The sequence below is a fragment of the Lolium perenne genome, chromosome 4 (assembly GCF_019359855.2).
Source record: "Lolium perenne isolate Kyuss_39 chromosome 4, Kyuss_2.0, whole genome shotgun sequence".
Classification (NCBI taxonomy): Eukaryota; Viridiplantae; Streptophyta; class Magnoliopsida; order Poales; family Poaceae; genus Lolium; species Lolium perenne.
The window spans coordinates 99,974,886-100,119,064 of record NC_067247.2 but is presented as its reverse complement, the minus strand read 5'-3'; positions in this window follow the sequence as shown (position 1 = coordinate 100,119,064).

Below are 144,179 nucleotides of genomic sequence, written 5' to 3'. Positions count from 1 at the left end.
TAGACTCTGGTTGCAGGTAAACTTTCTGGGCAGTCTCTCAGATATGTGCTCTACTAACACTTCAGTGCTACTAGTCATGGTGATGGCCTTCTTGGCACAGTCAATCAGTCCATGATGTTTCGACATCCAGTCCATACCTAGTACTACTTCCAGACCTTTTGTTCCCAGAACAATCAAATTTGCATAAAAATCTATTTCATGAATTCTGATAGGCACATCTTTGCAAATTTTTCTAGCTTTGGTGGTTGAACCAGGTATTTGAACTATCATGACATGCTTCAAACTGATGGGTTGAATCTTACTAGTGCATGCAAAATCTTCAGTAACAAACGAATGCGATGCTCCAGAATCAAACAACACTCTTGCAGGTATTGAGTTAACAGAGAACATACCCAGCACGACATCTGGGGCTTTGCTGGCGTGTAGTTGACACACGTCTGTTGGGAACCCCAAGAGGAAGGTGTGACGCGTACAGCAGCAAGTTTTCCCTCAGTAAGAAACCAAGGTTATCGAACTAGTAGGAGTCAAGGAACACGTGAAGGTTGTTGGTGGCGGAGTGTAGTGCGGCGCAACACCAGGGATTCCGGCGCCAACGTGGAACCTGCACAACACAATCAAAGTACTTTGCCCCAACTTAACAGTGAGGTTGTCAATCTCACCAGCTTGCTGTAAACAAAGGATTGAATGTATAGTGTGGAAGATGATGTTTGTTTGCGAAGAACAGTAAAGAACAGAGTTTGCAGTAGATTGTATTTCAGATGTAAAGAATGGACCGGGGTCCACAGTTCACTAGTGGTGTCTCTCCGATAAGAAATAGCATGCTGGGTGAACGAATTACAGTTGGGCAATTGACAAATAGAGAGGGCATAACAATGCACATACATATCACGATGACTACTATGAGATTTAATCAGGGCATTACGACAAAGTACATAGACCGCTATCCAGCATGCATCTATGCCTAAAAACTCCACCTTCAGGTTATCATCCGAACCCCTTCCAGTATTAAGTTGCAAACAACAGACAATTGCATTAAGTATGGTTCGTAATGTAATCAACACAAATATCCTTAGACAAAGCATTGATGTTTTATCCCTAATGGCAACAGCACATCCACAACCTTAGAACTTTCTGTCACTGTCCCAGATTCAATGGAGGCATGAACCCACTATCGAGCATAAATACTCCCTCTTGTAGTTACAAGTATCAACTTGGCCAGAGCCTCTACTAGCAATAGAGAGCATGCAAGAACATAAACAACATATATGATAGATTGATAATCAACTTGACATAGTATTCCATATTCATCGGATCCCAACAAACACAACATGTAGCATTACAAATAGATGATCTTGATCATGATAGGCAGCTCACAAGATCTAATATGATAGCACAATGAGGAGAATACAACCATCTAGCTACTGCTATGGACCCATAGTCCAGGGGTGAACTACTCACACATCAATCCGGAGGCGATCATGGTGATGAAGAGTCCTCCGGGAGATGATTCCCCTCTCCGGCAGGGTGCCGGAGGCGATCTCCTGAATCCCCCGAGATGGGATTGGCGGCGGCGGCGTCTCTGGAAGGTTTTCCGTATCGTGGCTCTCGGTACTGGGGTTTTCGCGACGAAGGCTGTAAGTAGGCGGAAGGGCGGAGTCGGAGGGCTGACGAGGGGCCCACACCATAGGGCGGCGCGGGCCCCCCGCTGGCCGCACCCCCTATTGTGGCGGCGCCTCGTCGCCCCACTTCGTATCCCTTTCGGTCTTCTGGAAGCTTCGTGGAAAAATAAGACCCTGGGCGTTGATTTCGTCCAATTCCGAGAATATTTCCTTTGTAGGATTTCTGAAACCAAAAACAGCAGAAAACATCAACTGTCTCTTCAGCATCTCGTCAATAGGTTAGTGCCGGAAAATGCATAATAATGACATAAAGTGTGTATAAAACATGTGAGTACCATCATAAAAGTAGCATGGAACATAAGAAATTATAGATACGTTTGAGACGTATCAAGCATCCCCAAGCTTAGTTCCTACTCGCCCTCGAGTAGGTAAACGATAACAAGGATAATTTCTGAAGTGACATGCTATCATAATCTTGATCAATACTATTGTAAAGCATATGAGATGAATGCAGCAATTCGAAGCAATGGTAAAGATAATGAATAAACAACTGAATCATATAGCAAAGACTTTTCGTGAATAATACTTTCAAGACAAGCATCAATAAGACTTGCATAAGAGTTAACTCATAAAGCAATAAATTCTTAGTAGAAAGCTTTGAAGCAACACAAAGGAAGATATAAGTTTCAGCAGTTGCTTTCAACTTCAACATGTTTATCTCATGGATAATTGTCAACACAAAGTAATATAACAAGTGCAATAGGTAAACATGTAAGAATCAATGCACACAGTTCACACAAGTGTTTGCTTCTAAGATAGAAAGAAGTAGGTAAACTGACTCAACAATAAAGTAGAAGAAAGGCCCTTTGCAGAGGGAAGCATGGATTACTATTTTTGTGCTAGAGCTTTTCATTTTGAAAATATAGAAACAATTTTGTCAACGGTAGTAATAAATCATATGTGTTATGTATAAGACATCTTATAAGTTGCAAGCCTCATGCATAGATTACCAATAGTGCTCGCACCTTGTCCTAATTAGCTTGGATTTACATGGATTATCATTGCATAACATATGTTTCAACCAAGTGTCACAAAGGGGTGCCTCTATGCCGCCTGTACAAATGTCTAAGGAGAAAGATCGCATTTGATTTCTCATTTTTGATTATTCTCAACTTAGACATCCATACCGGGACAATATAGACAACAGATACTGGACTCCTCTTTAATGCATAAGCATTCAACAACAGATAATATTCTCATAGGATATTGAGGATTGATGTCCAAACTGAAACTTCCACCATGATTCATGATTTTAGTTAGCGGCCAAATGTTCTTCTCTAACAATATGCATACTCAAACCATTTGATCATGATAAATCACCCTTACTTCAGACAAGACGAACATGCATAGAAACTCACATGATATTCAACAAAGGTGTAATAGTTGGTGGCGTCCCCAGAAGCATGGTTACCGCTCAACAAGCAACTTATAAGAAATAAGATACATAGCTACATATTCTTCACCACAATAGTTTTTAAGGCTATTTTCCCATGAGCTATATATTGCAAAGACAAGGAATGAAGTTTTAAAGGTAGCACTCAAGTAATTTACTTTGGAATGGCAGAGAAATACCATGTAGTAGGTAGGTATGGTGGACACAAATGGCATAGTTTTTTTTGGCTCAAGGATTTGGATGCACGAGAAGTATTCCCTCTCAATACAAGGCTAGGATAGCAAGGTTGTTTGAAGCAAACTCAAGTATAAAACGGTATAGAAAAACTTACATATGAACATATTGCAAGCATTATAAGACTTTACATCGTCTTCCTTGTTGTTCAAACACCTTAACTAGAAAATATCTAGACTCTAGAGAGACCAATCATGCAAACCAAAATTTAAAAAGCTCTATGTAGTTTTTCATTAATAGGTACAAAGTACATGATGCAAGAGCTTAAACATGATCTATATGAGCACAACAATTGCCAAGTATCAAATTATTCAAGACATTATACCAATTACCACATGAAGCATTTTCTGTTTCCAACCATATAACAATGAACGAAGCAGTTTCAACCTTCGCCATGAACATTAAAAGTAAAGCTAAGAACACATGTGTTCATATGCAACAACGGAGCGTGTCTCTCTCCCACACAAGGAATGCTAGGATCCGATTTTATTCAAACAAAAACACAAACAAAAACAAACAGACGCTCCAAGTAAAGCACATAAGATGTGACGGAATAAAAATATAGTTTCACTAGAGGTGACCTGATAAGTTGTCGATGAAGAAGGGATGCCTTGGGCATCCCCAAGCTTAGATGCTTGAGACTTCTTAAAATATGCAGGGATGAGCCACGGGGGCATCCCCAAGCTTAGACTTTTCACTCTTCTTGATCATATTGTATCATCCTCCTCTCTTGATCCTTGAAAACTTCCTCCACACCAAACTCAAAACAAACTCATTAGAGGGTTAGTGCATAATAGAAAATTCACATATTCAGAGGTGACATAATCATTCTTAACACTTCTGGACATTGCTCAAAGCTACTGAAAGTTAATGGAACAAAAAATCCATCAAACATAGCAAAAAAGGCAATGCGAAATAAAAGGCAGAATCTATCAAAACAGAACAGTCCGTAAAGACGAATTTTTTTGGGGCACTTAACTTGCTCAGATCAAAATGCTCAAATTGAATGAAAGTTGCGCACATATCTGAGGATCACACACGTAAATTGGCAGATTTTTTTGAATTATCTAAAGAAGGGGCTGCTCAATTTCATGACAGTAAGAAATCTGTTTCTGCGCAGTAATCCAAATCTAGTATTGACTTTACTATCAAAGACTTTACTTGGCACAACAATGCAATAAAATAAAGATAAGGAGAGGTTGCTACAGTAGTAACAACTTCCAAGACTCAAATATAAAATAAAAGTGCAGAAGTAAAATAATGGGTTGTCTCCCATAAGCGCTTTTCTTTAACGTCTTTCAGCTAGGCGCAGAAAGTGTGAATCAAGTATTATCAAGAGATGAAGCATCAACATCATAATTTGTTCTAATAATAGAATCATAAGGTAACTTCATTCTCTTTCTAGGGAAGTGTTCCATACCTTTCTTGAGAGGAAATTGATACTTAATATTACCTTCCTTCATATCAATAATAACACCAACAGTCGAAGAAAAGGTCTTCCCAGTATAATGGGACAAGATGCATTGCATTCAATATCCAAGACAATAAAATCAACGGGGACATGGTTATTGTTAACCATAATGCGAACATTATCAAACCTCCCCAAAGGTTTCTTTATAGAATGATCAGCAAGATTAACATCCAAATAACAATTTTTTGAATGGTGGCAAGTCAAGCATATCATAGATTTTCTTAGGCATAACAGAAATACTTGCACCAAGATCACATAAAGCATTACAATCAAAATCATTGACCTTCATCTTAATGATGGGCTCCCAACCATCTTCTAACTTCCTAGGAATAGAAGTTTCAAGTTTTAGTTTCTCCTCTCTAGCTTTTATGAGAGCATTTGTAATATGTTTTGTAAAGACCAAATTTATAGCACTAGCATTGAGACTTTTAGCAAGTTTTTGTAAGAACTTTATAACTTCAGAGATATGACAATCATCAAAATCTAAAACATTATGATCTACAACAATGGGATCATTGTCCCCAATATTTTGAAAAATTTCAGCAGTTTTATCACAAACAGTTTCAGCAGTTTTAGCAGTTTTAGGCAATTTTGCACACTTTGCACTAGGAGTAGAAACATTGCCAACACCAATTATTTTATCATTGATAGTAGGAGGTTTAGCAACATGTGAAACATTAACATTACTAGTGGTGGTAATAGTCCAAACTTTAGCTACATTATTCTCTTTAGCAAGTTTTTCGTTTTCTTCTCTTTCCCACCTAGCATGCAATTCAGCCATCAATCTAATATTTTCATTAATTCGAACTTGGATGGAGTTTTCTGTAGCAAATGACTTAATATCTTTATCTTCATTAGGCATAACTTTCAGTTTTAAAATATCAACATCAGAGGCAAGACTATCAACCTTAGAAGCAAGAATATCAATTTTATCAAGCTTTTCTTCAACAGATTTGTTAAAAGCAGTTTGTGTACTAATAAATTCTTTAAGCATGGCTTCAAGACCAGGGGTTACACTCCTATTATTGTTTTAAGAATTCCCATAAGAATTACCATAACCATTACCATTAGCAGAAGGATATGGCCTATAGTTGTTACCAGAATTATTCCTATAAGCATTGCTGTTGAAATTATTATTTTTAATGAAGTTCAAATCAACATGTTCTTCTTGGGCAACCAATGAAGCTAAAGGAACATTATTAGGATCAACATTAGATCTACCATTCACAAGCATAGACATAATAGCATCAATCTTATCACTCAAGGAGGAGGTTTCTTCAACAGAATTTACCTTCTTACCTTGTGGAGCCCTTTCAGTGTGCCATTCAGAGTAATTTATCATCATATTATCAAGAAGCTTTGTTGCCGCCCCCAAAGTGATGGACATAAAAGTACCTCCAGCAGCTGAATCTAATAGGTTCCGCGAAGAAAAATTCAGTCCTGCATAGAAGGTTTGGATGATCATCCAAGTAGTCAGTCCATGGGTAGGGCAATTCTTCACCAAAGATTTCATTCTTTCCCATGCTTGAGCAACATGCTCATTATCCAATTGCTTAAAATTCATTATGCTACTTCTCAAAGATATAATTTTAGCGGGAGGATAATATCTACCAATGAAAGCATCCTTACATTTAGTCCATGAATCAATACGATTTTTAGGCAAAGATAGCAACCAATCTTTAGCTCTTCCTCTTAAGGAGAAAGGAAACAATTTTAATTTTATAATGTCACCATCTACATCCTTATACTTTTGAATTTCACAAAGTTCAACAAAATTATTAAGATGGGCAGCAGCATCATCAGAACTAACACCAGAAAATTGCTCTCTCATAACAAGATTTAGTAAAGCAGGTTTAATTTCAAAAAAATTCTGCTGTAGTAGCAGGTGGAGCAATAGGTGTGCATAAGAAATCATTATTATTTGTGCTAGTGAAGTCACACAACTTAGTATTTTCAGGAGTACCCATTTTAGCAGTAGTAAATAAAGCAAACTAAATAAAGTAAATGCAAGTAACTAATTTTTGTGTGTTTTTAATATAGAGAACGCAAACAAGACAGTAAATAAAGTAAAGCTAGTAACTATTTTTTTTGTATTTTTGATATAGAGAACAAACAAAGCAGTAAATAAAGTAAAGTAAAGCAAGACAAAAACAAAGTAAAGAGATTGGATGTGGGAGACTCCCCTTTGCAGCGTGTCTTCATCTCCCCGGCAACGGCGCCAGAAAAAGTCTTGCTAGCGTGTAGTTGACACACGTCTGTTGGGAACCCCAAGAGGAAGGTGTGATGCGTACATCAGCAAGTTTTCCCTCAGTAAGAAACCAAGGTTATCGAACCAGTAGGAGTCAAGGAACACGTGAAGGTTGTTGGTGGCGGAGTGTAGTGCGGCGCAACACCAGGGATTCCGGCGCCAACGTGGAACCTGCACAACACAATCAAAGTACTTTGCCCCAACTTAACAGTGAGGTTGTCAATCTCACCGGCTTGCTGTAAACAAAGGATTAAATGTATAGTGTGGAAGATGATGTTTGTTTGCGAAGAACAGTAAAGAACAGAGTTTGCAGTAGATTGTATTTCATATGTAAAGAATGGACCGGGGTCCACAGTTCACTAGTGGTGTCTCTCCGATAAGAAATAGCATGCTGGGTGAACGAATTACAGTTGGGCAATTGACAAATAGAGAGGGCATAACAATGCACATACATATCACGATGACTACTATGAGATTTAATCAGGGCATTACGACAAAGTACATAGACCACTATCCAGCATGTATCTATGCCTAAAAAGTCCACCTTCAGGTTATCATCCGAACCCCTTCCAGTATTAAGTTGCAAACAACAGACAATTGCATTAAGTATGGTGCGTAATGTAATCAACACAAATATCCTTAGACAAAGCATTGATGTTTTATCCCTAGTGGCAACAGCACATCCACAACCTGAGAACTTTCTGGCACTATCCCAGATTCAATGGAGGTATGAATCCACTATCGAGCATAAATACTCCCTCTTTGAGTTACAAGTATCAACTTGGCCAGAGCCTCTACTAGCAACGGAGAGCATGCAAGAACATAAACAACATATATGATAGATTGATAATCAACTTGACATAGTATTCCATATTCATCGGATCCCAACAAACACAACATGTAGCATTACAAATAGATGATCTTGATCATGATAGGCAGCTCACAAGATCTAACATGATAGCACAATTAGGAGAAGACAACCATCTAGCTACTGCTATAGACCCATAGTCCAGGGGTGAAATACTCACACATCAATCCGGAGGCGATCATGGTGATGAAGAGTCCTCCGGGAGATGATTCCCCTCTCCGGCAGGGTGCCGGAGGCGATCTCCTGAATCCCCCGAGATGGGATTGGCGGCGGCGGCGTCTCTTGAAGGTTTTCCATATCGTGGCTCTCGGTACTGGAGTTTTAGCAATGAAGGCTATAAGTAGGCGGAAGGGCGGAGTCGGAGGGCTGACGAGGGGCCCACACCATAGGGCGGCGCGGGCCCCCCTCTGGCCACGCGGCCCTATGGTGGCGGCGCCTCGTCGCCCCACTTCGTATCCCTTTCGGTCTTCTGGAAGCTTCGTGGAAAAATAAGACCCTGGGCGTTGATATCGTCCAATTCCGAGAATATTTCCTTTGTAGGATTTCTGAAACCAAAAACAGCAGAAAACATCAACTGGCTCTTCGGCATCTCGTCAATAGGTTAGTGCCGGTGACGTGGGCATGACCCTTCGGGTAACCGACATTGCTCTATCCCGTATTGACTAGCTAGAGGCCCATGAAGACACTTGGAAGCAAGATGGGCCACCCGGACGGCGCACCAGAGGAATCCTTGGCGGGCAAGGCAAGAAGCAACCGAACAAGGAAAGTTTAGAGATAGATCTGCTGTAAACCCAGTCGTACTCGATTAGACCTCTTGAGACCTGGCCTCCTATAAAAAGGCAAGGAGAGGGGCTGTCGAGGGACACAATCAATCTTAGCGATCTTAGCCAGAAAAAGCTTAAAGCTAGGTTACCTTAGCGTTTAGCCAACTCGACGAGATCTTAGCCGAACTATTCGGCACCCCATTGTAACCCATTATCATCATAATCAAGAACAGACAGGCAGGACGTAAGGGTTTTACCTCATCGAGGGTCCCGAACCTGGGTAAATCACTCTCCCTGTTTGTCTGTGAACCGATGTCTCGTGTCAGCTTACAAGATTCCATCAACCCTAAGCCCCTATCGGAGGGCATTGCCGAGGAGCACCCTCGACAATTGGCTCCGTCTGTGGGGAGCCTGTCGGCACAAGGCAGGTTATCGGCATTACCAGTCACGTCTGCGGCGTTCTTGCTCGAATCACCGACGCCAGCAGAGCCAAGAGACTCGATCCGCTGCGGGACCTTCGAGTTCGCGCCGCGCCACGAAACACCTCACCCGATTCCTACGAGATCATCCCGCAATACGGAAGCTACCTTCGGCGTTGTCCACTTCAGCGTCGATCCGAAGGTTTTCTTCGCCTCCCTACGGACAGTGCATATGATCCAAAGGTCACGACTTCGGAAGACATTCCTCAAACGGCAGCCCCGAAAGCTCTGCCCAGGAGCACACAAGGGGGCAGTCGAGGAAGTTTCGACATCATAACAGGACAGAGGAAAAAACGAAAGAGCACGCACCGCGAGGAGGAAGGCAGAACAGCAGCTCATCTTCTTCAGTTCGAGCGAGGGTGCCATGACACATCATCAATCAGGGGCCGCACCCGTTCTCCATACCTTTCGGCTACAGAGCAACTCGAGGCACCATGTTACCTCCATTCTTACATTGATCCAAAGGATGGTCGGGAGAAGTCAAGTCATTTTTTCAGGAACTGTCGACACTTCCTGGAGATTCGGCAGTTCTGCGATGATCTTAGAGCCGAAGCTATATCAAGAGTTCACACGATGGAGAAGAGGGCAAGGGCCCACGGCCATCTGTCGGAACCGTATGTACCAGAACCATACAAACCAATGGAGAAAGACGAGTATGTACCGGCTGAAGTATTCCCAGAGCCATGCGGGCAGGTTAACATGATCCATAAAACTAGCTTTTCGAAGAGGGAAATCAAGAAGTTCTCGCGAGAAGTGAAGTATGCAGAAGTGGCTATGGTCGACACACCCGAGTTCATCGACTGGTCGGAGCAGAGCATCTCCTTCGGCAGGACAGACCACCCGAAAGCCGTCCCTAGACCAGGTCATGCAGCACTTGTCCTGGAGGCGCAGATTGGGGGGTACAACATGAGCAAAGTGTTCATGGATGGAGGAAGTGGCTTGAACCTATTATTCGCCAACACCATGAGAGCAATGGGTCTAACAGTCGACATGCTAAAAGAGTCTGACACAGGGTTCCACGGCATCATACCGACTCGACCCGCTTATTCTCTTGGTAAAACATCATTGGATGTAGTCTTCGGTACGCCCAGCAATTTCAGAAGGGAGAAGATCGAGTTCTAAGTAGTCGACTGGGAGTCTCAATATCACGCCATCCTCGGCAGGCCCGCGTTTGCCAAGTTCATGGCCGTACCTCACTATGCGTACCTAAAGCTGAAGATGCCAGGCAACAACGGGACCCCGATAACTGTTCATGGGAGCTTTGCTCGATCAGACACCTGCGATAGGGAGTTCCAGAAGATCGCTTCGAAGTTCGGTGCAAAGGAAGAACTCAAGGCAATTGACGCTGCCACAGATCATACGCAGCCACCAGCCGACAATCGAAATGTGGGATCCGACGAATTCAATGCTACAAAGGAAGCCAAGAAGCTGCAGGTGCATCCCACCGACCCGAAGAAAACGGTCAATGTTTCGGCTGACCTTACGGCCGCATAGGAAGGCGCGCTCATCGAGTTCCTCCGTGAGCGCTGGGAGATATTTGCATGGGAACCATCCGACATGCCAGGTATCCCCAGGGAACTCGCTGAGCACGCGCTTAATGTTGACCCGACAGCCAAACCAGTGCAGCAGTCAATGCGCCGATTTTCCGAACCCAAGAGAAGAGCAATTGGCGAGGAAGTCAATCGGCTCCGTAAAGCAGGATCCATTCGAGAGCTCAAAGAATCTGAGTGGGTGGCCAACCCTGTCATGGTGCCTAAAAAGGACACCACCACTCTGCGTATGTGTATCGATTACACCAGCCTCAACAAACACTGTCCAAAGGATCACTTCCCGCTGCCCCGCATCGATCAGATAGTCGACTCCACAGCCGGATGTGACCGCCTCTCCTTCCTCGATGCGTACTCTGGGTACAACCAGATCAAGCTGAAGAAAGAAGACCAAGAGCTAACCGCGTTCATCACCCCGCACAGCGTTTTCTGTTACAACGTCATGACCTTCGGGCTGAAAAACGCAGGAGCAACTTATCAATGTTGCATGCAGGCTTGCCTTGGAGAGCATATCGGGAGAAACATCGAAGTCTACATCGACGATATCGTAGTGAAGACGAAGCACGCCGGTACTCTTGTCGATGATTTGCGGGAGACTTTCAACAATTTAGACAAGTATAAAATCAAGCTGAACCCCAAGAAATGCTTCTTCGGGGTGCCAGGAGGACAAGTACTCGGGTACTTCATCTCCGCCAGGGGAATCGAAGCCAACCCTTGAAGATCAAAGCCATACTCGATATGGAGCCCCCAAAGAATCTGCATCAAGTGCAGCAGTGGCAGGACGACTAGCAGCGCTCAGCAGGTTCATCGCCAAGCTAGGGGAAAAAGCCTTGCCCTTCTACAATTTGATGAAAAAATCAGAAAGGTTCGAGTGGACAAAGGAGGCGCATGAATCTTTCGACAAATTGAAGGAGATCTTGTCGACATCTCCAGTTCTTGTAACCCCCCGCGAGAGGGAAACACTGCTCATGTACATAGCCGCGACGGCCCAAGTCTTTAGCAGCGTCCTGGTTGTCGAAAGAGAGGAAACGGGGAGAGTTTACGGTGTGCAGAGACCCGTTTACTACCTTAGTGAAGTGCTCACACCCGCAAGACAGAGGCATCCCCATCATCAGAAACTGGCACACGCAGTATGGAGATCAGCCCGCAAGTTACGGCACTACTTCACAGTGCACCCGATCATCGTCGTGAGCGAAGCACCATTAAAAAGCATAATTACTAATCCAGAGGCCACAGGTCGAGTGTCCCAATGGGCCATCGAGTTGGCACCACACGACATAACCTACGTCAATCGAACAGCAATAAAATCCCAAATCCTCCCAGACTTCGTGGCAGATTGGATCCAATCGCAGACGCCAGGAGCACCCGACATGTCGGGGTCGTGGGTAATGTACTTCGATGGGTCAAAGCGGAGTACAGGTGCAGGGGCAGGAGTGGTGCTAATATCACCGCAGGGAGATAAGATGAAATACATACTACGTATGAACTTCTCTCTGCCGACAAACAATGAAGCAGAATACGAAGCGCTACTACACGGGATGAAGATGGCCAAGGCGTGCGGGGCAACTCGTCTGGAGATCTACGGAGATTCAAACTTAGTGGTGCAGCAGTCGATGAACCTGTGCGACGCAGTCAGCGACAACATGATCGCCTATCGGCAGCTGTCTCAGAATATGGAAGCTAAATTCGAAGGATGCGAGCTCAAACACATCGGCAGAGCTAGCAATGAGGAAGCCGACACTTTGGCAAACATAGGGTCCATGTGCTCCCCTATCCCAGACGGAGTGTTTTACGAAGTGATCACTCAGCGTTCGATAAAGGAAAAGACGTCGACACCACCAAAACCATCGGCTGAAGACCTGGGGGCGAGCTCACAGCAAGCTGCCGAAGAATCCCTAACCTCTCCTGCCGAACAAGTCCTCCTCCTCGAGCCACTATGGACCAAGCCGTTCCTAGCGTACCTAACAAAACAGGAGTTACCAGAAGATCCGGTAGAAGCCAGACGAATCATTAGGCGGTCGAAAGCTTTTGCCATAGTAAACGGTGAACTTTACAAGCGCAGCATTTCTGGTATTTTCCAAAGATGCATCGCCATCGACGATGGAAAAGCACTGTTGCGAGAGATACATGAAGGAACCTGCGGACATCACGCAGGAAGCAGGGCCCTCGTGGTGAAGGCCTTCAGGGCGGGATTTTACTGGCCAACAGCGGCATCGGATGCTCGAGACCTGGTCATGAGGTGCGACCCCTGCCAACGGTTTTCGCCAAAACCGCACGCCCCGATGACAGATTTAATGACGATACCACTAGCATGGCCCTTCGCTCAATGGGGACTCGACCAAGTTGGACCGTTGCCAAGGTCATCACCCGGAGGACATACGTACTTACTGGTCGCAGTCGACAAGTTCACCAAGTGGGTCGAGGCAGTGCCTGTACGGGATCAAACACAGCAGTGCAATTCTTCAAAGGAATAACCTGTCGATTTGGTATGCCTCACAGTATCGTCACAGACAACGGAACCAACTTTGACTCCAAAGAGTTTCGGAAATTTTGCGACGACGGAGGAATCAAACTAAAGTTTGCATCAGTGGCCCATCCACAGACCAATGGCCAGGTGGAAAGAATCAACGGTCTCATAGGGGATGGCCTCAAAAAATGCCTTACAGGTGCAGCTGGAGCCTGGGTCGAAGAGTTACCATCCGTGCTCTGGAGTTTGCGTACTACACCTAACAGGTCAACACAGTACACCCCGTTCTTCTTGGTGCATGGAGCCGAAGCGGTCCTGCCAGCCGACGTTCGGTTTGAAGCGCCTCGAGTGACAGCATACACGGAATCCTCTTCCAATATTGCACTACAGGATGCTGTAGATCTCCTCGGTGAAGCACGAGACATTGCCTTAGCAAGAACGATGATATACCAGCAGGCGTTGAGGAATTATCACAGCCGACGAATACGAAGCCGAAGCTTTAGAGTCGGGGATATGGTACTTCGGCTGAAGCAGGAGAGATCCTTGAAACTTGAATCTCCATGGGAAGGACCATACATCATCACTGAAGTGATACCAGGAGGAGCCTATCGACTCAAGAACCCAGCTTCAGGAAAAGATGTTGAAAATCCATGGAACATCGCACAACTGCGACGGTTTTACACATAGGATACGATTGTCCCTAGCTATTCGACAACCTTTAAGGTTATTTTTGCATTATGAATAAAAGTTCTAATCAAGTTCTCTACTTTCTTTTTCTTGCCCCAGGCCTTATCGTCCGAACATACGTATGGGGCCCTACCATTGGCTCTTACTCCCATCGGGAGCGTTGGCCTAAAAACACTTACACAAGTGTCATTAATTAAATACTCTCAACGAGTGCTAAGATTAATGATGCGTAAAAGAAAATCAACAAATCCAAGCCTCGGAAAAATACACGAGTGCTGCAGTCGATGGTTACAAAACAAGGCTCAAACCGGTGCACCGCGTGACGAAGCCAAGCGTCTAATTCCTTCGACTAAGTCGATGGGTCTCGCTCTTAAAAAATTACATACAGGCTTCGCAATAACATTGCACAATTCAACGAAGTCGTCGAGAGAGCAGGTTGAACTGATCACTCAGCCGCCCTTGACAATATCAATCAAACTAACGCAGTGTGCAACGCACACAATAAATTCATACAAGGCAATCTCATGCAGGTATAAGGCTATTACATTCATAATCGGGTTCCCCGGTCCCAGTGGGCCTTCAGTTCCTTCTCAAAGCATGACTCCATCCGAGAAACAATGGTGTAAGCAGGACCTCTAGCAACATCGTAGTACTGGCCTAAATTCCTCTCAGTATTTGCTACGACTTTCAAGTCTAAAGACGGATGGCATGCCAATATCGAAGCAAAGGCAAGCTCGGCACCAGCCAGAAGTTCTTTCCGCACCAACTGTCGAATCCTCTCGGGAGACTTGAATCGAGTGAACAGGCCAGATAAAGATTCGGGTGCCTGGTCCAGAGGAAACAAGGTGTTCCAAACCATCGTGAGATGGGCATGGTACTTATTGAAGTAGTAATGCGCCTTCTCCACCCGGTACTTAAATTTCGCCATGACAACGGCCTTCGGACGATGCAGCCATAAACCGTGCGTCGGGTGCGCAATGTCGGTCATCGCCTCGACTTCTTCATGGATCTTCCTGTTCTCCTCAGTTGCGTCTGAAGCTACGACTGGAAAAGGGGCGAAAGTCAATTAAAATAACGTGTAAGCTACGCCAGAAATCAGAAGGTGAGCTAAATGCTTACAGCTCAAACTTTCGGTAGCAATATGAAGACCATCGAGAGCGTACTGTTTGATAGCAGTCGCTATCTCCCCCTTCTTCTTCACTAAGGCTGCCATCGCGCGAAGGGAAGTAATGTCTTTATTTAGACAAGACACTTGGTCACGTAAACGGCGAACAAGGCCCGATTCATCGTCACTCGAAGGGTTTGGAAAAGGCTCGGCACGGGAAGAAGATGAAGGAATCTGCAGTACAGTTCCCAGTTCAGACCAGCATCAACATAAAAACTCCCATCGGGAGCGCTTAGCATACATTGTGCAGACAAAAGAACGTTCGAATTGGCAACAGAGCCGAATTTCAACTAAACTACGGCAAGTCACGGATGAGTTTATTTACAACACGTCAAATAACAGTTCAAGGGTTTGCTGATGATGAACCAGGGGCAGACTCAGGAACAGGTTTGGTTTGTGCTTCATCCACCAGCTTCAGAAGTTGGTTGGCACAAGTTATTGCCGATCTTTTGAAAGGCTCAAGGTTGACCAGGTGGTCGTCACCATCAACAGGCAATGCCTTAGAAAACTTCTCCAGTTCTGATCCCATCCCGTGGCCCATAAGCAACTGGAAAGTAAGAACTGCCCCAACCAAGCGGCTACGGCGTTTCAGTACCTCCACGGGTTCGAAAGGATCAACAAGGAAAGCATTCGCCATCTCATCGAGAGTCTTGTCCTGCTTCATCTTCGGGAAGATCATCGAGTATAGCCTCGACAACGCTCCTTTGGTCTTTTGCAGGAGCCCAAGGACTTGGACGTTAGACTCTGCGGCAAGCGATAAGGCATCGGCTGTAGAGTCCTCCCGAAGCTGATGACGTCGGGTAACGGTTATGTCGGTGTCCTCTGAAAGAAAGATTGATCAATAAACAAAAAACATCAAGAAAGAGGAGGTGTATCATGGGTTTTACCTAATAAATCTTTGATGGAGTCACGGAGGACGCCTTCCTTCTTGTCGACTGCCGCCGCCGCTGCACACCTGGCATCTTGATCATCCTTCATCTCAAGCACCTGGTCAGCCAAAGATTTGACAGCCTTCCGAAGTTGAGAGTTTTCGGCCTCAAGGCGGGTGAATTGCTCGACGAAATCCGTCACAGCGTCGACTGTAGCATAAATCGGCTGCAGCCAGAAAAATCAAAAGGAATCAATTAACGGAAACTCGACAAAAACAGGATAAGCGAAATACTTACATGATCACGGCCAGCCGACGGAGTGGAAGCATCGCCAGGAGGAATGACTTTCGATATTGGGATCTTCTCTACACCTGCTCGTAAGGGAGGTGTTGATTTGGCGGGTGAAGGATTCGACTCCTTAGCCGATGTTGCCCTCTCAGAGGCTAACTTGGCCCTCTTCGCGAGAGGAACTTCATCATCATCATCAGAGCTACTTAAGTGCAGTGCACAGTTAGCATGCGAAATGATAGGAGATAAATCAAGAAAAGAGAATAGATGCTCACAGGTCCAGATCATCTTCGCCTGCGAAAAAGCTTGTTGAACTCTTCTTAACAGGAGGAGGCGAGGCAGTTTCACCGGCATCATTATCTCCTCCACTAGGACTTGATTCAGCCGTTGTAATGAAATCATCGTGTACCTGCTTACGACTCCTGCTCCTGAGGAAGGAATCATCTTCGACAGCTTCCTCCTCTTGGACATCGCTGTCCTCGAGGGCATGCTAGGCATCTTCGGTCCCTTCAGAATCGTCATCATCATCCTCAAGCACTACACCGCTCTCGGGTGTGGGAGGATAGCATTGAGCAACGGCGGGAGCCTGCCGAAGAAAAGAAATTTATGAGACAAAACGGGAAAAGAAGTGATAGCAGCAAGTGGAAAACCATGGGGGATTACCTCGGTCGGAAGATGATCAAAGTCGCAAGGAGGACGAGCCGATGTCAAGATGATGTTGTCCTTCATGCTAAGGCACGTCAGCCGACGAACCTCGTCCCGAAGCTCATCTGCCGACAGGTCGGCAGAACTGATCCTCGAGTTGTCGGTCTTGCCGGTGTACAGCCATAGCTGATGAGGTCGAGACATCAGCGGTTGCACTCGACGTTGTAGGTGTCACACCCCAACTTTGGCAACCTTGTTTTATTGTCCTTAGTGCAAAAATTAGGGGGAACAAAAACTTTTTCTATAGACTAACTATAGATGTATTGCCTTGATCTGCTTGTTGATTTGAATTGCTTGTTTTGCTTATAGATGAATTTTCTTGTTGGTTGAGTTATATTGTCTTGAGTTACTCCACCGCATAAACCTCCTAGGTGAAAACCAACTAGCCACGCTTTAACTAAAACCTTTCCATCTATGGAACCATGAATGCACCTATCTTGGGATCATCTGTGTAAAACACTTTAGCTCACCCTATCTTCTATTCAGGTTTGAATATCATCCACTCCTAAATATATCCTTCTCCCTTATCCTAGTCACAAAACCCTAGGACCTCACAAATTTGGCTAAGTCCTAAAACTGATACCAGGTCCCATTTTGGAGCCCCTAGATTAAGCTACCCCTTGCCATCCAAGGCAATGCACCTAGTCCTAGACCTACTTTGTCTTGAGCACTTCCCAAACATGTCCTTGCTTGAACCAAATCTTTCTTATACCCACTTATCCTTGATGATTTTGAAGCCAAGTCAATAAGATGTTTTGGCAGGCTTAAAACGTTCCAACTTTGCCAGTCGTTTCTTTAGCACTCACAACTGTTATTGGTGACATCAATGAATGGATCTCATCTATGCGACACCCTCTACAACTTCCACGTCTTGCATGTCCCATTCTACCATTGAAATTCTTATATTCACTTCATCTTGTACCCTATCAAATGTTTAACCTTAAGATCACTTTCTTCGCTTTTACCTCTTGTTTATCTGTATTCCAAGTTTAATCTCCAGAAAATCAAGAGTGAGGATGGTAGCTACATTATGTAGCCAACCTCTACCCTTGAGATCACTTCTCCCAAAACATTTTATTTACCAAAAATCCTATTTAAGATTCTTCTCTATTTTGACCATATAACGATATCTAGTTTTAGCAAAGCTTTTCATTTTATTTTCTCAAACAAAATAGGAAATGTGTGTGGTATTTTATATCACCTTATCTCCTCCTAAAAACATTGGCTTTATAACCATTCTCCTTGTTTTGTTTTCTTTTTCTAACAAAATGCAGGTTTATGGTACATAGACCTTTTTTTTAAACATGAGAAAACCTACCTTGCTTTATAAAGTGAGTGGAAGATTTCGAACTCCTATACTCCACCTAGTTTCTCTCAACATTTTCAAATTAACTTTCATTTCAAAAATTGCCATAGCCATAGAAGAGATCCCAACCTTATTTCTTGAGCCAAAGTTATATGGTAACTTTTGTGCACCAACTATACCTCTTTATTGACACATAATAATGCTTATGCATTATTGCATGTGATCATGCTTGTTCCTTTTCTCTCTTTATATCTATATCTTTACCATGTCTTAGAAAGAGTCCTAATAACCTTTTTTTTCGAGTTCAATTCTTGATGTCAACCTTTGGTCAACAAGGTAACCTCTCTGAACTATCTATGAAGATTAGAACCTCCCCAAACCATGATTTGAGCAAATCCTAAGATGGTCATCTTGACCAAATTAGTTTCCAACCTCATCCCTATTTTTTCAAAACTATCTCAAAACCTGACCAAATCATCACCTTGGCCTCTCCACCATCAGCACCAAACCTTGGACAACCTGCATGGTCACTCTACCCCGCATGTGAGCTAGTTTTGCTTAGCAAGAAATGAGGCCGGCTATGCATGCATGTCTTGTTGATGCATATGCCACTAGTTTCCTCTCAATATCTCTCTCTCTCTCTCTCTCTCACATCTTGCCCACCCAATGGTTAGACTCGACCTGCACCCCTACCATGCTCCCCTAATCAGACCTACACAACCCCTCCACCATCATTTCTCTTCTCCCCCTTCCCAATGCCATGAATGGCATAGACCTTGACCAAAACCCCTAGACCTGCACCCCTGCACCTCTCTTCATGTCTAGTACCCCTCCCTGGATTCCTGGAGCCCATCAATGCCTCTCCCTCATGCCCCAACGCACCCAGCACCTCTGCCCGAGCTTGCCATGGACGTGGTCACCAAGTTCTGGGTAGAGAGCTGCAGGCCATGTTCTCTCCCGAGACTGCGCCATGATGATACCCTGGCATCCCCTTCCCCGATGCGCACGCTCCCGAGGCCAGTGCTACCCACAGCAGCCTCGCTCATGGTCGCCCCGACGTGATCACCACGCCATGCTGTGTGCACCATGAGCCCGGCCTCGGCTATAAAAGCCACCCAGCCAGCCAGCCACTCCCTTCGCCTCCTCTCCACTCCACACCACCTCTCCAACCTCCCATAATACGCCGAGGTGCCCAGCCCTGCTGCTGCTCGCCGGCAGGCGCTCCACGCTTGTGGTCACCGCGAGGTGGCGAAAGAAGAACGCGCCTGCCACGGCCTTTTTTTTCCCTTCCCTTCCACCGTTCTGCTCACCATCCCCTGCATGCCCTAACACGCGCCTCCGTCTCTCCCCAGGTCTGCCCGAGCTCGCCGCCGCCTAGTCTGCCCGGCGGGTGCTGCAAGGGAGCTGACGCCGGGAAGAGCTGCCGTGGCCGAGAGAATCGTCGCCGAGCGCGCCCTGGACGGCCCCGACGCGCCGCCACTCCGCCCAGCTCTCTCCGACGCCCGCCCGCCTCCGGTACGTCCCCAACCACCGCCGTTTCCTCCCAGAACGCCGCGTCGCTGCGTGCGTGGTCGAGGAAGGAGGCGACTCGCTCGTCCCGTGCGTGTGTGCATGGCAGAGGCCACGTCGGCCCATGCACTGGGCCCCGCCACGGGCCCCCTCTCCCCTCCTCTTTCTTTATTTTTTTTCCCTCACCTCCACCTGGACAACCACCTGGGCTGGCCCACTTCGGACCCCCACGTGGCCCAGGATTTTTCCCGCCCGTTCTTATTTTTAAATTGCTGTAAAAATTGTGTTAAAACCAGTAGCCCTGTTTTGAGGATAACTCTAGATCCACAAACTCAAATCGAATGAAACCAATTGCATTAGTTCAAAAATTTAAATACCTTTCCAATGCAACTGGCCTCGTATTTTTAGGATTTTTATATGATTTATTTTATGTGTATCTTGCTCTATGTGTTATTTAAATTCAAATCTGCTTTAAAAATAGTAGGATTAATATTTTTGGATGAATCCAATTATGTTAGTCTTGTTTTGTTACTTTCCATCTAGGAAAAATAATTTCAGTCTCATTTTTGTCTCGGGTTATGAGTGTATGTGTGTCTCATGCAATATTAGAATTAAAATCCATTTGTTTTATCCAAAACCTTGCCACCCATTTTGTTTTAAAATTAGCCCAACCATGATTTTTTTACTGTAACACAACTCCCCTGCATATTTCTTTTACATTTCATTTAAAAACTTGGATCTTGAGTTTGGTATTGATTGTGTGTATTGTTTATTTTTGCGACGCTAGACACGAACGAGGGAGAGGTTGAAGGGGAAGATTTTGGAGAAGGTTTTTAAGGAGGACCAGGGACAAGCCAACTAAGTCAAGCCATTTTTTGATCTCTTGCTGTTTATCCTTCTTGTTGTGTTCATTGTTCCATTATATACTTGGTTCCTTGTATCTTGTGTCTTGTATGTTGGTCCTCTAAACTATGCATACTTACTCCCAAGTATGTTGAACCCCTTGTTGATGCTATGCATACTTGCTCCCAAGTATGTTGAACCCCTTGTTGATGTTATGCATGCTTACCCTTAAGCATGTATGCTCCCTTGACCACCTATATTGTCATCTTCTTAGTGGTATGATGATTAACATCATGACCCTTGTGTATCATCCCACTTATGTTGATACTATGCATGCTTATCCTAAGTATGTATGACCCCCTTGACACCTCAATTCTCACCTCCTTAGTGGTATGATGGTTAGCATCATGCCCTCGTTGATATCTTAGTTCTCCACAATAAAACCTTAGGTTGGGAAACCCCGATGTTTTATGTTTTGGAAAGACTTTGAAAACTTTGGGAAGACGCGGTCTTGCCCAAGTATGTTTCAAGAAAAAGGGTCTTGAGAATTCGGAAAAATGGTACATGGTTGGTTGTTGACAAACAAGTGTGGGTAAAATGATTTTCAAAGGAGCACTGCGTATAAGTGTTCGCCATCACAACTTTTACAGCGCAACCATAGCTACTCCAACGTGGGCACGGGGCTTAACTTGACGTTCGTTCTTCTTAGCATGAGGCACCGCACAACTATACAAGGGTACGGTTACCCCCGAGTCCGGGTTGTCATGGTTGAGACAATAGTATAACGGGAGGCCTTCGGGGCTGACCCGTCCGGAAGACACTATGGGTCTCCTGGCTTGGCGGTGGAGCCACGCTCAAGAAGAGGTGAGCTGCCACGGTGCCGGGGAGGTACACACTCATAGGGTAGGACCTCGTGTTAAGTCGAATGGGCGAAAGGTTATGTCCGGGTATCCGTCGTGGCATATGTCGTTATGCGGGGATGATGCCCACACGATAGGTATCCGGATAGTTGTGGTGAAAGTGTGCAAACTCTGCAGAGTCAAAACTATTCGAATAGCCGCGTCCACGGTCATGGACGGTTGGAATGGCCATAATTAACCGGGGCTAGTTTTGTTTTAAAAAGGCTTTACAAAGAAAAAGAGAAAGTTGTTTTCGGAGTACCAGAAGGGTACGGGAAGTGGGTGACCATGTGAAGATGGTCGGAAAGGAAATAAAAAGGGCTACTCCCATCCTAGTGTTTTATGTAGTGGAATTCTGTTGAAGTATCTTCTTCAATAAAGATATAGAGATGTCGTAGAAATATCTTATCACCCTCTTAGTGTCCCCTTCAACTGCGATGTGGGATGCTATATCCACAAGAGAAACTATTTCTCTTTCACATGCTATATCCACAAGAGAAACTATTTCTCTTTCACATACTATATCCACAAGAGAAACTACTTCTCTTCTCCATGCTATTTTCCACAGGAGAAATTAGCTCTCCCCCCTTGTCATCTTAGATTAGCACTTGTTATCTTGCATCCTTGTAAAGTACCTTCGTGATGGTTTTGCGAGTACAATTCCAATGTACTCACGGCTTTGTCCCTGGCTATTTACTTGGCCAGACTTGAAGGAGTTCGACCGATGAAGAGGGAGTTGACGACGTCTATGCGAGCTAGGAACGTCTTCCCAGTCAGTTGCCTGTAGGGTTTATGGCAGATGACTTGGGCTCCGCGCTGTTGAAGTGATGACGCTACTCCGATGTTTAGTTAGGCCCTTCGAGGCTATTATGTAAGTAATGGTCATGAGACCTTATTGTAATTTTCTTATTCCGCAATGTAATGGATGGTGTAATTTGATATCAGTTCGGTTATGTGTTCACGGCGCACTGATCATGGGATCGTGAACTGTATACATAACAGGGTATTTCGGACAGCTAGTCCGGGGTCCCCACAGAGCTGGTATCAGAGCAATCCTGACTGTAGGAGACCTTAGTTAGCATGGACGTTAGTTAGGAAACAATTTCTTGGGCAAAATTATTTACCAAACAAATTCTTTTTTAGTCGGAAGCATAGATTCTACTCCTCTTATTTCTTCAAAACTTCTAAATTCTTATCCCTCCGCTTTACTAAAAATGGTTGAAAATTCTTACTCTATTGTCTCATCAACTTCAAACCTACATATTGGACGATGTCCCCAACTCAGACCGGAGACTCGAACTCAAAGACGGATCAATCCATCGGGAAGACTCATGTATCTCCAACATCAACTATTGAAAATTGGATACCGACTTAGCCATGCTCATGTAGGGATGATAACATCATATCTTTGGTTGTCACCAAACTATGTCAAAGATCTGACCTTGTTCCTCCGTGGACTTGCACTTTTTGCAGTCGTCAGGGATCAAGTCCTCAGTTTGTTGACTAGTAATTTTTAGGCCAGCCATGAGAAGATCTCGACTTCGGGAGTACCTCAACAGCCACCCCTTCGAAGACCTCACATCCCCGGGATGTTGAGCAAGAAGACTACACAATTTTAGCCTCTGCCTCAACATCGACGACTCAACACCAGGCCGCATCACCACCCTCTGCTTCAAGAATCCTTGTTGAAGACGATGTTGATGGCGTGTATTTCACACGTTCGTTGGGCAACCCCAAGAGGAAGGTATGATGCGCACAGCAGCAAGTTTTCCCTCAGAAAGAAACCAAGGTTTATCGAACCAGGAGGAGCCAAGAAGCACGTTGAAGGTTGATGGCGGCGGGATGTAGTGCGGCGCAACACCAGAGATTCCGGCGCCAACGTGGAACCTGCACAACACAACCAAAGTACTTTGCCCCAACGAAACAGTGAGGTTGTCAATCTCACCGGCTTGCTGTAACAAAGGATTAACCGTATTGTGTGGAAGATGATTGTTTGCAGAAAACAGTAGAACAGTATTGCAGTAGATTGTATTTCAGTAAAGAGAATTGGACCGGGGTCCACAGTTCACTAGAGGTGTCTCTCCCATAAGACGAACAGCATGTTGGGTGAACAAATTACAGTTGGGCAATTGACAAATAAAGAGAGCATGACCATGCACATACATATCATGATGAGTATAGTGAGATTTAATTGGGCATTACGACAAAGTACATAGACCGCCATCCAACTGCATCTATGCCTAAAAAGTCCACCTTCAGGTTATCATCCGAACCCCCTCCAGTATTAAGTTGCAAAGCAACAGACAATTGCATTAAGTATGGTGCGTAATGTAATCAACAACTACATCCTTAGACATAGCATCAATGTTTTATCCCTAGTGGCAACAGCACAACACAACCTTAGAACTTTCTCCTTTGTCCCGGTGTCAATGCAGGCATGAACCCACTATCGAGCATAAGTACTCCCTCTTGGAGTTACAAGCATCTACTTGGCCAGAGCATCTACTAGTAACGGAAAGCATGCAAGATCATAAACAACACATAGATATAACTTTGATAATCAACATAACAAGTATTCTCTATTCATCGGATCCCAACAAACGCAACATATAGAATTACAGATAGATGATCTTGATCATGTTAGGCAGCTCACAAGATCCGACAATGATAGCACAATGGGGAGAAGACAACCATCTAGCTACTGCTATGGACCCATAGTCCAGGGTAGACTACTCACACATCACACCGGAGGCGACCATGGCGGCGTAGAGTCCTCCGGGAGATGATTCCCCTCTCCGGCAGGGTGCCGGAGGCGATCTCCTGGATCCCCCGAGATGGGATCGGCGGCGGCGTCTCTGGAAGGTTTTCCGTATCGTGGTTCTCGGTACTGGGGTTTTCGTCACGGAGACTTTTTATAGGCGAAAGGGCAGGTCAAGAGGCGGCACGGGGGCCCCACACCACAGGGCCGCGCGGCCAAGGGGGGGGCCGCGCCGCCCTATAGTGTGGCCCCTCCGTGGCCCCTCTTCGTCTCTCCTTCGGACTTCTGGAAGCTTCGTGGAAAAATAGGCCCCTGGGCTTTGATTTCGTCCAATTCCGAGAATATTTCCTTACTAGGATTTCTGAAACCAAAAACAGCAAAACAAAGAATCGGCACTTCGGCATCTTGTTAATAGGTTAGTTCCAGAAAATGCACGAATATGACATAAAGTGTGCACAAAACATGTAGATAACATCAATAATGTGGCATGGAACATAAGAAATTATCGATACGTCGGAGACGTATCAGCATCCCCAAGCTTAGTTCTGCTCGTCCCGAGCAGGTAAAACGATAACACAGATAATTTCTGGAGTGACATGCCATCATAATCTTGATCATACTATTTGTAAAGCATATGTAGTGAATGCAGCGATCAAAACAATGTATATGACATGAGTAAACAAGTGAATCATATAACAAAGACTTTTCATGAATAGCACTTCAAGACAAGCATCAATAAGTCTTGCATAAGAGTTAACTCATAAAGCAATAATTCAAAGTAAAGGTATTGAAGCAACACAAAAGAAGATTAAGTTTCAGCGGTTGCTTTCAACTTGTAACATGTATATCTCATGGATATTGTCAACATAGAGTAATATAATAAGTGCAATAAGCAAGTATGTAGGAATCAATGCATAGTTCACACAAATGTTTGCTTCTTGAGGTGGAGAGAAATAGGTGAACTGACTCAACATTGAAAGTAAAAGAATGGTCCTCCATAGAGGAAAAGCATCGATTGCTATATTTGTGCTAGAGCTTTGATTTTGAAAACATAAAGAAAGCATAAAAATAAAGTTTTGAGAGGTGTATGTCGTTGTCAACGAATGGTAGCGGGTACTCTAACCCCTTGCCAGGACAAACCTTCAAAGAGCGGCTCCCATTTTATTTTATTTTGGGTGGCACTCCTTCCAACCTTTCTTTCACAAACCATGGCTAACCGAATCCTCGGGTGCCTGCCAACAATCTCATACCATGAAGGAGTGCCTTTTTATTTTAGTTTTATTATGATGACACTCCTCCCAACCTTTGCTTACACAAGCCATGGCTAACCGAATCCTTCGGGTGCCGTCCAACAATCACATACCATGGAGGAGTGTCTATTTTTGTTAATTAATTTGGGACTGGGAATCCCATTGCCAGCTCTTTTTGCAAAATTATTGGATAAGCGGATGAAGCCACTAGTCCATTGGTGAAAGTTGCCCAACAAGATTGAAAGATAAACACCACATACTTCCTCATGAGCTATAAAACATTGACACAAATCAGAGGTGATAAATTTTGAATTGTTTAAAGGTAGCACTCAAGCAATTTACTTTGGAATGGCGGAAAATACCATGTAGTATAGGTAGGTATGGTGGACACAAATGGCATAGTGGTTGGCTCAAGTATTTTGGATGCATGAGAAGTATTCCCTCTCGATACAAGGTTTAGGCTAGCAAGGCTTATTTGAAACAAACACAAGGATGAACCGGTGCAGCAAAACTCACATAAAAGACATATTGAAAACATTATAAGACTCTACACCGTCTTCCTTGTTGTTCAAACTCAATACTATAAATTATCTAGACCTTAGAGAAACCAAATATGCAAACCAAATTTTAGCATGCTCTATGTATTTCTTCATTAATGGGTGCAAAGCATATGATGCAAGAGCTTAATCATGAGCACAACAATTGCCAAGTATCACATTACCCAAGACATTTATAGCAATTACTACATGTATCATTTTCCAATTCCAACCATATAACAATTTAACGAAGGAGAAACTTCGCCATGAATACTATGAGTAGAAACCAAGGACATACTTGTCCATATGCTACAGCGGAGCGTGTCTCTCTCCCACAAAGTGAATGCTAGGATCCATTTTATTCAAACAAAACAAAAAACAAAAACAAACCGACGCTCCAAGAAAAAGCACATAAGATGTGATGGAATAAAAATATAGTTTCAGGGGAGGAACCTGATAATGTTGTCGATGAAGAAGGGGATGCCTTGGGCATCCCCAAGCTTAGACGCTTGAGTATTCTTGATATATGCAGGGGTGAACCACCGGGTGCATCCCCAAGCTTAGAGCTTTCACTCTCCTTGATCATGTTGCATCATACTCCTCTCTTGATCCTTGAAAACTTCCTCCACACCAAACTCGAAACAACTCATTAGAGGGTTAGTGCACATTATAAATTGACATATTCAGAGGTGACACAATCATTCTTAACACTTCTGGACATTGTATAATGCTACTGGACATTAATGGATCAAAGAAATTCATCCAACATAGCGAAAGAGGCAATGCGAAATAAAAGGCAGAATCTGTCAAAACAGAACAGTTCGTATTGACGAATTTTAAAATGGCACCAGACTTGCTCAAATGAAAATGCTCAAATTGAATGAAAGTTGCGTACATATCTGAGGATCATGCACGTAAATTGGCTTAATTTTCTGAGTTACCTACAGGGAGGTGGACCCAGATTCGTGACAGCAAAGAAATCTGGAACTGTGCAGTAATCCAAATCTAGTACTTACTTTTCTATCAACGGCTTAACTTGGCACAACAAAACACAAAACTAAGATAAGGAGAGGTTGCTACAGTAGTAAACAACTTCCAAGACACAAAATAAAAACAAAGTACTGTAGGTAAAAACATGGGTTGTCTCCCATAAGCGCTTTTCTTTAACGCCTTTCAGCTAGGCGCAGAAAGTGTGTATCAAGTATTATCGAAGGGTGGTACTTCTACAGCGGGGTGTGGGGTTTTCTCAACTAGGCATAGTATATTGGATACATAAGTTTCAGCATCTCCCTTTTCATTAGTCTTAGGCGTGCTATTCTCATCAAACAAATTTTCAGGAACTAGCCAAGCATAGTTATTTTCTAGTGCATCATTCATAGCCAGGAGCTTACATGGTATTGGTGCTTTGATCTCCCCTCTATCATCAATATTATTAGTGAATATTATTCTATCCATATCCATCTTTTCAAGGAGACTAACAAAATTAGTAGGAGAACCAAGCATATTGAATTTAGCAAACACCTTTCTAGCTTCTCTTGCTAAACCACCAAATTCTCTAAGAAGGGTTTCTAATACAAAATCTTTCTTTTCCCCTTCTTCCATATCGCCAAGTGTGAAGAACATGTGTTGGATTATAGGATTAAGATTAACAAATTTAGTTTCCAACAAGCGAACTAAATGTGCAGCAGCAATTTCATAAGTAGGCGCAAGGTCTACCAAGTGTCTATCTTCAAAATTTTCAATAGTACTAACATGATTGAAAAATTCTTCTATATTATTTCTCCCAACTATAGACCCACGTCCTACCGGTATGTCTTTTGTGGTAAAATTAAAAGGAAACATGATGAAATAAGTAAAGTAAATGCAAGTAAACTAATTTTTTTGTGTTTTTGATATAGCAAACAAGATAGCAAATAAAGTAAAACTAGCAATTAATTTTTTTGTATTTTGATTTAGTGCAGCAAACAAAGTAGTAAATAAAACTAAGCAAGACAAAAACAAAGTAAAGAGATTGAGAAGTGGAGACTCCCCTTGCAGCGTGTCTTGATCTCCCGACAACGGCGCCAGAAAATATGCTTGATGGCGTGTATTTCACACGTTCGTTGGGCAACCCCAAGAGGAAGGTATGATGCGCACAGCAGCAAGTTTTCCCTCAGAAAGAAACCAAGGTTTATCGAACCAGGAGGAGCCAAGAAGCACGTTGAAGGTTGATGGCGGCGGGATGTAGTGCGGCGCAACACCAGAGATTCCGGCGCCAACGTGGAACCTGCACAACACAACCAAAGTACTTTGCCCCAACGAAACAGTGAGGTTGTCAATCTCACCGGCTTGCTGTAACAAAGGATTAACCGTATTGTGTGGAAGATGATTGTTTGCAGAAAACAGTAGAACAGTATTGCAGTAGATTGTATTTCAGTAAAGAGAATTGGACCGGGGTCCACAGTTCACTAGAGGTGTCTCTCCCATAAGACGAACAGCATGTTGGGTGAACAAATTACAGTTGGGCAATTGACAAATAAAGAGAGCATGACCATGCACATACATATCATGATGAGTATAGTGAGATTTAATTGGGCATTACGACAAAGTACATAGACCGCCATCCAACTGCATCTATGCCTAAAAAGTCCACCTTCAGGTTATCATCCGAACCCCCTCCAGTATTAAGTTGCAAAGCAACAGACAATTGCATTAAGTATGGTGCGTAATGTAATCAACAACTACATCCTTAGACATAGCATCAATGTTTTATCCCTAGTGGCAACAGCACAACACAACCTTAGAACTTTCACACTGTCCCGGTGTCAATGCAGGCATGAACCCACTATCGAGCATAAGTACTCCCTCTTGGAGTTACAAGCATCTACTTGGCCTGAGCATCTACTAGTAACGGAAAGCATGCAAGATCATAAACAACACATAGATATAACTTTGATAATCAACATAACAAGTATTCTCTATTCATCGGATCCCAACAAACGCAACATATAGAATTACAGATAGATGATCTTGATCATGTTAGGCAGCTCACAAGATCCGACAATGATAGCACAATGGGGAGAAGACAACCATCTAGCTACTGCTATGGACCCATAGTCCAGGGGTAGACTACTCACACATCACACCGGAGGCGACCATGGCGGCGTAGAGTCCTCCGGGAGATGATTCCCCTCTCCGGCAGGGTGCCGGAGGCGATCTCCTGGATCCCCCGAGATGGGATCGGCGGCGGCGTCTCAGTAAGGTTTTCCGTATCGTGGTTCTCGATGCGGGGTTTTCGTCACGGAGACTTTTTATAGGCGAAAGGGCAGGTCAAGAGGCAGCACGGGGGCCCCACACCACAGGGCCGCGCGGCCAAGGGGGGGGCCGCGCCGCCCTATAGTGTGGCCCCTCCGTGGCCCCTCTTCGTCTCTCCTTCGGACTTCTGGAAGCTTCGTGGAAAAATAGGCCCCTGGGCTTTGATTTCGTCCAATTCCGAGAATATTTCCTTACTAGGATTTCTGAAACCAAAAACAGCAGAAAACAGCAACTGGCACTTCGGCATCTTGTTAATAGGTTAGTTCCAGAAAATGCACGAATATGACATAAAGTGTGCATAAAACATGTAGATAACATCAATAATGTGGCATGGAACATAAGAAATTATCGATACGTCGGAGACGTATCAGATGTCAACAAGATGAAGACACCAACATATGTGACCAGCCCCAAACCTATAGGATGGATAGGAAAAACTCAATCGCTTCGATTGAGCTACCCCCACGTGTTAGGTATCCCTAGATACTTAGAGTGCCTTGTTTTGTATGCTGATTTGCTTGTAGTTCCCTTGTGTGCTGCCTTGAGTGTCATTTGTTTGTTTGTTGTGTGTATGATTGTCTTGGACTTTCGGTCTGAAAAACATTCTTAGTGTTATAAACCAGCGTAAGAAGCCTCTTTAAGATGTTTTCACCCTCACCCACCTCGCCGATGTTTTGCAAACTGCTAGTTAGTTGGATAGGTGAACGAAAAACTCTAACTCTAAACCCGTTAACAGTTGTTTTTCAACCCAAACCCCTATCTACACTGACTACCTCCAAGATCAGCTGAAGCATCTCTACTACGCCAAGAAAGCAGAAGCCCCTACCTTCAAGAGTGACTGCACCTCTGCGAAAAGACATACTAATTTGGTCCAACCGTGGAGTATAATCGTGCTAACCTCGAGGATATCTTCTTGAAACCACCCTCTAACACACCGTCTAACAAGCTGAGAGAACAATAGCGTCAAAGCCAAGTTACATCACATGGTTCATCCGCTCCTCGTCAAGTGAAGCTCATGAAGATACCTCAAGACTCAAGATTAGGTGTAACTTACCCGCTCACTTCTTCACTGGTCAACACCGACCCTCAAGCTGAAGATTGCCTTCGACGACCTCTGTTGCTGCTACATTTGGATACCAACAATGAATTTCGTCGACTTACTAACTCACCGCGCATCCCAAACGGTTTAGTTAACACCTTGAGTGCCTCTTGAAGTTGTGGTCTGCACGTCGCCCCTGAAGATTCTTCAACTGAATACGGAAGATCGATGACTTCTTCAGAAGCCCTGGACGGAACCACGAGGCAGAAGCTCCGAGTTTTTCCGAAAACCCGATAAAAACTTTTAAGGGTGCAAGACTTCGTCTTCCACTAAATTTAAGCGAACCCTAAAAAGTTTTCAAACCTGCTCAACCACCGTTGGGTGCGCTAACCCTTCCACAATGTTGAACCCCGCTAGGATCGTTAAGAAGCTTCAGATCTAACACCTCCATGGAGTAGTCAACCTCTTCACGAAGCTTGCCCTCAGCGGAAAAATCTGCCGTGTCTCTGAAGCTAAAGCTATGACTGGCGACAACGACACATCTACAGAAGAATGGAGTCTAACTTTAGTCAACTATGAAACCTCCCTAGTTCTACGCTTAGTAATCTCGGGACGAGATTATTTTAAGGGTGGAAGATCTGTCACACCCCAACTTTGGCAACCTTGTTTTATTGTCCTTAGTGCAAAAATTAGGGGGAACAAAAACTTTTTCTATAGACTAACTATAGATGTATTGCCTTGATCTGCTTGTTGATTTGAATTGCTTGTTTTGCTTATAGATGAATTTTCTTGTTGGTTGAGTTATATTGTCTTGAGTTACTCCACCGCATAAACCTCCTAGGTGAAAACCAACTAGCCACGCTTTAACTAAAACCTTTCCATCTATGGAACCATGAATGCACCTATCTTGGGATCATCTGTGTAAAACACTTTAGCTCACCCTATCTTCTATTCAGGTTTGAATATCATCCACTCCTAAATATATCCTTCTCCCTTATCCTAGTCACAAAACCCTAGGACCTCACAAATTTGGCTAAGTCCTAAAATTGATACCAGGTCCCATTTTGGAGCCCCTAGATTAAGCTACCCCTTGCCATCCAAGGCAATGCACCTAGTCCTAGACCTACTTTGTCTTGAGCACTTCCCAAACATGTCCTTGCTTGAACTAAATCTTTCTTATACCCACTTATCCTTGATGATTTTGAAGCCAAGTCAATAAGATGTTTTGGCAGGCTTAAACCGTTCCAACTTTGCCAGTCGTTTCTTTAGCACTCACAACTGTTATTGGTGATATCAATGAATGGATCTCATCTATGCGACACCCTCTACAACTTCCACGTCTTGCATGTCCCATTCTACCATTGAAATTCTTATATTCACTTCATCTTGTACCCTATCAAATGTTTAACCTTAAGATCACTTTCTTCGCTTTTACCTCTTGTTTATCTGTATTCCAAGTTTAATCTCCACAAAATCAAGAGTGAGGATGGTAGCTACATTATGTAGCCAACCTCTACCCTTGAGATCACTTCTCCCAAAACATTTTATTTACCAAAAATCCTATTTAAGATTCTTCTCTATTTTGATCATATAACTATATCTAGTTTTAGCAAAGCTTTTCATTTTATTTTCTCAAACAAAATAGGAAATGTGTGTGGTATTTTATATCACCTTATCTCCTAAAAACATTGGCTTTATAACCATTCTCCTTGTTTTGTTTTCTTTTTCTAACAAAATGCAGGTTTATGGTACATAGACCTTTTTTTTAAACATGAGAAAACCTACCTTGCTTTATAAAGTGAGTGGAAGATTTCGAACTCCTATACTCCACCTAGTTTCTCTCAACATTTTCAAATTAACTTTCATTTCAAAAATTGCCATAGCCATAGAAGAGATCCCAACCTTCTTTCTTGAGCCAAAGTTATATGGTAACTTTTGTGCACCAACTATACCTCTTTATTGACACATAATAATGCTTATGCATTATTGCATGTGATTATGCTTGTCCCTTTTCTCTCTTTATATCTATATCTTTACCATGTCTTAGAAAGAGTCCTAATAACCTTTTTTTTTCGAGTTCAATTCTTGATGTCAACCTTTGGTCAACAAGGGAACCTCTCTGAACTATCTATGAAGATTAGCACCTCCCCAAACCATGATTTGAGCAAATCCTAAGATGGTCATCTTGACCAAATTAGTTTCCAACCTCATCTCTATTTTTTCAAAACTATCTCAAAACCTGACCAAATCATCACCTTGGCCTCTCCACCATCAGCACCAAACCTTGGACAACCTGCATGGTCACTCTACCCCGCATGTGAGCTAGTTTTGCTTAGCAAGAAATGAGGCCGGCTATGCATGCATGTCTTGTTGATGCATATGCCACTAGTTTCCTCTCAATATCTCTCTCTCTCTCACATCTTGCCCACCCAATGGTTAGACTCGACCTGCACCCCTACCATGCTCCCCTAATCAGACCTACACAACCCCTCCACCATCATTTCTCTTCTCCCCCTTCCCAATGCCATGAATGGCATAGACCTTGACCAAAACCCCTAGACCTGCACCCCTGCACCTCTCTTCATGTCTAGTACCCCTCCCTGGATTCCTGGAGCCCATCAATGCCTCTCCCTCGTGCCCCAACGCACCCAGCACCTCTGCCCGAGCTTGCCATGGACGTGGTCACCAAGTTCTGGGTAGAGAGCTGCAGGCCATGTTCTCTCCTGAGACTGCGCCATGATGATACCCTGGCATCCCCTTCCCCGATGCGCACGCTCCCGAGGCCAGTGCTGCCCACAGCAGCCTCGCTCATGCTCGCCCCGACGTGATCACCACGCCATGCTGTGTGCACCATGAGCCCGGCCTCGGCTATAAAAGCCACCCAGCCAGCCAGCCACTCCCTTCGCCTCCTCTCCACTCCACACCACCTCTCCAACCTCCCAGAATACGCCGAGGCGCCCAGCCCTGCTGCTGCTCGCCGGCAGGCGCTCCACGCTTGTGGTCACCGCGAGGTGGCGAAAGAAGAACGCGCCCGCCACGGCCTTTTTTTTTCCTTCCCTTCCACCGTTCTGCTCACCATCCCCTGCATGCCCTAACACGCGCCTCCGTCTCTCCCCAGGTCTGCCCGAGCTCGCCGTCGCCTAGTCTGCCCGGCGGGTGCTGCAACGGAGCTGACGCCGGGAAGAGCTGCCGTGGCCGAGAGAATCGTCGCCGAGCGCGCCCTGGACGGCCCCGACGCGCCGCCACTCCGCCCAGCTCTCTCCGACGCCCGCCCGCCTCCGGTACGTCCCCAACCACCGCCGTTTCCTCCCAGAACGCCGCGCCGCTGCGTGCGTGGTCGAGGAAGGAGGCGACTCGCTCGTCCCGTGCGTGTGTGCATGGCACAGGCCACGTCGGCCCATGCACTGGGCCCCGCCACGGGCCCCCTCTCCCCTCCTCTTTCTTTATTTTTTTCCCTCACCGCCACCTGGACAACCACCTGGGCCGGCCCACTTCGGACCCCCACGTGGCCCAGGATTTTTCCCGCCCGTTCTTATTTTTAAATTGCTGTAAAAATTGTGTTAAAACCAGTAGCCCTGTTTTGAGGATAACTCTAGATCCACAAACTCAAATCGAATGAAACCAATTGCATTAGTTCAGAAATTTAAATACCTTTCCAATGCAACTGGCCTCATATTTTTAGGATTTTTATACGATTTATTCTATGTGTATCTTGCTCTATGTGTTATTTAAATTCAAATCTGCTTTAAAAATAGTAGGATTAATATTTTTGGATGAATCCAATTATGTTAGTCTTGTTTTGTTACTTTCCATCTAGGAAAAATAATTTCAGTCTCGGTTCATGAATTTTTGTCTCGGGTTATGAGTGTATGTGTGTCTCATGCAATATTAGAATTAAAATCCATTTGTTTTATCCAAAACCTTGCCACCCATTTTGTTTTAAAATTAGCCCAACCATGATTTTTTTACTGTAACACAACTCCCCTGCATATTTCTTTTACATTTCATTTAAAAACTTGGATCTTGAGTTTGGTATTGATTGTGTGTATTATTTATTTTTGCGACGCTAGACACGAACAAGGGAGAGGTTGAAGGGGAAGATTTTGGAGAAGGTTTTTAAGGAGGACCAGGGACAAGCCAACTAAGGCAAGCCATTTTTTGATCTCTTGCTGTTTATCCTTCTTGTTGTGTTCATTGTTCCATTATATACTTGGTTCCTTGTATCTTGTGTCTTGTATGTTGGTCCTCTAAACTATGCATACTTACTCCCAAGTATGTTGAACCCCTTGTTGACGCTATGCGTACTTGCTCCCAAGTATGTTGAACCCCTTGTTGATGTTATGCATGCTTACCCTTAAGCATGTATGCTCCCTTGACCACCTATATTGTCATCTTCTTAGTGGTATGATGATTAACATCATGACCCTTGTGTATCATCCCACTTATGTTGATACTATGCATGCTTATCCTAAGTATGTATGACCCCCTTGACACCTCAATTCTCACCTCCTTAGTGGTATGATGGTTAGCATCATGCCCTCGTTGATATCTTAGTTCTCCACAATAAAACCTTAGGTTGGGAAACCCCGATGTTTTATGTTTTGGAAAGACTTTGAAAACTTTGGGAAGACGCGGTCTTGCCCAAGTATGTTTCAAGAAAAAGGGTCTTGAGAATTCGGAAAAATGGTACATGGTTGGTTGTTGACGAACAAGTGTGGGTAAAATGATTTTCAAAGGAGCACTGCGTATAAGTGTTCGCCATCACAACTTTTACAGCGCAACCATAGCTACTCCAACGTGGGCACGGGGCTTAACTTGACGTTCGTTCTTCTTAGCATGAGGCACCGCACAACTATACAAGGGTACGGTTACCCCCGAGTCTGGGTTGTCATGGTTGAGACAATAGTATAACAGGAGGCCTTCGGGGCTGACCCGTCCGGAAGACACTATGGGTCTCCTGGCTTGGCGGTGGAGCCACGCTCAAGAAGAGGTGAGCTGCCACGGTGCCGGGGAGGTACACACTCATAGGGTAGGACCTCGTGTTAAGTCGAATGGGCGAAAGGTTATGTCCGGGTATCCGTCGTGGCATATGTCGTTATGCGGGGATGATGCCCACACGATAGGTATCCGGATAGTTGTGGTGAAAGTGTGCAAACTCTGCAGAGTCAAAACTATTCGAATAGCCGCGTCCACGGTCATGGACGGTTGGAATGGCCATACTTAACCGGGGCTAGTTTTGTTTTAGAAAGGCTTTACAAAGAAAAAGAGAAAGTTGTTTTCGGAGTACCGGAAGGGTACGGGAAGTGGGTGACCATGTGAAGATGGTCGGAAAGGAAATAAAAAGGGCTACTCCCATCCTAGTGTTTTATGTAGTGGAATTCTGTTGAAGTATCTTCTTCAATAAAGATATAGAGATGTCGTAGAAATATCTTATCACCCTCTTAGTGTCCCCTTCAACTGCGATGTGGGATGCTATATCCACAAGAGAAACTATTTCTCTTTCACATGCTATATCCACAAGAGAAACTATTTCTCTTTCACATACTATATCCACAAGAGAAACTACTTCTCTTCTCCATGCTATTTTCCACAGGAGAAATTAGCTCTCCCCCCTTGTCATCTTAGATTAGCACTTGTTATCTTGCATCCTTGTAAAGTACCTTCGTGATGGTTTTGCGAGTACAATTCCAATGTACTCACGGCTTTGTCCCTGGCTATTTACTTGGCCAGACTTGAAGGAGTTCGACCGATGAAGAGGGAGTTGACGACGTCTATGCGAGCTAGGAACGTCTTCCCAGTCAGTTGCCTGTAGGGTTTATGGCAGATGACTTGGGCTCCGCGCTGTTGAAGTGATGATGCTACTCTGATGTTTAGTTAGGCCGTTCGAGGCTATTATGTAAGTAATGGTCATGAGACCTTATTGTAATTTTCATATTCCGCAATGTAATGGATGGTGTAATTTGATATCAGTTCGGTTATGTGTTCACGACGCACTGATCATGGGATCGTGAACTGTATACATAACAGGGTATTTCAGACAGCTAGTCCGGGGTCCCCACAGTAGGAACACTGAAACTACTTCAGTGCCGCACATCGTCAAGCCTCCCGCGTTCTTCAGAATGATAACTCGCTCAAATAGCCTGTCGGCTGTCGCCCTTTCTTCGGGAGAAAGTGCGTTTCGCCAGGACTTTTTCTTCTGAGCCAACATGACATCGTCAAAATGAGGAAGGTTTGAGCGCCGCCCGGGCACTATGGGGTCGCGCAGATAAAACCACTTGTTGCGCCAGCCCTGGACGGACTCCTTCATTGGATAGTCAAAATAATTGACCTCCTTCCTAACAACAAAGCCAACGCCACCGACGACGGGGGGGCCATTGCTGCCGTTGTGGCGCTTCACGTAGAAGATCTTCCTCCAAAGACCCCAGTGAGGGTCAATGCCGAGGAAGGCCTCGCAAAGAGTGATGAAGATAGAGAGGTGGAGGATGGAATTTGGGGTCAGCTGCCAGAGCTGGATCCCGTAAAAGAAAAGAAGGGAGCGAAGGAATTCATGCGCCGGGAGAGAAAGACCGCGGAAGAGAAAGGCAACGAACATAACTGTGAAATCCTTCGGGGGCTTTGGGCGAGAAACCGCACCTGGAAGACGAATATCATCTTCAGATGCGGAGATGATGCCGAGGGTGCGCAGCCTGTTGATGTCGCGGTTGGAAATGGCGGAGGCGCTCCAGTCATGGCTGACCTTGGCCGCGTCCGAGGTACTGGCGCTCTTCCTCTTGCCCATGGTGTGCGAGACTTGAGACGAAGAAGCAGAAGAGGCAAGAAGGTTTGGGCGAAGAAGATGAGCAGTAAAAGGCGTGGGAGATAAAAACATGGAGTTACTCTATTTATACTATGACGATTTGTGCGAGATCGTGGCCGTAACTCCGCAGGCGTCGTGGGAGGTGGAGCGGATCTGGTTGTACATGTGGCACTTGAGTGGAGAACGGAACCGGCGGCCCATTATTCCCACGTTGTGCGAAAATCGAGGGGACGCCTCGGTCGCCGCGTGTGCATTGGTCAAATCCTACAAACTGCCTGCGCAGGACTAGGGTGGGCCCGTCAGGTCAAGTCTTGTCAATCAAACCACAGCAGCCGCACGTCAACAGTGACGTCATTGTTGCGAACACTCGAAGGAAAAATGAAAAGTTATCGGATGAAAGATTTGAGTCTAAGCACAGACTGTGAAGCGTCCGCACTTAGACTCGGGGGCTACTCCCATCGGGAGCGCTGACGCGCACCCGATAAAACGAAGACTCGAAGAAAAATGGCCAATTGATCGACTCAAGTCTGCACCCGGTTACAAGCACCCGTGCCCAGACTCGGGGGCTACTCCCATCGGGAGCGCTGGACGCGCACCCGACAGAACTTTTTTGCACTCCAGGATCATGCCCGGGGACTTGATTCTGTGTAGGGTAACGTTGTTTTGTCATCAGCAGTTAACCAACAAAAGTTGGGCGCGTTACTTGTCTTCCCTTGCACGTGGAAAATATATTGAACGAATACGGAGACTCACAGGAAAACTTCGGCAGAGTAAAATGTTCGAGTGGTTCAACTTGAGTCTACACACGGATTGCAAGCATCCGTACCTAGACTCGGGGACTACTCCCATCGGGAGCGCTGACGCGCACCCGACAGAAGAAGACGATGCAGATTCAAGAAAAAGAACATTGGTGGAGGCATGCTTTAGTCTCTACCCGAATTACCTTCGGCTAGACACTCGGGGACTACTGACGTGGGCATGACCCTTCGGGTAACCGACAATGCTCTATCCCGTATTGACTAGCTGGAGGCCCATGAAGACACTTGGAAGCAAGATGGGCAACCCGGACGACGCACCAGAGGAATCCTTGGCAGGCAAGGCAAGAAGCAACCGAACAAGGAAAGTTTAGAGATAGATCTGCTGTAAACCCAGTCGTACTCGATTAGACCTCTTGAGACCTGGCCTCCTATAAAAAGGACAGGAGAGGGGCTGTCGAGGGACACAATCAATCTTAGCGATCTTAGCCAGAAAAAGCTTAAAGCTAGGTTACCTTAGCGTTTAGCCAACTCGACGAGATCTCAGCCGAACTATTCGGCACCCCATTGTAACCCATTATCATCATAATCAAGAACAGACAGGCATGACGTAAGGGTTTTACCTCATCGAGGGCCCCGAACCTGGGTAAATCGCTCTCCCCGCTTGTCTGTGAACCGATGTCTCGTGTCAGCTTACAGGATTCCATCAACCCTAAGCCCCTATCGGAGGGCATTGCCGAGGAGTGATACGTCTCCAACGTATCGATAATTTCTTATGTTCCATGCCACATTATTGATGTTATCTACATGTTTTATGCACACTTTATGTCATATTCGTGCATTTTCTGGAACTAACCTATTAACAAGATGCCGAAGTGCCAGTTCCTGTTTTCTGCTATTTTTGGTTTCAGAAATCCTAGTAACGAAATATTCTCGGAATCGGACGAAATCAACGCCCAGGTTCCTATTTTTCCCGGAACCATCCAGAACACCCGAGAGCCGCCAGAGGGGAGCCCTGGGGGCCCCACACCACACCCTGGCGCGGCCAGAGGGGGGGCCGCGCCGCCCTATGGTGTGGGCCCCCCAGAAGCCCTCCTGTGCCGCCTCTTCGCCTATTTAAAGCCTCCGTCGCGAAAACCCTGATGCATTCGACGAAACCCACAGAAACCTTCCAGAGCCGCCGCCATCGCGAAGCCAAGATCTGGGGGACAGGACTCTCTGTTCCGGCACGCCGCCGGGACGGGGAAGTGCCCCCGGAAGGCTTCTCCATCGATACCGCTGCCATCTCCACCGCCATCTTCATCACCGCTGCTGCTCCCATGAGGAGGGAGTAGTTCTCCATCGAGGCTCGGGGCTGTACCGGTAGCTATGTGGTTCATCTCTCTCCTATGTACTTCAATACAATAATCTCATGAGCTGCCTTACATGATTGAGATTCATATGATGATGCTTGTAATCTAGATGTCGTTATGCTAGTCAAGTGAATTTTACTTATGTGATCTCCGGAGACTCCATGTCCCACGTGTGTAAAGGTGACAGTGTGTGCACCGTGTGGGTCTCTTAGGCTATATTTCACAGAATACTTATTCACTGTTATGAAGAGCATAGTGAGGTGCTTATTTATATCTCTTTATGATTGCAATGTATTTTGTATCATAATTTATCTATGTGCTACTCTAGCAATGTTATTAAAGTAGTTTTATTCCTCCTACACGATGTAAAGGTGACAGTGTGTGCATCCGTGTTAGTACTTGGTTTATGCTATGATCATGATCTCTTGTAGATTGCGAAGTTAACTATTGCTATGACAGTATTGATGTGATCTATTCCTCCTACATATGCATGAAGGTGACAGTGTGCATGCTATGTTAGTACTTGGTTTAGTCTTTTGATCTATCTTACACTATAAGGTTACTAAAATATGAACATTAATTGTGGAGCTTGTTAACTCCGGCATTGAGGGTTCGTGTAATCCTACGCAATGTGTTCATCATCCAACAAGAGTGTAGAGTATGCATTTATCTATTCTGTTATGTGATCAATGTTGAGAGTGTCCACTAGTGAAAGTGTAATCCCTAGGCCTTGTTCCTAAATACTGCTATCGCTGCTTGTTTACTGTTTTACTGCGTTACTACTGCTGCAATACTACCACCATCAACTACACGCCAGCAAGCTATTTACTGGCACCGTTGCTACTGCTACTATATATTCATACCACCTGTATTTCACTATCTCTTCGCCGAACTAGTGCACCTATTAGGTGTGTTGGGGACACAAGAGACTTCTTGCTTTGTGGTTGCAGGGTTGCATGAGAGGGATATCTTTGACCTCTTCCTCCCTGAGTTCGATAAACCTTGGGTGATCCACTTAAGGGAAAACTTGCTGCTGTTCTACAAACCTCTGCTCTTGGAGGCCCAACACTGTCTACAGGAAAGGAGGGGGAACGTAGACATCAAGCTATTTTCTGGCGCCGTTGCCGGGGACCAGAAAGCTACACAACAGGGATTTCCTCCCTCGTCAACCACGCGCCAGTCCTGGACAGCATCAAGTATTTTCTGGCGCCGTTGCCGGGGAGGAAAGGTAAAAGGTACTCACACTCCGGATCTCGGCTACTAAGCTATTTTCCGGCGCTGTAAGTACTCGAAGCTATTTCCTTTAGATCCTGCAATTGCAACTTTTTGTTTCTTGTTTACACTAGTTTGGCATAATGGACAAGAATGATCTTCTTATTCTATTTCCTGATTTAAAACATGGATTGTTTGATGCGAAAATTAAAAAACCTATGGAATCTTATTTGCATGCTGGTAGTAATATTAGTATGAACGCTTTGAACACCATTGTTGATAATAATATAGAAAGTTCTAAGCTTGGGGAAGCTGGTTTTCATGATCTTTTTAGTCCCCCAAGCATTGAGGAGAAAATTTTCTTTGATGATACTTTGCCTCCTATTTATGATGATTATAATGATATTGGTCTTTTAGTGCCGCCTACTATGGAGAGTAATTTTTATGATGATAATACTATGCCTCCTACACTTGATGAGAATAATAATGATAGCTACTTTGTTGAATTTGCTCCTACTACAATTAATAAGAATAACTATGCTTATGTTGGGAGTAGTAATAATTTTATGCATGAGACTCATGATAAGAATGCTTTATGTGATAGTTATATTGTTGAGTTTGCTCATGACACTACTGAAATTTATTATGAGAGAGGAAAATATGGTTGTAGAAATTTTCATGTTACTAAAACACCTCTCTATGTGCTGAAATTTTTGAAGCTATACTTGTTTTATCTTCCTATGCTTGTTACTTTGCTTTTCATGAACTTGTTTATTTACAAGATTCCTATGCATAGGAAGCATGTTAGACTTAAATATGTTTTGAATTTACCTCTTGATGCTCTCTTTTGCTTCAAATACTATTTCTTGCAAGTGCATCATTAAAACTGCTGAGCCCATCTTAATGGCTATAAAGAAAGAACTTCTTGGGAGATAACCCATGTGTTATTTTGCTACAGTACTTTTTTTTATATTTGTGTCTTGGAAGTTTTTTACTACTGTAGCAACCTCTCCTTATCTTAGTTTTGTGTTTTGTTGTGCCAAGTAAAGTCTTTGATAGTAAAGTCAATACTGGATTTGGATTACTGCGCAGAAACTGTTTTCTTGCTGTCACGAATCTGGGCCTAATTCTCTGTAGGTAACTCAGAAAATTATGCCAATTTACGTGAGTGATCCTGAGATACGTACGCAACTTTCATTCAATTTGGCCATTTTCATCTGAGCAAGTCTGGTGCCATTGTAAAATTCGTCTTTACGGACTGTTCTGTTTTGACAGATTCTGCCTTTTATTTCGCATTGCTTCTTTTGCTATGTGGGATGGATTTCCTTGTTCCATTGACTTGCAGTAGCTTTGAGCAATGTCCAGAAGTGTTAAGAATGATTGTGTCACCTCTGAACATGTGAGTTTTTGATTATGCACTAACCCTCTAATGAGTTTGTTTCGAGTTTGGTGTGGAGGAAGTTTTCAAGGGTCAAGAGAGGAGGATGATATACTATGATCAAGAAGAGTGAAGAGTCTAAGCTTGGGGATGCCCCGGTGGTTCATCCCTGCATATTTCAAGAAGACTCAAGCATCTAAGCTTGGGGATGCCCAAGGCATCCCCTTCTTCATCGACAACATTATCAGGTTCCTCCCTTGAAACTATATTTTTATTCGGTCACATCTTATGTACTTTACTTGGAGCGTCTGTTTGTTTTTGTTTTGTTTGAATAAAATGGATCCTAGCATTCACTTTGTGGGAGAGAGACACGCTCCGCTGTAGCATATGGACAAGTATGTCCTTAGGCTCTACTCATAGTATTCATGGCGAAGTTTCTTCTTCGTTAAATTGTTATATGGTTGGAATTGGAAAATGATACATGTAGTAATTGCTATAATGTCTTGGGTAATGTGATACTTGGCAATTGTTGTGCTCATGTTTAAGCTCTTGCATCATATACTTTGCACCTACTAATGAAGAAATACATAGAGCATGCTAAAATTTGGTTTGCATATTTGGTCTCTCTAAGGTCTAGATAATTTCTAGTATTGAGTTTGAACAACAAGGAAGACGGTGTAGAGTCTTATAATGTTTATAATATGTCTTTTATGTGAGTTTTGCTTCACCGGTTCATCCTTGTGTTTGTTTCAAATAAGCCTTGCTAGCCTAAACCTTGTATCGAGAGGGAATACTTCTCATGCATCCAAAATACTTGAGCCAACCACTATGCCATTTGTGTCCACCATACCTACCTACTACATGGTATTTCTCCGCCATTCCAAAGTAAATTGCTTGAGTGCTACCTTTAAATTCCATTATTCACCTTACAATATATAGCTCATGGGTCAAATAGCTTAAAAACTATTGTGGTATTGAATATGTACTTATGCACTTTATCTCTTATTAAGTTGCTTGTTGTGCGATAACCATGTTCACTGGGAACGCCATCAACTACTCTTTGTTGAATATCATGTGAGTTGCTATGCATGTTTGTCTTGTCTGAAGTAAGAGAGATCTACCACCTTATGGTTAAGCATGCATATTGTTAGAGAAGAACATTGGGCCGCTAACTAAAGCCATGATCCATGGTGGAAGTTTCAGTTTTGGACATATATCCTCAATCTCATATGAGAAAATTATTAATTATTGTTACATGCTTATGCATAAAAGAGGAGTCCATTATCTGTTGTCTATGTTGTCCCGGTATGGATGTCTAAGTTGAGAATAATCAATAGCGAGAAATCCAATGCGAGCTTTCTCCTTAGACCTTTGTACAGGCGGCATGGAGGTACCCCTTTGTGACACTTGGTTAAAACATGTGCATTGTGATGATCCGGTAGTCCAAGCTAATTAGGACAAGGTGCGGACACTATTAGTATACTATGCATGAGGCTTGCAAATTGTTTCATGTTTTCAAAATCAAAGCTCTAGCACAAATATAGCAATCGATGCTTTTCCTCTATGGAGGACCATTCTTTTACTTTCATTGTTGAGTCAGTTCACCTATTTCTCTCCACCTCAAGAAGCAAACACTTGTGTGAACTGTGCATTGATTCCTACATACTTGCATATTGCACTTATTATATTACTCTATGTTGACAATTATCCATGAGATATACATGTTATAAGTTGAAAGCAACCGCTGAAACTTAATCTTCCTTTGTGTTGCTTCAACACCTTTACTTTGAATTATTGCTTTATGAGTTAACTCTTATGCAAGACTTATTGATGCTTGTCTTGAAGTGCTATTCATGAAAAGTCTTTGCTTTATGATTCACTTGTTTACTCATGTCATATACATTGTTTTGATTGCTGCATTCACTACATATGCTTTACAAATAGTATGATCAAGGTTATGATGGCATGTCACTCCAGAAATTATCTGTGTTATTGTTTTACCTGCTCGGGACGAGCAGAACTAAGCTTGGGGATGCGCGCCGTTGCCGGGGACCAGAAAGCTACACAATAGGGATTTCCTCCCTCGTCAACCACGCGCCAGTCCTGGACAGCATCAAGGAGCACCCTCGACAGCCGGTGACGTGGGCATTACCCTTCGGGTAACCGACATTGCCCTATCCCATATTGTCTAGTTGGAGGCCCATGAAGACACTTGGAGGCGAGATGGGCCACCTGGACGGTGCACTAGAAGAATCCTTGACGGGCAAGACAAGGAAGCAGCCGAACAAGGAAAGATTAGATTCAAAACTACTGTAAACCTAGTCGTATTCGGTTAAGCCTCTTGAGACCTAGCCTCCTATATAAAGGCCAGGAGAGGGGCTGCCGAGGGACACACAATCAATCTTAGCAGTATTAGCCACCAAAAGTCTAGAGCTAGGTCGCCGCAGCACTTAGTTTCTCGACGAGATCTCAGCCGAATTATTTGGCACCCCATTGTAACCCAATATCTTCATAATCAAGAACAGATAGGCAGGATGTAAGGGTTTTACCTCATCGAGGGCCCCGAACCTGGGTAAATCGCTCTCCCCGCTTGTCTGTGAACCGATGTCTCGTGTCAGCTTGCAGGATTCCATCAACCCTAAGCCCCAATCGGAGGGCATTGCTGAGGAGTACCCTCGACAATTGGCGCCGTCTGTGGGAACCCTGTTGGCACAAGATCGGACATCGGCAGAACCCATCATGTCATCAGCGACTTCATCAACACCATCATCGCCAAAACTGGGAAGCCCGATTCGCTTCGGCTCCTATGAATTCACCCCGCACAGCGACTCGTCTCGCTCGACCTTCTCTGATCTGCAAGGCAACATGGAGATGACCTTCGGGAGCGTCCACTACAATGTCAATTCGGAAGGAATCCTTTGGCTACTGGAATCGCCCACTTCCGGATCGACGAGTCCGGGCGCATCATCATCACTCGACCTTTCGGCTGGTCTGACAGGCTCGACGAGTTCGCCCGTGCCCTCGACTCGCTGTTCATCGTCTTCTATGTCGGTTGGGTCCGACGATCCCGCATCTTCGGAGTTAACATCGTACTACTGCTTGAACTGCGACACCAAGCACGAGCTGGGATCGAGTGACACACCGTTCATCTGCAATGCCCAGTATTCATCGGGAGAGGACAGTGTCGACAACATCATCCAAGGTATCACCCGAGGAGCGGCGCACCACCAAGTTTATGTTGCTAACAGGGGAGACGGAGATCGCACCCCCCGTTCCAGCAGGCGAGCCAGTTTTGAGAACAGCGCCAGCAACAACAACAGCGACCACACCATCGCAGAGGAGGAGTGGGCAGCAGCCAAGGCAGCCGTGCTTAACAACATGCCGCTCCCAGCAGGAACTACGGTCGGCACCCTCAACGCTTACCGCTCCATACTGGAGAAAAACCGGGAACGACTATCCAAAGAACAAGCCACCCTCGAGAGACGCCTATCTGCGGCAGACCGATCGAGCGAACGACGAAGAGGCTCGCAAGGAAGCGCCTCTCGAAGTACTCAGGGGGCAGGCAAGCACCGATCAAGACTATCCAGGCTTTCGGAAGATGACGCTAGAGAAATAACGTCGAATCTGACCAAGTCCTTTATGACCACGGATACCGCGGGCATGCCACGGCCAAAAACCGTCGCGGGAGCAACCGCCAACCTCGCTGCATACCTCATCAATCAGCGCCCTGAAGATTCCATGGCTCAAGCCCACCGAGGTGCCCTAGAAAGTCTTGCAATATTGGGAGATAATCTGGCTCCGCAGAAGGAAAGGACAACGTTGCAGGCTAGTGGCTCAAAGCATCGTGCGAGAGATGCTCGGGATGAGATCACCCAGAGCAGGATCGACAAAGCAAGGCGACAACGCGCCGCTAGGGAGGAGTATGATAGTGATTCTTCGGATGAGAGTCAGGAAAACGACGGCGAGCTCAGGGGAGCTGATTGTTTAAGCTACAAAATCGGTGAGGCGATGCCGCCTAGAAAGTTTAAACCCACCCCTACTGATGCTGCCAAGTACGATGGGAAGCAGGAACCAAGGTCATGGATAGACGACTACCTGCAGACTGTGACTCTGCATAAGGGGAACCAGATAGCGGCAATGCAATGCTTGCAGCTTTACCTAAAGGATTCAGCGCGGGCCTGGTTAAGGGGTCTGCCGAAGGGTTCCATCAAATCATGGGACGACCTAGTAGATGCTTTCGTTGCCAATTTCCAAGCAACGTACAAAAGGCCCGTCGGGATTGAAGAGTTACGGCACTGCCAGCAAAAGCAGAAGGAATCGATGCGCTCATACATCGGGAGATTCACCAAGCTCCTAAACGCTGCCGAAGATTGATCCGTCGATAGAGCAATCGATGCCTTCAGCGATGGCATCCGACGTGAAATCTACATAGAAGAACTCGGACGCAAAAAGCCAAAAACCATAACCAAGTTAATGGAAATCGCTAACAGCTGGGCTGATGGCGAAGACAACGTGCGAAAGCCGCGACAGCGTAGTGACGACGAAGACGACGACCAGCCGAAGCACGACTCGGGTGGACGAAGGGATCGTCACAAGAGAAGGAAGAACCGCAGCTATGACGACAACAATCTGGTAGCCGCAGGGTACTCCGATCGGCAGGACGATTGATACGATGATAAAAGAGACGATCGATAGGACGGTAATCGGAGCAACTCTGGGAACCGTGGCAATTACAAACCACGACCACAGAGGATCCCCGAACTACCTTACGCTGAGCAGATCAACGCTCCCTGTTACTTGCACTCGTATACTGATTCCAAGGACGGCAAAACGAAGTCAAGCCACTTGCTCAGGGACTGTCGGCAGTTCATTGACATGCACAAACTCATCCAGCAGGCAGGCCAGCAACCGCCACCACCACCACCACCACCTCCACCGCAGCATCAAATCCAGCAGGTTCAACCTCATCAACCCAACGAGGCATTTCCACCACCACGTGGGCAGATGAGCATGATCCACAGGACATGTGTTTCAAGAAGAGAAATGAAGAAGCTCACTCGAGAAATCAACCTGGCAGAAAGCATCATGGCGAACATCCCTGAATACGTCGAGTGGTCATCTCAGAATATTACATTTAGCCGAGCAGATCACCCGATGACCATACCAAAGCCAGGACACGCTGCCTTAGTAGTCGAGGCGCAGGTCGGGGGATTCAAGATAAGCAAAGTCTTCATGGATGGTGGAAGTGGACTAAACCTGATATTTCTCGACACGATCAAGAGTATGGGGATCACCATGAGAATGCTAGAAGAATCGGACACCCGCTTTCATGGGATTCTCCCCACTTCACTGGCGTACTCTCTTGGCAAAGTTTACCTGAACGTCATCTTTGGTAAACCCGACAACTTCAGGAAGGAAAAGATCGAGTTCGAAGTCGTGAACTGGGAGTCGCATTATCACGCTATACTCGGGAGGCCAGCTTATGCCAAGTTCATGGCTGTACCGCACTACGCATACCTCAAGCTGAAAATGCCTGGGAGCAACGGGACAAACATTACAGTCTATGGAAGTTTCTCACGCTCGGACAATTGTGATCGAGACTTTCAGAGGATTGCTGCAAAGTTTGGATTGCGGCAGGAAATTACTGACCTTCCTTCGAAGTCATCGTCACGCGATAATAAGGAAGAAGAACGCGTCAGAGAAACGAAGCAGAAACCAGCCGACCATGTCCCAGAAGTTTCGGCAGTGAAAGCTTCGGCAGTCGATGGCGCGGCAATCATAGGAGAAAGCAAGGCATTGGCAATCGTCGTCGAGACCCCTAGTGAAATCGACGACGCTTCGAAAACCACTAACGTGGTGGACAAGCCGGAAGATAAGAAGAACCCTTTCCTCGCTTATAGTAGATGAACAACTTTTAGTTTTTCCATTTACCTTCAATAGGGCCATCCTTTTTTTGCCCTTTAGTCCTGTGCTTACTTTATTAATGAGAACTTAAGTTTTAATCCCTTGATAAGCATTGCAGTAATTCGGGGCATCTAATCCGCATCATCGTAAACCTTGCCTACGCCCCTTGGCGAGCAACGGTGCAACGTAGCACGCGGCAAAAGATCGTGCTCCAAAAAAGCCTCTACGAGCGCTAAAGGATGCAAAATAAAACAAGGGCGCTAACCTTTCCCTCTGCTATAGATGCCTCTACGAGCGCCGAAAATAGCAAGAGTTCGGAAATACATATAAACACAACCCACGTTCGATATTTTACTTATGGAAATATCAAAGAACAACGGGCTCATCGGCATAGTCATTGCACCCGAAATATTCGGGAGTGGCTATCGAAACATACATCGGTTGAAAGCAAAGTTGCGCATACAACAGGTTTAGCAAAACCTGCAACACGAGCTGATCACTCAAATGATTTGCTGACCAACGAATACATCTAAGCGGGCAATTAAGATTTGTTCCTTCAAAATTTGCCAACGGCATTTACACGGTAAAAGTACATATACATGTATCTACCGAATAAAAAGTCTCGGCTAAACAATCCTAACACTTGGATGAAGTAGCCAAAATAACCTATTTACAAAACAACCTTAATCCCTGAAATCACCCTTGCGGAGTTTCTCATTCCTCAGGTACCTTTGACTCCTTTTCAAGCTTGTCGACAATTATATTGGCGGGCAGCAATACCTTCGGATACAGAGTCTCCAAGTCACCAACTGCGTTGGCAATAGTGAGCAGATTTGCTGAGGGGTAACGTGCAAGAACAAGGGCAAGCGTAAACCTGGCCCCTGCAAAAACCTGAGCTCGCACCAAGTCTCGAATGTTCTTGGTATTCCCAAACTCCGACATCAGAGTCAACAGCGTAGGAGGAACTGCGTTCAAAGGGAACATAGTCCTCCAAATTACCCTCAGGGCTTTGTAGCACTTGTAGAAGAAATGATGGACTTGGTGGACCCGATCTTGAAATTGCGCGACAGCCGAAGCCTTCGAGTGTTCCCGCCAGAAAATTTCTTCGGCTGATGATAGCTGGGTCAATGCGTGCACACGCTCGTGAATCCGCTTGTTTTCTTCCGCACGGTTCAAAGCTATGACTGGCAGAGAAATCAATAGAAGATCAGGCATTTTCAACAAAAGAGTAATGAACTCAAAGATCAGGAAACTTACAGTTTAAACTTTCAGTGGCCTTATGCAGTTCAGTAAGAGCATAGCGCTCTACGTCAGCTGCAATCTCGCCCTTCTTCTTGATGATAGCAGCCAAAGCATAGGTGTTGCGCAGATCATTTTCCAACTGTGTGATCCGGTCCTTCATACGTTGGACTCGATCATCTTCAGAAAGAGCACCCGAAGAATCATCAACAAATGCAGGCACTGGGAACACCTGCAAGGAAAAGCGTCAAAGGCATGGCAGATCGATTCATATCAACATCTGAAGGTACTCCCATCGGGAGAATGCAAGTGTAAATATCATAACAAAGAGTGTGCTAGCAACATTGCTAGCACAAAAGTTTATTACAAGCAGAAGTTATCCAACAGAACATTGTTTCACAACAGCTCAAAAGAAAAGAGGGTTACAAAAATCAAAGGGCTTGGGTCTGAGTTGATAAACTAGGGCGAGCCGACGTCTTCCTCGATGAAACCAGCTCAAGGAGCTAGCGGGCACATTTAAGGTCTGACGTCTTGAAGACGCTTATGTCAATGAACCGCCCATCTTGCTCTTTCGGCAGCTCCTTAGACATTACTTCAATGTCGGCCTTGAAGCCATGACCCATCATAAGTTGGAAGGCAAGGAGGGCACCATAGGTACGCGAAGTGCTTTTGAATACCTCGATAACCTCCTTGGTGTCAACCGTGAAGGCGTCGATTAACTGCCCCAGAGTTTTGTCTTGATTGATCTTGGGGAAGATCATCGAGTGCATCCGCGCCATGGCACCTTTTCCCTTTTCAAGAAGCTCCCGCGTAAGCTGGTGGGAGGCGAGAGCCATCGACACACCATTTGCCGGAGAGTTGTTTGGAACTTTGTCCAAGGCATCAGCAGGAATGTCGGAAGCCTCTGCAAGAGAATAAAAATAGAAAGAGTTATTGACAAAGAAGTGAATCGTCAAAAGCATCAATCAACAAAGAAGTATAAAAGAGATTACCAAGCAAAGCTAAGGAGGACTGGCGAAGGAGTTCATCTTTTTCGGCAGCCCAAGCCTCGGCAGCCAGCCTAAAAGCCTCCTCCTCTTTCAGTTTCTCATTCAGCTTGCCCAGTTCTTCCTTCAAGGAGTCGACCTCTTGGCGAGCTTCGGCAGCTATCTTGACTGCGCCATCCAGCTTCGAGGAACAAGATTTAACTTCCTTTTGGAGTCGAACCTTGTCTGCCTCCAAAGAAGTGAATTGGAAGGCGAAGGCCTCCAAAGAGGATATGATACCTCGCAGGTCCTAAGAGAAAGAGAATGTTTGACGAAAAATCATTAAATAAAGTACCCTCCGGGAAATTCGCGTCGTAATCCAGAAGGACTTACAGAAGGAGTCGCGGCGGCAGCAGTCGAAGGAACATCTTCCCCTTAGAAAGGGAGGATGACGTGGGCATAACCCTTCGGGTATTCGACATTGCCATACCCGGTGCAAACTATGAAGGTGGACCAGCACGAGGACTCGACAAGCTGGACCTGCACGCGCCTCAACTTGGACTACAAGGAGAGAAGACTCCAATATGAATCCTACTAGGACTCTTGTAAACCCTAGCTTGGCTGATATATAAAGCCAGGCAGGGGCACCCCTTAGGGGACATATTCAGAAACATAATTATAGAGGCGACACGCCTAGAAAACGCAACCCGCGAATTAGAACTAGACTAGATCCAACAACTCCGTCTATGGCGGCCCCCTGTACCGATATATTCATATACTGGATTGCTAGCAGGACGTAACGATCCTCCACCGCGGGGACGTGAACCTGGGTACGTCGTGTACCGCCTCGCTCCCGGAACTTCCGTCGTCGCCTTTCTCTAAAACCCAATCCCCTCATGGTGGGCATTGCCGAGGAACCGCCTCGTCAATTGGCGCCGTATGTGGAAATCGCGGCGACTGGATTTTGTCATCCGGGCGGGATCCATCAAGTTATTCAGTATCAACCACATGGACTAGATCGCATCTGGTCAGCTCATCTACTTTTGCGTGGAAAGTTTCAGTATCAACATCGAAGAAGCATCCGATGAATGTCGATTGACGGACCCTATATGAAGACGTCGACTCTACCACGCGCGCAGCAAATCAACTAGAAGAAAATCTCGGCGGCAGCGGTCGCTGTTCCGCACCGTAAATTCATGAAGTTTTATTGTCCCAGCCGCAGCGATTTGCCTGGAGCAGCACGCGCGTAATCAGGAAAAATCTAAAGAGAAAAGGCTCACGCGGGGTTCGCGTGTATTGTTCAGTCGAGAATACGAGCAGTCAATGTCCCAAGGGAGAGGATTAATCAATCTGAAAGCTTGGCTCCTCCGTTACAAGAAAGATTGCAAGCCAAATCCATGTTGATTTGATCTATACGCACCGCGTGAGCCTGGCCATGAAGAAGAAAAAAAAGGTTTCGTGAGTAGGAGAACAGAGCTTGGATGATTGGCTTCGACGGGCGTCATTCGTTTTCACCAGCGACGCCGGCGATTCACCTCGTTCGGATTCTTTTTCAGCATCACGAAACTTGCCATCGTACTCAAGAAATCCCGGCTTCGATTTCTATCCAATCATCAGGTGCTATATTTCTAATTTCGTAAAATTTATTTCACCAAATATTTTTGGCTCGTACTATTATTTGTGCACAGTTTTTTGCGTTGTAATATGACTGCAGATCGGAACAAGATTCGACTGCTTCACCGTGCACAGTCGCCACGCTCGGGGCTCGCTTGTTGCATCGAGGACTTGATATATTCGGGAGCTCGCCCGTCGACTGCTCAGCTCGGTTGACCGCGCCCGCCATCGCGCACTTTTCTTACTCGGGGGCTCGCCTACTGCGGACCCGACATTACGGACCCGATATATTCGGATGCTCACCCGCAGCGGATCGGCTATGTCAACCGCGTCTTCTTCATTGGCCACGTTAGCTAGGCGCTGCGTGGATTATCTTGGGTGGTGCAACTATTTCGACTGTGCCTGCAGAACTAAATGTTCCTCTTCCTTTCGCCACACCTGATGATTGGGGAGGCGCCATTAGATCGTTACCTCCAGTACTCTCGGTGGATTTATTTTCCCCGAATCGGTGGATTTATTTTCTTCATCATCTATGACTACTCGATGGATTTATCTTCTTCGGCTCTGGATATATCTTCTCCCGATGCACTCTCGGGTTGGTGGATTCATCATCTGGAATATTCAATGGATATCATCTTATTTAATATCGACCCGATGCAATCCCATCGGGAGCGCTGGAATTACTCGGGGGCTCCTGGAATATCTTCGAGCTATTGCGGTTACTCCCATCGGGAGCGCTGGTTCGTTGAAATTCAAGAAGATTTGAAGACTATTACTCCCATCGGGAGCGCCGGTTCGCTAGAACCCAAGAAGATATGAACACTATTACTCCCATCGGGAGCGCCGGTTCGCTGGAACCCAAAAAGATATGAAGACTATTACTCCCATCGGGAGCGCCGGTTCGCTGGAACCCAAGAAGATATGAAGACTCAAGTTTTGAAGAATTGCAGTAATTCGGGACACCCGAACTACATTGTCAGGAACCTTGTTCGTATATTTCAACGAACATCGGTGCGATGGAAAATACGCCCAGAGATTGCACTCTAAAAAAGCCTCCGAAACTACGAGTGCTATGATGCAAAATCAATGGGGACCTTGCTCTTTTCCTTTGCTATAGATGCCTCAAAGAGTGCCGCAAATAGCAGGGATCATGAAACAACGGGAATCTTGCTCTTTTCCTTTGCTATAGATGCCTCAAAGAGTGCCGCAAATAGCAGGGATCATGAAACAACGGGAACCTTGCTCTTTTCCTTCGCTATAGATGCCTCAAAGAGTGCCGCAAATAGCAGGGATCATGAAACACCGGGGACCTTGCTCTTTTCCTTTGCTATAGATGCCTCACAGAGTGCCGAAGATAGCAAGGATCATAAAACACGTACGAAAACGACCCACGTTCGGTACTTTACTTATGGAAGTATCAAAGAGCGACGGAGTCATCGGCAGAGCTAGTGCTACCGATATATTCGGGAGCTGCTGTCAAGACATATATCGGTTGAAAGCAAAGTTGCACATACAACGGGTTTAGCAAGACCTGCAACACGAGCTCATCACTCAAACAATTTGCTGACCAACGAATACACATACGCTTAAACGGGCAATTAAGATTTGCTCCTTCAAAATTTGCCAACGGCATTGACACGGTAAAAGTGCATATATATGTACCTACCGAAAAACTTACAAACAATGGCATCAACGATTCTCAAGGTGCATTAAGGATTGCCCCTTGAAATATACAACAATGTGTCGACGGCACCTGAAGAAAACTATAAACATCGAGTTGCTCGACTTGAGTCTACTCACGGTTGCAAGCATTAGTGCCCAGACTCGGGGGCTACTTCCATCGGGAGCACTGGACGCGCACCCGATAAAATCATCGGCTCCTCTGGGCCATCATCCGAATCATCGGCTCCTCTGGGCCATCATCCAAATCATCGGCTCCTCTGGGCCATCATCCGAATCATCGGCTCCTCTGGGCCATCATCCAAATCATCGTCTCCTCTGGGCCATCATCCGAATCATCGGCTCCTCTGGGCCATCATCCGAATCATTGGCTCCTCTGGGCCATCATCCCAATCATCGGCTCCTCTGGGTCATCATCAGAATCATCGGCTCCTCTGGGATATCATCCAAATCATCAAACACCTCTATCAGTGAAATCATCAGAGTTATCGGCATCATGTTCTCGGAACGCGAGTACATGTACGGTATTTGACTTAGCATTTTTTACACCCTATACATAACTATTTCATATTTATCTACAGGCTCGGGGGCTACTCCCATCAGGAGCGCTAGTCGCGCACCCGATAAAAAAAATATGGCAACCTCGCCAACAAAGAAGAATAAAGTTGAAGACTTCGACATCAACAATCAAGATCTTTGAGTAGTACAACTTGAGTCTATGCGTGGCTGCAAGCACCCGCCCATAGACTCGGGGGCTACTCCCATCGGGAGCACTTCGCGCACCCGACCAAAAGCAACTTCGACTCTACATCAAGCACAAGATTCAACAAATGATCAAGACATTCGGCGAAGACAACTTTAGTCCCTACCCGAAGCTTCATTTCGGCCAGACACTCGGGGGCTACTGACGTGGGCATAACCCTTCGGGTATTCGACATTTCCATACCCGGTGCAAACTATGAAGGTGGACCAGCACGAGGACTCGACAAGCTGGACCTACACGCGCCTCAACTTGGACTACAAGGAGAGAAGACTCCAATATGAATCCTACTAGGACTCTTGTAAACCCTAGCTTGGCTGATATATAAAGCCAGGCAGGGGCACCCCTTAGGGGACATATTCAGAAACATAATTATAGAGTCGACACGCCTAGAAACCGCAACCCGCGGATTAGAACTAGACTAGATCCAACAACTCCGCCTATGGCGGCCCCCTGTACCCATATATTCATATACTGGATTGCTAGCAGGACGTAGCGATCCTCCACCGCGGGGACGTGAACCTGGGTACGTCGTGTACCGCCTCGCTCCCGGAACTTCCGTCGTCGCCTTTCTCTAAAACCCAAGCCCCTCATGGTGGGCATTGCCGAGGAACCGCCTCGTCAGAGGAAGCTGTTGATACCTGAGCCGCAGGGGCTGCCTTAGGAGCCGAAGCTTCGGAAGCTGCGGCATCTGGCGGGGCAGCGCCAGATTTGGCTTTCTTAGACGGAGGCTCAATGGGACCTTCGTCACTGCGAAAGGAAATAATTGGCAAAAGTAATGAAAGAAACGCAAGAAGTAAAGGACGAAATATGAATTCAGGGAAGAAGGCGCTTACATATCGAAGAGATCGTCCTCATCGGCAAAGCCGCCGGTTGATCTCTTCGTAGGGGAAGCCCTGGCCTCCTCCGCAGCTGCTTTAACAAAGGAATCACGATCAGCGTCATCATCACGCACTGATCCCTCTGTGTCGCAAGCATCATTGGCTGAGGAAGGAAGATCGGTGTGAGCAGCTTCAGAATCTATCGAATCATCGTTTTTGTTCTTTGGGCCTGTATGCTCGACAGTATGAAAATCAACAGGGACTGAGGAGCCCCTTCCCTCGAAAGTATCGTTTGGCGAATCATGCAAGTTTCCATAAACTATGGGGATCTATCGAAGAAAAGAACAAATAAGAACAATAGTAATCATGTCGACTAAGAGGAAGCGGTTCAATAAGAGTGTGAAGAGGAAAATTACCTCTGATGATGGATGATCGGCATCAAGTGGAGTATAAGAAGATACCAATGGGATCGAGTCTTCCTGACTGAAAAGGGTAAGTCGGCGGACTTCATCAAGCAACTCCTTTTCCGACAGTTCAGCGATATTTATCCTGGTTTCATCCTTTACACCTGAATACGACCACATTGGACGAACTCTGGCCATGACTGGTTGGACTCGACACTTCAAGATCAACGCTGCCACCTCTGTGCCGATCATAGTTTGACCATCGTCCTCCTTGATCCGAAGGAATTTGACAAATAATTCGTCGGCTGCTGTCTTTTCATCGAGAGAGAGAATGTTCTTCCAAGAATTCTTAGGCTTGGCTTCAAGGACGTCGGGAAAGCAAGGAAGCTGGGACTCGGTTGTCGAGGAGTCCTTGACATAAAACCATTTCAGTATCCATCCTTGCACGGATTCCCTCATTGGGAAACTGAAATAGTTAACCTCCGAACGAGCCACAAACCCCACTCCTCTGATGCCAAAAGATCCATTACTACTGCTGTACCTCTTGACATAGAAGATCTTTTTCCACAACCCAAAATGGGGCTCAGTGCCCAAGAACGTTTCACAAAGGGTGATGAACACAGCAACATGAAGGATTGAGTTAGGGGTGAGTTGCCACAGTTGGATTTCGTAGGTCCGCAGAAGGTGGAGAAGGAATTCATGGGCAGGGAGCGAGAGACCCCGATACAGGAACGACAGGAACACCACAGAAAAACCAGCAGGGGGATTTGGTCGAGAAATCGCACCTGGAAGGATCACGTTTTCCTCGTCGGAGGAGATTAACCCGAGGCTTCGGGCCCTTTTTTCATCACGTTTCGTGATGGAAGACGCTAGCCAATCCCCAGGCTTGGCTATTGAGCCTGGCGGCGTCGGCGGCGCCGGAACTGGAGGAGGAGCATATGAAGCATTCCTCTTCGGAGCATTCGAGGAGGATTTGGCGGCAGCGCCACCGCTCATGGAACTGCCAGCGGTGGTGAGGTTCTTCTTCTTCACCATTGCGAGATCTGGAGAGGATTGGAAAAGCGGCAGTGGCGGCGCAGCGGTTGCGAAGAAAAGGAAGAAGAAGAAGGACAAGGAGATGATACAGCAAATATGGGAGTAGTTTAGGGATTTTCGTCCTTTGGAGATTTTAAGAGAGGGAGGACTTGAGGATGATGGCGTGTAACTCACACGTTCGTTGGGAACCCCAAGAGGAAGGTATGATGCGCACAGCAGCAAGTTTTCCCTCAGAAAGAAACCAAGGTTTATCGAACCAGGAGGAGCCAAGAAGCACGTTGAAGGTTGATGGCGGCGGGATGTAGTGCGGCGCAACACCAGAGATTCCGGCGCCAACGTGGAACCTGCACAACACAAACCAAGTACTTTGCCCCAACGAAACAGTGAGGTTGTCAATCTCACCGGCTTGCTGTAACAAAGGATTAACCGTATTGTGTGGAAGATGATTGTTTGCAGAAAACAGTAAAACAAGTATTGCAGTAGATTGTATTTCAGTAAAGAGAATTGGACCGGGGTCCACAGTTCACTAGAGGTGTCTCTCCCATAAGATAAAAGCATGTTGGGTGAACAAATTACAGTCGGGCAATTGACAAATAGAGAGAGCATAACAATGCACATACATGTCATGATAAATATAGTGAGATTTAATTGGGCATTACGACAAAGTACATAGACCGCTATCCAGCATGCATCTATGCCTAAAAAGTCCACCTTCAGGTTATCATCCGAACCCCCTCCAGTATTAAGTTGAAAACAACAGACAATTGCATTAAGTATTGCGCGTAATGTAATCAATAACTACATCCTTAGACATAGCATCAATGTTTTATCCCTAGTGGCAACAGCACATCCATAATCTTAGAACTTTCATCCTGTTGTCTCAGATTCACGGAGACATGAACCCACTATCGAGCATAAATACTCCCTCTTGGAGTTACTAGCATCAAATTGGCCAGAGCCTCTACTAATAACGGAGAGCATGCAAGATCATAAACAACACATAGGTAATAACTTGATAATTAACATAACATAGTATTCTCTATCCATCGGATCCCGACAAACACAACATATAGTATTACAGATAGATGATCTTGATCATGTTAGGCAGCTCACAAGATCCAACAATGAAGCACAATGAGGAGAAGACAACCATCTAGCTACTGCTATGGACCCATAGTCCAGGGGTGAACTACTCACTCATCACTCCGGAGGCGACCATGGCGGCGTAGAGTCCTCCGGGAGATGAATCCCCTCTCTGGCAGGGTGCCGGAGGAGATCTCCAGAATCCCCCGAGATGGGATTGGCGGCGGCGGCGTCTCGATGGGTTTTCCGTATCGTGGCTCTCGGTACTGGGGGTTTCGCGACGGAGGCTTTAAGTAGGCGGAAGGGCAGGTCAGGGGGCCACACGAGGGCCCCACACCACAGGTCGGCGCGGCCAAGGGTCAGGCCGCGCCGCCCTATGGTTTGGCCACCTCGTGGCCCCACTTCGTTGACTCTTCGGTCTTCTGGAAGCTTCGTGGCAAAATAGGACCCTGGGCATTGATTTCGTCCAATTCCGAGAATATTTCGTTACTAGGATTTCTGAAACCAAAAACAGCAGAAAACAAAGACAGCGGCACTTCGGCATCTTGTTAATAGGTTAGTTCCAGAAAATGCACGAATATGACATAAAGTGTGCATAAAACATGTAGATATCATCAATAATGTGGCATGGAACATAAGAAATTATCGATACGTCGGAGACGTATCAGCATCCCCAAGCTTAGTTACGCTCGTCCCGAGCGGTGTAAAACGATAACAAAGATAATTTCTGGAGTGACATGCCATCATAACCTTGATCATACTATTTGTAAACATATGTAATGAATGCAGCGATCAAAACAATGGTAATGACATGAGTAAACAAGTGAATCATAAAGCAAAGACTTTTCATGAATAGTACTTCAAGACAAGCATCAATAAGTTTTGCATAAGAGTTAACTCATAAAGCAATAAATCAAAGTAAAGGCGTTGAAGCAACACAAAGGAAGATTAAGTCTCAGCGGTTGCTTTCAACTTGTAACATGTATATCTCATGGATAATTGTCAACATAGAGTAATATAATAAGTGCAATATGCAAGTATGTAGGAATCAATGCACAGTTCACACAAGTGTTTGCTTCTTGAGGTGGAGAGAGATAGGTGAACTGACTCAACATAAAAGTAAAAGAAAGGTCCTTCAAAGAGGAAAGCATCGATTGCTATATTTGTGCTAGAGCTTTTATTTTGAAAACATGAAACAATTTTGTCAACGGTAGTAATAAAGCATATGAGTTATGTAAATTATATCTTACAAGTTGCAAGCCTCATGCATAGTATACTAATAGTGCCCGCACCTTGTCCTAATTAGCTTGGACTACCGGATCATCACAATACACATGTTTTAACCAAGTGTCACAATGGGGTACCTCCATGCCGCCTGTACAAAGGTCTAAGGAGAAAGCTCGCATTTTGGATTTCTCGCTTTTGATTATTCTCAACTTAGACATCCATACCGGGACAACATGGACAACAGATAATGGACTCCTCTTTAATGCATAAGTATGTGGCAACAATTATTATTCTCATATGAGATTGAGGATATATGTCCAAAACTGAAACTTCCACCATGGATCATGGCTTTAGTTAGCGGCCCAATGTTCTTCTCTAACAATATGTATGCCCCAACCATTAAGGTGGTAGATCTCTCTTACTTCAGACAAGACGGACATGCATAGCAACTCACATGATATTCAACAAAGAATAGTTGATGGCGTCCCCAGAAACATGGTTATCGCACAACAAGCAACTTAATAAGAGATAAAGTGCATAAGTACATATTCAATACCACAATAGTTTTTAAGCTATTTGTCCCATGAGCTATATATTGCAAAGGTGAATGATGGAATTTTAAAGGTAGCACTCAAGAAATTTACTTTGGAATGGCGGAGAAATACCATGTAGTAGGTAGGTATGGTGGACACAAATGGCATAGTGGTTGGCTCAAGGATTTTGGATGCATGAGAAGTATTCCCTCTCGATACAAGGTTTAGGCTAGCAAGGTTATTTGAAACAAACACAAGGATGAACCGGTGCAGCAAAACTCACATAAAAGACATATTGTAAACATTATAAGAATCTACACCGTCTTCCTTGTTGTTCAAAACTCAATACTAGAAATTATCTAGACTTTAGAGAGACCAAATATGCAAACCAAATTAGCTAGCTCTAGGTGTTTCTTCATTAATGGGTGCAAAGTATATGATGCAAGAGCTTAAACATGAGCACAACAATTGCCAAGTATCACATTATCCAAGACATTATAGCAATTTACTACATGTATCATTTTCCAATTCCAACCATATAACAATTTAACGAAGAAGAAACTTCGCCATGAATACTATGAGTAAAGCCTAAGGACATACTTGTCCATATGCAACAGCGGAGCATGTCTCTCTCCCATACAGTGAATGCTAGGATCCATTTATTCAAAAAAAAAAAAAACAAACCGACGCTCCAAGCAAAGCACATAAGATGTGACGGAATAAAAATATAGTTTCAGGGGAGGAACCTGATAATGTTGTCGATGAAGAAGGGGATGCCTTGGGAATCCCCAAGCTTAGACGCTTGAGTCTTCTTAGAATATGCAGGGGTGAACCACCGGGGCATCCCCAAGCTTAGAGCTTTCACTCTCCTTGATCATGTTGCATCATACTCCTCTCTTGATCCTTGAAAACTTCCTCCACACCAAACTCGAAACAACTCATTAGAGGGTTAGTGCACAATAAAAATTAACATGTTCAGAGGTGACACAACTATTCTTAACACTTCTGGACATTGCATAAAGCTACTGGACATTAATGGATCAAAGAAATTCATCCAACATAGCAAAAGAGGCAATGCGAAATAAAAGGCAGAATCTGTCAAAACAGAACAGTTCGTATTGACGAATTTTAAAATGGCACCAGACTTGCTCAAATGAAAATTCCCAAATTGAATGAAAGTTGCGTACATATCTGAGGATCACGCACGTAAATTGGCTTAATTTTCTGAGCTACCTACAGGGAGGCAGGTCGAAATTCGTGACAGCAAAGAAATCTGAAACTGCGCAGTAATCCAAATCTAGTATGAACTTTACTATCAAAGACTTTACTTGGCACAACAAAACACTAAACTAAGATAAGGAGAGGTTGCTACAGTAGTAAACAACTTCCAAGACTCAAAATAAAAACCAAGTACTGTAGTAAAAAACATGGGTTGTCTCCCATAAGCGCTTTTCTTTAACGCCTTTCAGCTAGGCGCAGAAAGTGTAAATCAAGTAACATCAAGAGACGAAGCATCAACATCATAATTTGTTCTAATAATAGAATCATAAGGCAACTTCATTCTCTTTCTAGGGAAGTGTTCCATACCTTTCTTGAGAGGAAATTGATATTTAATATTACCTTCCTTCATATCAATAGTAGCACCAACGGTTCGAAGAAAAGGTCTTCCCAATATAATGGGGCAAGATGCATTGCATTCAATATCCAAGACAACAAAATCAACGGGGACAAGGTTATTGTTAACCATAATATGAACATTATCAACTCTCCCCAAAGGTTTCTTTGTAGAATGATCTGCAAGATTAACATCCAAATAACAATTTTTCAGCGGTGGCAAGTCAAGCATATCATAGACTTTCTTATGCATAACGGAAATACTTGCACCAAGATCACATAAAGCATTACAATCAAAATCATTGACCCTCATTTTAATGATGGGTTCCCAACCATCCTCTAGCTTTCTAGGAATAGAAGTTTCAAGTTTTAGTTTCTCTTCTCGAGCTTTTATGAGAGCATTTGTAATATGTTTTGTGAAAACCAAATTTATAGCACTAGCATTAGGACTTTTAGCAAGTTTTTGTAAGAACTTTATAACTTCAGAGATGTGGCAATCATCAAAATCTAAATCATTATGAGCTACAGCAATGGGATCATCATCCCCAAGGTTGGAAAAAATTTCAGCAGTTTTATCACAAGCAATTTCAGCAGTTTTAGCAGTTTCAGGCAGTTTCTCGCGCTTTGCATTAGATGTGGAAACATTGCTAACACCAATTCTTTTATTAGTAATAGTAGGAGGTGCAGCAACATGTGAAGAATTAGCATTACTAGTGGTGGTAATAGTCCAAACTTTAGCTACATTCTTCTCTTTATCTAGTTTTTCATTTTCTTCTCTATCCCACCTAGCACGCAATTCAGCCATTAATCTTATATTCTCATTAATTCTAACTTGGATGGCATTTGCTGTAGTAACAATTTTATTTTCAATATCCCTATTAGGCATAACTTTCGATTTCAAAAGATCAACATCAGAGGCAAGTCTATCAACTCTAGAAGTGAGAATATCAATTTTATTGAGTTTTTCCTCAACAGATTTGTTAAAGGCAGTTTGTGTACTAATAAATTCTTTAAGCATAGCTTCAAGTCCAGGGGGTGTGTTCCTATTATTATTGTAAGAATTCCCATAAGAATTAGCATAACCGTTACCATTATTATAAGGATATGGCCTATAGTTATTACTAGAATTGTTCCGATAAGCATTGTTGTTGAAATTATTATTTTTAATGAAGTTTACATCAACATGTTCTTCTTGGGCAACCAATGAAGCTAACGGAACATTATTAAGATCAACATTAGTCCTATTATTCACAAGCATAGACATAATAGCATCAATCTTATCATTCAAGGAAGAGGATTCTTCAACAAAATTTACCTTCTTACCTTGTGGAGCTCTTTCCGTGTGCCATTCAGAGTAATTAATCATCATATTATCAAGGAGCTTTGTTGCTTCACCAAGAGTGATGGACATAAAGGTACCTCCAGTAGCTGAATCCAATAAATTCCGCGAAGAAAAATTCAGTCCTGCATAAAAGGTTTGGATGATCATCCAAGTAGTCAGTCCATGGGTTGGGCAATTTTTAACCAGAGATTTCATTCTTTCCCATGCTTGTGCAACATGTTCAGTATCTAATTGTTTAAAATTCATTATGCTACTTCTCAAAGATATAATTTTAGCAGGGGATAATATCTACCAATAAAAGCATCCTTGCATTTAGTCCATGAATCAATACTATTCTTAGGCAGAGATAGCAACCAATCTTTAGCTCTTCCTCTTAATGAGAAAGGAAACAATTTCAATTTAATAATATCACCATCTACATCCTTATACTTTTGCATTTCACATAGTTCAACAAAATTATTAAGATGGGCAGCAGCATCATCAGAACTAACACCAGAAAATTGCTCTCTCATAACAAGATTTAGTAAAGCAGGTTTAATTTCAAAGAATTCTGCTGTAGTAGCAGGTGGAGCAATAGGTGTGCATAGGAAATCATTATTATTTGTGGTTGTGAAGTCACACAACTTAGTATTTTCAGGAGTACCCATTTTAGCAACAGTAAATAAAGCAAACTAGATAAAATAAATGCAAGTAACTAATTTTTTTGTGTTTTTGATATAGAGAGCAAGACAGTAAATAAAGTAAAGCTAGCAACTAATTTTTTTGTGTTTTGATATAATGCAGCAAACAAAGTAGTAAATAAAATAGAGCAAGACAAAAACAAAGCAAAGAGATTGAGAAGTGGAGACTCCCCTTGCAGCGTGTCTTGATCTCCCCGGCAACGGCGCCAGAAAAAGAGCTTGATGGCGTGTAACTCACACGTTCGTTGGGAACCCCAAGAGGAAGGTATGATGCGCACAGCAGCAAGTTTTCCCTCAGAAAGAAACCAAGGTTTATCGAACCAGGAGGAGCCAAGAAGCACGTTGAAGGTTGATGGCGGCGGGATGTAGTGCGGCGCAACACCAGAGATTCCGGCGCCAACGTGGAACCTGCACAACACAAACCAAGTACTTTGCCCCAACGAAACAGTGAGGTTGTCAATCTCACCGGCTTGCTGTAACAAAGGATTAACCGTATTGTGTGGAAGATGATTGTTTGCAGAAAACAAGAAACAAGTATTGCAGTAGATTGTATTTCAGTAAAGAGAATTGGACCGGGGTCCACAGTTCACTAGAGGTGTCTCTCCCATAAGATAAAAGCATGTTGGGTGAACAAATTACAGTCGGGCAATTGACAAATAGAGAGAGCATAACAATGCACATACATGTCATGATAAATATAGTGAGATTTAATTGGGCATTACGACAAAGTACATAGACCGCTATCCAGCATGCATCTATGCCTAAAAAGTCCACCTTCAGGTTATCATCCGAACCCCCTCCAGTATTAAGTTGAAAACAACAGACAATTGCATTAAGTATTGCGCGTAATGTAATCAATAACTACATCCTTAGACATAGCATCAATGTTTTATCCCTAGTGGCAACAGCACATCCATAATCTTAGAACTTTCTGTCACTGTCTCAGATTCACGGAGACATGAACCCACTATCGAGCATAAATACTCCCTCTTGGAGTTACTAGCATCAAATTGGCCAGAGCCTCTACTAATAACGGAGAGCATGCAAGATCATAAACAACACATAGGTAATAACTTGATAATTAACATAACATAGTATTCTCTATCCATCGGATCCCGACAAACACAACATATAGTATTACAGATAGATGATCTTGATCATGTTAGGCAGCTCACAAGATCCAACAATGAAGCACAATGAGGAGAAGACAACCATCTAGCTACTGCTATGGACCCATAGTCCAGGGGTGAACTACTCACTCATCACTCCGGAGGCGACCATGGCAGCGTAGAGTCCTCCGGGAGATGAATCCCCTCTCCGGCAGGGTGCCGGAGGAGATCTCCAGAATCCCCCGAGATGGGATTGGCGGCGGCGGCGTCTCAGTAAGGTTTTCCGTATCGTGGCTCTCGGTACTGGGGGTTTCGTGACGGACGCTTTAAGTAGGCGGAAGGGCAGGTCAGGGGGCCACACGAGGGCCCCACACCACAGGTCGGCGCGGCCAACGGCCAGGCCGCGCCGCCCTATGGTTTGGCCACCTCGTGGCCCCACTTCGTTGACTCTTCGGTCTTCTGGAAGCTTCGTGGCAAAATAGGACCCTGGGCGTTGATTTCGTCCAATTCCGAGAATATTTCGTTACTAGGATTTCTGAAACAAAAAACAGCAGAAAACAGCAACTGGCACTTCGGCATCTTGTTAATAGGTTAGTTCCAGAAAATGCACGAATATGACATAAAGTGTGCATAAAACATGTAGATATCATCAATAATGTGGCATGGAACATAAGAAATTATCGATACGTCGGAGACGTATCAGAGGACAGCGTGGGCACGTGTCGTCGCTACTAGTTCATTAAAGGAGACCTTTTTCCGTTGATGATTGCAGAAATCGAGGGGGCGTCTTGGTAACTGTGCGAAAAGAGCGGATATTGCTTAAAAACAGGGCCAGACAGAGAAAGAATGGGCCCAGCGGGTCACGTCTTATCAGTCAAAATCAAGATGTCAGTAAACGTCATCAATGACATCGAGAGGAACGCTCGAAGCATTCGAAGGAATAAAAAAGATGTCGGATGGAGAACTTGAGTCTATGCACGGATTGCGAGCATCCGTACTTAGACTCGGGGGCTACTCCCATCGGGAGCGCTGGACGCGCACCCGACAGAATGAAGACTCGAAAGAAAAAACTGAAGAAAAAGATGATTGCTCAGCTCGAGTCTGCACCCGGTTGCAAGCACCCGCGCCCAGACTCGGGGGCTACTCCCATTGGGAGCGTTGGACGCGCACCCGACAGAACTTTTTTGCACTCCAGGATCATGCCCGGGGACTTGATTCTGTGTAGGGTAACGTTGTTTTGCCATCGGTAGTTAACCAACAAAAGTTGGGCACGTTACTCATCATCCCTTGCATGCGGAAAATATATCGGATGACCTATGAAGACCTGCAGAAAACTTCGGCAGAGAAGAATGTTCGAGTGGTACAACTTGAGTCTACGCATGGATTCTAAGCATCCGTACCTAGACTCGGGGGCTACTCCCATCGGGAGCGCTGACGCGCACCCAACAAAAGAAGACGATGCTGATTCAAGATGAACAAAAACAATCAAGGAGAAGAACATCAGAAGGAGGCATGCTTCAGTCTCTACCCGAACAATGTTCGACTAGACACTCGGGGGCTACTGACGTGGGCATTACCTTTCGGGTAACCGACATTGCCCTATCCCATATTGTCTAGTTGGAGGCCCATGAAGACACTTGGAGGTGAGATGGGCCACCTGGACGGTGCACTAGAAGAATCCTTGACGGGCAAGACAAGGAAGCAACCGAACAAGGAAAGATTAGAGTCAAAACTACTGTAAACCTAGTCGTATTCGGTTAAGCCTCTTGAGACCTGGCCTCCTATATAAAGGCCAGGAGAGGGGCTGCCGAGGGACACACAATCAATCTTAGCAGTATTAGCCACCAAAAGTCTAGAGTTAGGTCGCCGCAGCACTTAGCTTCTCGACGAGATCTCAGCCGAATTATTCGGCACCCCATTGTAACCCAATATCTTCATAATCAAGAACAGACAGGCAGGACGTAAGGGTTTTACCTCATCGAGGGCCCCGAACCTGGGTAAATCGCTCTCCCCGCTTGTCTGTGAACCGATGTCTCGTGTCAGCTTGCAGGATTCCGTCAACCCTAAGCCCCAATCGGAGGGCATTGCCGAGGAGTACCCTCGACAGCCGGAAAATGCATAATAATGACATAAAGTGTGTATAAAACATGTGAGTATCATCATAAAAGTAGCATGGAACATAAGAAATTATAGATACGTTTGAGACGTATCAGGCTTCCTGGGCTTCTTCCGCACTCATGTGAAAGAGGCGGCCGCTGCGGTTGTTCGGGTTGTTGGGGGTGAACTTCTTGCCGTTGGCGACACGGCGTTGCTGCTGAGCAGGGCCAGAGGTGTTGGCGGCAGTCTTGGTGAGTCTTTTGGGCCACTCGTTGGAGTAGTGCCCCACCACTCCACACTCGTAACAAGTGATGGTGGACTTGTCCTTGGGGGTGATGGGAACAGCGTTGCTCCCAGTCCTTGGAGCAGTGTTGGAGTTATTGTTGTTGGGGACTCTCATCGGGGCGCGGTTGAAGTGGTTGGTGTTGGCATGGTGGGGGTTGTTGTTGTGGTTGTTGTGGCCTCCTGGCCTAGGGTTTCCTCCACTCCGGTTCTGAAAACGCGGACGTGACATCTGCATCTGTGGCTTGTTGTTTCTTGGGGTAAACCCTCCGCTTGAGCTGGGGCGAAACCTGGGGGTATTGCTGGGCCCACTCTGGTGCATCATGCGGCGCTTGCGGTTCTCGTTGGCTTGGTTAAGTTTCCCCTCCATCTGGATGGCGGAGTCAACAAGGGCTTCCAGGACAGCAAAAGGGATGTTGACCAGCACAGTCTGCATCTCATCATGCAGTCCATTTAGGAATCTCTCCTTCCTCTTCTCGGTGGTGTCGGTCTCATCTGGGGTGTACCTTGACAGAGTGAGGAATCTGTCGCGGTATTCTACCACGGTCAGTCGGCCTTGCTTCAGTTCCCTGAACTCGTCCCTCATCTTCTTGATGAGACCCGGTGGCACATGGTACTTGCTAAACTTGAGCTTGAAATCTGCCCAAGTCATCATTTGCCCCGCATTCAATGCACGGGCACTCGTCCACCAGGCTCGTGCAGGTCCTGCCAAGTAGTGGGTGGAAAACAACACCTTGTCATTATCTTCCACTCCGGCAACTTCAAGATTGTTCTCCATGGTTTGGAGCCAATCATCAGCGTCAAGGGGTTCTTCCGTCTTGCTGAACACAGGTGGGTTAGTGTTCTGGAAGTTCTTCAGTTTTGACCCAGGGTGGTCATGGTTTCCGTGGCCTTGGGTATTCTGTGCAATCTGTTGTATTGCTGCGATATTGGCTTTCCTTTCAGCTCTGTCAGCCTCTCTATCTGCCATCAGCATCTGCAACATTTGCATCATCGCATCCTGATTGGTACCGCGAGTTGGAGGTGCCATCTGAACATTGAGATAGATCATGAGACGAGGGGGAAATTTCTATGGCTTATTTTGGGTAAAGTTCACATAGTTTAAAAACTTGAGTTCTTGACATGTTGAAATTAAACACACTCTCATTCATTCAAGTAGCACAGATTACAAACTAACACATCGGAGGGTTTGAAGAACCCTTTCACCATTCTACGATACAAGGGACTGATACAAAGGACCGATACAAATCACGCTACGCAAGTGCTCATGTGGGACTACCCTCCATCAACATTGATCGGGAAGGTGTTATCCATCCCGGCTTCTAGGTGCTCATGACCATCCACATAGGGGTGGAAGGCCAGGTCTTCATCTTCCTCTTCTTCATAGTCATCATCGTTGCTCACATAGGAGTAGCCATCTCCCTAGATGTCTTCTCCCTCGCCTTCTCCCTCCAGTTCCTGGAGCTGTTCCGCCTGGGTCGCGACAGTCTCCTTCAGTGAGGCGATCTTGGCCTTGAGGCGGTGGATGGTGTAGTCCTTCTTCACGTTCAGGCGACGAAGAGCCCTGCGCTCCTTGGCGATGACCTTGATGGTCTCGGCCTGCTGAGCCAGCTGGAGGTAGGTGTGGTTGGCATAGGCGTGAGAGTTGTCCAGCTCCGTGCGAGTCTCGCACAGCATGAAGTCGAGGTGGTCCACATGGTGCCTCAGCACGGGGTGGAACGGAAGGTTCATGGGTATTCCAAGGGAGGTGTGCCTTGCGAGGTGAGCAAAGCGTTCCCCTTGGATGGCCATCGAGTTCTGCACGCACAGACGGGCGAGTGCTTCCTGCAGAGCGCGTGCGAGTCCGTCCGCCCAGTTGTTCTCCCTGAGAGAGAACTGGATCCTTCCGAACATGGGGGACTCAGGCTTCCCGCGGAGGTCGGCCATGATGACCCACTGCAGCTGTCCTCCGGGCTGGTCATTGACTTGACCCCCGTAGAACTCAGGAGGCGAGCGTCCAAGAAACTCCGAGAGGGCATGAAGGTCCCTTTCGAAGATCATGTCTCCGCCATTCCCTAGCTGGTACACCTCAGTCTGGATGAACGGCTCCATCTGTAGAAGAATTTGATGAGTAAGTTAGAGAAGTGCAAGTGTTCAAAATTTTAAGTAACTTATAAGGAAGAGCATGAATTTATTGTTTGAAAAGATCTCAAAGGTAAGAGTGTGAATATGTTTTCGTAACTATTTACTTCATCGAATTTGAAACTAAGTTTTTCAGACGTCCATTCTAACTAGGGTCTCCTAAGGTCAAACAATGGCTCTGATACCAACTTATCAACACCCAGATTTTGAAGTCCAGATGCCTATTATGCCATACATCGCAATCCCAGGAAGATTGTTTTTGCGAGACATAACAGTTGAATATCATAGAGTCATTATTTATTACAACACATAATCGTCTTACAACCATAGATCACATGATCCAATATTACACAAATAGTTGATCTACATGATCAACAACAACAAGTAGCGGAAGCGTAGTAGTAGTAGTGGACTACCTATTCCACAGGAAACGCTTGACGTTAGAAGATGCTCCTAGTTATCGTAGACGTCCTGCTGTCCGTCATCCTGATACTGTTGCTCCTCTTCATAGTCTGGCATTTGAATAGCCAGGGACACGGCCATGAGTACTTTAAAGTACTCGCAAACTAAGACTAATGTAATTACTTATCACTTTTTAATAAGGGTGCTAAGCTCTAGGTTTATTTGCATAAAGCCAAGTTTAGTTCATAAACATTTAGTAAAGAATCCTCATTTTAGCTAACTAACTCAAGTGGGAACATTAGTGTCATTCCCACCAAATCAATGGTAATTCAAGTCAAGTCACCTTTCAATTCACCATTCCTTTTTAGGACAAAAGTTCCGACAACGGAACAGTATGGCCTTTCCAATCGTCCGTAACCGTGGACACGGCTATTCGAATAGGTTTAACACTCTGCAGAGGTTGTAATCTTGTGCCACAACTTTTGATTACATCCGTCGAGGATAACCCCGAATCATCGTAACTCAGTACACAGATCATCAACCTTAACCTTTCACTTATATACCCTAGTATAGGCACCTCTCCCCATGAGCTTGGCCTCCCGGTGAAAACCAACTGTCAACCCGGGAACTGCACAGGGCTTGGGTCGTACATTCATCTCATATTCACATCATTCACTTTTAACGGAGGCAGCCTCGGCATAACCCCTATGATGCTTGTTTAGAGGGAACCCATACTAAGACACACAAACTTCCAGTTAAGCCCTACCCATAATCAGGTATTGTGGGGGTACTTGTATAATTGGAAAGGTATCGGATTCAAACCCAATCATCAGTTTTCATCAAAATTCACCAAGGCCTTCATGTCACCTTCACCTTCAAAACCTTTCAAAGTCATTTCACATGTTCCCATCTAGAGTAGTCAATTTTATTTAGTTAGCACTAGCCACTAGTCATGAGGGGTGCTATCTAGCTTTGATTTGCTATAAGCTAACTTTGATGCTCTTATTCTACTCTAGACCAAGTGAATCATAAATCAAAAATAAGCTTTGAAATACAATAAGCCAAATAATTGCAAGGTAAAAACATGGGATAGGTTGATTAGACATAAAGTAAAGAGTGATGGTGCCTTGCTCTTGTAGAGATTTGCACTTGGGACTTTGCAAGAGTGTTAGCTTGCCTTGAGCAGGGTAGTGGTCAAAGTTTTCCTCCTCCTCCTGGGAGTAGCCTTCCTCCTCTTGATATTCCTCGGTACTAGCATCTATACACGAATACGAGGCATACAATCACCAAACCAAACTTACATGCTAGACTAAACACACCAAAGGTTCACACAAGTTTATTCTAGCATCACATCAATCAAGCATGGTGATTTACTTGGTTTTCTTATTTAAGAGAAAAATAATTTCCTCACATTACAATTATTGATTTGGTTTGAGAATTAATTCTTTGGAGAAAATAATTTCCTCTCATTAAATCCTATTAAAATTTAATCTCCTCAAATAATAATAAGGTATGAAATATAAGTTGACCAAGGTCAACATTTCATATCTATTATGTGGGAGTATAATTTAAATGAGGTGCTACACCTCATGCATTTTAATAATAACATGGTGATGATTTAAAATCACTAAGTAAGGAAATATGAGGTTTATTAGACTAAGGACATTACCTCATATTGAATTACTTAGGATCAAGATTTAAATGAGAGAGTAGCTCTCATACTATTTACACAATTTAATTTAAAGGATTTAAATGAACTAGAAATGGCTCCATAGCCATTATTTTGTTCTAGTCCATGATCATGCAAACAACTATGCTATCTTTTTGCAGAATCAATTAGAGTACATCAAATGTGATTTATGAGAGTTGGGATCAACTCAAAATCAATTATGGTTGAATTTTAAATAAAGTTTAAAGTTGTAAAAGTCCCTGCCTTGTCATTTTTATCATTTGAATTCTTCTATGAATTTGAGGGTGAGACCAGTGACATTGTTTAGATAATTTCATGGGCTTTCCAGAGATATAAAGTTTGCTAAATATGGTGCAGTAGATTTGAAACTATTCAATTTGGAAGTTGACACCAGCATTGAATTTGAGTGAAACGAATTAAACCAGATTTCAATTTCTGGGCCGCGCGGGAAAAGCCTAACGGGCCCAAAACGAATTAAACAGACAAACCCAGCCCAGCAACGCGTCCAGCGCGAGTGGGCCGTCTGACGGGGTGGGGTCCGCCTGTCATAGGCTCAATCAAAGCGAAACGGTATGAGTGCGTGTTAGACGTTGGATTAGAGCGGAGATCAACGACGCACAGGCATCGTCGTCTCCGGCGAGAGGCCGTGGCTCCGGCGGCGAGCCTAGGGGGTTGGAGGGCCTACCGGGGTTCCCGCGGTCGACGGCGAGGTGCGCAGCGACATTGGCGAGGATGCTGAGTCGACTGGTACCGGCGGCGAGGCGTGGGGAAGCTCCAGTCGATGGCGATCATCTCCGGGTACCGGCGGCTCCGATCTTCAAATTGGTGCTGCTCCGGCAACGATTGGGTTAGCTAATGGTTCGAGTAGAAGCAGAGATGGGAGGAGAAGCAAGGTGTGTGAAGAATTGGGTGCGAAAGCTGCTCTATTTATAGAATGGAGGGGGTGCCGCGGGTGCTGAGAAGGGTTGGACCTGGCGCGGCGTCTCCGGTGCTCGAAGGGGCAAGGCGAGGATGACAATCGATGGGCGACGGCATGCCGAGGCTCAGCGTGCTGCTGGCGCAGAAAAAGCATGAAGAGATGGCTCGGGCGCGTGCTAATCATGTCGCAGTACTTGGCGGCAGTCTCCGGCGAGGACGAGGGCGACGGGGCTTCTGCGCGCTCTGGAGCAGGTCTAGGAGGTAGAGGAGATGGAGAGGTTGCTCGACGCAGTGGTAGGGATGCAGGGGAAGGACTGAGGCGATGGCACGAGTGGCCGCTCTGGCGCGCCCGGTACACGGTGATCATGCCGACTGACATGTACTGGGCGTGCTGGGCACGGCCTGGCTCGACCAATGCTGGCGTCGCGCGAGCTCCAGCTGTGCATGGTGATCATCAGCGAGTTCAGGGGGAGGTACTGGGCAAGGTTAAAGTGAGAGAGAGATCAGAGAGATCAAGTGTGTGTGTGTTGGCATGTGCATGGCATTGCATAGTTTAGGGCTTCTCCACGCTTTAATCAGCAGGGCAAAGACATGGCTTGATGCAGGAGACACAGAGGAGCCATAATCATCACAAACCAAAAGTGGTTTAGGCTAAAATCTGGTGGATATTTGGGTGTGTGTCAAAACTGAAATGTTGCCTGCAAGGTGTTTGATAGAATGGCCGCATGAAGATTCTTTTTGAATTTTTCAAATCTTTTTGGTGGAATGTGTTTGAATATTAAAAGGAGTAGAATGATGGTGGTGGTGTTCATTTTGGTGCTGGTTTGCAAGTTTTCAAATTTGAGATGATCTTCACTTTGCTCTCATGTTGCAACTTGTCCTATTTACCATGGTCAAACTAGGCAGAGTCAACATTCATGGTCAACACCAAAAATGTTCAACTTGACTTGGTCTTGGATGAGGTGGAAAGAAGTAAGGGGTTTTAGTTTAGAAATCTTCCAAACCAGGGGTGCAAAGTGAGCAACATTTTATAAATCCCACTTTTGACCATTATCATATGTAAGTGAGTTTTGAATTTTCTTTTGATTTGATTCTGGTTTCTTTGATGCAATTGTGTTTGTTATTGATATATAAGTGTTTCACAACCAAGAGAGCAAGCAATGGTGGCCTTGATTAGGGTTTTGCATAATTGGCCAAAGTTGTATGTGAGTGAAATGTGCAAAATTTCATTTCTTTCATTTCTCTCTATATGGGGTTCTAGGATCATGCATTAGGGTTTAAGCTCACTTAATCAACAATAAACACTCATCATGGCAAATGCACACAAGAAGAATGCACACTATGCATAATACTATATGTAGCACTAGATGCATAAATGAAGTTTTTGTTAGCTGTAAATTTTGAGTGTTTGAAAATCTCATCTCTTGATTATATTGAAACTTGGGATGTTACAACTGACGAGGCAAATTGAGATTTTGAAGATCTGAAGCGGTTACTTTCCACGCCACCGGTACCGGTTGCACCCAAGGAAAAGGAGATATTGTATCTTTATATCGCAGCCGCAAACCAGGTGGTGACTGCAGCCATGGTAGTGGAACGACCAGAGGAACGAAAAGTCCATGGGGTCCGACGACTCGTGTATTTCCTGAGTGAGGTGTTGTCGCCCTCCAAGAAGGGGTACCCACAATACCAGAAGATAGCATACGGGGTGTTCATGACAACAAGGAAATTGCACCACTACTTTTCGGAGCATCCAGTTGTAGTTGTCAACGAAGCACCCCTGTCAAATATACTGAACAAACTAGAGGCAACGGGAGGTGTCTCCCTTTGGGGAATCGAGATTTCCCCTCGGCACATCACATACGAGAAGCGCAAGGCCATCAAGTCCCAAGTACTTCCCGAATTCAGGCAGAATGGATGGAGCTCCAGAAGACAAGATCACCAGATCTATCTAGTTCTTGGACAATGTACTTCGATGGATCCAAACGTTTGGAAGGCGCATGAGCTGGTGTGGTGTTGATATCACCGCAAGGAGACAAGATGCGATATGTTCTACGATGATCTTTTCAAACGCATCCAACGACGAAGTAGAATACGAGGCCTTGTTACATGGCATGCATATGACAAACGTGTGCGGTGCGACTCGTCTCAAGATCTTCGGCGACTCCAAGCTAGCAGGCAAGTCATGAATCAATGTGATGACATAAGCGAAGATATATGTACAACAATATCGAAGGATTGTTTGACGGCTGCGAAGCCTCGCACATCAATAGATCAAGCAACGAGGAGGTTGGCATGCTTGCAAACATTGGGTCGCAGTGCTTACCAGTTCCACCCGGAGTATTCTTGGAAGAGATCAATGAGCGCTCTATCAAGGAGAAGAAACCATTAGAAGCAGAGAAGTCCAAAGTTGAAAAGGAAAAAAGGGAAAAAAGAACTCTTGGGCTATGGCCGCACCCGAAGATATGGAGATAGACAACACCGCAGTAGAAGGGACAAAGGAAGTCATGATGGTGGAAGTCACATGGATGCGGCCATACTTAGAGTATCTACAGAACAAAGAGTTACCAGACAACCAGGTCGAAGCACGACGGATTGCTCGATGTTCTAAAGCTTTTATAGTAGTGAACGACGAGTTATATATATAAAAGGAGCATCATGAGTGTACTTCATCGGTACATCACACCCAAGGAAGGGCAAGCTATCCTCAAGGACATACACGAAGGGATTTGCGTTCATCATGCAAGTTATCGAGCGATCACAACCAAGGCTTTCAAAGCAGTGTTCTATTGGTTAACTGTTGTGGAAGACACCAAGGATATTGCCAAAACCTGTGAGGGGTGCTAGATGTTTACCAAGAAATCTCAAGCACCGGCGGCAGAGATGATGATGATACCTCCAGTATGACCCTTCGCTGAGTGGGGTTTAGTGGCACTCACGTTACTATTTTAACTAGAATTGTGTTCCTCACGTTAACCAGGATTTATAGGCCAGTAGATTATCATAAGAACAAATACTTGCACCTTCCATTCCTATTTTAACCAGAATTGTGTTCCTCGTATCTCTTGCAGTAATTATGTTCCTCACGTTAGTGACAAACAACAAAAGAGAAGAGTGCATGCGTCCAAGTACTTTTTTAGAAAGAGGAGCTGAGAGAAAGAGAGCGGTTGGGACAGCTGCAGAGTATACAGTGGAAAGTTTCCATGCAATTTTATCCGTTTTCATTGTATCCACCGCTCAGAAGGTCTAGGAATCAAGTCTCTTAAGAGCAAGAATAATAATGTAGCCAGCAGCCGGCTATAACAGTTTGCCACATCATCTATAGTCAACGTATAGCTAGCATGTATAATAGTAAGTTAGAAAAGTGTAGTACTTTTACAATACATGGCCCACCTTTTAGTCTCACATAGGGAAAAAGCTAGCGATCCGGCGGGGGATCGTTTGCTTCTCTTCCTCCGCCTTAACGACGCGCCACGCGTCCAAAACGAGAGGACAGCTGTTACAGGTCCCACCACCTTCCCTAGTTCCCTTATCTCCTCCCACCTTCCTCATCTTCTTCCTCCCAAAATCCCCCTTCCTCCCGCACGCGAGCTGCTTCTCTCAACCCTCCTCCATTAGAGACGAGCGAATCCCTCCGCCGCTGACGCTTCTGCCTCCTCCTCCTCCACCCCCATACCCAATCCCATGCGCCCCATCTCCTACCTTCTGTCTCTCCGATACTTTCTATCTCATGGGCGCGCTTACAGCACGGAGCCGAGCCGGCGAGACCGTCGGTGACGGAGCCTGCATACTGGCGCATTCCTTAGTCTCCCCTGCGTGCGGCCGATGGGGGTGGAGACCAAATCAAGGAGGCGTGCATGGAGAACCTGCTACTTGAAGTTGGGCGCCGCTGCCGCTGCTACATGCGACCGGCGGCTTTGCTACATCAAACCGCCGCCGTTGCTACATCAGGCAGCCGCCGCTGCTACATGCGTCCGACGGCTTTGCTACATCAAGCCGCCACCGTTGCTACATGCGACCGGCGGCGTTGCTACATGCTGGCGCCGCCGTTGCTACAATTGGACGCCGACGTGCTATATGCTCCTGCCGCCGTTGCTAAATGTCGGCGTCGCCTTTCCTACATCAAGTCGTCGGCGTGCTACATGGAGTCGCCGCCGTTGCTACAATAGGCCACCGGCATGCTACATGCAGCAGCAGCTGTTGCTACATGCCGAGTCGCCGGTGCTGCTTCCCATCGGTGCCGTTGCTGCTTTTCCGCCGGAGCCGGTGATGCTGGGCGAACGGGCGGCGCTGGTGCCGCGAGCCGGCGGCGCTACCAAGGAGTCGCCGGCGGTGCTGCCGGCGAGGGCGATTGTGCTGCTAGGATGGGAGGGGTGGTGCGTGCGGGAATGAGACTGCCAGCTTCCACAGCGTGTTTGTTTTAGTTATTTTTTCCGTTTTCGCTTGGTTGACCGTGGCTGGATAGTTCGTGCCGATCGTACGGCTGGGGACCCGGGGGATCGGAGATTTTGATCCCCCGGGGGACGCTCAGCAGGCCCCCTCACATAGTGTCTAGTAGCACGTACTAGAGCTGGCTATTGTATAAGAGCCCACTTTCCTTCTGTCTTCTCCAACTAAGGAAACATATAATATTTTATCTCTTATAGCTAGGACACTAGATTTTATTGTACTTGCTCTAATCAGTCTCCCGTCTGCGCGGCCTACTGCCATAATGATGCTCATCCGATTAGAGTGGCTCGTATCCCAACAAAATTGAACGGACCAGATAGAGAGTGACCTAAGAGTGCACGTACTCAAACATTTCTCGGCGGTGAAGCTATGGACATTGGCAGTGCGGCACAAGCAAACCAACATTTTGTAGGGGAGGTCTTGCGATCTGGAGCAGCAAAACCAAAATAGCGGAACCGACCAACGCAGGTCCTCGTCACCGGACACAGCAGGACCTGTACCAAGGTAGAAGAACAGCTAGGCTGCGGTCCTCCACTACGTGGGGTCGTTAAACTCTGATGCTCTTTTGGCCATGGAGTTAGAGCGGCGACCATGGAGATAGGATGCCAGGAATCTTGGGGCGGAGCGTGACATAGACATCCCTAACGGGACTGCCGAAATTGGTACCCGGGGTTTACTGAAGGCTCAAGACCCGAAGTTTATGAAGCCCGGAAGCCCAGTTACGAGATAGTTTGGAAAGATGGAGTTGTATTAGGAATAATAACTTGTAAGTATTCCGAGACGAACTCAAAGAGTCTCACGATAATTGTAACTTATATATCACGAAACCCTCGGCTCCACCTCCTATATAAGGGGAGTCGAGGGAAGAAAGATCGATCGATTTCATGGTCAACACAACACTAGTTTCTTAGCAGTCGAGTACTTTTCCGGCTGAACCCTCGAGATCTACTTGCCCTTTACTTCCCTGAAAACCCTAGTCTACAATCTGTAGGCATTGACAAGTCGATACCTTGTCAATTGGCGCCGTCTGTGGGAACTAGAGGCGACAAGGAGCTGATCTCGATGGCACGCTCAACATCATCGACATCTTCTGTAGCAAGCAACGCGATGTACAGAGGTAAACATATCGAAACTGATCTAGTCAATTTTGTTCCTCACCCGCCCTCCCGTGTGGATGCATATGCGTATTTGGAGGAGCCTATGTAGATGACGTTCGGGAGGTTCCACTTCCGCGTCGGAAAAGAGGGATCGCATCGTCTCGAGATTCCGATTTCATCGGGATCGTCGGTGGCCGACTCCGATCTTTCGGAATCCCATCATCGTTCGAGATGGGCGCCGAGGAAATCTCGCCGCCACGCTCTGCGACAAGCGGAACACTCGTCAAGATCTTCGGCAGCATGTTCGTCGGGTCTTCTGCGGACTCCAATATAAGCAACGACTCAGACAGCGTCGATAGCTTCGACTTCGTCGACAAATCTACTTCTGTTCGGGAGGTCTTCGGCGATCTATGCGACGGTGTCACCAACCCCGACGAAAGTCAAGCTCCAAAATGTCATCAAGTATATGCAATTGGAGAACCAAGTCGCCCACAGGAGGAGACATAAGAGGCTTTCGATGATGTGGGAAATCCATACGTCGATCCCGCTGATCTTATGCGAGGTTTAGGCACCAAGTACGTCGGGCCTGCGACGCGACAGATGGTGCAACTTCTGCAAGCGGCCTGGGATAGAGCTGCGAAAGCCATGGATGGTACAGAGCTGATTACTACGACTGCCACGGCCGAAGAGTTGCAAGCGTACCAATATAAACTCGCCCGTGCCGGACGAGAACTTGAAAAACAGACAGCTGAGCTTGATAGGAGAAGAGCCGCAGCTTCTGCGTCAAGCCGAAGAAGGGCAGAGCTCAGCCGACATTCAGGAACTTCGGAATCTAATCATAGAGCAGCCCGTAATAGAGCAAGGTCTAGGCTGCAGAACGTACCCGAAGGCGAGAGGGACAATCTGATCCAAAATCTCGATATGTCCTTTATGTGAATAGATACAAGGGGAAACATAATTCCCAAAACACCGGAAGCTGGGTATATGGCGACTCAGGCCTTCATACTGGCAAATAGACCACCTCCCGGAGATCCGAGAGAAGCATTGTACAACATGGTTATAGCGGGAGTTGGAGTCATGGGAACAACGTTCGCAAACACAAGTACACTTCCCGAAGGTGCCCCAAGGCAAAATAGTCCACGACCCACAGTGGTAGTACAAGACCCGCCAAGAACAAGTGCAACAAGAGACACATCGACACAGGCGCGAGTTGATAGGGCGCGACAAGAAAGGACAGAACATCGGCAATCACCAGAGGTCGATGAGGAGGAGATGTGCGGGATCCCTTGCTTCACTCGAAGAGTTCGCAAAACGCGGGTTCCATCTGGTTTCAAGTTACCCGACAACTACAAGAAGTTCGATGGCCTGCAAGATCCAGAGGATTGGCTAGTCGATTATCTGGAAACAGTAAAATTGATGGGAGGAACCAAAGCAACTGCCATGCAGAGCATCCAAGTGCACCTGAGTGGAGCAGCGCGGTCATGGATAAAGAAGTTACCAACTGGATCTATCGACAGTTGGGAAACTTTTGAGGACATGTTCGTGAAAAATTTCTTATCTACATGCAAGAAACCTGCGTCAATAGAGTAGCTACGGGCTTGCAGACAGAAGTACGATGAGGACCTACATCCAGAGGTGGAACATTATCAAAAACTCGGTAGAGAACATATTTGATGAACGAGCAATAGACGCGTTCGTTGCTGGGATCCGAAGAAAGGACTTAGTCCAGGACTTGGGAAGGACTAATCCGAAAACAATAGCAGCACTCATGTAAATAGAAAATCGCTGGGCAGATGGAGAGGATGCTGTCCACAACAAACGGCATATATAGGTCGCCTGAGGATGATCGCAATCGAAATATTCAAAATAGACGACGATTTTCTCGCCAATTCTCAGACTACGATGGTCCCGGCCAAATATCGGCTGGCTTCCGAGGAAATAGTGGAGGTAATAATCGAGATGATTATCAAAAAAGTGGTGAACAGCGCATCGATTACAGGGACAGTCCCCGTCCCAGCAGGCAAAATAATGGACCAAGGTTCCAGAGGCCGTATGTGTCACCCGAAGATCTCTTGAACGGACCATGCCAAATGCACTTCTTTCTCGACAACAACAGAAAGAGGCAGTCGGGGCATCTGCAGAAGGATTTCCGAACTTTTCAGGCACTGCACAGATACGCGGGGAATGCCAACGCACAGGCAGCAAACAGGAACCCTCATGGACCAAGGAGTGAGATCCACCTTCCACCTCCTCCCGCAATCACAGACAAAAATTGACACCAGCTGCAGTTGGCGGCAGCTCCACACCCTGGTCCTTATATCGACACCAATGGTGCGGTATCAATGATTCAGAAGGCCAGGCCATACAATAGAGCTCAAAAAGTAATTTCACGACAAGTCTTCATGGCAGAAAAGATGCCTCCACCGACAATCGAGTACCTGAATTGGTCGGGATGGGACATTGGCTTCACCATAGCGGACCACCCGCAGCAAGTCCCTCGACCAGGGCAATCAGCTTTGATCTTACCAGCGGTGATCGCGGGATTCGATGTTTCACGAGTGTTCATAGATGGAGGCAGTAGTTTAAACCTCATGTATGCAGATACGTTGAGGAAGATGAATATATCCTTGGCAAACTTAACACCAACCGACACGCATTTCCATGGTATCACACCAGACAAGCCAAGTTATCCACTGGGAAAGATCAATCTCGACGTTCAGTTTGGAACCCGAGAGAATTACAGAAGAGAGAGGCTGGAGTTCGAAGTCGTTGATTTCCCGTCACAGTACCATGCTTTACTGGGATGACCCGCGTATACCAGGTTTATGGCGGTACACCACATTACACATACTTGTTGTGGAGACTCCCTGGACCCAACGGTCCAATCACAGTAAAAGGCAGTTTCGCGCTAGCGGATAAGTGCGACAAGGACTTTCATCGATTGTGAGAAACTTTTGGGATGCAAGCGGAGTATATGGCGTCAAGACTAACAACTGATTATGACGTGTTGCCAGATGGAGGGAGGCCGCTAAAGGAGCCAACCTTTGACACCACCAAAAACTCAAAGCAAGTGCAGATTCACCCGACAGATCCCAAGAAGACGACAGCTATCGGAACAAGTATGGATCTCGCATCGGAAAGCACGCTCGTCGAGTTCCTCCGTGAGCGCTGGGAAATCTTTGCATGGTGTCCAGCAGACATGCCAGGAGTACCCAGGGAACTTGCCGAGCACCCTCTCAACTTGGATCCAATGGCTATACCAATCAAACAACCTTTGCGGCGTTTTTCGGAACCAAACCGCAAAGCTATGCTGTCAGAAATTAATCGACTCAGAGAAGCTGAGTTTATCAAAGAGTTACACACAGAAGCCACGTGGGTAGCTAACCCAGTGTTGGTCCCGAAGAAAAACACAGAGGTCCTTCGCATGTGCGTCGACTTCACGTGTCTCAATAAACATTGTCCAAAGGATCACTTTCCCCTCCCGAGGATCGATCAAATTATCGACTCCATGGCAGGCTGTGAACGTCTTTCCATCATGGATGCATATTCTGGTTACAACCAGATCCGGTTAAAAGAAGAAGATGAGGTCAAAACAGCTTTTATAACACCCTATGGCGTGTTCTTCTATAGAACAATGCCTTTCGGGTTAAAAAACGCGGGAGCAACATATCTGCGGATGATGCAGAAGTGCCTTGCTACAAAGATTGGCAAGAACGTTCAAGTATACATTGACGATGTCATCATAACAACAAAGAAGGGGTCAACCTTGATCGAGGATCTCAAGGAAACTTTCGACAACCTCGATAAATTCTGCCTCAAGCTGAACCCGGCGAAGTGCTCTTTTGGCGTCCCTGCGGGAGAACTTCTCGGGTTTCTGGTGTCAGCAAGAGGAATCGAGGCTAACCCAGAGAAAATTCAAGCCATCGTGACGATCCGAAAGCCAACAAAGTTAAAGGAAATACAACAGCTCACTGGGCGAGTCGCAGCTTTAAGCAGGTTCGTCGCCAGGCTGGGAGAAAAGGCATTGCCGTTTTACGCCTTGATCAAGCAAGGAGAAAAGTTCGAGTGGAACGAAGAAGAAGACAGAGCCTTTGAGGACCTTAAGCACACAATCTCAACACCTCCAATATTGGTGGCGCCCAAGGAAAAGGAACCTCTCCTGCTCTACATCGCAGCCACACCCCAGGTGGTTAGCACGGTACTTGTGGTTGAAAGAGAAGAAGAAGGGAAACTTCATGGAGTCCAGAGGCCAGTATATTTCATCAGTGAAGTTTTATCACCTTCAAAACAGCGGTACCCGTAGTATCAGAAGTTGGCGTATGGAGTATTTAGCAAGAAAGTTACGACACTATTTTTCGGTGCATCCGATAATAGTGGTCAATGAGGCGCCTTTATCAAACATATTAAATAACCCACAAGCTACGGGTCGTGTCTCTCTTTGGGGAATAGAGCTTTCCCCTCAGGACATCACGTATGAGAAAAGAAAAGCAATAAAGTCGCAGATCTTACCAGGCTTTGTCGCAGAGTGGATGGAGCTACAAAATAGGGGACCCCTAGATTTGTCGAGAACCTGGACTATGAACTTTGACGGGTCCAAAAGGCTAGAAGGAGCTGGAGCAGGCGTGATATTAGTATCACCTCAAGGAGATAAGATGAAGTATGTGCTGCGGATGACGTTCCCTAGCGCGTCTAACAATGAGGCTGAGTACGAAGCACTCATACACGGGATGAAGATGGCGAAAGCCTGTGGTGTAACCCGATTAAAAATCTTCGGCGACTCCCAATTGGTGGCCCAACAGGTGATGAACCAATGTGACGTAGTCAACGACAGCATGATAGCATACAAGGAGGTATACAATGAACTCGAAAAGCTCTTTGACGGGTGCGACGTGAATCATATCAGCCGACTAAGCAACGACGAAGCCGATGTTCTGGCAAACATCGGGTCGCAGTGTTTAGCAATACCACCTGGCGTATTTTGGGAGGGGATAAGTGAAAGATCGACTAAGGTGAAGAAACAGTCAAAGAAAAAGGAGAAGCACGAGAAAGGCTCGGGGGCTCCAGCAATATCAGAAGCAAGCACATCAGGAGATGAAGAGGAATCACATGAGGTGATGGTGGTGCAAGTTCCTTGGATGCAGGTTTACATTGCATATATCCTAAGGAAAGAAATACCAGAAGATCCAGTAGAAGCGAGACGAGTTATTCGACGGTCCAAGGCGTTTACTGTGGTTAAAGGAGAGCTGTATAAGCGGAGTATATCAGGAGTATTGCAGCGATGCGTTACACCCGAAGAAGGACGAGTAATCCTAAAGGATGTGCACGAGGGAGTATTTGGGCATCACGCAAGAAGTCGAGCTATAGCAGCAAAGGTCTTCCGAGCAGGCTTTTACTGGCTAACAGCAATAGAAGACGCCAAGGACATAGTACGTACCTGCGACGCGTGCTAGAGATTTGCGGCAAAACCTCATTCTCTGGCAGCAGAGTTAATGCCAATACCCTTGTCGTGGCCTTTTGCACAATGGGGTCTCGATATGGTGGGAAAGTTACACAAGGCGTGGCCAGGAGGATACGAGTATATGCTCGTGGCTGTCGACAAGTTTACTAAGTGGATCGAGGCAAAGCCAATAAATTCACCAGATGCAACATCAGAGCTTAGCTTCATCAAAAGTATCGTTTTTCGATTTGGAGTTCCTCATAGCATCGTCACGGACAACGGCAACAATTTTACTTCCAAAGAATTCAAGGCATATTGCGCAGAGGTAGGAATCAAACTACACTTTGCGTCAGTTGCGCACCCGCAAACCAATGGTCAACTCGACAAAGAAAACGGTATCATCTGCAATGGCATCAAGAAACGTCTGCTAACACCACTAGAAAAAGCGTGACACACCTGGCCAGAGGAACTGCCTAGCGTTCTATGGAGTATACAGACGTCACCCAATACAGCGACACAGGAAACTCCCTTTTTTCTGGTTCATGGAGCTGAGGCAGTGCTTCCGATAGAGATAGAACACAATTCCCCGAGAGTGGCAGAATTTGACGAAGAAACCTCGAGGAAGGCACTGGAGAATGATGTCGATGCACTCGACGAAGCTCGAGATGAGGTGCTATCAAGGGTCACCACCAGCAAGATATGAAAAACTACCACAATCGACGTCTGCGACCAAGGTCCTTCCAAGTAGGCGACCTAGTCCTCCGGCTTACACAAGACAGCCATGAAAAATTCGAGTCGCCATGGATAGGCCCGTACATCATCATCGAAGTAATCGAAGGAGGAGCATACAGAATAAAGGACAAGAAGACAGGGATTGCAGAGCCAAATCCCTGGAACGTGGCGCAGCTTAGGTGTTTTTATGCTTAAGTCAAAATATAGTCATATATGTAAACATACAATGTACTGAAAAGCCCGCGAGTTTTCAGATGCACTCTTTTTCTTTCAGGGCACCGAGTGGGGCTGGAAGGTTTTTAATGAGGCGGGCTCGCGGTGCTGCAATATAGTAAAGATATTGGTGATACACATCTTTTTCGTCGACAGGCTCGGGGGCTTGCAACCCGCAAACTCAATACATATACACAAATCTCTACAATATACAACTTACAAGTTACTTGCCTTGGTTTAAACACCTCGCAAAACAATAAATATAAATACACTAGCCACCGAAACGCTCGGGGGCTAGAGGAAAAAAAACATACAAGTTGTTTCACAATATACATAGTACTGACAATATACAGGGTTCCTTTGTCAAGAAAAACTTCGACGGAAAGAGCAGACTTTTAGTCAAGTCTCATATATCATCTATGTTTATTCTTTCACCTTCTGCAGAGGCACCCATGAAATCAGCATAATGGCCTTCCAAGAAGAAGTCAGCATCCATCCGAAGTAAATAATCAATCATATCTTCAGCTACGGGTGTCACCACATCGTTGATTTTGTCGACATTTATTCTTCGCCTCCGAAGTTTAACATGACAAGCTTCGACAATGTTGGTCATATCCAACTTCGGATAGCGGATCTGCAGCATGATCATGGCAAACCTAGCGCCAGCCATCAGTTGAGCTTTCACAAATCCATAAACCTGATGGGCACTTTTAAATTTTTCCATCAATTCAGGAAGTGTCGTTTACTGAAGATTCCGAGGAAATATAGCATTATAGACCATAGCCAACGCCTTGGTACAAAACTCGAGATACTCTCGAACTTGACCCGCGCGGTCTTGAAATCTGACAATTTGTCGGGTCCGGTCTGGAGAAGACAAAAAAATGGAATCATTGTCCAAGGCAAGATTAACAAGAAGATTGGATCTTGCATCAACTCGTTGATCTTCGGCAGCAACATCCAAAAAAGAGCCTATTCAGGGGACATGTCACAATAAGATGAAAACATAGTAATGGACAAAAGAGGATTCAAAATCGCGAAACATACTCGCCATATCTAGACTTGCGTTAGGATACAGCTTGTGCAGCTTCGGCAGTCAAGCATATAATTTTCTCGGGATACAGCTTGTGCAGCTTCGGTAGTCGCAGTTTCTTTCAATGCTAAGGCGTCTTGGGCCTGTTGGAGAGCTATTTTCTCCCGCTCGGACGATTTGCGGGACTGGTCCATGACGATAAGGGATTGTTTTTTCATGGCTTGGAGCTGTTAGCGAAGTTCGGTAAGTTCCAATTGATCCGAGGCACCACACGAAGAATCATCAGGCCGAACGTCGTCAGGTATCCGGTTCGCGCGAGAGGTAGCAGGGGAAGCAGCTGATGTTCCAGCAGTCTTAGAGTAGTTATCAAATACCAACTGGAAGAAAGAAAAGGTCGAAAATCAATTACCAAACAATGGATCACTCCTTCTCATTGATTATCTAGGATATTTACAAGAGTAGGGGTCCATTACAAAAGGCCAGCTCCTAGTGAGTCGACGAAAATAGCCGTATATCATAAGGATACCGACATCTACCAAAAGAAAGATAGCAAACGGAGGAGTGAGTTGGTCTACTTGACCTCCGGCTTGGCAGAACTAGAGGAAGCAGCTGGCTTGTATCCGAGGAAGGAGAGAATCTTCTTTGAATGAGGCTTGGAAGCCTTAATCAAGCACTGCCACATCTCCTTGTTTATCCCCTTTGTTTCACCAGCTTTCGCCCAGTCGACGTTCTGCTGGCTTTCGGAAACCAGAGCTATGGTACCTTCAGCGACAATCTTCACTTGACAAGATCAGAGAAGGTCTCTGGTTGATTTTTCTTCGGGAAGAAGTAGGGGAAGAGGTGTGTGAACGCGGTCCACGCGTCAGCAATACTGCGGCGCGCCAGATCCCCGTGAACTTCAAGAACGGAGAGGGCGTCGAGAAGACGATCCCCTTCAGGTTCCTGAAGTTCAAAATCCTGACCCATTTTCCCTGCTGAAACAAAGTTTGGGTTATAAACAAGTATAAGGAGAAGTTAATCTTCGAAGAAACTCGAGCAAAGTGATTTTCAAACTTACTGACAAAGCACCGATTTTGCGACTCCAAACGGCCAATGATATCCTCGTCACGGGAAATCTGTTGAGTTGTTTTCTCGCTTAAAGCAGTTTCAGCTTCGTGGAGTCTCTTTCGAAGATCTCCAACGGAGGCAGCGTCCTGTTCAGCCTTCTTGCGAGTTTTTTCACTTTGCTCCAGCTTGACGGTGAGATCATCGGCACGCTTGTTAGCCTTGGCGAGAGCCTCTGGCGGAAGGAAGCAAAGTAGGAGTCAAGATAAAGATGATAATATAGCTTACTCGACGAAAAACAAGATAGCTTATTCACATGACGGTATATCTTTCAAACCATTGACAGTGTCACGGTACCCAATAAATTGAGTGCCGAGACTGATGAAGTGTTGCATCAGAGGTTGTAGATAGAAAGACGACAGAAAAGGTTCAGAGCGGCAAAAAAATTTGACAAAAAATACCAACAAGCTGCAAGGATCCTTACATCATCCAAGGGAGGAGCTGTCGAACTCCCGGTCAAGTTGTGTTCCTCGCCAAGCTCAATCCTCGCTCTCTTTGGCGAGGGGGCTCGGGGGCTGACGACAGGAGTCGACGTTTCCAAGTCTTGATGAGGAGGAGGTGAGTTTTCCTCCGTCGCTCGGTGAGGTTCCGAGAGAACCAAAGTTTGCGACGTGCTCGTCGGAGCAGTCACATTGGCGGGTGGTTCTTCTTCTTCCTCGCCACTACCCGAAAAGATATAATGATAATATTTACAAGCAATATATAAAAAGAAAAAGAGGAGGAAGATTAGCTTACGAGCTAACGATGGCATCCTCATAAGGACAGAAGGCACCCTCCTCCTCGGGAGCAGTTTCCTCGGCAGGAGGGTTTGGAGGTGCCGAAGTCTTCGACATCACCCCTTTTCCTCTTATTCCTTGGGGAAGCAGCGGAAGGGAGAGAATGCAACGATTCGTAAGCCTCAGATTCAGTCTCTCTTTCAGAGGAAGCCGCAAATTTGTGAGATCCCGCGACTTCGCTCTCAGGGCGAGAAGTACCCTGCGCATCGTCGGTAACGACGTCTCGTTCGTCGACCTCCCCACCTTCAGGAAGGGGAGGCAGGGAGGATAAAACTTGATGTTTCTGAAGAAGGAAAAGTTACACCAATGGGAGTTAAGCAAAACGACAGTCGAAAAGATATGAATTCAGCAAGATAGTAGTCGAAAACAAATAAATTCGAGAGGATAAGTAGTTTACCTTGGGGAGGGCGTTGGCGCCGTTATACGGCTCCACGCGACACGAGGTTGGAATCGTGTCTTTCTTGCTCAACGACGAAATATACCGGACAAGCTTTTCCAAATCCTTCACTGAAAGATCCTTGGATATGCGGTCCGCGTCTTTGTCGCCAGCGTACATCCATAGGGGGTTTTTGCGAGCATGTAGAGGCTGCACCCTAATCCTAAGGAAATATGCGGTGATCTGAATACCCGACAATTCCTTGCCACGGGTATTCTGAAGCTCGTGGATGCGCTTCATCAGTGCATCTGTCGCCACCTTTTCTTTGTTGGTAGCTTCAGCATCCCACGACTGGCGTCGAAGAATCTCTTCGCTACCATCAAAAGGCGCGATATTGTAATCTTGCGAGTTGATGTGCTCCTCGCGGATGTATAACCATCTTTTGCGCCACCCTTGGACAGAATCAGGGAATTTGACATCGAAATATTCGACATCGGGGCGGACGCAGATAACAACACCACCCACATTGTAGGCGATGTTGTGGGAGCTGTTGCGGCGGACAAGAAAGATGAGTTTCCCAAGGACCCAATTTGGAAGGGTCCCGAGAAAGCACTCACATAGAGTGATGGAGATGGAGATATGGATGATAGAATTGGGAGTCAGCTGGTGTAGCTGCATCCCATAAACAAAGAGTAATCCACGGAGAAATTCGTGGATAGGAGTGGACATGCCACATATGAGATGGTCAATGAAGGTTACCCGGTATCCGATGCGGGGCGTCGGGAAGCTTTCTTCGTCGGGGAAGATCAGCGTCTCATTCTTCTTCGTCAGCCCAAGCTTTTTGAGCAGGTTCACGTCTTGGTTCGAGATCTTGGATCTCTCCCACTCAGAGAACTCCAAATCTTCCGCCGCCATTGGAGAGGTGTGCCTTGAGAGTCTTGGCCGTGGTGGCATCAACGCGAGTGTTGGCGAAGTTGGGGAAGAGCAAGGGCGCAGGAGTTTTTTGCAGTAGAAATGGAGGTTTTTGGAGAGAGATACAGCAGGAGCGCGGTGCAGTGAAGGGGATAAACGGAGGAAGAAGAAGGACATTTATAGCGAACCAACGAATCGCCGCGTCATTGGATGCAGAAGAAATGGATCTAGGACCTTACACGTGTTTCCAGGGGTAAAGTGGTATAAACAGGCGCTACAGCGCGCGTGGCAGAGAAAGTGGAGGACGTGTGTCCCCCACTTGCGTAACGTGTCAAATACCATAGAGTTTCGGGCCCACAAGTCAGTGACAGGACATAACTCACGTCTTCCCGATACAGTGATCGTGGCCATCGTCAGCGCTGATATCACTATAAGGAAAACTTCGACTGCGGTGCTTCGAGGATTGGCGACAGAGGAGTATTATTGGTAACTTCGGGAGCTTTTGATCAAATACAAGTTTTTGTTCAAACGCTAGGGGGCTACTTTTTAAAGGGGTTTTGATAAAGGAGTTGATTCAGAAAGACAAACATTAGCCTACAGCCATCATCAGCAACAACGTCATTGAAAGAGAACTTCGAGTGGCTTTATCGACAGGGAAATTTCGAATATTTCAATAAAGGAAAAACGAGAGCCTATGATCAAATACAAGAATTTGGTCATATGCTCGGGGGCTACTCTTATCAGAAGTATTGTTTATACTTCTGATAAGAGGGTAATGTGGATGACAAAAACATAGAGTTGTTCAAAAGTTATTCAAGTTGAGCCTACAACCAAGTATAAATACTTGACTGTAGCCTCGGGGGCTACTCCCATCGGGAGCGCTGGTCGCGCACCCGATAAAAGATGGAAGTACTAGAAGAGTTGACAATATAGCGACAAATATACTAAAAAGGTGAGCCTACAACCAAGTACAAGCACTTGGATATAGCCTCGGGGGCTACTCCCATCGGGAACGCTGTTCGCGTACCCGATGAAATTGAAGAAGTCATGGTGAGCATATTTTGAGTTATGAAATAACTCTTCATATACTCCCATCGGGAAGACAAGATAAAAATATACAAGTCATCCGCTGACTCGAATAAATGTGCTATTCCACCAGCCGAAAAATGTACTCGATAATATATACTCAGAGCGCCTCAGTCGCGATTTAATCTCTGAATGCCGCAATACTTTGCGAAGGTAAGACCCCAGGATCCGTCCTGCGTGGCGTGGCATCGCCTCTGAATGCGCTCTGCTACTTTTTTCCGTATCAATAGATACGAAGAAAAATCCTAACGGACGCGTTAGGTACCCGATAAAACATGACTGGAATTTGGCATCTGGTAAGACCTTAAGCGGCACATGTCGAATTACGCCAGTATCCCGAGATCATGTACATGGACGTGATCTTGAAGTAGGTTTTTGCCGGATTGCCACAAGAGAAGTTAACTGGTACCTGATCCGTCAGATGAACCAGCCCCAACTATCGTTATCCCTGTACAATCGAAACTCTAAACCCTTTAATCGAAACTCGGAAGCCAAAGCAGAAGATGACGTAAAAGCCACCGGAGGATGACATCTTCCCTGATTAAAGACATACCGGTGTCACCTGGTGCCAAAGAGGCTTTGTAAAGTAGTTTGTCTAGTCAAAGATGCCATTAGGGTTCCTTCCCTTGTAAGCCACCCTCTCCCCTATATAAGGAGAGGGGGCACACCCCTGCGCAGGACAGTTCGCTAGAGAAGAGAGTCACACTTGTAGTGAGAGCCTCTTCTTCATCCTCTGGCCAATGCCAAGTTCGTCAACAAGATACCGGTATTCCACCCGAAATCCACCCTTGTGTAACCAAAACCCTCCCCCGAATCCTCTAGCGCACATTCGGCCCAACTTAAGCCATCCTATGGCATCTGTCTGTTCACCACGACGACAGTTGGCGCCCACCATGGGGCCAGCAGCTGCGCTTGCTGGAGTTCATATTCGGGCGGGCCTCCTCACCATCTCCGGCGAGCGCACGGTGTCTGGGCTTGTCCAGCGCCTAGGCTTGTTGGACTTCGTCAACGACAATGCGGGCTGCTTCGCCAACGGCGGCAAGTTCCACAAGAACGGCCGCATCATCGAGTTCGGCAGCCACCGCGTCTACCTCGACACCGTCCCTGTGCGCCAGTACCTCTCGCCGGTGCTGGTAGCGCCGGACCCGCCAAGATCTGCTGCTCGCGGGCTGCGCAATGGCTGCGCCGCCGGCAGCCTGGAGGTGCTGATGGCTAGCGTAGGCGACGCCAGCAAAGAAGCTATCGCGGAGGGCGTGGGGCAGACCAAGTCCACGCGTCCGGCCAAGCCACCTACCGAGCGCGACAAGATCGTCGGCGGAACGTCGACCGCACCTCCGGAAACTCCACTCCAAGCGGCTATGAGTGTGTTGGCAATGCCCATCGCGCAAAACATCGATCCGGCAGCGGCTCAGGCCGAGCTGGAAGCGCAGCGGCAGAAACTGCTCTCCGGAGGAGCGGACATCATCAAGGCTCAGCGCGAGCTGAACCTAACCCTACGTGAGTATAACGATGCCCATGGCTTTGCTTCCGTTAGTGCACAACCTGCTAGAGTAGCAGGAAACCGGCTTAGAGGTCGTAACTTAGATCAGGATTTGCGCCGGGAGGTTCTTGCCGGAAAGAGTTCGTCGGTATCTTTGAGCATGGTAGAGAAACCTAAGTACAGCAGTCCTGATAAAACAATAAAAGCTTCTAGGGCTGCAGTAGAGATGTGTGAATCGCTTTCCGGTGATGCATTGGCTAAACAACAAGGTCGAGTTAGAGAATTGCTTGATATGATAGAGGCGCAAAATGCTGAGCTTTCTAGGGTAAACAAAGCAGATGCAGCATCGAAATCGGTGCGTTCGGCGAAGAATACCAGAAGCAAATCGCATGGGCAGGCATCGTCCCCCCATCCGGACAGATGAAGAGAAAACGAAGCAAATGCACAGCAAATGACTGTGTATGATCCGGTATTGCCGGAAAACAACAGGCAGGGCAATACGAGGCCGGTAGAAAGAGCCAAGGGGCAGGTCGTGGCTATGCCGGAAACGCCTATGCCGGTAAAGGTGAAACCGGGAAAAATTATCGAGCCGCAAGAGCAGCTTATGCTGAAGAGGAAATGCCACCACCAAGGTACCGGCAGGCAAGAGCCGCGGTACCGGAACATTACGATGAAGCTGATTCAGGAATGGAAAGGGTCGGAGTTTACCGGAACCCATTGGGAGAACGTGTCGGAGAAAGACGCCTACCAGACCAGGATGCGAGGCACAGGCTGGACAGAGTGCATCTTTCTGAGATAATCGAAGCCGAGGGTCCTCCGGGTCCAAAGTGCTTTGGCCCGCGGATCATGAGGGAAGAGCCACCGGTGCGCATCTTCCAGTTGCCCCGTGATACAAAAACATATGATGGCACCACTAAGCCGGAAGATTGGCTTGCGGACTATGTCACAGCAGTATATGTTGCTGGAGGCGGAGGTATCGCCACAGGCGGAGGAAACCGGCGTTGGGCTGTGAGAATCATACCGTCCTTCCTCGTAGGACCGGCACGCATTTGGCTTAACAATTTGCCAAAGGGAAGCATAAATGGTTGGATTGACTTTGAGGAAGCTTTCGTGAGCAATTTCAGCAGCACATACCGGAGGCCCAACAGGCCGCAGCAGCTCGCTCTATGCCAGCAACACGCTAATGAAACAGACCGGGATTAGTTGACCCGGTGGAACTCCACAAGGAACTCCTGCGAGGGGGTGATAGAAGCACAAGCCATTGCTTGGTTCTATAACAGATGCCAGAGAGGCTTGCCGATGTGGCAGAAGTTGCAGAGAAACATGCCGGCAACTTTGGCGGAAATGATACGTGTGGCAGATAGCTATGCGCTAGGAGATCCAATGCAACCGGCAGTTCAAGCTGAGCCGGCGCAAACGAGCCAACCGTGCCAAGATTAGTACCGGGACAACCGACACAACAAAAGAAGGGAGGATTTTCCGGATCGGAGGTATGGTCCGTAGCAAGTGGCCGCGGTGCAGGATCATTCCAGCGCCAGCGGAAGCCAAAGACAAAAAACCGGATCGCAGTCATGGGCGGGTCCGAAGAAACAATAGGTTGAAAAGAAACCGTGGAAAAATGAGGACAGATACACCATGGAATCCGCGATAGATCAACCATGCCGATGGCACACACCGAATCCGGCAAGACCGGAAAACCATTTGACAAAAGATTGTTCCTGGACCGAAAGATTGATGGAGAGGGGCATGATGAAAGATGCTGGAAATCAGAATTTCATGAAGTTACCACCACCACCAGCGTTTACCGAAGCAAACGCGAAACCGGTGCAGCCTCAGCCAAACCGGCAGCAACAGCAAGAGGTTCATCGGGTGGCCAATGGCAACGACCAAGCACCACCACCGACACCTTTGAGCCGGAACGTTTATTTGGATCCGCACCTGTGCTGTGTTGTATTTTTCACTGAGCCAACGGATAAGCAAAGTATGCATCGTCGTTCCATGGAAGTGAACGCAGTGATGCCGGTAATTCCAAAATACATGATGTGGTCAGATCAGAAAATTACCTGGTCATTCAAGGATGACCCAAGGGTAATGCCAAATCCGGGTGGTTACGCTCTAGTTGTAGACCCAATCATGCATGGGCCAACGACAAGAGTCAAATTCAGCAAGGTGCTGATAGACAACGGGAGCAGCATAAATATCATGTATCGGCACACTATGCGTACTCTTGGCATAACTGAAAACATGCTGCAGCCAACGCACACAAATTTCCACGGAATTGTTCCGGGCTTGTCCTGCTCACCGATGGGAAAAATCCGGGTGGATGTGTCCTTTGGAGGACGTGACAATTGCCGGGTCGAGAATCTTCTGTTCAAAGTGGTGGATTTGGACAGTCCTTACCATGCACTGCTGGGTAGGCCGGCGTTGGCGGCATTCATGGCCTCAACTCATACCGCATATCTCAAAATGAAAATGCCGGCACCTCGTGGACCCTTAACTGTGGTGAGAAACTATAAGGTCTTGCTGGAAACCGCTTCCGCCGGATCAAATCTGGCCGAATCGCTGGTAATAGCAGAGGAAAAAAGAAGGATACAAACCGTTGTGGCGCTGGCTCGGTCCTCACAACTGAACTTAGCGGCAATGAGTGGTAATCTGGGCACACCGGCGTTCAAGCCGACGAAGGAAACAAAGGACATTGTGCTGGATCCGGCAAACCCAGAGCGTACCATTCGTATCGGTGCCGGCCTGAGTGAGGCATAGGAAAGTGCGCTCGTCAGCTTCCTCCGTGAGAATCGGAGTATCTTCGCCTGGTCTACCGATGACTTGGTGGGTGTTCCGAGGGAGTTGGCTGAGCACTCTTTAAATGTACGGAAGGATGCGAAGCCGGTGAGGCAACCCTTACGCCGGTTTGCTAAAGACAGGAGAAAGATCATTCGAGAAGAAGTTACAAAGTTACTGGTTTCCGGTTTCATCGTGGAAGTACTGCATACCGAGTGGCTCGCCAATCCGGTGCTGGTTGAGAAGAAAAAAGAGGAAGACCCCAAGGCTCCGAAAGTGTGGCGCATGTGCATTGACTACTCCAACCTGAACAAGGCATGCCCAAAAGATCCATTCCCCTTACCCCGGATTGATCAGGTGATCGATTCTACCGCTGGTTGTGAGTTGTTGTCTTTTCTGGATGCTTATTCCGGTTTCCACCAAATTCCCCTGAAAAATGAAGATCAAATAAAGACTGCATTCATTACCCCGCACGGGGCTTACTGCTATGTCACTATGCCTTTTGGTTTGCGCAACGCTGGTGCAACGTACCAGCGCTGTATGCAAAAATGCTTGTTTGATCAAATCGGTAAAAATGTGCAAGTTTATGTGGACGACGTCGTGATAAAAACTAAGATAAAAGATACCTTGATCGATGATCTCAGGCGAACATTTGATAACTTGAGAATGTTCCGGATGAAACTCAATCCGGCAAAATGCACCTTCGGTGATCCAGCCGGAAAACTGCTTGGCTTTCTGGTATCAAGCCGCGGTATAGAAGTTAACCCGGTAAAAATCAGAGCCAAAGAGAGAATGACCATACCGCAAGATCTTAAGGATGTGCAAAAGTTTACCAGAAGCTTAGCATCACTGAGCCGGTTCATAAGCCGGCTGGGAGAAAGGCCTTGCCGCTCTATGCCCTAATGAGAAAATCAGATACTTTCGTCTGGACCCCTCAGGCAGACGCAGCGTTCAAAGAGCTTAAGCAAATGCTGGCCACAGCTCCGGTATTGGCTACGCCTTTGGAAAGAGAACCCATGTTGCTTTAAATAGAAGCAACAAACCGAGTCGTGAGTGTTGTGGTTGTGGTAGAAAGAGATGAGGAAGGAAAAACTGTGCAGAGGCCGGTATACTACCTGAGCGAGGTGCTCTCCCTCTCAAAACAAAACTACCCTCACTTCCAAAAGATGACATATGGCGTGTTCATGGCCTCCACGAAGCTCAAACACTACTTTGAAGAGCACCCGATGAAAGTGGTGAGTGAGGCACCTATATCGGAAATCATGGGCAACAAAGATGCCAGCGGCCGGATTGCAAAATGGGCAATTCAGCTATCACCCTACGTACCGGTGTACGAGAGAAGAGATGCCATCAAGTCGCAAGCTTTGGCGGATTTCCTGGTTGATTGGGCTGAGATGCAATACAAGCCGCCAAAACCGGAAGTGGATTACTGGAAGATGCACTTTGATGGATCCAAACTCAAGGAGGGTCTAGGTGCCGGAGTAGTTCTCACCTCACCAAAGGGGGATCATTTGAGGTACGTGCTACTAATACACTTCATGGCATCAAACAATGTCGCTGAGTATGAGGCTTTGGTCCGTGGGCTTAAGGTCGCAAAAGAAAGGTCCACACCGGATCATTTGCTATGGCGATTCAGATCTGGTGGTGCAGCAATGTTCCGGAGATTGGGATGCAAAAGATGCCAACATGGCCGCATACCGGTTCCATGTGCGAAAAATTGCCGGATTCTTTGACGGCTGTTAGTTTCACCATGTACCACGGGCAGAAAACGAAGCTGCAGATGCTTTATCTAAGCTGGGCTCGTCCAGGCACGAAATTCCTCCCGGAATAGCCTTGGCTCACCTAAGGGCACCGTCGATCAAACCAAGTCCGGAGTCGGAATCAATCTTTGTACCGGAGTCACACATTGTGCCAATGGATATTGACGAGGGAAACCCGGGGACTGTTCCGGCAAACCCGGGAACTTCAAGGTCGAAGCCGGAAGAGGCTATGATGGTGGATAGCATGGAGATAGACGTACCGGTGTTTGTAGTTCGAGAAGAACTAACTTGGGTTAAACCTCTTAAGGAATTCATGATCAACGGCACCTTGTCGGTTGACGAAACTGAATCAAGGAGGATCCAGAGGAGGTCCAAGGCCTATACCATCATCAACGGTGAAGTATACAAAAGAAGTGTTGTCGGTGTCATCCAATGATGTGTGGAACCGGAAGAAGGAAAAAAAATGCTTGTGGAAATTCACCAAGGAGAGTGCGAACACCATGCTTCATCCCGGGCGCTGGTGGCAAAGGTGTTCCGGCATGGGTTCTACTGGCCCACGGCACTGGAAAATGCTGAGGATATGGTACAATGGGTTCAAGAGGTACGCCAAGCAAAATCATACCCCAGCATCCGCTTTAAAAACTATACTGATAACTTGGCCATTCGCGGTTTGGTGCCTGGACATAGTTGGACCGTTCAAAACAGCAAGAGGAAGCATGACTCGCATCTTGGTGATGGTTGATAAATTCACTAAGTGGCTTGAGGTAAAGCCTATTGCAAAATGCGATGGGCACACAGCGTGAAGTTCTTGAAAGACGTTATCTTGCGGTATGGATACCCGCATAGCATCATTACCGATAATGGACAAATTTCGCCCAAGGAGAATTCAAACGATTTTGTGAGGATAACAACATCCGGTTGGATCTGTGTTCAGTGGCACACCCACAAGGCAATGGCCAAGTGGAAAGGACAAATGCTCTAGTGCTTTCCAGTATCAAACAGAGGCTCATTCCCCGCTGTAGGCTGAAGGGGATGGTAGGGATTGGATGAGATTGTTCATGTAATAGCATAAGATTGTTAGGGCATAGTGCCTAGTATCCGTTGTTGGTACTTTTATGATATTGTTGCAACTTGTTATGCTTAATACTTGTCACTAGGGCCCGAGTGCCATGATTTCAGATCTTACCATGTTATTGATTCATGATGATATTTATTGTTTTATGATCTTACCTGCAAGTTGTATACACATATTGCTGTCCGGAACCCGAGGCCCCAAAGTGACAGAAATTGGGACAACCGGAGGGGAAGGCTGTGATATGAGGATCACATGTGTTCATGGAGTGTTAATGCTTTGCTCCGGTGCTCTATTAAAAGGAGTACCTTAATTACCAGTAGATTCCCTAGAGCCCCGGCTGCCACCGGCTGGTAGGACAAAAGATGTTGTGCAAGTTTCTCATTGCGAGCACGTACGACTATATACGGAACTCATGCCTATGGTTATTTAGTACTTGGATACTGTTTTATTACTATCTGCAAATGCCCTGCCTTGATTGTTACATGAGTTCTCTTATCCATGCAGTGCCCGTTCATCCATCCCTGTGCCTACAGTATTTTAATCCTGCTAATATAATCACTACTGCTGTCTTTATTACACTGCTGCTTATATTTCACTACTGCTACTGCTATAAAACTGTTGCTACTGATAAACTATTGCGAGCAAGTCTGTTTCCAGGTGCAGCTGAATTGACAACTCCGCTGTTAAGGCTTACAAATATTCTTTGTCTCCCCTTGTGTCGAATCAATAAATTGGGTTTTACTTCCCTCGAAGACTGTTGCGATCCCCTATACTTGTGGGTCATCATTGACCGGTGGCGAGGAGGCTGCTACTCTTGCGAATAATGGTGGTAGTCCTTGGATTCCTGTTGCGCCAAGTGAAGCTCTGTCAGAAGATTCTTTTCACCAGGCTGGCTAGATTGTCGTGTTCTAGAAGGCCCTGCCGGCGAAATTCATTGTGCGATCAATGCCTGAAGATTGCTAGAGTGGGTGGTTTCGGTCGTGTGCACCCATGTTTTTTATCTGACCGTTTGGTTTCAGAGGGAGCGCTTCGAAGCTCTGCTGACTGTTAATATCATGGAGCTCGTTTTCTTTCCATGGTGCTGGCGGAGAAGGTCATGAAAGCCGAGGTCGGTGTAAGAGCAATGGGGGTCGGATCTTGGTGGTGAGGTGGAATTGGCTTGGTGCTTCGTGACTTCAAACGGCGACTTGTATGTGGGGGCGGCTGCTGTCAACACCCGGATTTTTAAAGTCCGGATGCCTATTATGTCATACATCGCAATCCCAGGAAATTGTTGTTGCGAGGCATAATAGTTAAGTATCACAGTCATCATTCATTACAAACCATAATGTCTTACAACTTGGAATCACATGATCCATATTACACAAATAGTTGATCTAATGATCAACGAACAAACACAAGTTCGTAGCGGAAGCGTAAGATACAAGGACTCTCTAGTCCACAGGCCAACGCTTGACGTTAGAAGCTCCTAGTTGTGGTAGACGTCCTGCTGATCGTCATCCTCGTACTGCTGCTCGGCTTCATATTCTGGTCATTTGAATAGCCAGGGACAAAGCCGTGAGTACTTTAAGTACTCGCAAACTAACACTAAAGTAAGTACTAGCATTGACATAATTGTTCTAAGCTCTAAGTTTGTTTGCATAAGCCAATTTTATTTCATAAACACTTTTGTAAACAACTCCCCAAGTGCTAACTAACTCAAGTGGGAACATTAGTGTCATTCCCACCACTCTGTCGTGATACAAAGTCAAAGTCACCGTTCAAGTTCAAGTTCAAAAACACCAGTCACAAAGATATAAATTCTGATGACGGAAAACAGAATGGCCTTTCCAATTGTCCATATCCGCGGACGCGGCTATTCGAATAGTTCTACACTCTGCAGAGGTCGCACACTTGTGCCACAACATTTGATTACATCCGTCAGGGATAAAACCCTGAATAATCGTAACTCAGTACGCGGATCATCAACCGTTAACCTTTCACTTACACACCCTAGTATAGGCACCTCTCCCCATGAGCTTGGCCTCCCGGTGAAAACCAACTGTTAACCCGGGAACTGCACAGGGCTTGGCCGTACAATTCACCTTCAATTCACATCATTTCTCAACAACGGAGGCAGCCTCAAGCATAACCCCTATGATGTGTGTTCAGAGGGAACCCATACTAAGACACATAAATTTCCAGCTAAGCCCTACCCATAATCAGGTATTGTGGGGGTACTCAAAAATTGGAAGGGTATCGCATCCAATCAATCATCAGTTTTTAGCCAAAGTCACCAAGTCAACTTCGGTGTCCTATTCACCTTCAAAATCTTTCAATGGAAATGACTAATCATTCCAAGGTTTTCAACCATCATCATTTCATCGACACATGTTCCCATCTAGAGTAGTCATCTTAAATTTAGCACTAGCCACTATGTGTGAGGGGTGCTAAGTATTTGCTTTGCTTCTAGGCTAAGTTTGATACTCTTGTACTAACTCCATACCAATCTAGTAATTCATAAATCAAGAAGTGCTTTGATAAAACAAAAGTAAATAAAGCTTGTAAAGTAAAACTGGGAAATAGGATCATATGCATAAAGTAAATGGGGTAATGCCTTGCTCATGGTGAGCTTTGCACTTTGCAAGAGTATTATCTTGCCTTGGTTGGGAAACTGGTCAAAGTGGTCTTCTTCTTCCTGGAAGTAGACCTCCTCCTCCTCCTGGTACTCCTCGGTACTAGCGTCTAAAATACGAATACGGGGTACACAATCATCACACCAAACTAATCTACTAAACTATGCACAAACATGGTTCACACACCTAAACTAGCATCACATTTGGCTAATAAGTTGGTGGATGTGTTTTTCTTATTATTTAAGAAAAATAATTTCCTCTCATACTAAACTTAAATGTTACTTTGAATTATTTAGAGAAATAATTTCCTCTCATTATCTTATTAAGATTTAATTTCTCTTATGCATAATATGTGACCTAGGTTGACCCAAGTCAACCTCTTCACACTTAGCATTTGGAGAAAAAGATTTAAATGAGGTGAGCACCTCATACCATTTAAGTCTAGCATAACAAAGATTTAATATCACCAACAATTCCTATGGGACCTAAATAACCAGAGTCTCCACTTCATTTGGAGTTGGTGGTGACAAGATTTAAATGAGGGAAAACTCCCACATAAGATTTCTTAATAGTTTTGGACAATATCTTTGACTAGAAAATAGCCATAAGGCATTTAATTCAACTAAACCATGATCATCCAAAGAAAGCATGGCATATTTTTGTAGAAACAATTAGTATAAGTGAAAAGTGAATTATTGGAGGTGGAATTAACTGAAAAGCATTTATGGTTGATTTTTAAGAATTATTATAAGGCAGAAAAGTCCCTGCCTTGTTTATTTTGTCACTTTAATTCTACAAAAGATCTAGGGTTCTATCCCGTGGCAAGGTGTAGATAATTTCATAAGGTTTCCAAAAATATAAAGTTTGCAAAATTTGGCCCAGTAGATTTGTCACAATTGAATTTCAAAGTTTGCATTAGATTGTATATTTTATCTAATTTCCAAATTTGAAATCAAATAGGTGGGCTTGCGCGGGAAAAGAACTTGGGCCGGCCCAGTACTGCATCCAGCGCAGCGGGCCGCCTGACAGTGTGGGGACCACACGTCAGTGTGTTTTAAAACACCGAAACGGTACGGGGGAGGTGGACCGTAGGATTAGAGGGAGATCGCACGGTCGAGGATGGCCTTCGTCTCCGGCGAGAGGGGGAACTCACCGCGACGGCGGCAGGGGGTCGGCGAGCTCGTCGGAGCTCCGGCGGTCGAGGGCGAGGTGCACAGCAACATTGTCGACGACGGTGAAGCAGATGGAAGCAGCGGCGTCTCCAATGGCGGCCTCCTGCTCCGGCGGCCTCCGTGTACTGGCGGCGGCGTCGATCTTGCGATTGGCGGTCTCCGGCGGCGTATCTATGAAATTGAGGTGGCAGGGGGAGTTCTGAGGATGTGTGGAGGCGATTGGCGTGCTTAATTTGGGGCGCGGCGTGCTCCTTTTATAGCGGCTCCGAGCCAGGGCGGACGGTCATGGTGACGGTGGCTCTGGCGCGCTCCCGTCGATCAACGGCGTGGGCGAGGGCATGGTCGTGTCTAGGCAGGCTCAGGGAACGTCACGGCGAGCTCCGAACAGCGTTCGGTGGTCAAGCACAGTGGAGTGCGTCACGCGTCCGTGGGGTACAGTGGCGGATGGTCGTGGACGCGGTCGTCGTCCACGGCGTTCCCGCGGCCTCGTGCGCGTGTCCAGGCGATGCAGGGCGCCGTGGTGCGTCTACTGGCGGTGAGCGTGAGGGCGGAGGTGACGCAGGGGCGCGGGGCGTCGTCACGCTCTGGGCGTCCAGGGTCGGCGCCAGGCGCGCTCTGGCGCGGCATGGACGTGGTTCTGGGCGCCACTGGGCGCGCGTGTGCTGACGTCTCTGGTGCCTGGCTTCGTCGGGGCAGTGGCTGGGCAGCATCAGGGGAGTGAGAGGGAGAGATTTGACACGGTGTGGCACGTTGGAATTGACCAGAGGTGAGGATGGCATGAGGGTGGCATTGCCATGCCACGGCATGGCCATCCTTGGTCAATGTCGAGCAACAGAGGTGGTGGCAAGTGGTGAAAAGATGTGGTGAGGTGAGAGGGAGACTCCAGGGTGCAGAGAGGCAAGGTTGGACCAAGTCCATGGTAAAGAATGAGGTATGGGCTCAAATTGATACCCTGCCTGCAAGGTGTTCGACAGAATGCCCGCAAGAGAAAAAGTTTTGAAATTTGAAATTCTTTTTGGGGGGTTGTAATCAAATAATAAATGGAGCATTTTGGTGGTGGTGGTGGTCAAAAAGAGATTGAGATGCAAAATCACATTTTGCATATGATCTTGATTATGTGAGAAAGTTCCAACTTTGCTTGCTTCCCATTTGAAATTGGTGATGAATTTGGGGTGATGGTTTTGGGCAAAGTTGTAGTGCTTGATGTTGTCTTGGATGAGGTGAAAAGGTTTGACAAAGTTTAGAAGTGGAAAGAAGAAAACCAGGGGCTCAAAGTGGCCATCAGGGTAAAAATGGCACAAGTGACCATATTGCATGTGACTTGGAATTTGAGTTTGATTTTGGTTTGAATTGAGTTGGCTTGATTCCAAAGGTGTTAAAAAGTGTTTAGTAACCAATTACAAGTAATGGTGCAAACCAAATTGGCCTAGATTAAGTATTTGCAAAAATGGCATAGGCCTTATGTGTGTGTAAAGTTGACTTTTCATATTTCTTTTCTATTTCTTTTATTTGACTTTGGGAAGATCAAGTGATCCTTGCTAGGGTTTTAGAGTGAGAGGGAACTCATAAGCAAACATCATGGTAATTGCACACTCAAAATAATTAATAAGGTGATCTATATGCATAAACCTATATGATGAGAAAAAGTTTTTGTTGGCCCCAAATTTTGGATTCTTGAATTCTCTCTTGTTCATTTTGTTGAAACTTGGGATGTTACAAACCCTTCCCCCTTACAAAAGATCTCGTCCCGAGATCTAGAGAAAACTAGGTACTAAAGAGATCTGGGTATTCCTTCTTCATATCTTCCTCGCGTTCCCAAGTTGCTTCTTCTTCAGTGTGGTTACTCCATTGTATCTTCAGGAACTTGATACTTCTGGTGCGGGTGGTCCTGAATGCTTCTTCCAGGATGCGAATAGGCACTTCGCGGTAGGTTAGGTCCTTGTTGATATCAATGGCTCTGTGGTCGATGTTCTTGAATACTTCGGTCTTCTCAGGCACTTCTAGGCACTTCCGAAGTAGTGAGATGTGAAACACATTGTGTACGGCGGACATCTCTTCCGGTAGTTCCAACTGATATGAGACTTCTCCTCGGCGATCCAGAATCTTGAATGGTCCGACATATCTGGTGGTAAAGGCAGTCTTTGGAATATCTGTTGCTCGGATCTTCAGTTGATGGTAACCTGTCCTCAGATCAATCTTTGAGAAAACTTGGGCACCGGTCAGCTGGTCAAACAGGTCTTCTATCTTTGGCAAGGGATATTTGTTCTTGATGGTGACATCGTTAAGCTTACGATAATCCGTAACCAAACGAGTGGCACCGTCCTTTTTATCCACAAACAAAACGGGTGATCTCCAAGGCGACGCACTTGGTCGAATCAGACCTTTGTACAGCATATCATCCAGTTGCTTTTTCAGTTCCATCAACTCTGCGGGGTTCATGCTATAGGCTCTCTGGGCTATAGGTCCTGTTCCAGGGATTAACTCGATGATAAACTCGATATCCCGATCCGGGGGCATACCGGGTAGATCATCCGGAAACACATCAGGGTATCGACAAACGACCCTGATTTGATCCAGAGTTGGCTTTGCTACACTTTGATTGCAGGTGAATTTTCTTGGTAGTTTTTCAGATAGGTGTTCGATTATTATTCCGGTGCTACTTGTCATGGTGATGGCCTTCTTGGCGCAGTCTATCAATCCATGATGTTTCGCCATCCAGTCCATACCCAGGACTACTTCCAATCCTTTTGTTCCCAGAACAATCAAGTTTGCATAAAAGTCTATTTCATGGATTCTGATGGGTACATCTTTGCAAAATTTTCTAGCTTTAGTTGTTGATCCAGGTATTTGAACTACCATGACATGTTTCAAGCTGATTGGTTGAATCTTACTAGTGCACACAAAATCTTCTGTAACGAACGAATGCGATGCTCCGGAATCAAACAACACTCTTGCTGGTATTGAGTTAACAGAGAACATACCCAGCACCACGTCAGGTGCTTCCTGGGCTTCCTCAGCATTCATGTGGTAGAGGCGACCTCCGCGGTTGTTCGGGTTGTTGGGGGCGAACTTCTTGCCGGTGGAGACACGGCGTTGCTGCTGAGCTGGTGGTGCGGGGTTGCCTGCGAGCTTGGCGAGCCTCTTGGGACACTCATTGGAGTAATGCCCCACTACACCACACTCATAGCAAGTGATGGTGGTCTTGTCCTGCTTGTTCGCGACGGGGATTGCATTGCTCCCGGTCCTTGGTGCGGTGTTGGTGTTGTTGTTGCTGTTGTTGTTGTTGGGGGCTCTCGGCGGAGCGCGGTTGAAGTTGTTGTTGGTGTTGTTGTTGTAGTGGCCTCCTGGCCTGGGGTTTCCTCCACTCCGGTTCTGATAAACCGGACGTGACATCTGTGCATTGGGCTTGTTGGTCCTGAAGCCTCCGCCTGAGTTGGGGCGGTACCTTGGGGCATTGCTAGGCCCACTCTGATTCATCATGCGGCGCTTGCGGTTCTCGCTGGCTTGGTGCAGTTTGCCTTCCATCTGGATGGCGGAGTCAACGAGGGCTTCGAGGTCGGCAAAGGGGATGTTGATTAACACAGTCTGCATCTCATCATGCAGTCCGTTCAGGAACCTTTCCTTCCTCTTCTCAGTAGTGTCGGTCTCATCCGGGGCGTACCTTGACAGGGTGAGAAACTTGTCGCGGTATTCCACCACGGACATCCGGCCTTGCTTCAGTTCACGGAATTCATCCCTCATCTTCTTTATCAGACCCGGGGGCACATGGTACTTGCTGAACTTGAGCTTGAAATCAGTCCAAGTCATGAACTGTCCTGCGTTCATGGCACGGGTGCTTGTCCACCAAGCTCTTGCTGGTCCTGCTAGGTAGTGCGTTGCAAACAGCACTTTCTCATTCTCTTCTACTCCAGCTACTTCTAGATTGTTCTCCATAGTTTGGAGCCAATCATCTGCATCCAGTGGTTCCTCAGTCTTGCTGAAAACTGGCGGGTTGGTATTCTGGAAGTTCTTGAGCTTGGATCCTGGATGATCATGGTGGCCTTGATTGTTGTTGACAAGCTGTTGGAGTGCTGCAATGTTGGCTTGCCTTTCAGCTCTTTCTGCTTCTCTATCTTCCAGCATAACTTGCAACATCTGCATCATAGCGTCTTGATTCGTGTTGCGAGTTGGAGGGGCCATCTGAGTATCGAGATTGATCATGAGATAAGAGGGAAATTTCTATGGCTTGTTTTGTGTTTAAGTTCAAAGCTTAAAACTTGAAGTCTTTTCATGATGACACAACATACATTCATTCATAGCAAACAACACATATTACAAGCTAGCACACTAAGGGTTTTAAGAACCCTTCTTCTCCAAGCTACGATACATGGGGCGGGATACAACTCACACCTACGATAGTGCATAGGTGAACTACTCCTCCTCCTCATCAACATCGATGGGGGTGTGGTCATCATCCTCGTCGTCCAGGAAGTCGTAGTCTTCCCCCTCGGTGTTCTCATCCTCCTCGAAGTCGTTGTCGTCACTCAGGTAGTTGCTTCCTCCCTGAATGTCTTCTCCATCTTCCTCCATCTTCTTCATCTGCTCCTCCTGGGCCTTGACAGTGGCCTCGAGTGCGGCTATCTTCGCGCGGAGGCGGGTGATAGTGGCATCCTTCTTTGCGCGCTGCTGGCGGAGAGTCCTGCGGTCCTTGGCGAGCATCTTGATGCAGTCGCCTTGCTCGATGATGCGGGCGTGAGTCTGGTTGGCGTACTCACGGGAGTGGTCGAGATCCTGCTGAGTGTGGTACAGCATGAAGTCGAGATGCTCCACATGGTGCTTCAGCTCCGGGTGAGATGTCATGTCCATGGGCTCTCCAGCAGAGTTACGCCTCGCAAGGTGCGAAAAGCGAGGGTGCTTAAGTGCCTCCCCGCTCATCCCGCACAGGCATGCGAGTCCCTCCTGAAGTCCGCGAGCGAGTCCGTCCAGCCAGTTGCTCTCCATGAAGGAGAAGAGGATCCTCTCAGAAGTGGGAGGCTCCATCTTGCCCCTCAAGTCAGCGGTGATGATCCACTGCAGCTCGCCTCCTGGCTGGTTCGCGATCTGCGATCCGTGGAACTCTGGGTGCGGGCGACCCAGGTGGTCGGACAGGGCGTTGAGGTCGTGCTCGAAGATCAAGCTTCCCCCATTCCCAAGCTGGTAAAACTTCGTGTTCACGGGTTCCATCTGAAAGTGAAGTAAAGGATTAAGTTAGAGAAGTGAACAAGTGTGGCAAAATTTTAGTTATATTTCTTAGGAAGAGCATGACTTCTTGTTTTTCCAAAGAGCTCAAGGAGAAGACAAAGATTAAAATTTTCAGAAATACTTCATTCCTTTTTGAAACTCAATTTTTCAGAACGTCCATTTCTAACTAGGGTCTCCTAAGGTCAAACAATGGCTCTGATACCAACTTGTCAACACCCGGATTTTTAAAGTCCGGATGCCTATTATGTCATACATCGCAATCCCAGGAAATTGTTGTTGCGAGGCATAATAGTTAAGTATCACAGTCATCATTCATTACAAACCATAATGTCTTACAACTTGGAATCACATGATCCATATTACACAAATAGTTGATCTAATGATCAACGAACAAACACAAGTTCGTAGCGGAAGCGTAAGATACAAGGACTCTCTAGTCCACAGGCCAACGCTTGACGTTAGAAGCTCCTAGTTGTGGTAGACGTCCTGCTGATCGTCATCCTCGTACTGCTGCTCGGCTTCATATTCTGGCCATTTGAATAGCCAGGGACAAAGCCGTGAGTACTTTAAGTACTCGCAAACTAACACTAAAGTAAGTACTAGCATTGACATAATTGTTCTAAGCTCTAAGTTTGTTTGCATAAGCCAATTTTATTTCATAAACACTTTTGTAAACAACTCCCCAAGTGCTAACTAACTCAAGTGGGAACATTAGTGTCATTCCCACCACTCTGTTGTGATACAAAGTCAAAGTCACCGTTCAAGTTCAAGTTCAAAAACACCAGTCACAAAGATATAAATTCTGATGACGGAAAACAGAATGGCCTTTCCAATTGTCCATATCCGCGGACGCGGCTATTCGAATAGTTCTACACTCTGCAGAGGTCGCACACTTGTGCCACAACATTTGATTACATCCGTCAGGGATAAAACCCTGAATAATCGTAACTCAGTACGCGGATCATCAACCGTTAACCTTTCACTTACACACCCTAGTATAGGCACCTCTCCCCATGAGCTTGGCCTCCCGGTGAAAACCAACTGTTAACCCGGGAACTGCACAGGGCTTGGCCGTACAATTCACCTTCAATTCACATCATTTCTCAACAACGGAGGCAGCCTCAAGCATAACCCCTATGATGTGTGTTCAGAGGGAACCCATACTAAGACACATAAATTTCCAGCTAAGCCCTACCCATAATCAGGTATTGTGGGGGTACTCAAAAATTGGAAGGGTATCGCATCCAATCAATCATCAGTTTTTAGCCAAAGTCACCAAGTCAACTTCGGTGTCCTATTCACCTTCAAAATCTTTCAATGGAAATGACTAATCATTCCAAGGTTTTCAACCATCGTCATTTCATCGACACATGTTCCCATCTAGAGTAGTCATCTTAAATTTAGCACTAGCCACTATGTGTGAGGGGTGCTAAGTATTTGCTTTGCTTCTAGGCTAAGTTTGAAACTCTTGTACTAACTCCATACCAATCTAGTAATTCATAAATCAAGAAGTACTTTGATAAAACAAAAGTAAATAAAGCTTGTAAAGTAAAACTGGGAAATAGGATCATATGCATAAAGTAAATGGGGTAATGCCTTGCTCATGGTGAGCTTTGCACTTTGCAAGAGTATTATCTTGCCTTGGTTGGGAAACTGGTCAAAGTGGTCTTCTTCTTCCTGGAAGTAGACCTCCTCCTCCTCCTGGTACTCCTCGGTACTAGCGTCTAAAATACGAATACGGGGTACACAATCATCACACCAAACTAATCTACTAAACTATGCACAAACATGGTTCACACACCTAAACTAGCATCACATTTGGCTAATAAGTTGGTGGATGTGTTTTTCTTATTATTTAAGAAAAATAATTTCCTCTCATACTAAACTTAAATGTTACTTTGAATTATTTAGAGAAATAATTTCCTCTCATTATCTTATTAAGATTTAATTTCTCTTATGCATAATATGTGACCTAGGTTGACCCAAGTCAACCTCTTCACACTTAGCATTTGGAGAAAAAGATTTAAATGAGGTGAGCACCTCATACCATTTAAGTCTAGCATAACAAAGATTTAATATCACCAACAATTCCTATGGGACCTAAATAACCAGAGTCTCCACTTCATTTGGAGTTGGTGGTGACAAGATTTAAATGAGGGAAAACTCCCACATAAGATTTCTTAATAGTTTTGGACAATATCTTTGACTAGAAAATAGCCATAAGGCATTTAATTCAACTAAACCATGATCATCCAAAGAAAGCATGGCATATTTTTGTAGAAACAATTAGTATAAGTGAAAAGTGAATTATTGGAGGTGGAATTAACTGAAAAGCATTTATGGTTGATTTTTAAGAATTATTATAAGGCAGAAAAGTCCCTGCCTTGTTTATTTTGTCACTTTAATTCTACAAAAGATCTAGGGTTCTATCCCGTGGCAAGGTGTAGATAATTTCATAAGGTTTCCAAAAATATAAAGTTTGCAAAATTTGGCCCAGTAGATTTGTCACAATTGAATTTCAAAGTTTGCATTAGATTGTATATTTTATCTAATTTCCAAATTTGAAATCAAATAGGTGGGCTTGCGCGGGAAAAGAACTTGGGCCGGCCCAGTACTGCATCCAGCGCAGCGGGCCGCCTGACAGTGTGGGGACCACACGTCAGTGTGTTTTAAAACACCGAAACGGTACGGGGGAGGTGGACCGTAGGATTAGAGGGAGATCGCACGGTCGAGGATGGCCTTCGTCTCCGGCGAGAGGGGGAACTCACCGCGACGGCGGCAGGGGGTCGGCGAGCTCGTCGGAGCTCCGGCGGTCGAGGGCGAGGTGCACAGCAACGTTGTCGACGACGGTGAAGCAGATGGAAGCAGCGGCGTCTCCAATGGCGGCCTCCTGCTCCGGCGGCCTCCGTGTACTGGCGGCGGCGTCGATCTTGCGATTGGCGGTCTCCGGCGGCGTATCTATGAAATTGAGGTGGCAGGGGGAGTTCTGAGGATGTGTGGAGGCGATTGGCGTGCTTAATTTGGGGCGCGGCGTGCTCCTTTTATAGCGGCTCCGAGCCAGGGCGGACGGTCATGGTGACGGTGGCTCTGGCGCGCTCCCGTCGATCAACGGCGTGGGCGAGGGCATGGTCGTGTCTAGGCAGGCTCAGGGAACGTCACGGCGAGCTCCGAACAGCGTTCGGTGGTCAAGCACAGTGGAGTGCGTCACGCGTCCGTGGGGTACAGTGGCGGATGGTCGTGGACGCGGTCGTCGTCCACGGCGTTCCCGCGGCCTCGTGCGCGTGTCCAGGCGATGCGGGCGCCGTGGTGCGTCTGCGGCGGTGAGCGTGAGGGCGGAGGTGACGCAGGGCGCGGGCGTCGTCACGCTCGGGGCGTCCGGGGGTCGGCGCCGGGCGCGCTGCAGCGCGGCATGGACGTGGTTACGGCGCCACTGGGCGCGCGTGTGCTGACGTCTCTGGTGCCTGGCTTCATCGGGGCAGTGGCTGGGCAGCATCAGGGGAGTGAGAGGGAGAGATTTGACACGGTGTGGCACGTTGGAATTGACCAGAGGTGAGGATGGCATGAGGGTGGCATTGCCATGCCACGGCATGGCCATCCTTGGTCAATGTCGAGCAACAGAGGTGGTGGCAAGTGGTGAAAAGATGTGGTGAGGTGAGAGGGAGACTCCAGGGTGCAGAGAGGCAAGGTTGGACCAAGTCCATGGTAAAGAATGAGGTATGGGCTCAAATTGATACCCTGCCTGCAAGGTGTTCGACAGAATGCCCGCAAGAGAAAAAGTTTTGAAATTTGAAATTCTTTTTGGGGGGTTGTAATCAAATAATAAATGGAGCATTTTGGTGGTGGTGGTGGTCAAAAAGAGATTGAGATGCAAAATCACATTTTGCATATGATCTTGATTATGTGAGAAAGTTCCAACTTTGCTTGCTTCCCATTTGAAATTGGTGATGAATTTGGGGTGATGGTTTTGGGCAAAGTTGTAGTGCTTGATGTTGTCTTGGATGAGGTGAAAAGGTTTGACAAAGTTTAGAAGTGGAAAGAAGAAAACCAGGGGCTCAAAGTGGCCATCAGGGTAAAAATGGCACAAGTGACCATATTGCATGTGACTTGGAATTTGAGTTTGATTTTGGTTTGAATTGAGTTGGCTTGATTCCAAAGGTGTTAAAAAGTGTTTAGTAACCAATTACAAGTAATGGTGCAAACCAAATTGGCCTAGATTAAGTATTTGCAAAAATGGCATAGGCCTTATGTGTGTGTAAAGTTGACTTTTCATATTTCTTTTCTATTTCTTTTATTTGACTTTGGGAAGATCAAGTGATCCTTGCTAGGGTTTTAGAGTGAGAGGGAACTCATAAGCAAACATCATGGTAATTGCACACTCAAAATAATTAATAAGGTGATCTATATGCATAAACCTATATGATGAGAAAAAGTTTTTGTTGGCCCCAAATTTTGGATTCTTGAATTCTCTCTTGTTCATTTTGTTGAAACTTGGGATGTTACAGCTGCACAAGAGAAGTTCAGAGTTCTATCTTTCAGGACGAAAATCCAAGGTCTGACATTAATTGGTTGTGCCTGGCAATGTTCTTGTTGAAGGCATTGTTTTGAGAGTGAGGACTTTCTTCAGGGTGAAAACCTAAGATCTATGATCGGGCGATGACAACGTTTATGTACTGTTTGCTTCTTGGAAGCGTCGCTTATTGAGAAGCTGATCTTCTAGTGTTGTCTTGGTGGTGTTAGTGTTGCTGTTTCAAGTTTTCGATCTTTGTAGAGGGACTTTCCTTTTTTGTAATTCTTCTCTTTTTTGGTTGTATGCATCCTTTATGCCATTAGGGTATGATGTTGTTGCAGAGACTGGGTGTAATTGGTATCTCCACGATATTAATATATGCTCTTTATAAAAAATTCAACCGAATCGGCGGTGGCTGGCTGGCGGTGGCATGGGCACCCTTATGCTTCTGCTTAGGGCATGAGCAATGGTGGCATACACAACTAGTTGCTCCATGTAAAAAAGTTGTTAGAAGCAACATGATGAATTTTATCTCTCCAATGAAAGCTACAACTTTAGTTAGAAAAAAAAGAGAAGGGACCCCACAAATATGACACTATGTATCTCTCCCTCTCTCCAAAAAGCATGCTTTTAAGGCTTAAGATCCCACTTCCTGAAGAGGAGGCTGCCTCCTCATCCGAACCTACTTTGGACCACCCGAACCTAGCTAAAGGTGTGAGGCAGTACCTCTAGGCCAGTGCATTGGGCATGCCCTTAGGTGCCGGCTGGTTGGCAGTGGCATAGTCACTTTTCTTATTTCTTTTTCGTGCCTTCTTCGGCTTCAGATTGTTGCATGCCATCGCACCACCGACAGTTTGAAGTACTGTGTTGGGGCTCAGAATAGTTGGCCTCTTTGTGTGTTTCCGCGTGAACTCGTCAGCAACGGGAGGCGACCTTGAGAACGAAATAGACCACCGCGGCGGACCCTTGTTCTTCCATGTTTGCCCAGATCCAAAAGTCCTTCCCCACTTTGATACTAGCTAATTGTTGGCCCAGCTCCAATCACCGAGTAATTTCCAGGGGAACGTATCAGGTGGAAACGACACAGTTCCTGAAAATCTGAAAATATGTATGGGAACCGTTGGATCTTGTACCAGCGATCAGATCGCTGAACTCAATCCCACCTCCACCCATTTTTTTAAAACAAGCCTCGCAGTCACAAGCAATACCAATCTAGTGCTCAATATATCCAGTCTCCATTTTTCCAACCCACCTCCGGTTCTCCCCTGTTTCTGGCTATGCACGGAGGCGGTTCCAAACGACGAGCAGCGCCGCCTCTTCCAACAATCCCCTGAGACTCTGATGACCCACAAGTATAGGGGATCGCAACAGTCTTCGCGGGAAGTAAAACCCAATTTATTGATTCGACACAAGGGGAGACAAAGAATACTTGAAAGTCTTAACAGCGGAGTTGTCAATTCAGCTGCACCTGGAAACAGACTTGCTCGCAAGAGTTTATCAGTAGTAATAGTTTATAGCAGTAGCAGTAGTGAAATAACAGCAGCAGAGTAACAGAGACAGCAGTAGTGATTTTAGTAAACAGCAGGATTAAAATACTGTAGGCACAGGGATGGATGAACGAGCGTTGCATGGATGAGAGAAACTCATGTAACAATCAAAGCAGGGCATTTGCAGATAATAATAAAACGGTGTCCAAGTATAAAGCAATCCATAGGCATGTGTTCCGTATATAGTCGTACGTGCTCGCAATGAGAAACTTGCACAACATCTTTTGTCCTACCAGCCGGTGGCAGCCGGGCCTCTAGGGAATCTACTGGATATTAAGGTACTCCTTTTAATAAAGTACCGGAGCAAAGCATTAACACTCCGTGAACACATGTGATCCTCACATCACTGCCATCCCCTCCGGTTGTCCCGATTTCTGTCACTTCGGGGCCTCGGGTTCCGGACAGCGACATGTGTATACACCAAGCAGGTAAGATCATAAAACAATGCATATCATGATGGAATAATAACATGTTCAGATCTGAGATCATGGCACTCGGGCCCTAGTGACAAGCATTAAGCATAACAAGTTGCAACAATATCATCAAAGTACCAATTACGGACACTAGGCACTATGCCCTAACAATCTTATGCTATTACATGACCAATCTCATCCAATCCCTACCATCCCCTTCAGCCTACAGCGGGGGAATTACTCACACATGGATGGGGGAAACATTGATCACTACTAGGAAAAGGCCCATTGCCGGCGCACCTAAAACGCCCATTGCCGGCGCACCACGAGCCCGCCGGTGCGAACGCGTCGGTGATAAAAGGACACTGCCGGCGCACCAGGTGGTGCGCCGGCGATAAAAGGCTACTGCCGGCGCACCACCCAAGCTTCGCCGGCAAAGATATATTCCACCGGCGCACATTCAGGTGCGCCGGCAGTAGTGCTTCCAGCACTGGCGCATGCCACGTGCGCCGGCAGTATGTCATTTAGGTGCGCCGGCAATTAATTCGAAAATTCTTTTTTCCAGCTTTTTTCCAGCATATTACAATACATATTTGACAGCAGTATATATTTACAACGCAGTTCATATTTATACAGTATTACATGCAATATGAGAAGCACATAGAGAGCCAAGTTTCATTTCGGTATCAGTACACAAATACGCAAGTCTCGTTTCGGAATGTGTTGATTCATACAACACATGTGCATATGCAACACCGAACGACGAAGTTTCACAAAGTTAGAAGTCTTGGTACATAGTCGTCACAAGTATCGTCATACACCTCACAATGTAGGTCCTAACCTAAACTAGAATCACATAGAACATGACCAACATGGTCATGATGACCATCATCACGAAGGCCATGGTCTTCATCCGGTTCCTCCTCATGTCCCTCATCTCTCCCGCTAGATAACGGGCGTATCTTCCTTCCGCCTCCACCCTAGTGGGGTATCCCTTGTAGCTGTTGCCGCTGAAACGGTGCACCTGTCTCCGACAGTCCTCCCAGTCGTCGTAGACTCCAGGAACCCTCCCCTTGTACACGACATATGTCGTCGGCATCTCCATTCACAAGACAAGTAAAACGTTAGTACCAATGCAATGAACAAGTGCCAACTCAAATAAGAGACAAGTAGTATGAACTAAATAGCATGTGCCTCATACTTTGTTGGTCGAAATAAATAATAACATACAGGGATGGGGTCAGTGAGGCTAGGTAGGATGCACAATAGATTGATATTTGTGGCCATCACACCAAGCCTCACTGGCCCCACCCCGGAGTGTACAAGTGACCGAACATTTTAATCATCGGCCAATGCAATTAAGAAGTGCGAACTCAAATAGAAGACAAGTAGTATGAATTAAATAGCGTGCCTCATACTTTGTCGGTCGAAACAAATATTAACATCCAGGGATGGAGTCAGTGAGGCTAGGTAGGATGCACAATAGATTGATACTTGTGGCCGTCGCACCAAGGCTCACTGGCTCCACCCCCGAGTGTACGATTGACCGAACATTCTAATCATCGGCGAACTCCAAATACGAGGCAAGTAGTGGTCGAGTAAATGCAAATAATTATTAAGCTATGTATGCCATAATCTTGAAATATATAGCAAAGTAAATGAAACTACAGACACATGTTCACATGCACATTCATACAACTAAATAAAAGCAACTAGTCGATTCTATGGGAATATATAGCAATTATTACAGTACGGAAGTTCAAGGACATATCGTTCAAGCTTTAGCAAGTGTTCCCATCGTAGGATCAGGTTGTACGCCTAGGGGGGAATGGACGGCAGCCCTCAAGCGAGTTGAACGGCCTCTCATCACGCGACATCTCCAAGCGGAGGTCTATCTCGTCATTAGGTGGTAGACCATAGCCGTAGAAGAACTCGCCAGACCTATTGTTGACATCCTGCAGGATTATCGTGCAAATGAACTGCTGGATGCGACCCCAGTTCTTTCTAATCTCTCTATCAGGGACATCCGCCATGTTTGCAAACCTGTTTCTGAGATTCTCTGGCAGCAACATGTCATCTGCGTACTTTATGTACTCCTGCATCTGAAGGATGGCGTACCACGCGTCCATCCCATTGTCGGGCGTCGACTGCCTGAGGCAGGGGAAGTTGGTTGTGTGGGTTAAGACCAAGCCTCCTCGGGGTTTCCTCTCTACTTTGAGGGGGCCTGCCTTGTTGGCGAAGCCGGTGAGAGCATCATTGAGAAGGGCCCTGATGTGGGAGTAGTCTTTCTTGCGATCCCTACCCGAGTCGAGATAGACTGCATGCGAGTGTTGCGGGTGCACGACGATGAGGGTGCAGAACTTGTCTCTGCGGAAAACACACGGATTAACCTTTGGAAATGCAAATGGAGATATAGGATAGAATGGTGATGGGGGACTAGCGAGTGATTACTTACTCGGGAAGTAAGGGATGAGAATGGCGCCATTCTTAATTTTCGCTAGCATGAAATCCTTGACCTTATTGGTGGCAATCGCGCGATCCCCAGGGTTGCAGATGATGCTCTCCCGCATATAGAAGGGGTCCATTATCGCGATGGTCGGCGTCCCCTCCTTAACAATCTGGGAAGACAAGCTAAGAGCAACTAGGCGAACCACACTAAAGTGGAGCGCTTGCATGCGATAGATGCTGAAGATGTCGTTGAACCGGATGAAGCACAAGTCCGCGGGGTACTTCTCGACGAAGTTCATGCCAGTTGGCACCTTCGCCACGAAGAGAGGGTAACCAGGATCTTTTGATTTGAGAAGAAGGTTCTCCACATGCAAGACAGTCTCATGCAAGCTCCTCATATCCGGGGTGAGTTTCTTCACGACATGCTCCGGCAGCATCGGTTGACCCAAGTGATGCAGAGGTCGCCAATTGTTTGGCAACTTGTCAAGGAGTGGGACCTTGTCCTTGGATTTGGCCGCCGCCGCCTTGTCTTGGGCGTCCTTCTTATTTTGCCTCTTCCTCTTCTTGGGTTGTACTGATGGACCCTCCATCGCCGTAGTGGCCGTAGCACGGAGTGTGTTTGGGCTCAACATATTTTTGACGGCGGCGGTGGCGACCTCCTCAGGATTTTCCTCCTCAGCCGTTTCTTGAGAATCGAACAGCTTCTTGGAGCACACATATTTCAAGCCCGGCGCATCCTCATGGACAACTTGTGAAGACGTAGGAATATCCCATTGGAAGTTGTCACGTTCGTATTCCTCGGCCTCTGGCGCAGCTGGCTGTTGTGGTGGGGCGCTGACCTCTGGCGCAGCTGGCCGTTCTGGTGGGGCGATGACCACGGGCGCCGCTGGCTGTCGTGGAGGGACGCTGACATGTGGCGCCGCAAGGTGCTTGTCTTTGCTTGCCGTCGACCCCGAGTAGGTGTTGATCCGAATTAGGGTCTTCGGCCATAGCAGTACCCAACCCTTCAGTGAGGCCAGATTCAACGGGCTATCGTCATCGGCACCATGCGATTGATTAGGAGGAAACAAATCCTCATAGCCCGGTAACGCCCGATCCACTTCAACCCGGTAAACGTCATCCGCCATATCTCGTGTGTGCCACTTCTTATCCAGGGGCCGAATGATGGACCCCCTCGCGACGTCTTTGAGTTCGTCGTTTACTCTCATCAAAAAGGTGCATGGCGTCGAGAGCGCCTACGAGAACATGTGTATGGCGTTAGAGAGAGGGCAAGGATGACGAAACTAATATATTAACTTGATGTACACATTAGTTAATTACCATGAGGGCATTGAGCTCGGCTAATGTCGACGGGCCAGCACATGCGGCGGCGGGCGTGCAAGTGACGGAGGGGCTGCTACCCGGCATCGACGGTGAATCCCTAGCACCAGCGACATTGCCGGCGGCCGGAGGAGTCTCCATTATAACATTGTCATTGTCGGCGGATGGCGGCACCATCGAGTTGCTGCCGTTGAAGCTAACCACTTGCATTTTCGGGGGGGGGGGGGGCCTTGTTTGCCACCCTCATACCACGCTTGTAGAGCGTTGAAATATGCTTGGACTCCAGCGGCGACTTCAGCTTTGACTTCAGGTACGAGTGTAGCTTTGAGTTGCGGTACCAGTTGCGGTACCAAACCAGCTTGGACTTGGGCTAGGATTGACTCCCTCATTTCCTCCGCCTCCCGCTGCTTCCTCTCATTACGCGCATTTTTATCGGCCGCAGACGACAAGCCATAGTGACCATGCTTTTAGCCTGTACCGGCGCCAGCCACACGGCCTCTATGCGGCCTTCTCGTCGGTGAATGCTCATTAACGATGTTTAGCGCCCGTACGAGAGGCTTGTCCCAGGCTACCCTGCCCGTCGACGCCTGGGACGAGGAGCCTTCGTCACCTTGGGAGCCTTGAGAAAGTCTTTGTCTTTCTTCTTCCTGCGGAAGAAACGCGAACCATTTAGAAATGTTGCTACTATTATATGAACGATACTTGATCTAATTAAACCGGTAAATTGCTTACCAGTTTTTTCTCCAACGCCAGGACCTTCTGGTCGTTCGTGAACCAAATTATGTCGGTTACGACCTTCGGGTCCGTGACAAGTTCCCCGGTTAGTTTCTTCTTATGGTACCGGGACCTGATGAATCTTCTTTCAAGCGGGTCCTTGTACTTGAGCCAGGGGTTCTCAATGCCGGCATTTACATACGCCTCGTCCTCCTTCGCCCAATAGGGCTCCTTTCCCTCGTACCCACGGCTCCCAAGGTTGTGGTTGCCGATGTTAAGCTCCCGCATTTCCTTCCCCCACAACTTGCGATTCTTGGTTGCTTGTAGCTCTTCATTGGCCACAAAAGCATCAAAGTCCGCCTGGGTGACATGCGGAAAGGCGGAGTGGACCTCTTCGAAACCTTTGCCCTCAGCAATCAGCTTCCGCACCATGTACTTATAGCTGCTGAGGTGTTTGGTGAACTTTAGGAGGGCTTGTGAGTTCACAATGTTGTTGGTTTGATGACTGGAGGCGTAGTCGCCTAGGAACTTGTATCGTGCGTGCAACCTCGCAATGAGCTGGGCTCGCAAAGGCGCTTTGCTCTCAGCTCGGAGGTCCGTCTCGTTGAGATTGACGACCTCTCGGAGGATACATGCCTGTTGGTTGCCGTACCGCTTGGCAACATCCTTAGGCTCCACCGGCAAACCACTGGCGGGGTCCACCTCTTTGACTGTGTCTCTGCCGGTGCCGACCGTGTTTTGGCGCCTTGCCTTCCGCGGCCTCTTGGCTCCACTTGTCCCGGTGCCACTACTCCCGGCGGCGCCGCTAGGATCGTCGCCGCTTGTCTCGCCGCCACCCCCGGCGGCGCCGGTTGCCTCATCGCCGCTAGGCTCGTAGGTACTACCCCCGGCGGCGGCGCTTGCCTCGTTGCCGCTCGGCTCGTCGGCACTACCCCCAGCGGCATCCTCCATCTCATGGTCCTCGTCGCCGCCAACACCAGCGGCCTCGGCATCCTCCTCCGTCCTAAAGAAGTGCCTATTGTAGTGCTCCTCTAACTCTTCTTGAGACGACATGGTGGCTTGCACTAATAGAAGATGAAAAAGAGTTAGAATTCACGGAAAAATTCGGCATGACCTTTGCTAAAAATTGGTCATGCCGAGTGCTAGAATTGCCGGAACGGAAATGAATCGACATTCCGGCACTCAATAGCAACTCAATCCCTGTAACAGAAATGCAATTCACATATATGATACATTTTTCATTTTCATTTCTTTTCCAACCAGCATCAGAGAGTGAACATAGCAACAACATGTGTCATTGCTCATTTGTGAACACTTGACAGCATCTACTGAACAAATACTAATAAGCAGTTGGAAATTCTTGTTACAGGGGAATATGTACCAACCAGAAGCAAACCAGAATTTCCAGTGAGTCGATGTGATGTAATTTCATCATGCTAGCCCTGGATTCAAACCAGAATTCAAACACTAAAATAAAAACCATAACCATTTTACATCAACACCATGCTACTCTCTGGCTACATAATTAAAACAGTGCCAAACAGACAAGGAACATAGCACCAATTTTCATTTTCTTTTAAATGAACCAGAGAAGCTCACATGTGTCATTTCTCATTTGTGGATTATCAGAAAGCTCCAATTATAAATCAACTAAATGAACCTAGCTAGCTACTGTCCATTTGCAACAGCACATCATATATTTGCAAAAACACAATTTTAAATGAACCAGAGAATGAACATAGCACTTGTTCTTCTTAAATTAAGTAAACCAGTAGCTAAACCAGTAGTAGCATTTGCTACTGCCAACTAGTGTTTAGGTAATACATAATAGTAACTAGGTGTATTAGAAATACTGACTATGTTCTCTGTATTAAGAAGGAACCCATCTTTAGCATGAAGCAAACCAATGAATTTTATATATCAAATTCTCTAGGTACTGCAAGCATAAAAAACCCTACTGCCTAGCTACCTAGGTACTGCAAGCAATTCCTGTCTATGTCAATGAGGACATCAAAAGACCCAATTTAAATCAACCATGCATAGCACCAATTTAAATCCATTTTAGCAAACCAGAGAGCAAAACCAGAGAGCATTCTTTTTTGGCAGTAGCATTTCAAAACCATTTCAAAATCTTTATTTGCAACCAGTGAGCATCAACATGAGCATTCATTTCATTTCCATTTCCATTTTAAATAGTGAAGTAGCAATAGTGAACTAAACCAGAGAACTATTTTAAATGAACCAGTAGCATTTCCATTTCATTTACACTATAATAAAAAACCCCAACTCAATTTCTTTTTTCAACAGCACTTAGTATATAAAGCATTTTATTAAAGCATTTTATTTTTATTGCTAACATAATTTGACAGCAGCATGAGCATGAGCATGAGGTTTTTTCACAGTAGCATTTCACCATAACCATCACCCTCCAACACATAACATTCCAATTCTCCAGCTAAATGAACCATTTTAGCAAACCATTTTAGCAAACCATTTTAGCAAACCAGAGAGCAAAACCTAAATGAACTAAACCAATTTAGCTAGCAAAACCATTTTCATTTTCATTTAATGAAGAACTAACATACTGTCTAGTGTCTAGTTTTTATTTTCAGTAGCATTTCAGTAGCATTTGCATTAGGCATTTTCAGTAGCATCCTACATCTCAATTTTTTCTTACTGCAACCAGAGAGCATAAACCTAAATGACCCTAAATCGACCAGAGCACATCAAGAACTATAAACTACTACAAGAACTAAGGATTTTTGGAGGCAAGAACTTCAATTTTTTCTTACTGCCACCAGAGCACATCAAGCATTCTTGCAAGAACTACGCAAGCACTAAGGATTCGAATGCACATCAAGAACTACTGCAAGAATTCGGAGGCAGAGAGAGGGAAGGAAGAGGGGGATGGAGAGGGGAAGGGGGTTCTTACCAACGGTGATGGTGGCGTGCTGCTCCTCTCCGTGATGGTGGCCGGCGCGCAAGGCCCTCCTCCTCCTCTCGGCGACGGTGGCGACGGCGGCCGGCGCGTGACGCCCTAGATCCCCCTCCTCTCCGCGGCCACGCCCTGCTCCTACTTGCACGGAGGCTCCGGCGTGCAGCGAGGAATCTTGGTCCAGGGCTTCCGCGTGTTGGCGCTCGAGATCGATGGTGGCGGCGACGCTCGAGATCGACGGTGGCGGCGCGGTTCGTCTCGATCGACTGGGAATGGGGAGGGAGAAGAGAGGATCGCGCGCAGCGGTTAAGTCCCAGGTATAGCTGGGCTCACCTTATTGCCGGCGCACCACATGTTTGGTTCACCGGGGACAACTATACCCCCGGCGAACCAAACATGTGGTGCGCCGGCAATAAGGTGAGCCCAGCTATACCTGGGACTTGTCCCCCAACCTGGCTGGCCATTTCTTTTTATTCTTTTCTTTATTTCTTTTCACTTTCTTTTTATTCTTTTATTTTTATTCTTTTCTTTATTTCTTTTCACTTTCTTTTATGTTTCTTTTCTTTTCCCACAAATCCTATACTATTTTATTTCCTTCTCTTTTCAAGATAATAACCAAGCAATATGAGTTTATGCATTACAAAAAATATGAGTTATATACATGCATGCATAAAATATTGACCAACACAATATTAATTAGTCATACATAAAATATTGGCCATGACAATATGAGTAGTTATGAATTACACAAAATATGAGTTATACATTGCAAATAAAGTTTTACATCATCGATTGAGAAGAGTGTTTCGCTTTCTTCTTGCTTTTCTTGCTCGTCGTTGAATAATTTAGCCCCGTGTCGTGACTTCTTCTTTTGAAGGGTCGACCTGACCTCGGTAGCGTGGTCCTGCTTCTTCTTGTGGTGTATGTTGTGTCTTCGTCCTCGGATTCTTCCATCATTGGGTCTCCGACTTGTCCTTCGAAGTCTTCCTCATTGGCGACTCCATCCATTCCGATGATGGTCCTCTTGCCTCTCCTCACGATAACACGACTAGGCCTGGATGGGTCGGTTATGAAGAAGCATTGGTGCACGTGTTCTGCCAGTACCCATGGCTCATTCTGCGCGGTGGCGTTCGTGGACTTTGATTTGTTGGCTTCGGGTAGAAACATGGTGGTGAAATACCGGTCTTCTTTTCTGACGCTCTTAGCCCATCTGATACGGAACATCGGCACTTTCTCCCCAGCATAGCTAAGCTCCCAGATTTCCTCGATTCTTCCGTAGTATCTAGTCTTTACGTCACCCGTCCAGGAATCCATCGTTACCCACGAGTTCGTAAACACTGTTCTTGTCTTTTTCTTCCGTGTAGAATGTGTACCCGTTGATATCGTACGCTTGGTAAGTCATGATGTTGGGCGCGGGGCCATGTGACAAGGCCAATACTAGTTTATCCTTGTCAGAATCCATTGGTGGGGGATTAGCATCAATGTGGTCTTTGAACCAGCGCGCGAAAGAGGAGTTGTGCTCTCTGTATATTTCTGCTTCCGTCATCATCGGCTTGCCACTGTTCTCTATCATGGTTTTGTGCTCTTTCAACCAAGGATCGATCAAGTCAATGTGTTGTAGCGCTACTAAGTTGGCCCTGTCAAAGTCGGAACTCCGACCAGACATGTGCACGTGCAGTTCCTTCCTTCCATTTTTGTGGCCTACTCCCTCGAACCTGCAGAGGTGCTTGTTTTGAGGCAAACCAACAGGGTCCTCGATGTCTAGATAATTCGTGCAGAAAGAGATGCACTCTTCGGTGAGCCAGCCCTGTACGATGCTTCCATCCGGATGTGACCTGTTACGAACGTATCCTTTAATGACCCCATTCATTCTTTCAAACGGCATCATGTTGTGTAAGAATGCCGGCCCTAGACTGACGATATCATCCATGATATGGACCAACAGATGGACCATCACGTCAAAGAATGCAGGCGGGAAGTACATCTCCATCTCACATAGGATCACCACGATCTCTTCCTGGAGCCTTGCGAGTTTCTTCACGCTTATCGACTTCCGAGTTATGACGTCGAAGAAGTTACAGAGCCCAGTCAGCGTTGCACGGACATGGTCATCCATTATACCTCGGATTGCAACCGGAAGAATCTACGTCATCATCACGTGACAGTCATGAGACTTCATGCCACTGAAGTTTCGTTTCTTGGGGTCCATGTATCTGCTTATTAGCCCGGAGTAACCGAAGGGCACTCTGACTCCTACAAGGCAATTGAAAAATTGATCGACCTCGGCCGGACTAAAAGTGAAGCAGGAGGGGGGACAGTAATAGTCGGCTGCTTAATCCTTTTGCGCTTCGACCGCCGTCCGCCTCCTCCTCCGATCGTCCCTCTTGGGCCGGCGGGATCTGAAGCTCTTCCCTGATGCCCAAAACTTTCAGGTCCTGTCTTGCTTTCGGCCCATCTTTGGTCCGGTCCGGCATGTTGAGAAGAGTGCCAAGCAAGCTCTCGCACACGTTCTTTGTAATATGCATGACATCAAGGCAGTGAGGTGTATCGAGAATTTTCCAAGACGGCAAGTCCCAAAACACGGACCTCCTTTTCCATACACCAATGAGCGGCGTCGTTTCCTTTTTCTTCTTCTTCTCTCCAGGCTTTTGACGAATCTTTCCCGGCGCAGGGCACTCCTTCCAACCTTTCAGTAATGTATCGATCTCTTCGCCGCTCTTCTTACGTGGAGGTCCTCGGGGTTCATTTGTACCATCGAACAGATCTCCACGCTTTCTCCACGGGTCAGTTTTCTGTAGCCACCTTCGATGCCCCATGTAAACTGTTTTCGAAGAGCCGGGATCCTTACCAAGCTGCAAAAACATCGTCTCTTCCATGCACCTGACACATGCCTTGTGTCCATGGCACACCTGGCACGAAATGTAACCGTATCCGAGGTAGTCCTGCACCGTCGTGATCAACGCGGCTCTCAAAGGGAAATATTCTTCCGCGACGGCGTCCCATGTATCTACCCCTTCCTCCGCCCACAACGTTTCAAGCTCCTCCTTTAATAGTTCGAGATACATGTTGATATCGTTTCCTGGCTGTGTCGGCCCTTGAATTAGCATACTCATCTGTATGTACTTCCTCTTCATGCACAGCCAGGGCGGGAGGTTGTAGATCCATACAAACACGGGCCATGTGCTATGTGTGCTGCTCTGGTTTCCGAACGGATTGAATCCGTCCGTGCTCGCACCCAACCTGATGTTTCTGGGATCTGCCCCAAAACTTCCGAATTCATTGTCTAATGCTTTCCACTGGCTTGCATCCGAAGGGTGCGTCAGCACTGGGTGCTCAATCCGCTCTTTATCATTCAACACTGCCTCCTTTCTTCTGCGTGCCTGCGCATGAGCTTTTCTTCCTTGCGGTCCGCGTAGAACCGTTGAAGCCGGGGGGCGAGCGGGAAGTACCACACAACTTTCCGAGGAGCTTTCTTCTTCCCTTTCTTGTACCGTTCAGCTTCACACACAGGACATTTGGTCTTGTCCATGTGCTCCTTGCGATACATGATACAGTCGTTGATGCAGGCGTGATACTTTTCGTGGGGTAAGTCGAGAGGGCACGTGATTCTCTTGGCCTCGGCTAGACTACCAGGACACGTGTTCCCGGCAGGAAGGAGATCTTTCACGTATTCCAGGATGTCATCGACGCTTGTGTCCGTCCATCCGTGTTTCGCCTTCATCTGCAGCACATCGAGAGCTACTCTCAAGCGAGACTCCCCCAACCCGCGACCTGAGTCGTACAACGGAGTATTCGAGTCTATCTCGAGTTGCTCAAGCTTTGATTTCCGCTTGGCGCCTTTCGTCTTTTCGAGAAGCAGATCTTGAAGATGAGGGTCCCGCACGACTGAAGCTAGCGGCACCTCTTCGTCGTCGTCAAGGTTATTGTCGTCGTCAAGGTTATTGTCATCGTCAAGGTTATCGTCCTGTGCGACAAACTCTTCATCGTCATCAATATCATGATGCCCTCCTTCTTGCCGGCCATTTTTACCACCTGCCGCCGTCGCCCCATTGACCTCCGCGCCATCATCACTCATCCATTGAGTGTGTCCATGCATGAAACCATTAGTGAGCAGGTGCCCCTGCAATTTGCCTGAATACGGGTCAAACCATTTCCCTCGTTTGCATCTCCGGCACGGACACAATACCTCCGTGCGGTTATTTTCATACATGTCGATGATCGCATGTTTCAGATATCTCATCACGATGCTTTCACTCATCTCGATAACCATTATCGCCTGCATGGTAAGATTACATAATTCATTAGAACCATGCATCCGTCGGTAGTTTTCACGGAAAATTTCGGCATGACCTTCCTACACGGTAGGACATAGGAGCGCCAGAAATGTGCTGAAACGGAAACTTAAAGAATCAACATTTCGGCGCAACGTTGGCAACTCATTTTCAACGCCAACACACACAAGCACAAGCACAACATATATATATGCCACACACGAGAGCTTTGCTTCAAATGTCCAACATAAGTCGATTTCATTCCTCAATTATTTGTTCAGTAATCACCTATTTGTTTGATATATTCGTCAACGAGATCGAGACGTCGCGCCGCTACCACGGCGTATGGAAGCCAACTTTCTAGATCTAGATCTAGATTGAGCGGTCAATGCGTGATAGATAGATCTAGATCTACATAGGGATGTGGGAGATGCATGTAGGAAGGGAAGATTTGCTCAAAAAATATGATTTTGTTTGGTCAAATTGGCTAAAGTTGGGGTAGAAATGGGCAAATATTAGGTGGGTTGGGAGAAGGGTCGGGTTGTGTTGATGAGGAGTGTGAGTGTAGTGGCTTGTGAGTGCTGGTTGGTGGCTGTAATAAGTCCCAGGTTACTGCCGGCGCACCAGGACCTGCGTGCGCCGGCAGTGTATAGCCCATCCGGCTATATCTGCTCCAGACCAGGCCCATGAAGCATTGCCGGCGCACCAGCCCAAGAGCGCGCCGGTAATAGAATAATTACCGCCGGCGCGCTCCTGGGCCGGTGCGCCGGCAATGCTTCGTGGGCCTGGCCGAGTTGGGGGGAGGTGTTGCCAGGAAATAGCGCCGGTGCGTCGTGTCCGCTGGTGCGCCGGCAGTGGGACGGCATCGCCGGCGCGGCGGTTTCCTGGTGCGCCGGCAACAAGTTCCACCGGCGCATGCCTGTGGTGGTGCGCCGGCACCACTTGCCTCCACCTATAGGCTTTTCCCTAGTAATGGATGGTCGATGGAGAGGCGTCGGTGGTGATGATGGCAATGATCTCCTCCAATTCCCCATCCCGGCGGAGTGCCAGAACGGAGTTTCTGGTCCCGAGACTGAGTTTCGCGATGGTGGCGGCGTTCTGGATGGTTTCTGGCGACTTCGACTTCCCCCCGTGCGTTTTTAGGTCGAAGGCGTTAAGTAGTCCAAAGGAGGGCGTCGGAGGCCGGCCGAGGGGGCCACACGCTAGGGCCGCGCGCCCCCCTCCTGGGTCGCGCCGGCCTAGTGTGTGGGGCCCTCGGGCCTCCACCTGGCTTGCCCTTCTGGCTCCGTCAATCTTCTAGAAAAATAAGACCTTTCGCATAAATTCTGAGGATTTTCCTGAAAGTTGGATTTCTGCACAAAAACGAGACACCAGAACAGTTCTACTGAAAACAGCGTTAGACTGTGTTAGTTGTATCCAAAATACACAAATTAGAGGCAAAACAATAGCAAAAGTGTTCGGGAAAGTAGATACGTTTTGGACGTATCAACTCCCCCCAAGCTTAGCTTATTGCTTGTCCTCAAGCAATTCAGTTAACAACTGAGTGCGATAAAAAACTTTCACGAACACATTTGTTCATATGATGGAAATATTCTCATGATATGGACAAGTACTTAGGCAATTCATAATAAGATACATGCAAATAAGATCATCCAATAGCTATATCAATCATGGAAAAGGTACCAACAAATTAATACTAAGCATCATGAATCATGTCTATCAGCAGGATTGCAATGTTCATAAAAGGATATGATAAAGTGGTATCTCGCTTGCCCGTATTTGAATAGCAAAACATAAATGCTCGGGCACCTCTGAAGTTCATGGAAAGACTAGAAGTAGAGATTGTCAAAGATAAAAGCATCAAAGTTATACCACAGTTAATCACATTTTGGGACAAGCATATTATACTAAGAATGACAGTAGTGCTCTCAAGAAAGTGCTCAAAGAAAGGATGATGACTCAGCATAAAAGTAAAAGATTGACCCTTCGCAGAGGGAAGCAGGGATTAACATGCGCTAGAGCTTTTCATTTTTAAAACAGGAGTAAAAATTATTTTGAGAGGTGTTTGTTGTTGTCAACGAATGGTAATGGGTACACCAACTACCTCATCAACCAGACTTTCAAGAGTGGCTCCCATGAAGGACGTTATTTCTACCAGCAAGGTAGATCATCCCTCTTCTCTTTTATTTACACACGTATTTTAGTTTTATTATGGGTGACACTTCCCCCAACCTTTGCTTACACAAGACATGGCTAACCGAATCCTCGGGTGCCTTCCATCAATCTCATACCATGGAGGAGTGTCTATTTGCAAAATTAAGTTGCTTACTGATGAATTAGAGCAAAACATGTGAAGAGAATTATTAATGAAGTTTGATTAATCGGGGCTGGGAACCCCGTTGCCAGCTCTTTTTGCAAAATTATTGGATAAGCGGATGTGCCACTAGTCCATTATGAAAGTCCATCAAGAGTAAATGACAAGGTTGAAAGATAAACACCACATACTTCCTCATGATCTATAAAACATTAACACAAATTGAGAAGCATTTTGAAGGTTTAAAGGTAGCGCATGAGAATTTACTTGGAATGGTTTGAAATGCCATCAAAAGGTATTTATGGTGGACACTTTGGAACAACTTGATTTTCAGGGGTTTGGAAGCACGAGCAGCGTTCCCGCTCAGTACAAGTGAAGGCTAGCAATAGACTGGGGAGCGACAATCAAGAGAGCAGTCACTGTCATAATCATGCTTGCGGCAAAATAAATTAACGGAGCCATAAAAGTGATACAAGAACTGAGGCAAGGTAAATCATCGAGGCTTAATTGACTTTTGTTCAGTCATATGCATACGTGAGCATGTGCCAAGTCGATTCAAATGAATTATTCAGAGGAGGATACCACAATGTCATACCTATTTATGAATAAAACAATGCAAGCAAACATCCATGACATGCTACTCATATTAATAAATTGGAGCTAATCATGAGAGATCATGAACTACTAGACTTTCTTAAATGACATATACCTCACATGAACCACTAAGCATGATCACATGGATGAGTATATGTACAAAAATGAAAACAAATAGAGTTCATACCAGCCTCTCACCACAGTCGAATTGTCGTAGATCGTCATTATTGCCTTTCACTTGTGTAGCTTGGATAATATGAGATGAAAACCACGCTCCAGCCACCGAAGACCATTGAACTCATAATGAACTTTACAAAACCAAAGAAGAACAGAAAATATTTTTGGTGTTTTCGAACTGGAAACAACAACGAAAGGAAACAAGCAAACAAAGCAAAATCTTTTTGGATTTTCTTATAGCAAACCAACGATAGCAAATAAAGAAAAATAAAAGCAAGAAACCAAAATAAACAAATGGTGAAGAGAAACAACATAAATATTGATACGTCTCCGACGTATCGATAATTTCTTATGTTCCATGCTACTTTATTGATGATACCTACATGTTTTATGCATACTTTATGTCATATTTATGCGTTTTCCGGAACTAACCTATTGACGAGATGCCGAAGGGCCAGTTGCTATTTTCTGCTGTTTTTGGTTTCAGAAATCCTAGTAAGGAAATATTCTCGAAATCGGACGAAATCAACGCCCAGCATCTTAGAATCTCCGGAAGCATCCAGAACACCCGAGAGTCGCCAGAGTGGACCCACAGGGGGCCCACATATGGTGGCGGCGCGGCCAAGAAGCCAGGCGCGCCGCCCTATGGTGTGGTGGCCCCAGGCCCCCTCCGAGGCTGCCCTTCCGCCTATTTAAAGCCTCCGTCGCGAAAACCCTATCACGATCGACGAAACCCACAGAAACCTTCCAGAGCCGCCGCCATCGCGAAGCCAAGATCTGGGGGACAGGAGTCTCTGTTCCGGCACGCCGCCGGGACGGGGAAATGCCCCCGGAAGGCTCCTCCATCGACACCACCGCCATCTTCATCAACGCTGCTGTCTCCCATGAGGAGGGAGTAGTTCTCCATCGAGGCTCGGGGCTGTACCGGTAGCTATGTGGTTAATCTCTCTCCTATGTACTTCAATACAATGATCTCATGAGCTGCCTTACATGATTGAGATTCATATGAGCTTTGTATCACAATTCATCTATGTGCTACTCTAGTGATGTTATTAAAGTAGTTTTATTCCTCCTGCACGGTGTAATGGTGACAGTGTGTGCATCCGTGTTAGTACTTGGCGTAGGCTATGATTATGATCTCTTGTAGATTATGAAGTTAACTATTGCTATGATGGTATTGATGTGATCTATGCCTCCTTTCGTAGCGTGAAGGTGACAGTGTGCATGCTACGTTAGTACTTGGTTTAGTTGTGTTGATCTGTCGTGCACTCTAAGGTTATTTAAATATGAACATTGAATTGTGGAGCTTGTTAACTCCGGCATTGAGGGTTCGTGTAATCCTACGCAATGTGTTCATCATCCAACAAGAGAGTGTAGAGTATGCATTTATCTATTCTGTTATGTGACCAATGTTGAGAGTGTCCACTAGTGAAAGTATGATCCCTAGGCCTTGTTCCTAAATACTGCTATCGCTGCTTGTTTACTGTTTTACTGCGTTACTACTGCTGCGTTGCTACTGCTTATTTACACCACCTGTATTTCACTATCTCTTCGCCGAACTAGTGCACCTATTAGGTATGTTGGGGACACAAGAGACTTCTTGCTTTGTGGTTGCAGGGTTGCATGAGAGGGATATCTTTGACCTCTTCCTCCCTGAGTTCGATAAACCTTGGGTGATCCACTTAAGGGAAAACTTGCTGCTGTTCTACAAACCTCTGCTCTTGGAGGCCCAACACTGTCTACAGGAAAAGGAGGGGGCGTAGACATCAAGCTATTTTCTGGCGCCGTTGCCGGGGAGGAAAGGTAAACGGCACTCACACACTGGCAAGCCCGGCAACTAAGCACTTTTCCTCCCTCGTCAACTACGCGTCAAGCTATTTTCTGGCGCCGTTGCCGGGGAGGAAAGGTAAAAGGCACTCATACTCCGGTTCCAGGTAACAGTACTTTTCTGGCGCCATTGTGTTTGTGCTCGAAGCTATTTCCTTTAGATCCTGCAATTGCAACTTTTTGTTTCTTGTTTACACTAGTAAGGCATAATGGAAAACAACAAAAATATGAGAGATCTTTATGAACTTTATCTTGAATTAGGACATGATGTGTTTGAAGAGAGAATTAAAAAACCCATGGAACTTTATATGCATGCTAATGGGAATGTTATTGATATGAATGCTTTGAACACTATTGTTGCTAATGCTATGGAAAATTCTAAGCTTGGGGAATCTGGTTTTGATGAGCTTGATATTTTTAGTCCCCCGGGCATGGAGGAGAAAATTTTCTTTGATGATACTTTACCTCCTATTTATGATGATTATAATGATAGTAGCCTTTTGGTTCCACCTGTTATGGAGGATAAATTTGATTATGAATACAATATGCCTCCTATATTTGATGATGAGAATAATAATGATAGCTACTTTGTTGAATTTGCTCCCATCACAACTAATAAAATTGATTATGCTTATGTGGAGAGTAATAATTTTATGCATGAGACTCATGATAAGAATGTTTCGTTTGATAGTTATATTGTTGAGTTTGCTCATGATGCTACTGGATATTATTATGAGAGAGGAAAATATGGTTGTAGAAATTTTCATGTTACTAAAACACCTCTCTATGTGCTGAAATTTTTGAAGCTACACTTGTTTTGTCTTCCTGTGCTATTCACTTTGCTCTTCATGAACTTGTTTATTTACAAGATTCCTATGCATAGGAAGCATGTTAGACTTAAATGTGTTTTGAATTTGCCTCTTGATGCTCTCTTTTTGCTTTAAATACTATTTCTTGCGAGTGCATCATTAAAACTGCTGAGCCCATCTTAATGGCTATAAAGAAAGAACTTCTTGGGAGATAACCCATGTGTTTATTTTACTACAGTACTTTGTTTTATATTTGAGTCTTGGAAGTTGTTTACTACTGTAGCAACCTCTCCTTATCTTAGTTTTGTGTTTTGTTGTGCCAAGTGAAGCCTCTAATCGAAGGTTGATACTAGATTTGGATTTCTGCGCAGAAACAGATTTTTATCTGTCACGAATCTGGGCTGTTTTCTCTGTAGGTAACTCAGAAAAATATGCCAATTTACGTGCGTGTTCCTCAGATATGTACGCAACTTTCATTAGTTTTGAGTTTTCTGATTTGAGCAACGGAAGTATTTATTAAAAATTCGTATTTACAGACTGTTCTGTTTTGACAGATTCTGCCTTTTATTTCGCATTGCATCTTTCGCTGTGTTGGGTGGATTTCTTTGTTCCATTACCTTCCAGTAGCTTTGAGCAATGTCCAGAAGTGTTAAGAATGATTGTGTCACCTCTGAACATGTGAGTTTTTGATTATGTACTAACCCCTCTAATGAAGTTTATGAGAAGTTTGGTGTGAAGGAAGTTTTCAAGGGTCAAGAGAGGAGGATGATATACTATGATCAATAAGAGTGAAAGCTCTAAGCTTGGGGATGCCCCGGTGGTTCACCCCTGCATATATCAAGAAGACTCAAGCGTCTAAGCTTGGGGATGCCCAAGGCATCCCCTTCTTCATCGACAACATTATCAGGTTCCTCCCCTGAAACTATATTTTTATTCGGTCACATCTTATGTACTTTACTTGGAGCGTCGGTTTGTTTTAGTTTTTGTTTTGTTTGAATAAAATGGATCCTAGCATTCTTTGTGTGGGAGAGAGACACGCTCCGCTGTTGCATATGGACAAGTATGTCCTTAGGCTTTACTCATAGTATTCATGGCGAAGTTTCTTCTTCGTTAAATTGTTATATGGTTGGAATTGGAAAATGATACATGTAGTAATTGCTATAATGTCTTGGATAATGTGGTACTTGGCAATTGTTGTGCTCATGTTTAAGCTCTTGCATCATATGCTTTTGCACCCATTAATGAAGAAATACATAGAGCATGCTAAAATTTGGTTTGCATATTTGGTCTCTCTAAGGTCTAGATAATTTCTAGTATTGAGTTTGAACAACAAGGAAGACGGTGTAGAGTCTTATAATGTTTTCAATATGTCTTTTATGTGAGTTTTGCTGCACCGCTTCATCCTTGTGTTTGTTTCAAATAACCTTGCTAGCCTAAACCTTGTATCGAGAGGGAATACTTCTCATGCATCCAAAATCCTTGAGCCAACCACTATGCCATTTGTGTCCACCATACCTACCTACTACATGGTATTTCTCCGCCATTCCAAAGTAAATTGCTTGAGTGCTACCTTTAAAATTTCCATTCTTCACCTTTACAATATATAGCTCACGGGACAAATAGCTTAAAAACTATTGTGGTATTGAATATGTACTTATGCACTTTATCTCTTATTAAGTTGCTTGTTGTGCGATAACCATGTTCCTGGGGACGCCATCAACTACTCTTTGTTGAATATCATGTGAGTTGCTATGCATGTTCGTCTTGTCTGAAGTAAGGGAGATTTACCACTCATTTAATGGTTAGAGCATGCATATTGTTAGAGAAGAACATTGGGCAGCTAACTAAAGCCATGATCCATGGTGGAAGTTTCAGTTTTGGACAAATATCCTCAATCTCATATGAGAAAATTAATTGTTGCTACATGCTTATGCATAAAAGAGGAGTCCATTATCTGTTGTCTATGTTGTCCCGGTATGGATGTCTAAGTTGAGAATAATCAATAGCGAGAAATCCAATGCGAGCTTTCTCCTTAGACCTTTGTACAGGCGGCATAGAGGTACCCCTTTGTGACACTTGGTTAAAACATGTGTATTGCGATGATAATCCCGGTAATCCAAGCTAATTAGGACAAGGTGCGGGCACTATTAGTATACTATGCATGAGGCTTGCAACTTGTAAGATATAATTTACATAACACATATGCTTTATTACTACCGTTGACAAAATTGTTTCTTGTTTTCAAAACCAAAGCTCTAGCACAAATATAGAAATCAATGCTTCCCTCTGCGAAGGGCCATTCTTTTACTTTTATGTTGAGTCAGTTCACCTATTTCTCTCCACCTCAAGAAGCAAACACTTGTGTGAACTGTGCATTGATTCCTACATACTTGCATATTGCACTTGTTATATTACTTTACATTGACAATTATCCATGAGATATACATGTTACAAGTTGAAAGCAACCGCTGAAACTTTTCTTCCTTTGTGTTGCTTCAATACCTTTACTTTGAATAATTGCTTTATGAGTTAACTCTTATGCAAGACTTATTGATGCTTGTCTTGAAGTACTATTCATGAAAAGTCTTTGCTTTATGATTCAGTTGTTTTCTCATGTCATTACCATTGTTTTGATCGCTGCATTCATTAAATATGCTTACAATATTATGATCAAGGTTATGATGGCATGTCACTTCAGAAATTATCTTTGTTATCGTTTACCTACTCGGGACGAGTAGGAACTAATCTTGGGGATGCTGATACGTCTCCGACGTATCGATAATTTCTTATGTTCCATGCTACTTTATTGATGATACCTACATGTTTTATGCATACTTTATGTCATATTTATGCGTTTTCCGGAACTAACCTATTGACGAGATGCCGAAGGGCCAGTTGTTGTTTTCTGTTGTTTTTGGTTTCAGAAATCCTAGTAAGGAAATATTCTCGGAATCGGACGAAATCAACGCCCAGCATCTTAGAATCTCCGGAAGCATCCAGAACACCCGAGAGTCGCCAGAGTGGACCCACAGGGGGCCCACACATGGTGGCGGCGCGGCCAAGAAGCCAGGCGCGCTGCCCTATGGTGTGGTGGCCCCAGGCCCCCTCCGAGGCTGCCCTTCCGCCTATTTAAAGCCTCCATCGCGAAAACCCTATCACGATCGACGAAACCCACAGAAACCTTCCAGAGCCGCCGCCATCCCGAAGCCAAGATCTGGGGGACAGGAGTCTCTGTTCCGGCACGCCGCCAGGACGGGGAAGTGCCCCCGGAAGGCTCCTCCATCGACACCACCGCCATCTTCATCAACGCAGATGTCTCCCATGAGGAGGGAGTAGTTCTCCATCGAGGCTCGGGGCTGTACCGGTAGCTATGTGGTTAATCTCTCTCCTATGTACTTCAATACAATGATCTCATGAGCTGCCTTACATGATTGAGATTCATATGAGCTTTGTATCACAATTCATCTATGTGCTACTCTAGTGATGTTATTAAAGTATTTTTATTCCTCCTGCACGGTGTAATGGTGATAGTGTGTGCATCCGTGTTAGTACTTGGCGTAGGCTATGATTATGATCTCTTGTAGATTATGAAGTTAACTATTGCTATGATGGTATTGATGTGATCTATGCCTCCTTTCGTAGCGTGAAGGTGACAGTGTGCATGCTACGTTAGTACTTGGTTTAGTTGTGTTGATCTGTCGTGCACTCTAAGGTTATTTAAATATGAACATTGAATTGTGGAGCTTGTTAACTCCGGCATTGAGGGTTCGTGTAATCCTACGCAATGTGTTCATCATCCAACAAGAGAGTGTAGAGTATGCATTTATCTATTCTGTTATGTGACCAATGTTGAGAGTGTCCACTAGTGAAAGTATGATCCCTAGGCCTTGTTCCTAAATACTGCTATCGCTGCTTGTTTACTGTTTTACTGCGTTACTACTGCTGCGTTGCTACTGCTTATTTACACCACCTGTATTTCACTATCTCTTCGCCGAACTAGTGCACCTATTAGGTGTGTTGGGTACACAAGAGACTTCTTGCTTTGTGGTTGCAGGGTTGCATGAGAGGGATATCTTTGACCTCTTCCTCCCTGAGTTCGATAAACCTTGGGTGATCCACTTAAGGGAAAACTTGCTGCTGTTCTACAAACCTCTGCTCTTGGAGGCCCAACACTGTCTACAGGAAAAGGAGGGGGCGTAGACATCAAATATTTTTGATCTTTTTGTGTTTTAGGAAAGAAACAAAGCAAAAACAAGAAAATGAAAACTAGAAAAGTCACATAAACTCAAAGCAGCAGGAATTCGTCAAACTTGATAGCAGTACAGTAATCGATTTTTAAGAAATTCTTCCACTGCCCAGCTCGGAAAGTGTTCAACTAATGAAAGTTAGATAACAACCTGGGAAACATGCACAAAAATTGGCTTCGCAAAATAACGTTCTGGCTGTTTTTGAGAATTTTTATGGTATCAGTCCAGAATCTGTTTTCAGGCAGCACTTCCCCAAATATCATCTCCCTCTCATTAGAAAACCACTTAAAGAAACTAAAGAAGTATATACAAGTATCCAGCAACCATAATGCAAAGAATGAGTGATGCCGGTATACCTCCCCCCAAGCTTAGGCTTTTGGCCTAAGTGGAGATCAACCCCAGCGAGGGTCAGGGTTCCACGCCGGTGGATCATACATGGCGTAGTCATAATAAGGTCCCGGTGCAGAAGAAAAGGGTGAAGGCTCCACATGCCCAAAATGTTGATGCGAAGAACTTGCTGCATCGGATGACGAGTCAAGGTGTTCCTCGACCTCCTCCGTATTGTTTCTTGCATGATGGCCTCCTCCCTCTATGTATGCATTCAATGCACCTTCTGTGACTGACCAATCCTCCCTGGAATCAAGGTTAAATAGAACAGGCGCAGGCAATCCTACTAGTTTTTCAGTTTTCCTAGTTGTTCTCCAAGTTTTCTTGTAAAATGTTATCTTGTAAGACAGGTTACTCAAATTAGATGAATCAGAAACAAATTCATGTTTAACCATGGAGACTATGTCAAGTTTCTCTATGGAGAGCGGAATATCAAGATGGTGAGGTTCTACACCATGCATAGCTAATAAACGGGAGGCGATGAGACCTCCACAAATTCCTCCCTTCTCACGGTTAGTAGCAAGTCTATAGGCTATCAAAGCTCCCAAATTATAAGTCATATCACCTTGTAATGCAGCAGCTAGAAAGGCTAAATCCTGGATAGATAACTTACTTGCATTCTTTCTAGCAAGAACGCACTTAGTAATGAAATAAGCAAAGTAGCGAATAGCTGGGAGTTGAATGCTACTGATTTTACCACCATCCTCTGAGAAGCTCCTTCCATGACAAATCATCTCGAAGAGGTTCAAGAGCTCTTGCGGCGATCCCCTTATCTTCTCGCATGATCCCCATTGCGGCACTCTAATTGCTGCACAAAAATCATCGAATGGCAAGTTGACCGTTTTATTATAAATTTTGTACCGAACCATGGGGTTAGATTGCGACCAATTGAACTTAAAATCCTGCACAACAGACATAGTCAATTTTGCATATTTGCATGGTTCTCCGTCAACAAAATCATCCAACCCTGCACGAGAAATTAGATTCTGAACATCTCCCAAGATTCCTGCACTTCTCATGAAGTCTGTGCACGGGTAGTTAGAGGGGTATACTCCCTCTTCGCGGTTAACTCTCATGACTTGTTGCACCTCCAATTCTTGTTGGTTTAGTTGATGCCTATTCCACTCCATTTTCTAAAAAATTTCAACAACAATATAAAATTTGATTTGGTGACATATAATTGAAGGAAACTACTATAGGAACTTGCTAGAGTACTAATCATGCATCAAAACTAGTTTCTACAACTTAGAACAAGCATGCAAGCTCACTAAACATGTTACCTACAGCAGCAAAATATTCAAGATATACTCAACCAAACAAAATTCTACTTGGATAATCGGAGGAGTCACATACCGGAGAGCAAATGTGCCAAATTTCAGGCAGAAATCTGGGCTGAGCAAAGAGATCGAGAAATCTTGAGCTCTTGAGCAGAAATGCGAGTGAGAGAAAGCTGGTGCGAGTTTTTTCGGGGAGAGAAGAGAGTGGGAGGAAGAGATGAAGTGGTGGGGCAAGGAGGGGCCCACACACCAGGGTGGCGCGCCCGCCTTGCTGGCCGCGCCGGCTAGGTGGGAGCCACCCTGGGGTGCCCCACTAGTCATCCCCAGGTGTTCCCAGGTGGCTCTTCGAAAAATAAGACCAACGGTTTAATTTTTATGAATTTTTGAAAACTTTAAAAAATGCACATTTCTGGGTATTAAATTTATTATTACTGGGCAGGAAAAGATTTTGAAATCTCTAATTGACTAAAGGACTTTGCGAAACAAAAATGCTACAGCAAGTAGAACAAGTGGAGGAAGAAAGAGATGCTGTTTAACTCCTATATGCATATAAAATGAATTTGTTAACAAGGTTGATCAAGTCTTGCCACCAAATAAATTTTACATAGCATAAGAAGAAATAAACCTCAAATCAATCATGTTACCTTGAATTGTATTGATATGGATCCAATCATAAGATTTTGATATCCTTCTTTAGGCTCATATATAGGGCAATCAATAGTTCCAACTTTGATAGTTCTCACATTACAAACGGTATTAACTCCACATACTTTATCAATCCTCTTGGGGAAATAAACGGTATGCTCCTTGTCATCAACATTGAAAGTAACTTTTCCTTTATTGCAATCAATAACAGCCCCTGCGGTGTTAAGAAAAGGTCTCCCAAGAATAATAGACATATTATCATCTTCAGGCATTTCCAACACAATAAAATCAGTTAATATCAAGCAATTATTAGTAACTTGAACATGAACATTGATACGTCTCCGACGTATCGATAATTTCTTATGTTCCATGCCACATTACTGATGATATCTACATGTTTTATGCACACTTTATGTCATTTTTATGCGTTTTCCGGAACTAACCTATTGACGAGATGCCGAAGGGCCAGTTCCTGTTTTCTGCTGTTTTTGGTTTCAGAAATCCTAGTAAGGAAATATTCTCGGAATTGGACGAAATCAACGCCCAGCATCTTAGAATCCTCGGGAGCTTCCAGAACACTCGAGAGCCGCCAGAGAGGGGCCACAGGGGGCCCACACATGGGGCTGGCGCGGCCCAGGCCCTAGCCGCGCCGCCCTAGTGTCTGGTGGCCCCAGACCCCTTCCGACTCCGCCTCTTCGCCTATAAAAAGCCCCTCGACCTAAAACATCGAGACGAAAAAGCCACGGTACGAGAAACCTTCCAGAGCCACCGCCATCGCGAAGCCAAGATCTGGGGGACATGAGTCTCTGTTCCGGCACGCCGCCGGGACGGAGAAGTGCCCCCGGAAGGCTTCTCCATCGATACCGCTGCCATCTCCACCGCCATCTTCATCACCGCTGCTGTCTCCCATGAGGAGGGAGTAGTTCTCCATCGAGGCTCAGGGCTGTACCGGTAGCTATGTGGTTAATCTCTCTCCTATGTGCTTCAATACAATAATCTCATGAGTTGCCTTACATGATTGAGATTCATATGATGATGCTTGTAATCTAGATGTCATTATGCTAGTCAAGTGGATTTTACTTATGTGATCTCCGGAGACTCCTTGTCCCACGTGTGTAAAGGTGACAGTGTGTGCACCGTGTGGGTCTCTTAGGCTATATTTCACAGAATACTTATTCGCTGTTATGAATGGCATAGTGAAGTGCTTATTTATATCTCTTTATGATTGCAATGTGTTTTGTATCACAATTTATCTGTGTGCTACTCTAGTGATGTTATTAAAGTAGTTTATTCCTCCTGCACGGTGTAATGGTGACAGTGTGTGCATCGTGTAGTACTTGGCGTAGGCTATGATTGTGATCTCTTGTAGATTATGAAGTTAACTATTGCTATGATAGTATTGATGTGATCTATTCCTCCTTTCGTAGTGTGAAGGTGACAATGTGCATGCTATGTTAGTACTTGGTTTGGTTATGTTGATCTGTTATGCACTCTAAGGTTATTTAAATATGAACATTGAATATTGTGGAGCTTGTTAACTCCGGCATTGAGGGTTCGTGTAATCCTACACAGTTAGTGGTGTTCATCATCCAACAAGAGGGTGTAGAGTCTAGCATCTATCTATTTATTCTGTTATGTGATCAATGTTGAGAGTGTCCACTAGTGAAAGTATGATCCCTAGGCCTTGTTCCTAAATACTGCTATCGCTGCTTGTTTCTTGTTTTGCATCTTTACTTCCTGCAATATTACTACCATCAACTGCACGCCAGCAAGAACTTTTCTGGCGCCGTTACTACTGCTCATATTCATTCATACCACTTGTATTTCACTATCTCTTCGCCGAACTAGTGCACCTATTAGGTGTGTTGGGGACACAAGAGACTTCTTGCTTTGTGGTTGCAGGGTTGCATGAGAGGGATATCTTTGACCTCTTCCTCCCTGAGTTCGATAAACCTTGGGTGATCCACTTAAGGGAAACTTGCTGCTGTTCTACAGACCTCTGCTCTTGGAGGCCCAACACTGTCTACAAGAATAGAAGCACACGTAGACATCAAGCACTTTTCTGGCGCCGTTGCCGGGGAGGAAAGGTAAAAGGTACTCACACTTCGGTTCCAGGTAACAGTACTTTTCTGGCGCCATTGTGTTTGTGCTCGAAGCTATTTCCTTTAGATCCTGCAATTGCATCTTTTTGTTTCTTGTTTACACTAGTTAGGCATAATGGACAACAATGAGCTTCTTATTCTATTTCCTGATTTAAGACATGGATGGTTTGATCCGAAAATTAAAAAACCCATGGAACATATTAGTATGAATACTTTGAACACCGTTGTTGCTAATAATATGGAAAATTCTAAGCTTGGGGAAGCTGGTTTTGATGAGCATGACCTTTTTAGTCCCCCAAGCATTGAGGAGAAAATTTACTTTGATGATACTTTACCTCCTATTTATGATGATTATAATGATATTGGTCTTTTGGTTCCACCTGTTATGGAGGATAAATTTGATTATGATTACAATATGCCTCCTATATTTGATGATGAGAATAATAATGATAGCTACTTTGTTGAATTTGCTCCTACTACAATTAATAAGAATAACTATGCTTATGTTGGGAGTAGTAATTATTTTATGCATGAGACTCATGATAAGAATGCTTTATGTGATAGTTATATTGTTGAGTTTGCTCATGATACTACTGAAAGTTATTATGAGAGAGGAAAATATGGTTGTAGAAATTTTCATGTTACTAAAACACCTCTCTATATGCTTAAAATCTTGAAGTTGCACTTGTTTTATCTTTCTATGCTTGTTGCATTATGCTTCTTGAACTTGTTTATTTACAAGATTCCTTTTCATAGGAAGCATGTTAGGATTAAATTTGTTTTGAATTTTCCTTTTGATGCTCTCTTTTGCTTCAACTACTATTTCTTGCGAGTGCATCATTAAAACTGCTGAGCCCATCTTAATGGCTATAAAGAAAGCACTTCTTGGGAGATAACCCATGTGTTTATTTTACTACAGTAATTTTGTTTTATATTTGTGTCTTGGAAGTTGTTACTACTGTAGCAACCTCTCCTTATCTTATTTTATTGCATTGTTGTGCCAAGTAAAGTCTTTGATAGTAAGGTTCATACTAGATGTGGATTACTGCGCAGAAACAGATTTCTTTGCTGTCACGAATCTGGGCCTAATTCTCTGTAGGTAACTCAGAAAATTATGCCAATTTACGTGAGTGATCCTCAGATATGTACGCAACTTTCATTCAATTTGAGCATTTTCATTTGAGCAAGTCTGGTGCCTCTTTAAAATTCGTCTTTACGGACTGTTCTGTTTTGACAGATTCTGCATTTTATTTCGCATTGCTTCTTTTGCTATGTTTGATGGATTTTTCTATTCCATTAACTTTCAGTAGCTTTGGGCAATGTCCAGAAGTGTTAAGAATGATTGTGTCACCTCTGAACATGTGAGTTTTTGATTATGCACTAACCCTCTAATGAGTTTGTTTCGAGTTTGGTGTGGAGGAAGTTTTCAAGGGTCAAGAGAGGAGGATGATATACTATGATCAAGAAGAGTGAAAGCTCTAAGCTTGGGGATGCCCCGGTGGTTCATCCCTGCATATTTCAAGAAGACTCAAGCGTCTAAGCTTGGGGATGCCCAAGGCATCCCCTTCTTCATCGACAATATTATCAGGTTCCTCTAGTGAAACTATATTTTTATTCCATCACATCTTATGTACTTTGCTTGGAGCGTCGGTTTGTTTTTGTTTTTGTTTTGTTTGAATAAAATGGATCCTAGCATTCATTCTGTGGGAGAGAGACACGCTCCGCTGTTGCATATGGACAAATATATCCTTAGGCTTTACTCATAGTATTCATGGCGAAAGTTTCTTCTTCGTTAAATTGTTATATGGTTGGAATTGGAAAATGATACATGTAGTAATTGCTAAAATGTCTTGGATAATGTGATACTTGGCAATTGTTGTGCTCATGTTTAAGCTCTTGTATCATATACTTTGCACCTATTAATGAAGAAATACATAGAGCATGCTAAAATTTGGTTTGCATAATTGGTCTCTCTAAGGTCTAGATAATTTCTAGTATTGAGTTTGAACAACAAGGAAGACGGTGTAGAGTCTTATAATGTTTACAATATGTCTTTTATGTGAGTTTTGCTGCACCGCTTCATCCTTGTGTTTGTTTCAAATAACCTTGCTAGCCTAAACCTTGTATCGAGAGGGAATACTTCTCATGCATCCAAAATCCTTGAGCCAACCACTATGCCATTTGTGTCCACCGTACCTACCTACTACATGGTATTTCTCCGCCATTCCAAAGTAAATTGCTTGAGTGCTACCTTTAAATTTCTATCCTCTACCTTTACAATATATAGCTCATGGGACAAATAGCTTAAAAACTATTGTGGTATTGAATATGTACTTATGCACTTTATCTCTTATTAAGTTGCTTGTTGTGCGATAACCATGTTCCTGGGGACGCCATCAACTACTCTTTGTTGAATATCATGTGAGTTGCTATGCATGTCCGTCTTGTCTGAAGTAAGGGAGATTTACCGCTTGAAGGGTTAGAGCATGCATAATGTTAGAGAAGAACATTGGGCCGCTAACTAAAGCCATGATCCATGGTGGAAGTGTCAGTTTTGGACAAATATCCTCAATCTCATATGAGAACACTAATTGTTGCTACATGCTTATGCATAAAAGAGGAGTCCATTATCTGTTGTCTATGTTGTCCCGGTATGGATGTCTAAGTTGAGAATAATCAAAAGCGAGAAATCCAATGCGAGCTTTCTCCTTAGACCTTTGTACAGGCGGCATAGAGGTACCTGATGACCCACAAGTATAGGGGATCGCAACAGTCTTCGAGGGAAGTAAAACCCAATTTATTGATTCGACACAAGGGGAGACAAAGAATACTTGAAAGCCTTAACAGCGGAGTTGTCAATTCAGGTGCATGATACGTCTCCAACGTATCTATAATTTTCGATGTTCCATGCTTGTTTTATGACAATACCAACATGTTTTGTTCACACTTTATATCATTTTCATGCATTTTCCGGAACTAACCTATTAACAAGATGCCACAGTGCCAGTTCCTGTTTTCTGCTGTTTTTGGTTCCAGAAAGGCTGTTCGGGCAATATTCTCAGAATTGGACGAAATCAACGCCAAACCTCCTATTTTTCCCGGAAGCGTCCAGAACACCGAAGAAGAGTCGGAGAGGGGCCAGGGGGCCACCACACCACATGGCGGCGCGGGCCAGGCCTAGGCCGCGCCGGCCTAGGGTGTGGCGCCCCCAGGTGCCCCCCTGCGCCGCCTCTTCGCCTATAAAAGCCCTTTCGACCTAAAAACGCAGTACCGATTGACGAAACTCCAGAAAGACTCCAGGGACGCCGCCACATCGCGAAACTCCAATTCGGGGGACAGAAGTCTCTGTTCCGGCACCCTGCCGGAGCGGGGAAGTGCCCCCGGAAGGCTTCTCCATCGACACCGCTGCCATCTCCACCGCCATCTTCATTATCGCTGCTGCTCCCATGAGGAGGGAGTAGTTCTCCATCGAGGCTCGGGGCTGTACCGGTAGCTATGTGGTTAATCTCTCTCCCATGTACCTCAATACAATGATCTCATGAGCTGCTTTACATGATTGAGATTTATATGAGTTTGTATCACAATTTATCTATGTGCTACTCTAGCAAAGTTATTAAAGTAGTTCTATTCCTCCTGCACGTGTGTAAAGGTGACAGTGTGTGCACCGTGTTAGTACTTGGTTTATGCTATGATCATGATCTCTTGTAGATTGCGAAGTTAACTATTGCTATGATAATATTGATGTGATCTATTCCTCCTACATATGCATGAAGGTGACAGTGTGCATGCTATGTTAGTACTTGGTTTAGTCTGTTGATCTATCTTACACTTAAGGTTACTAAAATATGAGCATTATTGTGGAGCTTGTTAACTCCGGCATTGAGGGTTCGTGTAATCCTACGCAATGTGTTCATCATCCAACAAAAGTGTAGAGTATGCATTTATCTATTCTGTTATGTGATCAATGTTGAGAGTGTCCACTAGTGAAAGTGTAATCCCTAGGCCTTGTTCCTAAATACTGCTATCGCTGCTTGTTTACTATTTTACTGTGTTACTACTGCTGCAATACTACCACCATCAACTACACGCCGACAAGCTATTTTCTCGGCACCGTTGCTCTTGCTCATATATATTCATACCACCTGTATTTCACTATCTCTTCGCCGAACTAGTGCACCTATTAGGTGTGTTGGGGACACAAGAGACTTCTTGCTTTGTGGTTGCAGGGTTGCATGAGAGGGATATCTTTGACCTCTTCCTCCCTGAGTTCGATAAACCTTGGGTGATCCACTTAAGGGAAAACTTGCTGCTGTTCTACAAACCTCTGCTCTTGGAGGCCCAACACTGTCTACAGAAAGGAGGGGGAACGTAGACATCAAGCACTTTTAAGGCGCCGTTGCCGGGAGGAAAGGTAAAAGGTACTCACACTCCGGACCTCGGCTACCAAGCTATTTTCCGCCATTGTAAGTACTCGAAGCTATTTCCTTTAGATCCTGCAATTGCAACTTTTTGTTTCTTGTTTACACTAGTTAGGCATAATGGAAAACAACAAAAAAATTGGTGAGCTTTTTAGTCTTTTTCCTGATTTAGAATTGTTTGATGCAAAAATTAAAAAACCTATGGAACCTTATTTGCATGCTAGTAGTGATGTTATTAGTATGAATGCAATTACTGCTAATGCTATGGAGAAGTCTAAGCTTGGGGAAGCTAGTTTTTGTGATCTTTTTAGCTTCCCATCTTTAGGGGAGAAAATTTGTTACGATAATGCTTTATCTCCCATATGCGATAACTCTAATGATGCTTCTGATATTTTGAATCCACCTGCTGAAAGTATTCAGTATAAAATACCTATGAAAATTATTGAACGTGTTATGGACAACCACTATAAAGGGGATGGAACTGTCCATTCTAGAGATCATTTACTGTTTTTGCACGAATTATGCGGGTTATTCAAGTGTGCAGGTATCTCTATGGATGAAGTGAAGAAGAAGCTATTCTCCGTTTCGCTGTCTGGTAAAGCGGCACATTGGTATAAATTGTTGGAGAATAGACATTCTCTTGGTTGGGAGAAAATTGCATCTCTCTTTTATTCTAAATTTTATCCTCCTCATGAAGTGCATATTGATAGGAATTATATTTATAACTTTTATCCTCGTGATGGAGAGAGTATTTCTCAAGCGTGGGGGAGATTGAAGTCACTAATGCTCAAATGTCCCATTCATGAGCTCCCCCGTAATGTTATTGTTAATAATTTTTATGCGAGGCTTTCAGGACAACACAAGGACTATACGGACGCGTGTTCGGAAGGATCTTTCACAAGCAAAGAGGTTGAAGCTAGGTGGGATCTTCTTGATCGGATTGAGGACAACGCTGAAGGATGGGAGAACGACAAAGGTAAAGAGTCAGGTATAAATTATGATTATGAATGCATTGAAGCTTTTATGGATACCGATAAATTTCGAAATATGAGTGCTACTTATGGTCTTGACTCTCAAGTTGCTGCAAATCTTTATAAAGCCTTTGCTTCTCATTTTGAATTGCCTAAAAATAATTTTGATAAGTATCATGAACCTTTTAAAGAGGCTTGCATGAAGAATGAAATTGTTGTTAATTATTGCAATAAGCATGCTCAAACTCCTAAAAATGCTATTTCTTATAAGCATGTTAATTTTTGTGGAATGCATAGGCCTTGCGGAATTAATCAAGTCAAAGATGAATATTGCATCCATCATATTAATGAAAAAACTAGAAAGTGGTTTAGGGCTCTAGATGATCTTGGTAAAAAAGTTTGTGCCCTCTATCCTTTTATTTGTGAAGTTTGCCATGAAGTGGGTCATTTTAATTTTCAATGCTCCTCCAATAATAATTTGAACCCAATGAGTGCTGCAAATTTGTATTGTGATGATGAAATTACTCCTAATCAGCATGATGAACTTACTTTATTTTTGGGGTGTGAAGAACTGTCGAGAAAAATCTCTTTGTTACATATGAGTGATCTTGATATTGATGATGTCCTGCATGGGTGTTTTTCTTATTGCATTGATAATAGCCATACAAATACTTACATACAAAATATTTTAGAAGATGACACCTTGCCAAAATATGATAGGACATTTGTGTGTTTTCAACTAATTAATGAAAAGGAGGGATCCTCCCAAGTTTCTTCTATTGTTTACGAAAGTAAATCAGGTTATGCGGACGAGCCACCCTTCAAGCCTCTTCCTCCTAAAGAAGGGAACGAGGAGAAGGAAGAGAAGAAGAAGAAGAAGGGAACGAAGAAGAAGAAGAAGGAGAATAAAAAGAAAGAGGTAACGGCGTATCCCCGCGTGAATGAGATAACGCTAGGTAACCGTAAGTATGTTGCTCCTAATGATTATTGTGATAATGAATCTGAATACGATGATCTTCCTATGCCCTTTACATACATTAGCAATCATGATTTGAATGAACACACTACTTTTGATATTGCAAATCTCTGGGAAACTAATTCTGAAAATGATGATAATAATTGCCATAGTGTCAGTGCTATCCATGCTTCCTCCCATAATAATATAGAAAGCTGTAAGCTTGGGGAAGAGGTGTTTGAAAATCCTTTTGCTACTGATCATTATGTGTTTGATACATCTCCTTCTAATAACAATGATGGTATGGTTATAGATAAACCGACTGTGAAAGATAACTATTCTATTTCTTATGATGACACTGTGCCTCCGATCTTTGATGATTATTATAAAGAATGCTATGATATAGGTTATAATTATCCTTATGAAACTTGTCATAGTCATGATTGGATTACCAAAAACAATTCTTTTAATATGCAACTTGTTTACCATGTTCAAATTCTTGATAATAATCTTGCTCCAATTACTAATAATGAGAATAACTCTTCTTATGCCAAAATTAATGATACTTCTATGCATATGAACCATGATAAGAATGTTTTAAGTGATGGGTATATTGTGGATTTCATCAATGATGCTACTGAAAGTTATTATGAGAGAGGGAAATATGGTTATATGCAT